Source organism: Schistocerca nitens, chromosome 10 (assembly GCF_023898315.1).
Source record: "Schistocerca nitens isolate TAMUIC-IGC-003100 chromosome 10, iqSchNite1.1, whole genome shotgun sequence".
Classification (NCBI taxonomy): Eukaryota; Metazoa; Arthropoda; class Insecta; order Orthoptera; family Acrididae; genus Schistocerca; species Schistocerca nitens.
Window position 1 is genome coordinate 232,787,304 of NC_064623.1, and position 144,179 is coordinate 232,931,482.

General features: G+C 44.0%; 1 protein-coding gene across 1 annotated transcript; it reads right to left on the reverse strand.

Moving 5' to 3' along the window:
* Nucleotides 1-18,411: 18,411 nt before the first annotated feature.
* Nucleotides 18,412-89,973, reverse strand: LOC126210320 (D-erythrulose reductase-like). The gene is made up of 5 exons (XM_049939518.1): nt 89,849-89,973; nt 61,726-61,990; nt 35,878-35,992; nt 35,581-35,791; nt 18,412-18,606 (listed from the first exon to the last, which is right to left on the reverse strand). The coding sequence occupies exons 1-5, from the start codon at nt 89,898-89,900 to the stop codon at nt 18,503-18,505; spliced, it is 747 nt and encodes a 248-aa protein (XP_049795475.1). The 5' UTR covers nt 89,901-89,973; the 3' UTR covers nt 18,412-18,502.
* Nucleotides 89,974-144,179: the final 54,206 nt, after the last annotated feature.

Genomic DNA, 144,179 nt, shown 5'->3' on the forward strand with positions numbered 1-144,179 from the left:
CACACGTCTTTTGCGTGGCATATTCTACCTCCCTTTCCTCTTTATTCATCATAACTTCCCCCACATCTACGTCCTTTACCTCATACACATCATTAACAGTGCCAATATTTCCCTTTTTACTCGCCTTTTCTGTCTCCCTTTCATTCTTTAATAAAGTCTTTTCGCACGAATCCGATACTGAGTTATCTTTATCATATGACATATTAACTTTATTTTCATTTCTACATTCATCTACTACTGAAACCGGCCATCGGAAGTGTCCGATCCCGCCTCTTCTGTCTCTCTCTACGGCAGCCATCTTGTTCTGACGTCTGCCATTTGTGTCTGCTGCCAAGTGCAATGTACGCTGCTCCGGCAACCGCTGGCCCAAGCACGAACGGTCACGTGACTTCGCACTGGGAACGCCACTATGTAGCACTCCGCGCCCGTCTGCTATAGGCGCGTCCTTAACCTTTCTGCCCCGTAGTTTACATCTTTCCTTCTCGAATCTATTATTTGATGTCTTTTCTTTGGGCCCAAAACCGGTTTCCGCGTGAATCTGGCCCGTAACACACGCGGTTTTTAGTTTTCCATTTCTTCTCTATTTTGGAAATTCCGCGTCATATATCCTCTACCGCGCGTAGTATAATTTCCCCTGCCTCTTGCACGACCTCTTTGAATCGTGTTTACACGATATCTATCGTTTTCAGGTCGTTCGTTTTGGTCATTGCTTTCGCGCGAATAATTGTTGTTATGATGGGGACGGGACTCGCGATTTCTTCGCCAGTGATCTTCATCCTCTACTCTTTCCAGAAACGCAGAAAAACTTCTGTGTGTACTCCCAACATATCGTTTAGAATCCTCAGGCAGTTTTTGCCAAAGAACCCAAACGATCTCAGCTTCAGTCCTTCTAGCCTTCGTATGTATCAGTTTTCTGTACCATGATTCGCAGAATTCTTTCATGGTTTGCCTACCTCTGACATCATACAGTCTGGTCATTAGAAATTCACGCCACAACTGGTCTTGTTTTTGTTCTGACCAGTACTCGTCTATAAATTTTTGTTTAAAGGTCTCAAAAGACATCTGGTTATTATCCAGATTCAACCCCCACCTTTTTGCTTCTCCCGTTAATGCACTGATTACAACATTAATTTTTTGCTGGTCAGATAAATATTCAGGAAAGTTCCTTTCGCAGTTCTTTACAAAATCAAGGGGGTGCCATCCATTATGTCTCTTTGCAGGGTCGAATTTTTCCTCGCCCTCTAATATTTTACTGAAAGGGATCCTTTCTGTAAATTGTGTAGGTCCTGTTTGTATCTTTCTTTCCAAGTCATACATTTTGCCTTGGATTTGTGAAATGTTATGGTCACACTTCTTTTCGCAATTAACAATCTGTTTAGTTAGTTCCCTACTTTTTTCTGTTACAGATTGTTTAATCTGTGCAAATTCTACGTTACATTCTGTTTGTATCTCGGATTTAATACCGAATACCTTTTCATCCACTTTAGTACAGACTAAGGGCTCTATTTGATCTTGGATTTTAATTACTTCAGTGTCAAATTTTTCGTTAATGTCATCAATTTGTCCTTGTACATTGGCAATATTACCATTGATGACAGTAATTTCGCTTTTAATACTTTTGATTTCATTACTCACTGTTCCTACCCTTGAGTTAACTTCTTCAATTTGTTTACTAAGATTTTTGCCTTGCTCTTGCATTTGTTTACTAATATCGCTACCCTGTGTTGCAATTAGTTGTCTTTGTTCTACATTTTGTTGCCCCAGTGCTGCGATTTGTGCATTAATATTGTCATTTTGCGCAGACAGTATTCTAAGCAAGTCAGTCAGATCAAGTGTCTTTTCACTTTTAGATTCTACTGCCTTTTCTTGTTCAGATCCTACACCCCTTTCTGTTTTTGGTGATTCAAACATATCCCGCGATTCATTAACATAACCACTGTCTTCCACAACATCACTCATATTGTCTTGCTTAGTACGCGCGACACACATAGCTTCGATCTGTTTATTGACGTCTGCGTGATAATGTACGTAATTTAACTCGCGCGTAATGCCATCTGTTGGTGTGCTGCCTGAACTGCTCTCGATCGCATTCTGTTCTCGCGTGTCTAGATTTATTTCTAGTTTCCTGTCCATTTTAGCTATTATTAAGTACTGATACCTTTTATTTTCAATTTAAACTGAACTTTCACTATCCGTTCTGTCAAATAATGTACAGGTTCGTGCCGCTGGACGTTTTATGTTCACTCTATGTTTGTAAAATGCAAACTACTTATACTTTTTTCCGTCTGTAGGTAGAAATTGAACAACGTCCTGTCACGCGGCGCCACGTATAACACTCCCTGTCTTCTACTGCTATACCATAACCTTAAAGTAGGAGGCAGTTTGCAAAACAGAATTATTTTGTTATAGCAATTATGGTACAAAGCAACAGAGCAGTGTTACCCTCTGAGAGGAATTTTGTTATGTAGACCGTGTTGTTCCTAACGGAGGTGGCTTATCGGAAATGAAAGTCAGAATTACGTAAATATTTGAACAGTAACAAACGAAATTTTGTTATCTGCACTGTTTAATGAATAACGAAACCGGTCGCCAGCCTAACTAGGCAAAAGAATGATTAACATTCTCGTTGAAGAAAATAGTTATTAGTAATTATAACGGATAAACACAACCTATACTTGGCCACACGCGAGTGCAATGAACTCTGACACACTCATATGTTTACGGTAAGATTGAAACTAACAGTTGGAGCAGCACAAACTATTTGCAAAATTATAACAGCTACCGAAAAACACTATTACTTTCAGGGCTCACACAAAGTGAATGGTGTTTATAACATTACTATTAATATGCACTTCTAATACACAAGAGAGACAAACACGTAGCAAGCAAGAGTGTATAACGTTTCACAACTGCAGCTTTCTCACTTTTACTACATCGAAACACAATGTTAACAAAATTGCAAGAAACTGACTCACCTTTTAGAATTTACTACAGATATCAAGGTGATCATTAGCTAAGCAAAACTTTAGAAGCCTCAGTCTTAAGAACTTTTAATTTTACAGTTGGCAACAGCACTTTAATAAGCAGTTTTAATAGGAAAATTATTTTCAGCAACAACATTTACTTTAACTCACTCTCTCGCCACATTAACTTTAACTTTCTTTTTACTAAGTTCAAGAGGCATTAATTGGCATAGCATTGTTCATAAAAGTTCTTTCAGTAGGGACACTCGGTGATTACTTTAGTTCAAACGGAAAGGAACCTGAGAGGTGTTATGATGAGGAGAAAAATCAAGGTTGGTATATAAATTCAGATATAAATTACGTTATATTTGAGCATAATAACACATCCATTAAGCTGATCCTTCACTGTACATCATTATAACGTTCCGATGCAATGATTGCGCAATGTGGTGGCAACTGCATGTTGGTAGGTGGATTCGCAGCCTTGCTGGACTCTGTTATTTCTTGGTGGTGACGACAGATACAAATTCCAGAATAGTTCCAGCTATTTATCCATCCATCCGAGGCCTTGGAAAGTAGCAGGAAAAACCTCTCTCAGAACTAGCACCATATGTACCTTTTTACATAGCAGTGCACGGACTCGTAGCTTGTCCCCGACTGGTGGCTCGTCCCCAACTGCTTGCTCGTCCCCGACTGACTATCAGTTCGACCTTTTCCACCTGGGCCAACCACAATTTGCGCGCGCTACACAGTTCCGTTCCCGAGGGGAACCACACTACCTCTTATACACAAAATTACTAAGATTCCTAAGTGAGGATCAGCAGTTTACATAACAGCAAACAAACGCATTGAATAACACAGAACATTTGCACATATTAACATGTCTACAAAAAATTATTCACACAAAATTACAATTATATACAGTAAGTTTTGTTCCCTCCAAATGGGACAAAGCATTTAAACGACAGATACACCACTTTGCATTGAACCAAAACATGACATCAAAGTTTGTACAAAGAAAGGAGTATACAATTTTGTGTTATCTATTCAATCAAACACATTTACAGAAGCTCAACGAAGTAACATTAAATAAACAAAAAGCAAATAAATCAGTAGAGCATTAGAACTATGGTGTTACAAGCGCTATGGATGATTCTGAAACTGAATATTTCAACTGCTAGACTCAGATGAGCGTCAATCAAGGCTAGTGAAGCCTTGGGACACTTAATCTCGGAGATCTTCAAACCAAAAATTAAAAAAAAAAAAAGAAAAGAGTGGAATCATGAGCAACATAAATGACTCCCATTTCAACGACAGGCACAGGCTGGTTGGAGAAAAGGGCATAATTATCGATCTTCAATTTCCTCACAGCCTGTTCCTGATGCTTCACACTAATCACAATAACTTTATTATCTGAGATGTATACGTTTTCCTCAAAACCTACTTCCTGACCCAAATAACACAGCTGCAACTCCTTGTACAGCAAGTGATTGGTCTGAGACATCATATACAGCTGTGTTATTTTAAGAAATGATATGTAAGTAAATGAGGTTGGTTTCAACCTTATCGTCCAAAATGTTTATTTTTAATACTGAATTTGCTTCTAAAGTAAAGTACGGGGTGTTCAGAAAGTCTCTCCGCAGCTCCGTACGATTGTTCGCCTGCCTGGGTTACTTCCCTTGAAGTGGACTCTCCCAACAATCCAGTGTTTCGTTTATCTCAGCCAGCGTCAGTGGTATCGCTGGTGTTTGTCGTTACGTGTTGACGTGAACGTTCAAGTTAAGCTCCTTTGTTCGTTTGTTTCGTTTTTGTCACTGTTTCAATGCTAACCGTTGAAGAACGTATGTTTTTAGTCGAACAAGTGTGCAAAGCTGGCGGTAAATACACGGTTTCAGTTCGTCAAACGTTTAATTCATTTTTCCCGGAGGCAACACTTCCACATCGCGATACTGTGCGCGATTTGACTAACAAATTCCGAAGTCCGGGTTCAGTGACAGATGCACCGAGAAGTGGTCGTCCTAGCGTTTTGTCTGAGGATAAACTACTCGATATTTCCCATAAAATGTACATCAGTCCGAACAAATCAGTAAGAAAACTCGCCCAGTAAATCGATGTTAGTGTCGGAACGGCCCACACAGCTGTGAGGAAAAAATTAGAACTTTTCCCATACAAAGTGACAGTCGTGGAAGAACTGAAAAATACTGATCATGGCAAGAGACTGCATTATTGTAAATGGTGCAAAAAATCCGTTCAACAAAATGGAATGTTTTGCACTAATGAGGCGTGGTTTCATTTGTCCGGGTACATGAACACGCAAAATTCTCGTATGTGGAGTACCGCAACTCCATTGTGTATGCGTGAGGAACCACTTCATTCTGTGAAAACAGAAGTTTGGATTGCAATTTCTAGACGTCGGATTGTGAGTCTCATACTTTTCACCGAAACAATAAACGCACAACGATACTGCAGTGATATTCTGTACCCATTCATAGGAGAACTTGTGGTAAGTGAAACAATGAATGGTTATTTTCAACAAGATGATGCAACCGCGCATACAGCTCGCGTTTCAATGTCACTGCTTGCTGATGTTTTTGATGATCGCGTAATTTCACAGGGACTCTGGCCTCCACGATCGCCTGACCTAACACCACCTCACTTTTTCTTCTGGGGTGCAGCGAAAGCAACTGTCTATAAAAACCGTCCAAAACCCACCGATGAAGTGAAAACTCTAATATCCACTTTCACTGCTTCTGTTACAGAAGAAATGTTACAGCTTGTGTTTGGTAACATGATTAGACGAATTGTGTATTCAACAACAGGGGGAGATTTTCAACATTTAATGTGAAAATCTGTAAGTAAAAATGAATATTCAGTAAATTAATAACTTGTATTTCACTGAGTTTCATTTCAGTATATTCACTGCGTCATACGGCGCGCGCGGCTAACAATCATAGGCACTGCGGAGAGACTTTTTGAACACCCCGTACTTTCAAAACAGAAACGGAAAAATAACTTCTGTACATACATTACAGTTACAACTGATATTGTAAGTAAAACTGTAAACAAATAACGACTAGCTACTGATTAGACAGGCAGTTAGCTCAACGTCATGAATACCTTTTCTTCTGGTGAGATGACCTGCGTAGAACTGTGTCCTCTTTATTGAGTTCATCACATTAGATCTCCACCAACTTTGACATTATCTCACAATTGAAATTTATCGCAATAATTTGTTAGATCATTGTATATTGTGTGAAATAACCTGTTTGTGTCATGATCACCAATAAATGGATGTACCTAGAACAGCTGCTTCTTCTTCTGCATTCTTTTTCTATTTTGACGTCACACACAAAGCGTAGCTACTAGCTCCTCTGCGTTGATTTCTATACTGCGTGGGAACTGAAGAAACCACGCTTGGGGCTCTGCTGCCAGATGTTGCATGGTTGCCACATGAGCTGCCCTGGAGTCCCAGTGCGGTATGGCCCCAGCTGACAGTGGGCCACGCCGCTCGCCTGTGCGAGTAGCCATAACAGCCGTTTTCCTTGAGGCATTCAGTGCGTAGCGCGCTCCCGAACAGAACGCTTTATCGTTGATGTGCAACATCGACTATGTGGACAGTGAGGTCTTAAATGTGGGTACCAAAATACATGATGTGTATTTTTGACAGAAGGTGCCCAACTATAATAGCAGGTGCAATGCATTGCTATCAATTGCCATAGAACTTAATAAGACAGAGTGGCAGAAAATGAAACTAGAAGACAGGAAGATGATAGACACATAAACAATGAATAAGTTTGATTTTTCTTCTTCTCTTATACGTACAAGCACGTTCGTCTTCATATTCAGGTTAGGAAATCCATTTAAGATTTATTCCTTGCAGCAGTTTCTCCAAGGCACTGACATTACTAGAACACAAACACTCTGCAAAATCATCTGTGACAAATTTTCCTTTGTGTTCCTTCTAGCTCCACATGCAGACATACGTATGCACATGTCAGGGTCTCCTCAGATCTTTAACCATCAACAATCTTCACATAATTGCGATTCACACAACATATTGCAACTATGCAACATTTATCAGCTAGTGTTATATCCGCCACTTACTTGCTGAAATACCTTCAACAAAACTGGTAGATACTGATAATTTAAAAAAAAAAACGATCAAGTGTCACGTTTTTGTCTGGAAAATATCTTGAGAGATTTTTCGGTTGGGGCAAATGTCTCATCAGCCATAAATGCAAACAGGGGTCCGGGAAAGACAGTTTGCAAGACTGATAGACCGATAGCGAAAAAATTCGTGTGTGTGTAAATTCTTTTCTCTCTACCAGATGCCTTGAAAAATTTGTATCCCCTTCATGAGCATAGCCTCTCACATTAATATATGTAAAAAAGTAACTAATATCACTCGTACTAGAATGATCGAAAAGAATAATCTCTAACTACTGTATTTGTTGCGGAAATGTCAGTTTTGACGACAGATAATAGTGTTTTCGATTGAATTAACTGACATTCGATAATACTCAAAGATATCGAAATATTCCTTTAGTTTTTATTTTATAGGCTGTATTCATCATTTCATCCGCTGTCTTTGACTTCGACATTGCGAGTAATAAACAAAGTACCAGAGCTGAATTGCTATCCAACAGATCACTGTCATTTGCTATTGTCCAGACGTTGCTTCATGGCCCTAACAAGAAAATCACCATACTATGGGTAAAGGGGCACCATACTATCAGAGGCAATGAACTCGTCTATGCTCTTGCTATGACTGCTGTCCACCATGGGGTAAAGAAGTGTGAACACATTCCTCACAAGGATATTCTGCCTGAAAAAAAAAAAAATGGAAAGAGCGTACTGCATTGTCTGCCGGGAGTCCCCCATTCGGGGAAGTTCGGCCGCCAAGGGTAAATACTTACTGCATTGGACGCCACATGGGCCAGCTTGCGTGTCGGGTATGGGGATGTAATGATGATGAGGACAACACAACACCCAGTCCATGAGCGAAGAAAATCTCCGGGAATCGAACCCGGGCCCCTCGGCGTGGCATTCCGCCGTGCTGACCACCCAGCTAACGGGGGCGGACTCAGCTTGACGTGTGGCAGCACATAACTACCTTGTGGAACAATAAGTAGCACCTGTCGTCTCAGCTAAGTGTACATTATTATGCAACAATACTACCGACCATAGCTGTGCGGCCGTCATATCGCCTTCCTTGTTGTTGTTGTTGTTGTGGTCTTCAGTCCTGAGACTGGTTTGATGCAGCTCTCCATGCTACTGTATCCTGTGCAAGCTTCTTCATCTCCCAGTACCTACTGCAACCTACATCCTTCTGAATCTGCTTAGTGTATTCATCTCTTAGTCTTCCTCCACGCTGCCCTCCAATACTAAATTTGTGATCCCTTCATGCCTCAGAACATGTCCTACCAACCGGTCCCGTCTTCTTGCCAAGTTGCGCCACAAACTCCTCCCCAGTTCTATTCGATACCTCCTCATCAGTTACGTGATCTATCCATCTAATCTTCAGCATTCTTCTGTAGCACCACATTTCGAAAGCTTCTGTTCTCTTCTTGTCCAAACTATTTATCGTCCATGTTTCACTTCCATACATGGCTACACTCCATACAAATACTTTCAGAAACGACTTCCTGACATTTAAATCTATACTCGATGTTAACAAATTTTTCTTCTTCAGAAATACTTTCAGAAACGACTTCCTGACATTTAAATCTATACTCGATGTTAACAAATTTTTCTTCTTCAGAAACGCTTTCCTTGCCATTGCCATCTGCTTTCTGTACAAATTGTAAATAGCCTTTTGCTCCCTGTATTTTACCCCTGCCACCTTCAGAATTTGAAAGAGAGTATGCCAATCAACATTGTCAAAAGCTTTCTCTAAGTCTACAAATGCTAGAAACGTAGGTTTGCCTTTCCTTAATCTTTCTTCTAAGATAAGTCGTTGGGTCAGTATTGCCTCACGTACTCCAACATTTCTACGGAATCCAAACTGTTCTTCCCCGAGGTCGGTTTCTATCAGTTTTTCCATTCGTCTGTAAAGAATTCCCGTTAGTATTTTGCAGCTGTGACTTATTAAACTGATAGTTCGGTAATTTTCACATCTGTCAACCCCTGCTTTCTTTGGGATTGGAATTATTATATTCTTCATGAAGTCTGAGGGTATTTCGCCTGTCTCATACATCTTGCTCACCAGATGGTAGAGTTTTGTCAGGACTGGCTTTCCCAAGGCTGCCTTCGTACATGCCACAGAAAGTTTCTGGTCATCATGTTCCACCTGCACTTCAGCCATGGACTGTTCTGGTACTCCCTTGGTACATACCACAGAAAGTTTGTGGTCACCATGTTCCCACCTGCACTTGAACCACAGACGATACTGGCTGCATCTGTATCGCCTACACCTGTGTGATTGTGGCGTGGAGGAGGACATCGATCGCATTGTCTTCAGCTGTCCACTGAGATAACAAGTGGTGACCAGTTTCCTGCAGTGTAGAGTGCTTCTGGGACAACAGCTCCCCAAGAGAATGACGACGCAACTCACAGCGCATGATGCGTGTCACTGTATTAACATATACGCAAGGGGTCTCTCCTAATGGTTGTCATGCACACTTTCTCTAGTGTTTCGGCTGGTATTTGCTATTTCGATTTTGCTGTGTGCAGCTGGAACAGCCCAGACAAATGCTGGTCGTCGCATCTGTCATGCAGCTCCCAGTATTGATAGAAAAAGCCTGTTTTTTTCCATTTACAAACAAAATGAATTTTAAAGCAGAATTTTACATGCTCATTCGACCGAGCGGTCCAAATTCAGTCTGGGGCGATATTTGTTGTATCGAGACGTATTAACAGGGACAGTAAGGCTCGAAGAATAACGAGTACTCTAGCACCGCCCTGGCCCGTGCTGAGCTGCTCAGCCCGTGCTGCGCTGCTGAGTCGCTGCTAGAGTACTCGTTATTCTTCGAGCCTTACTGTCCCTGTTAATACGTCTCGATACAACAAATATCACCCCAGACTGAATTAGGACTGCTCGGTCGAATGAGCATGTAAAATTCCGCTTTAACGCTTTCCTAGGTGCATTTTCTGTAGCAAATCAGCGAAGACAATTTTTTTGCTATCCTGATAGAATTGTGATCAACGGACTATATTTATCTTTTGGTAATTTTATTTTTGTGATTTAGGACCAAAAACTATGGTGGTACATATATCACCACTGCACCATTTTGAGGTAGTAAAACTGTGGTAGTAGATGGATTTCCGATACTAAAGTTTACTCACCTCAATGTGAAAACAATCCTTGAAATTTTATCGCACACTAAAGGTATGAGCTGATACAGGTCACAATAATGTATATTGCAGAAGCGAATCAATGTGTTCCGACAACAGTAGTGACCCAACGACAAACAGAAACTGATTATTGTGGTAGTTTTTATACACCTGGTGCAGTGCGCCATCACAAGTTATAGATAACTGTGGCAAGACGTACTCCCAAAAGCTTTGCATTAGGCCTACATTGGTGGTCAGTATGGTTCCCAAGGACCACAAGCGACAGATTAATTTTGTAGTAAGCCGCGCGGGATTAGCCGGGCGGTCTCAGGCGCTGCAGTCGTGGACTGTGCGGCTGGTCCCGGCGGAGGTTCGAGTCCTCCCTCGGGCATGGGTGTGTGTGTGTGTGTTTGTCCTTAGGATAATGTGGCATGCACGAAGGCAGTATGGCGGCCACGCAGCTATGGTCGTTAGTAGTGTTGCATAATAATGTACACTTAGCTGAGACGAAAGGTGCTACTTATTGTTCCATAAGGTAGTTACGTGCTGCTACACGTCAAGCTGAGTCCGCCCCCGTTAGCTGGGTGGTCAGCGCGGTGGAATGCCACGCCAGGGGGCCCGGGTTCGATTCCTGGAGATTTTCTTCGCTCAGGGACTGGGACTGATGACCTTAGCAGTTAATTCCCATAAGATTTCACATACAGTTTTGTGGTAAGCATACTTCCCAAGCCCCTTCCTGAAACTACTTTGGTGCTAACCATACTTCCTAATAACCATTTAGACACCGTTGTTTAGTGGGACATATATTTCCCACAGTCCTGAACGCAACAAACAGAAACTACAGCAGGTGCAGCGGAATGCCACTAGACGTCAGGAGCGTACAGAAGTGTTAACACATACACTCCTGGAAATCGAAATAAGAACACCGTCATCATCATTACATTCCCATACCCGACACGCAAGTTGGTCGATGTACCGTCGAATGCAGTAACTACTTGCCCTTGGCGGCCCAACTTCCCCGAATGGGGGACTCCCAGCAGAGAATGCAGTACGCTCTTTCCATTTTTTTTTTTTTTTTTTCAGGCAGAATGTCCTCGTGAGGAATGTGTTCACACTTCTTTACCCCATGGTGGACAGCAGTCATAGCAAGAGCATAGACGAGTTCATTGCCTCTGATAGTATGGTGCCCCTTTACCCATAGTATGGTGATTTTCTTGTTAGGGCCATGAAGCAAAGTCTGGAGAATAGCAATTGACAATGGTCCGTTGGATAGAATTCACCTCTACTACTTTGTTTATTACTCGCAGTGTGGAAGTCAAAGACAGCGGATGAAATGGTGAATACAGCCTATAAACTAGAAACTGAGGGAATATTTCGATATGTTTTTCAGTATTATCGAATGTCAGTTAATTCAATCGAAAACACTATTATCTGTCGTCAAAACTGACATTTCCGCAACAAATACTGTGTTTTTTTTTTAAGGATTATTCTTTTCGATCATTCTAGTACGCGTGATATTAGTTACTCTTCTACATATATTAATGTGAGAGGCTATGCTCGTGAAGGGGTACAAATTTTTCAAGGCTTCTGGTAGAGAGAAAACAATTTACACGCACACGAAATTTTTCTCTGTCGGTCTTTCAGTCATGCAAACTCTCCTTCCCGGATCCCTGTTTGTATTTATGGCTGATGAGACATTTGCGCCAACCAAACCATCTCTCAAGACATTTTCCAAACAAATACGTGACCCTTAATTTTTTTTTAATTATCAGTATCTAGCAGTTTTGTTGAAGGTATTTCAGCAAGTAAGTGGCGGATATAACACTAGCTGATAAATGTTACATAGTTGAAATATGTTGTGTGATTCGAAATTATGTGAAGATTGTTGATGGTTACTGATCTGAGTGGACTCTGACATGTGTAAACTTAGGGACTGATGACCTTAGCAGTTAATTCCCATAAGATTTCACATACAGTTTTGTGGTAAGCATACTTCCCAAGCCCCTTCCTGAAACTACTTTGGTGCTAACCATACTTCCTAATAACCATTTAAACACCGTTGTTTAGTGGGACATATATTTCCCACAGTCCTGAACGCAACAAACAGAAACTACAGCAGGTGCAGCGGAATGCCACTAGACGTCAGGAGCGTACAGAAGTGTTAACACATACACTCCTGGAAATTGAAATAAGAACACCGTGAATTCATTGTCCCAGGAAGGGGAAACTTTATTGACACATTCCTGGGGTCAGATACATCACATGATCACACTGACAGAACCACAGGCACATAGACACAGGCAACAGAGCATGCACAATGTCGGCACTAGTACAGTGTATATCCACCTTTCGCAGCAATGCACGCTGCTATTCTCCCATGGGGACGATCGTAGAGATGCTGGATGTAGTCCTGTGGAACGGCTTGCCATGCCATTTCCACCTGGCGCCTCAGTTGGACCAGCGTTCGTGCTGGACGTGCAGACCGCGTGAGACGACGCTTCATCCAGTCCCAAACATGCTCAATGGGGGACAGATCCGGAGATCTTGCTGGCCAGGGTAGTTGACTTACACCTTCTAGAGCACGTTGGGTGGGACGGGATACATGCGGACGTGCATTGTCCTGTTGGAACAGCAAGTTCCCTTGCCGGTCTAAGAATGGTAGAACGATGGGTTCGATGACGGTTTGGATGTACCGTGCACTATTCAGTGTCCCCTCGACGATCACCAGTGGTGTACGGCCAGTGTAGGAGATCGCTCCCCACACCATGATGCCGGGTGTTGGCCCTGTGTGCCTCGGTCGTATGCAGTCCTGATTGTGGCGCTCACCTGCACGGCGCCAAACACGCATACGACCATCATTGGCACCAAGGCAGAAGCGACTCTCATCGCTGAAGACGACACGTCTCCATTCGTCCCTCCATTCACGCCTGTCGCGACACCACTGGAGGCGGGCTGCACGATGTTGGGGCGTGAGCGGAAGACGGCCTAACGATGTGCGGGACCGTAGCCCAGCTTCATGGAGACGGTTGCGAATGGTCCTCGCCGATACCCCAGGAGCAACAGTGTCCCTAATTTGCTGGGAAGTGGCGGTGCGGTCCCCTACGGCACTGCGTAGGATCCTACGGTCTTGGCGTGCATCCGTGCGTCGCTGCGGTCCGGTCCCAGGTCGACGGGCACGTGCACCTTCCGCCGACCACTGGCGACAACATCGATGTACTGTGGAGACCTCACGCCCCACGTGTTGAGCAATTCGGCGGTACGTCCACCCGGCCTCCCGCATGCCCACTATACGCCCTCGCTCAAAGTCCGTCAACTGCACATACGGTTCACGTCCACGCTGTCGCAGCATGCTACCAGTGTTAAAGACTGCGATGGAGCTCCGTATGCCACGGCAAACTGGCTGACACTGACGGCGGCGGTGCACAAATGCTGCGTAGCTAGCGCCATTCGACGGCCAACACCGCGGTTCCTGGTGTGTCCGCTGTGCCGTGCGTGTGATCATTGCTTGTACAGCCCTCTCGCAGTGTCCGGAGCAAGTATGGTGGGTCTGACACACCGGTGTCAATGTGTTCTTTTTTCCATTTCCAGGAGTGTATTTCCTTAAAAGCTGTACAGAAATACATTTAGTGGTAAGTATATACGCCAAGCCCTGCGAAAGGGTTAAACTCATTTTGCTTGTAAAGGGAAACAAACCGACGTGTTCCATCGACGTGGGACGTCATGACCAGTATTTCTTTGAGCTGTTTCCAGCTACCCACTGCAAAAACTAAACTGCAAATATCTGCTGAAACCAGAGAAGATCCGCCTGACGAGTCTTAGGAGAGACACGCTGTATAACTTTTTAGTGGCTGAGAGTAGAGTAAGTAAGACCTAACATTCTAGACGTGCTAAGTACCATTTTTTTAAAAATTTATTTTTTTCATTCTAAAGGCGCTGCATCGATGCGAGTATATTATACTAATAGCGCTCTATCATATGCCGAAGGTAACGAATCGTAACAGTGATTAACAGGTGTCGCCGGTGCTAGCTCCACGGCCTCGTTCATTCTAAGCGTGCTTCGGAATTCAATACATCAGTTTAACGCGCGAACGTTTTGGCTGCCATATTGTTTGTCGTGTTGTGTTGGAGTAACACTCGTACATTTTCAATCGATTTGAAACAAGTATTGTTTGAGCCGACTCTTACACACTCGGGTAGGTTCTACTTATTCCAGCTTTCATATCACAACTTCTGTATTCTTGCTAAGATCGACGTGAGGGTGAAGTGTCTCGTGGAGCTAACAGCATAGCATCATGTCTATCCTATGTCCTGAACTGCGCTAAAATTACCGTCAGTGCAATTGGTAAGAAAAGGAAACTCGTGATTTGGAGTGACAACTGTTGTGGACAAATCAAAAACCGTGTACTTATATATGTGTGTACATGTTCACAGTGTCTTGCGAGCTACTGGGCTGCATATAACCCAAGTATCTGGTTTCAGACCACAGTTGTTCAAAAATGGCTCTGAGAATTATGGGACTTAACATCTGAGGTCATCAGTCCCCTAGAACTTAGAACTACTTAAAGCTAACTAAGGACATCACACACATCTATGCCCGAGGCAGGATTCGAACCTGCGACCGTAGCAGCAGTTGTGATAGGTATTTTGCCATAATAGAAAGGCATGATAAGATAGTCCAGTATTGAGTATCTGATGATTACAGGTAGCAACTACTTCAGCACTCCCTTATTTACGATTCAACACACTCAAGACGGACGAAAAGTACCGACTTCCAGACTGCTGCTGATAAAATCATCAACACAACAAAGCTAGAGAACAGTCTTGGTGCACAAATTAAAAGAACCTTACCTGAAATACTGCACATCAAAAAGACATTCCGTGACGTTGAACAGCGGAAAAGTGTAAACATCCTAATGAAATGCAAAGCTGTTAGCGATATCATTTATACACAACTGTCAGTAGTGGAAAATATTTCACGATTTCCTGCTGAAAAGAAAGAGGATATTCTTGCTATTGTACCCATTATGCCACATCACCATCGGCAATTTTTTACTGTTTTGTTTAATGGCGCTGCAAGCTGATGATTTTTGTTTCGTACTGTTTACATGTCTTAAGATATTTGTATTTAAATATGTTTTGACAATGCTATATTGTCTAAAACTGTGTACAGTTAACGTAGGTTGATGTTTACAAAGAAGAAAACAGCAACCAGTCGCTATTAATAATGCTATTTATTTAAGTAAATAGCGCCGTAACCGGTTTCGAACGGACAAGTTCATCATCAGACTGCTGTTCGCAAGAATCACAAGATGCACTTTACATAATCGTCAGTTTTCGATTTTTATTCTCCCACTGCAGCGAAATATTCTTGGTGTGTTTGTGCCATCGAAAATTCCGCGAAATTTTGTTGCAAAGTTGAAGGATTGTATTTTTGAGATACTGCAAAGTATGTGGAGCACTTATATGATTTGCATATCACCATATTGTGCAAAGCACCACGCAGACACACACAAACACACCAACACACCAAAAAGTATTTGCTGCATCTTTGTGTCAACTTCACATGAGGCAAATAATTTTTGGTGTGTGTGTGTGTGTGTGTGTGTGTGTGTGTGTGTGTGTCTCGTGCTTTGCACAATATGGAGATATGAAAATCATATAAGTGCTGCATATACTTTGCAATGTTTGAAAATTACAATCCTGCAACTTTGCAACAAAATTTCGCGGAATTTTCTATGGCACCAACACGTCAAGAATATTTCGCTGCAGTGGGAGAATAAAACTCTAAAACTGACGATTATGTAGAGTGCATCTTGTCAATCTTGCGAACAGCCGTCTGATGATGAACTTGTCAGTTCGAAACCAGTTACTGCTCTATTTACATAAATAAATAGCATTATTAATAGTGGCCGGTTGCTGTCTTCTTCTTTTTTAGAATCAACCTGCACTAATATTTTGTCAACTATTACTGTATGATATCTCTATTGGACTTTGCTCATTTAGTCTGAATAGGGCAATGATTAAGACACCTTCCGCTCTCAAGGTTTTAATATTCCTTTTCTAGACAGTTTACTGCAATTTTCTCTCGCCTTGCAGCACAGTTTATATTTCAGGCTGATAATAAATGTTTAATTGTATAAAAACGTGCATGCTAATTTTGCGTATCAGACAATATTGTGTTTTTGTTGTACCTTAAGAAATTAATCTTGGTCCTTAGCATGTTTAGAAGTTAGGTCTTCAATTACTGTATACAACACGTCAGTGTTCTACGTGATTCATGGGTGTATGTGACTATGATAGTACATGCACACTACTGGCCATTAAAATTCCTACACCAAGAAGAAATGCAGATGATAAACGGGTATTCATTGGACAAATATATTATATTAGAACTGATATGTGATTACATTTTCACGCAATTTGGGAGCATAGATCCAGAGAAATCAGTACCCAGAACAACCACCTCTGGCCGTAATAATGGCCTTGATACGCCTAAGCATTGAGTCAAACAGAGCTTGGATGGCGTGTACAGGTACAGCTGCCCATGCAGCTTCAACACGATACCACAGTTCATCAAGAGTAGTGACTGGCGTATTGTGACGAGCCAGTTGCTCGGCCACCATTGACCAGAAGTTTGCAATTGGTGAGAGATCTGGATAATGTGCTGGCCAAGGCAGCAGACGAACTTTTCTGTATCCAGAAAGGTCCGTACAGGACCTGCAACATGCGGTCGTGCATTATCCTCCTATAATGTAGGGTTTCGCAGGGATCGAATAAAGGGTAGAGACACGGGTCGTAACACATCTGAAATGTAACGTCCACTGTTCAAAGTGCCGTCAATGCGAACGAGAGGTGACCGAGACGTATTACCAATGGCACCCCATACTATCACGCCGGATGATACGCCAGTATGGCGATGACGAATAGACGCTTCCAATGTGCGTCCACCGCGATGTCGCCAAACACGGATGCGACCATCCTGATGCTGTAGACAGAACCTGGATTCATCTGAAAAATTGCATTGCCACTCGTGCACCCAGGTTCGTCGTCGAGTACACCATCGCAGGCGCTCCTGTCTGTGATGCAGCGTCAAGGTCAACCTCAGTCGTGGTCTCCGAGCTGATAGTCATTGCTGCTACAAACGTCGTCGAACTGTTCGTGCAGATGGTTGTTGTCTTGCAAACGTCCCCATCTGTTGACTCAGGGATCGAGACGTGGCTGCACGATCCGTAACAGCCACCGTGGATAAGATGCCTCTCATGTCGACTGCTAGTGATACGAGGCCGTTGGGATCCAGCACGGCGTTCCGTATTACCCTTCTGAACCCACCGATTCCATATTGTGCTAACAGTCATTGGATCTCGACCAACGCGAGCAGCAATGTCGCGATACGATAAACCGCAATCGCGATAGGGTACATTCCGACCTTTATCAAGTTGGAAACGTGATGGTACGTATTTCTCCTCCTTACACGAGGCATCACAACAACGTTCTACCAAACAACGCCGGTCAACTGCTGTTTGTGTATGAGAAATCGGTTAGAAACTTTCCTCTTCTAAGCACGTTGTAGGTGTCGCCACCGGCGCCAACCTTGTGTGAATGCTCTGAAAAGCTAAAAAAATGTTTCAAATGGCTCTGAGCACTATGGGACTTAACTGCTGTGGTCATCAGTCCCCTAGAACTTAGAACTACTTAAACCTAGCTAACCTAAGGACATGACACACATCTATGCCCGAGGCAGGATTCGAACCTGCGACCGTAGCGGTCGCTCGGTTCCAGACTGTAGCGCGTAGAACCGCTCGGCCACTCCGGCCGGCCTCTGAAAAACTATTCATTTGCATATCACAGCATCTTCTTCCTGTCGGTTAAATTTCGCGTCTGTAGCACGTCAACTTCGTGGTGTAGCAATTTTAATGGCCAGTAGTGTAGTTTAATTGGTTACATTTCATATATCAAAGGCTGCCTGCGATAAATAAGGAAAAAAGAAAAATATTGCTTCTCCGATGCGTGTGTCTGGCTATCTCACTGCCAACGCCTTACAATTTTTCCTGCTCTTTGTGACTGGGACACTTGCTAAAATTTCGGCCGCGTTTTTTGCAGCTCAGATTGCGCTGGAATAGACGACCACAGCCTCAGTCACGGGATGAAAGGATTCTCTCGGCTTCAGACACCAAAATTTGCACGAAGCACCATTTATTTGCGTCACGTTACAGACGTGAGAGACAGGACAGTTCACTCCTGGCCGCTGGCTGGTGTGGGGCGGAGCCTCAGGTGGCGGTGAAGCCGCCGTCGACCGGCAGAGACACGCCGTTGATCATGGCCGCCTTGTCGCTCAGCAGGAACAGCACCGCATTCGCCACGTCCGTGGTTTCTGCAACACCACACCACACAGTAACCGACCAGTCTAGATCTCCTCCCCGTACATCAACAGCTTCTATCACACCACTACCGAACTGAGAATCTGATGGGTTTGGCTTTAGGAAACGTAAAGGCACCAAAGCTCGACCCCCCCCCCCCCCCTCCTAGAACGATGGACCATAGACTTTGCCGTAGGTGGAGAGGCTTGTATACCTCAGCGATACAGAAAACTGTACCGTAGGTGCAACCACCACGGAGGGGTATCTGTTGAGAGGCCAGACAAACGTGTGGTACCTGAAATGGGGCAGTAGCCTTTTCAGTAGATGCAGGGGCAACAGTCTGGATGGTTCACTGATCGGGCCTTGTAACTGTTGTGTAAGATGCGGAACTATGAGCCTCATGGAAAAAGGGTGACCCAGCTGAGTCACGGAATTTGACTCTTAACCTGATCACGACGTGTAGCCATTGCACCCGTTGATCACATAGGCTGACGTGAGGATCAATGAAGTATACTTGACGGGATGTATCTGGAACATCTTAGGTGCTTAGAAGTTGTTGTTGTTGTTGTGGTCTTCAGTCCTGAGACTTGTTTGATACAGCTCTCCATGCTACTCTATCCTGTGCAAGCTTCTTCATCTCCCAGTACTTACTGCAACCTACATCCTTCTGAATATGCTTAGTGTATTCATCTCTTGGTCTCCCTCTACGATTTTTACCCTCTACGCTGCCATCCAATGCTAAATTTGTGATCCCTTCATGCCTCAGAACATGTCCTACCAACCGGTCCCGTCTTCTTGCCAAGTTGCGCCACAAACTCCTCCCCAGTTCTATTCGATACCTCCTCATCAGTTACGTGATCTATCCATCTAATCTTCAGCATTCTTCTGTAGCACCACATTTCGAAAGCTTCTGTTCTCTTCTTGTCCAAACTATTTATCGTCCATGTTTCACTTCCATACATGGCTACACTCCATACAAATACTTTCAGAAACGACTTCCTGACATTTAAATCTATACTCGATGTTAACAAATTTCTCTTCTTCAGAAACGCTTTCCTTGCCATTGCCAGTCTACATTTTATATCCTCTCTACTTCGACCATCATCAGTTATTTTGCTCCCCAGATAGCAAATAGAAGTTAGTAGACAGGAATACCATTAAATACTTAGCTTTAATTCAGCATCAGCGGTGAACGTCTATCTGTACAATAATTTACAAGTGCAGTTATAGACTGAACTGCGAATACTTCTTTACAATTCTGATTGCTTCACACATATAGATCAATTGTCAATGCATAAACTGAATGTGGCGCCTGGCTAGGCGCCTGAAGGCTGATAACTAGCGTCTCTGCGAATGAGATCTCTGAAGCCATGACAAGTGAACCATTGCTGTTAAAGTCCGCTGTAGAACTGGCCAGTGCGCTAGCTTGTCTCGTAAGACCAGCCGATTGGCGGCGCTCGGTCTGCTAGCGTCGACAGTGGCGACTCGCGGGTCAGATGTGTACTGACGGACCGCAGCCGATTTCAAGCCTACACCCTAGCCAGTGTGGTGCTTTGCGGTGACACCACAGTAACACCTTGTAACATCAACGAAAATGGCCTTGCTGTGCTGGTACTGCGAATGGCTGAAATCGAGGGGAAGCTACAGCTATAATTTTTCCCGACGTTATGAAGCTCTCCTGAACGGTTAAATGATGATGGCATCCTCTTGGGTAAAATACTCAGGAGGTAAAATAGTTCCCCATTCGGATCTCTGAGTGAGGACTACTCAGGAAGACATCGTTATCAGAAGAAATGAAACTGGCGTTCTATGAATTGGAGTGTGGAATGTCAGATCCCTTAATCGTGCTGGTAGGTTAGAAAATTTAAAAACTGAAATGGATAATGAAGTTAGATATCGTGGGCGCTAGTGAAGTTCTGTGGCAGGAGGAACAGGACTTCTGGTCAGGTGAATAAGGGGCTATAAAAACAACATCAGATAGGGGTAATGCAGGAGTAGCTTTAATAATGAATAAAAAATAGGAACGTGGGTAAGCTACTGTGAACAGCATAGTGAACGCATTATTGTGGCCAAGACAGACACGAAGCCCACACCCAGCACACTACCGCAAGTTTAAATGGCAACTAGCTCAGCAGATGTAGAAGAGAGTGAAGAAATGTATGATGAAATAAAAAAAAAATTATTCAGATAGCTAACGGAAACGAAAATTTAATAGCCATGGGTGACTGGAATTCGATTGTAGTAAAAGAAAGAGAAAAATGGTTCAAATGGCTCTTAGCACTGTGGGACTTGACTTCTAAGGTCATCAGTCCCCTAGAACTTAGAACTACTTAAAACTAACAAACCTAAGGACATCACACACATCCATGCCCGAGGCAGGATTCGAACCTGCGACCGTAGCGGTCGCGCAGTTCCAGACTGTAGCGCCTAGAATCGCTTGGCCACCCCAGCCGGCAAAGAAAGAGAAGAGATGAAAAATTATAGGTGAGTATGGACTGGAGGAAAGGAATGAAAGATGAAGCCGCCTGGTAGAATTTTACACAGAGCATAATTTAATCATAGCTAACACTTGTTTCAAGAATCATGAAAGAAGGTTGTATACGTGGAAGAGACATGGAGACACCAGACGTTTTCAGACTGATTATATGATAGCTAAGCAGAGATTTCGGAACTATATTTCAAATTCTAAGACATTTCCAGAGGCTGATTTGTACTCTGGCCAGAATTTACTAGTTATGAACTACAGGTTAAAACTGAAGAAGCTGCAAAAAGGTAGGAAATTAGATTAGAGAGTAATTGACAAGAACAGGAGAAAGAAATACATTATAAGAATAATGGGTAACTCGGACAGTTGAAATAGTGAAGGCAGCAGAGGATCAAATAGGTAAAGAGCGAGCGCTAATAGAAATCCTTAGGTAAGACAAAAGACACTGAATGGAATCGATGAAAGGGGAAATACAACAATGCTATTCACGAAGCAGGCAAAGCGGAATACAATCATCTCAAAAATGAGATTGAAACTTATAAAATGTTTTCGACAGATCTGACATGAGTAACGACTGTCGAACTGTAAACGTTATATTATCACTTGATAATGTGAATTACCACTTTCGACTGCGAGAGCGCAGCATTGAAAATAACATCGTTGGCTTGTTAGTGTTCCGCGATTTTTAACACACTTGTGTATTCCGTGACTTTACTAATGATTTTTTTCTGATAGTAGACTGGACTACGGAAGGAAGAATATAAGAAGCTGAATATATACTGTAATAGTTGAGCACTGAAAAATACGTTTTTATGAAATAATAATTGTTATCTTAAAAGGTAACATTTTTCTCATTTCTGAAGTGAATATTATGCTCATCTTTCCACTTATAGTAATTAGGATACAAAGTGCAAGCAAGCAGAAGACTTGCTAGTTAGTACTGTGCGATATCTGTTTAATAACACGGTGTTTTGGAATGAACATATTCTCTTTCGTGAAAAGCGAAAATTTGAGGAGCTTGCCCTACCGACACAGGTATCCGTCTGATTTGCTCTTCAATAACAGCGTCAAGAATTTTTCAGAGCTATATTACGACGCAGATCTTGCAAAGCTGTTTCTTACGATGGCTGCTAAGAGGAACTTTAACCTTGGGTGCGCTCGATTGCACCCCGGAGACGCCACGCATTACTGAAAAATTAATAATCTACTATTTTTCAGCCAAGAAGACAGTAATTAAGATCCTCACAGCACTAAATATTATATTTTTGATGAAAAGGTCAGTTTCAATATTTATATTCAAAAGTAACACCAAAGGAAATATTTATTTAAATAATTTAATACTGGGAAGGAAAGAGGACACGGAAAGAATGGGGAACAGTAGTTACAATTAATTTTGCAGCGGAAAGTTTCGAGGCTGCCTGTCTGTTCTTTTTGCTCTTATCAGGAATACTTAATAATTTTTCTAGTGGCCAAGGGAGGGTCATTAGAAGGTTGTTGTTGTTGTGGTCTTCAGTCCTGAGACTGGTTTGATGCAGCTCTCCATGCTACTCTATCCTGTGCAAACTTCTGCATCTCCCAGTACCTACTGCAACCTACATCATTCTGAATCTGCTTAGTGTATTGATCTCTTGGTCTCCCTCTACGATTTTTACCCTCCACGCTGCCCTCCAATGCTAAATTTGTGATCCCTTGATGCCTCAAAACATGTCCTACCAACCGATCCCTTCTTCTAGACAAGTTGTGCCACAAACTTCTCTTCTCCCCAATCCTATTCAATACCTCCTCATTAGTTACGTGATCTACCCACCTTATCTTCAGTATTCTTCTGTAGCACCACATTTCGAAAGCTTCTATTCTCTTCTTGTCCAAACTGGTTATCGTCCATGTTTCACTTCCATACACGGCTACACTCCATACAAATACTTTCAGAAACGACTTCCTGACACTTAAATCTATACTCGATGTTAACAAATTTCTCTTCTTCAGAAACGATTTCCTTGCCATTGCCAGTCTACATTTTATATCCTCTCTACTTCGGCCATCATCAGTTATTTTACTCCCTAAATAGCAAAACTCCTTTACTACTTTAAGTGTCTCATTTCCTAATCTAATCCCCTCAGCATCACCCGATTTAATTTGACTACATTCCATTATCCTCGTTTTGCTTTAGTTGATGTTCATCTTATATCCTCCTTTCAAGACACTGTCCATTCCGTTCAACTGCTCTTCCAAGTCCTTTGCTGTCTCTGATAGAATTACAATGTCATCGGCGAACCTCAAAGTTTTTACTTCTTCTCCATGAATTTTAATACCTACTCCAAATTTTTCTTTTGTTTCCTTTACTGCTTGCTTGATATACAGATTGAATAACATCGGGGAGAGGCTACAACCCTGTCTCACTCCTTTCCCAACCACTGCTTCCCTTTCATGCCCCTCGACTCTTATAACTGCCATCTGGTTTCTGTACAAATTGTAAATAGCCTTTCGCTCCTTGTATTTTACCCCTGCCACCTTCAGAATTTGAAAGAGAGTATTCCAGTTAACATTGTCAAAAGCTTTCTCTAAGTCTACAAATGCTAGAAACGTAGGTTTGCCTTTTCTTAATCTTTCTTCTAAGATAAGTCGTAAGGTTAGTATTGCCTCACGTGTTCCAACATTTCTACGGAATCCAAACTGATCTTCCCCGAGGTCGGCTTCTACCAGTTTTCCCATTCGTCTGTAAAGAATTCGCGTTAGTATTTTGCAGCTGTGACTAATTAAGCTGATAGTTCGGTAATTTTCACATCTGTCAACACCTGCTTTCTTTGGGGTTGGAATTATTATATTCTTCTTGAAGTCTGTGGGTATTTCGCCTGTCTCATACATCTTGCTCACCAGATGGTAGAGTTTTGTCACGACTGGCTCTCCCAAGGCCATCAGTAGTTCTAATGGAATGTTGTCTACTCCCGGGGCCTTGTTTCGTCTCAGGTCTTTCAGTGCTCTGTCAAACTCTTCACGCAGTATCTTATCTCCCATTTCATCTTCATCTACATCCTCTTCCATTTCCATAATATTGTCCTCAAGTACATCGCCCTTGTATAAACCCTCTATATGCTCCTTCCACCTTTCTGCCTTCCCTTCTTTGCTTAGAACTGGGTTGCCATCTGAGCTCTTTATATTCATACAAGTGGTTCTCTTTTCTCCAAAGGTCTCTTTAATTTTCCTGTAGGCAGTATCTATCTTAACCCTAGTGACACAAGCCTCTACATCCTTACATTTGTCCTCTAGCCATCCCTGCTTAGCCATTTTGCACTACCTGTCGATCTCATTTCTGAGACGTTTGTATTCCTTTTTGCCTGCTTCATTTACTGCATTTTTATATTTTCTCCTTTCATCAATTAAATTCAATATTTCTTCTGTTACCCAAGGATTTCTATTAGCCCTCGTCTTTTTACCTACTTGATCCTCTGCTGCCTTCACTACTTCATCCCTCAGAGCTACCCTTTCTTCTTCTACTGTATTTCTTTCCCCCATTCCTGTCAATTGTTCCCTTATGCTCTCCCTGAAACTCTCTACAACCTCTGGTTCTTTCAGTTTATCCAGGTCCCATCTCCTTAAATTCTCACCTTTCTGCAGTTTCTGCAGTTTCTTCAGTTTCAATCTGCAGTTCATAACCAATAGATTGTGGTCAGAATCCACATCTGCCCCTGGAAATGTCTTACAATTTAAAACCTGGTTCCTAAATCTCTGTCTTACCATTATATAATCTATCTGATACCTTTTAGTATCTCCAGGATTCTTCCAGGTATACAACCTTTTTTTATGATTCTTGATTAGAAGGTGGCATGGGTAAAATACACGGAACGAAAGGTTATTTACCATTTATACAGAAACCAGACGGCAGGGGGACGAAACGGAATTAGTAGTTGAGAAGGGAGAGACGGGGTCATAGCTTGTCCCCGATGTTATTCAATTTGTATATTGAACAAGCAGTAAAGGAAAGAAAAGAAAAATTTGGAGTAGGAATTAAAATCCAGGGAGAAGAAACAAAAACCCTGAGGTTTGCCGATGACACTGCAGTTCTGTCAGAGACAGCAGAGAATTTGGAAGACAAGTTGAAAACAATGGACAGTGTCTTGAAAGGAGGCTATAAGATGAACATCAACAAAGGCAAAACGAGGATAATGGAATGCTGCTGAGCGAATTAAATTAGGAAATGAGACACTTAAAGTAGTAAATGAGTTTTTTTTATTTGGGGAGCAAAATAAGTGATGATGGCTGAAGTAGAGAGGACATAAAATGTTTACTGGCTATGGCAAGAAAAGCGTTTCTGAAGAAGAGAAATTTGTTAACATCGAATATAGAGTTAAGTGTCAAGAAGCCTTTTTTGAAAGTATTTGTATGGAAGCGAAACGTGGATGATAAACACTTTAGACAAAAAGAGAATAGAAGCTCTTGAAATGCGGTGCTGCAGAAGAATGATCAAGATTAGGTAGGTAGATCACGTAGGTAACGAGGAGGTACTGGGGAGAAAAGAAATTTGTGGTATTACGTGAATAGAAGAAGGGATGTTTAATACGATTCACTCTGATACATCATGGGATCACCAGATTAGTACTGGAGTGTAACATGGGAGTAAAAATCGTAGAGGGAGACCAAAAGATTTATGCAGTAAGCAGATTCAGAAGGATGTACGTTGCAGTAGTTGCTCGGAGATGATGATCCTTGCAGAGGATTGGATAGCGTGGATAGCTACATCAATCCAGACTTTATACTGAAGATCGCAATAGTAACAACAACAAAGGCACCAAAGAGGCAGTTCTGATGTTGCAATTGATAATGGAAGCAAGACTGAAGGAAATGTCAAGACACCTACACAGGCTCTGCCAACATGGAAAAAGCGTTCGACAGTGTAAGTCGATGCAACACGCCCTAAACTCTTGTAAGAAAAGACAATCCACAGCTGCACGAAATAGTTCGAAATTGTTTGCCGACTGCAAATTCTTTGACATCTACTGTGTTAGGTACTCATATGAAAACTTGTGCCGGATGGGGATTCGAACTCGGATTTCCCCCTTATCGCGAATGGTCGTCTAAACCACTTCTGCTATCCCTACACTCTCCCATGACCGGCCCAAACTACCATAAGTCATATGTCTACATCTCTATGCCGCAGTCCACTAAATTTATGACCTAATGCTCGCCAACATTATTAATTGCATTCGCGGGCCAGGAAGAATTAGGCTACGGGGATTAGAGGCCATTGTTATCGTCGTGTGCCCGTGTAGGCTTGTAATACTTGAATGCATTATTTTCTTGTTGAATGGGTCCACATCTCCCATAAAATTTCTGAAAGATTTCATATTGGTTTTAGCTGTTAGAATTTTATTTCGCGATAGGAGTTTCACCATTAAGCTATTTTCAAGCATCTACAAAAATAATACAACGTGATGAGAACAATCTACAGTGGGATGAACAGTAGGTACAACCAGTTTTGTAGTTTTTTGAGATTCATATACCGAACTTACAAGATTTTAAAATATACACAGAGATAACAACGCCGTATGCACAACTGCACCACATCAGAGAACAACTAGTCACCAATATTAGTCAATAGTCCATTTTATGTGCTCCCATTTTGAGTGGATTGTATATATTACACAAGTGTGCACTTACAATACATTAGAGTATATGTCTAAAACAGTCGAGACGATTTTTATTTCTGGGGTCCATTGTTCACTGGGTACGTATTGAGGTTGTTCTTTGAAGGCGCTATAAATTCCAATTTCTTCTAGAGCGTCAATTAATCTGCCTTTATATACCGTGTGTAGTACATTTCCTCAATGGTGTTGGTATTATGATTATAGTTTATGTGATGTGCAGTTGTACATATTACGTTGTTATCTCTCCCTATACGTCAAAATCTTGTAAGTTCAGTATATTAATGTCAAAAAACTACAAGACTGGTTGTACCTCCTGTTAATCCCACTGTAAATTGTTCTCATTACGTTGTATTATGTATTGCAGATGCTTGAAAATGGCTTAATACCGAGACTGCAATCGCAAAATAAAATTCTGCCAGATGAAGGCAAGATGCAAACCATTCTTTAAAACGAACTTGCATGTCTGAAAGAACAGATCTTGGTGACGAGTCACGGGCGTGCGGTAACAACATTAGTCTGGATTCCACGTAGTCTAGCTACCCTTGAAGTGGGAATTGAATTAATAATGTTGACGAGCATTACGTGAGGAATATAGTGGACAATGTCTTAAGGGGACATTATATGTCGCCAATTTTAAATTATCGAATTTTGTGACCCATTATCTTGGAAACTCTTTAAGACACCAACTTACGATTTTCCATAATTATTGAATGCACCTTTCTAGATACACTGAACTAGAATTATTACTTAAGTTGTATTGTGGGGCATGTTATCTTTTTTTTTCAAACACTCAATTTTTTGACAAATTTTATAAATAAGTGAACGTAAAAACCAAACAACTCAGGATATTTTAATTATTCTAGTTCAATATCTGTTGAATCTCACACTTGACATGCTGTGAAAATTTCATGTCTCTACCATAAAGATTTTTTTAGAAAACGGTTCATTGGTTGCAAAAAATATAATTAATTTTAAGCTTAGTCATTTTATTTCCATATTAAAAACAACACAGAAATAGCCGATAATCACACTACTTTCAAGGAAAACTAGTATCAGAAACAAAGGACTGATTTGTTAATTCATAATGCCAACTTCTGAGACGTAGCAGTAGGCACAAAACAAAGTAATTCACAGCCTTCTAGAATGTGTAGTACCCAAGATATGACAGCTCAACTGTGACAGTATATGCGTAGTCGCGAAATTTGACAGTCACACGTCAACGTTCAAAATATTATTTGACAGTCTCACAATAGTCTGATTTTAATGTATTATATACCAAAATGTTCAACGTACATTATGGAGTAGAAATCAGAAAAGTCACATTTCAACGAATTTCATGTATACAATGTCCCCTTAATGATGTGATATGTTACATATAGAGGGTCGGACCGTTCCGGTGAGCGTGCACGGATAGCCGAAGTGGTCCTTGCGAACACTAGGAATAAGCGGGAAATCCGGCAGCCAGTCCTGGGGCGGCACAATTTTTCATAGGCCTAAGTCACTACCATGCACTACATCGATACGTAATGCAGCTGACACAATATGTATAACAACAATAAGAATGGATGGCCAAGAACCAACTACTCGGATTTAAGGGTGGTATGACGTCAAACGGGCCGACTTGGAGCAGGAGAAGCACCACAGGTTCAAATGGTTCAAATGGCTTTGAGCACTATGCGAATTAACTTCTGAGGTCATCAGTCGCCTAGAACTTAGAACTAATTAAACCTAACTAACCTAAGGACATTACACACATCCATGCCCGAGGCAGGATTCGAACCTGTGACCGTAGCGGTCGCTCGGCTCCAAACTGTAGCGCCTAGAACCGTACGGTCACTCCGGCCGGCAAGCACCACAGGACATTTCAATTTCCACTGTCTACACTTTTACAAATAACTTTATAAAGCTTTGTCACCATGACCAGGAAGGATTCAGAAGTCACACTCATGGTTCGAAAACATAACAAAATAAATTTTTTTACGTGTGAAATTTCATCATTTTTTCACTTACTAATGGCTGCATTTGTTGCTATAGGTACTCTTTTCTTCATAAGTTAGAGGGGATTCTTCGATGAAGAATACTCACAGGTGTATGAAACTAGAATGTTCCAAATCTTTAAAAATTGAGGTAATTAACTGCAAAATTTGTGTTTTTTCTAAACACGAAGTTTAAAATACAACAGCTCATTCGTTTTTTCACGAATTAAATAAATTCTAGAGTTTCATACACCTCTAAGTATGGTATGTATGCTGTGCAAAATTCATCGAAGAATCTCTCCAACTTACGAAGAAAAGTGTACCTATAGCAACAAATGCAGCCATTAGTAAGTGAAAAAATGATGAAATTCCACACTTAAAAAAAATTATTTTGTTATGTTTTTGAACTTCCACTGCAATGAGTGTGAATCCTGAATCCTTCCTGGTCATGCTGACAAAGTTCTATGAATTTATTTGTAAAAGTATAGACACTGGAAATTAAAATGTCCTGTGGTGCCTCTCCTGCTCCAAGTCGGCCCGTTTGATGTCCTACCCCCCCCCCCCCCCACCCCCACCCCTCTTAAAAGGCTGTAAGTTAGTGATGCAGCTTTTCTCCCCTACTATTCTATATGTACAGCGAAGAAACACTGACGGGAATAAAGGATTGGTTCAGTAGTGAGATTAAAACTCAGATACGATTCGTTGATGAAATTACTAACTGAAGCATCATATGGACAGACCCACGTAATTTTGTGTAAATGTAGTAACGGAAAGTACAGAAATGCGCATTAGTCTTTGGTTTTAGTGTGTATAACCTCACGTCGAAGTAACTTATGTACAATAATTTTGTGAAATGTAATTATAATTTCATAAATAACATGTCAAATATATCTAGGCTGTCAGCCTGTAGCTGATTGCGATCGATTATAATACGCTTCCTTGTTTTATAAAATAAGTGGAGAGCGTTCCTGCTCTGATCTCTCGCTCTTGTCTGTCAGCCTTTCTAGTGATAGGACGCACTATAGCTGCGTTCCTTGAGTACAAGTTACTAACCTTACTTTCGTGTAGACAGATATCATGCAAGCGTACCTTTAGCGCCATCTGTTATTAAATTAATGTAAATTAGTTAAGTCTCGCGAGTTTTCATTTAACATGAAATGTTTTATTGTTCCAGTCGACGACCAATAGGAGCTTAACGGATCGTGGCGAAGAGACGCAATGCCCGAATACAATTAGTATTCTGCCATTTATTCATTTCCAAGTTGCTACAGATAGCCTGAGGTTCACTGCCGATCATGACGAAGCGGTTAGCAAACTTGAATGCAAGCGTGGAACCTTAAACGATCTGGCGAATGTCTCCAAGCTGCGATTCTATTGCGCCCATAACTAACAGATACCGGCCGCGAAAAACTGATAGTGGTATTATTAGATGTAATCTTCTCCAAATCTTACAGCATTTTTCTAGAAGTGAATTTGGCCGCCAACGGAAATGCACACACCATCAACAATGACCGTCTGCTCCAGTTAATTTCAATAGTTTTCTTTCCAGCGATTAATTCCTGTTTCTATTTAAAATCAAATTTTAGTTCTCTTGCATGAGCAGGCGCGTCATAATCTAAGTTAAAGCAGAAAGAATTACGCTCTGGTTAGCACAGAATATGGACTCAGAGTAAATCGAACAAAGATGAAAGTGATGAGGAAAAACAGAAATGGAATTAGCAATCAGACTGCAGCGAAATTGCGATATTCAGAGAAGACGAAGTGAAGTGATTCCACTACCTTGGAAGCAAGATAACGTAAATGAAGCAAAGAGGACACAAAAGGCATACTGGCACAGATTTCTGACCAAAAGAGGTCTAGTAGCATAAAAGACAGATCAAAGTTTGATGAAGGAAGTTCTGAGGATTTGTGTCAGGTGCACCAGCAATGTAAGAGAATGAGTCGGGGAAGCTGAGAAGAAGAGAAACGATGGGTGCTGAAAATTGTGAAGGCTGATGAGGAATGAGGAGGTTCTCCGCAGGATCGACCAGATTACAATATGCGGATAGCACTGATTAAAAGTAGGGACAGGATGATGGGACTTGCATTAAGAAAGCCAGGTGTAACTTCTCGGTACTGGAGGGACCAATAGAGGATAATAACTGTGAGGGAAGACAGAGATTCGAATATATCCAGCAAATAATTGAGGACATAGTATGCACGGGCTGCTCTGAGATGAAGACTTTGGCACAGGAGACAAAGTAGTGATGGGCAGCATCAGAGCAATCAGAAAACTGACTGAAGAAAAAACAACGAAAAAAATTCCGTTATGAATGTTGGAACTTCTTTCTTGTAAAATAAGCACACGAAACCATAAAAAGTTCTTGTCTTAGTATACCGCAACTAGTTTCGACCTAACCAGTCATATCCCAGCAATCAAGAAGCGGATTTCTGTTATCGAGGACTTACTGAACGATTGACAGAACCTTCTAACCGTTCTGTAGAGAGACTGTTGACAAATAGTGCCACGTATCTGTGTTACTTTAAAGTGTAGTGTAGCATTCAACAAAAGTTACTTGGCCTGCCATATTGATGTGTAACTTACTTTTTGAGGTCCTCTCTTAGTTCTTGAATTTATACATCACCAATAGCAAGTACTACTGCTGATAACATTGTTTGACAGTTTCTTCTAAATTTTATCCTGAACAAAGGTACGAAATTATTCCGGTCGATAAAGTTTCTCAGGAACAAATTACAATCACAGAGTTTGTAAAGCGATACTAACAGTTAAAAGTGACAACGGAGTGCCTTAAAGAGTTTAATTACTACGTCGGCATATATCGACTGAAATTATGTCAGAAAAAAGAGAGATCTGTATTTGGCCCTCTATGGACGAGCTCAACAAATTTGCAACGCATAGCGCATAGCAAATTTGCATCTGCATAGCGCGAAGCATTTTCTCACAATCGCCGTTCGTAACAGATTCGTGACGCTTCAGACTAAAAGCATGGGAATTTGCTTTGCACTGTGAGAATTTCTTGGACTATTTGAACAGTTGAATCTTTGGAGCACCGTCTAGCGTGGCCGCGTGTGTTTCAGCTGTTGACATTTATTGTTACTGATGTTGAAAAACGTAAGTTATCAACTTTAAATAAATATTATGTGATGGAGGTAACTTTGAAGTGTACCAGGACAAAAAATTATTGTAGTAGACATTATTCCTAGAATTTGTCATCCTATTTTTAAAACGTTAGTCAACTTAGGAATTTGCAAGCAAATTGTGTCACGGATGTTTAACGCTGGATAACTGATGCCAGTAAGAACCGAAATTACTAATGTTGCGTAGGTCGACAACACAAAATTTTTAAACTACGGAAACTTGGCGCCACGCTCTCCGATTGTCCCAAAGATTGCCCTGTTGTCGGATGCTCTGGACAACGCATGGCCGCGAAAGCTTTGTCTGACGGAGATTGCGATATTCAGTCCCCACTCTGGGGGACAGCATCCCGACACATGCATTGTAGTTTGATGATAAGACGTACCGGGAACAAACCCGCCCACAGTTGTTACTTCGCGTACAGAAAGTCTTTTACAAATTGTGTCGGCCATGAAAAGAGCCTTTTTGTAGCTAGGACACTGTTTACTTAAAGCAGGTGCTTGAACTGGCGACCCTCTGACGCGACAAAATCTCGATAACGTCGAACGGTGTTTTGCCGAACTCTTTCGAAGATCCCAGGAATTGCACTGATGTGATTGGCAGCACGTTGAATGCTATCCATTAATTCCTCTTCGTTTCTAGGTGGTTCGCGTCCACGTGGGTAAACTAGAACCTTGAAGAATCCCCACAAGAAAGAATCCTGTGGCGTGAGGTCAGGTGATCGCGGGGGTCATGTCCTACGAACACCTCTGCCAATTGCCCGGCCGTCGAAAAGTACATTTAAATATCCGCGCACAGCCCGACTGTTAAGTGCAGGCGCCCCATCACGCTGCAACCACATGTGTAGCCTTATGTCCAGGGGAACATCTTGCAGCAGGCTGGGTAGAGTTTCTTAGAAAAAGTGAAGGTTCTTTGCCCCAGCAAGTCGAGGAGGTAGACGGACCGGCCCAATCAGATGGTCTCCCGCAATGCTTGCCCAAATGTCGAGCGAAAATCTCCTGATGTCCGTGGACGTACGTGACGTGAGGATATCCCCTTGCCCAGTAATGACCGTTTCGTGTGCTGTAAAGGCCATCCCAATGGAAGGTGTAATCTTCGGTAAACAACACAATGGCTGGGAAGTTGGGATCTCGTGTAATACGTCGTCAGAATCGACCGGCAAAATCGTGGCCTGTGTTCATAGTCCACCACAGCATTTACGTTTTGGACAGGTTGGAAAACTAAATGAACGCTGACTCCCTCGAAACCTCTCAGACTAAACGACATAAGACCCCATGTGGTGTCCAACTGCTCGAGTGCTTGTCGTAGCTGCTTCCTCGAAGCGCTCGACAACAGTCTCTTCAAATGCAGCATCCCGTCGTGTTCGAGGTCTTACAGCATCACCATTATATCTTGCTAACGAGCCTGTTTCGCCAAGTCGCCAGTGAATTGCTGTAAACGTTTGCGGGTGTGGATGGTGTCTTGCTGGGTACCGTTCCTCATACAACCGTCGAGCTTCATGCGCATTACCTATCGTCGGCTAGTCCATAAACAAAAACCGTATCTCGTTTCTCTTGAAACGAATACCGTGCCGCCATGTTTACGGTATGACTAAATCGCAGGTGACGTGTGTCTGCTCCGAAACGAAGCTTACGTGTGAATGCCTCTGACGTGAGGTGGAGATAAACAGCAAGAGCTATTCGACACGTGTGCGTATCACGTTCGGGCAGTGACGGGGCGAGGGACGTTTGTATGTGTGAACAGACAACCATAGCGCTGCCCGTCAGACGACGAACGGCAACAGGGCAATCCCACGGGCAATCGGAGCGCGTGGCTCCAAGTTTCCGTAGTTTAAAAATGGTGCCTTGTCGACCTACGCAACATTAGTACTTTTGATTCCTACTGGCATCAGCTATCCAGGGTTAAAATTTAGCGCCACAATTTTTCTCCACCCTGTATATTGTGAATGCTGCAGTATATTATGAAAAGAAGAGGAGTGTTGTCGCTCATGAGATTGGTGGAGAGAATGACGACTGTTGCATGGGTGACCCCTCTAGTGATAACGCTAAGTAAGGTGAAACGTTTGGATAAGAAGACCAAAGTAAGGTTTGAATTTGCTATCTATCAATTAGATTTCTCTACAGCGAGTTAATGGGAAGAGTGCATAATTGAATTATACGGAATACAGATCAACGAAGTACTACCATTGGCTTCTGATCCTTGCTATGATGATAGTATATGCATGGCTATTGCACAGGAGGGAATGTGACTATTTTGGTGTACCCAAGAACAAGGCGAGGCGAGGCCAGTTCAAAGTTCAGCGATGAAATAGCTCATGCCCTGTGCAAAATGAACAGGAATGTAAGTGGAGGAAATAGAGTAAGACCTTCTTCAAGTGTAGATACTGAATATGCAACGAAGAAGAAAACAGGGCGTGCATCAGAGGCTGTACCCCAGAAGGTAGTTCGTCAGACAGAGTTGGATATCGGTCGGTAGTGTCTGAGAAGTAGATGCAAGATGTTAAACTGCAAAGGAAGTCCATCAGTTATCTGCAAGTAGAGTAACGTTAATTTGAGTATCGAGAACAAAAGAAAAAAATCTATGAAATTCTTAGATATTTCCATCTGTTCAGAAAAGTACTTATATATATGTAATTATCCACAAGGCAAAATTTAATTCATCTGAATCTTTAAATGCCTGACATAAAAAATATGTAACGCTATAAGATATATTATATAAACATGACTTAAAACATTTTTATCAATATATGTTTATTGTGATTTTTAAGTAACACAAATATAGCAATAATGATAGAAGCTGGACTTGAACCTGGGTCTCCTGCCTAATAGGCAAATGTGTCTGCCATTTCATCTGTGAAGTAGTATAGGTAACGTAGCTACATGCCTCCCCTAACATAAACGTAAAGTCACGCCTTTTATCAGTTTTGTGTTAGGGAGGGCATTGGACTAGGGTTGTCTGTGTATCTGTGTTACCTATGTTGGTATGATGGTGCAAGCCGGCCGGAGTGGCCGAGCGGTTCTAGGCACTACAGTCTGGAACCGCGCGACCGCTACGGTCGCAGGTTCAAATCGGACCTCGGGCATGGATGTGTGTGATGTCCTTAGGTTAGTTAGGTTTAAGTAGTTCTACGTTCTAGGGGACTGATGACCTCAGAAGTTAAGTGCCATAGTGCTCAGAGCCATTTTTTTACTGTGGTGTAATAGCTACCTCATTTGCCTAGTAAGCAAGGAAAAAAAGTAAGCAGGAGACCTGGGTTCAAGTGATGACTGAGGTACAAATCTTAATTCATTTCTTCAGCTTCTATTACTGTTGCAGATAAAGTTGAGAATTGTATGTCTCAAGGAAAATTTAGGTTATCAGATTTGCAGTAAAACATTCAGAATTTTTTATCTTTGTCGTTTCATAATTCTGTTCATTGGTGGTTAAAATAAATAACTGCAAAGAGGTTAAAATGCTCGTAACGAAAGGTTCTGCTGAATTAATGCAGTTTCTAACTGGCCTTATTGAAAACCAGGAGCATGAGTAATTCAGTGGAATCATCCCATACTGGCCTCACATTGGAAGACTCGTGGCTGAAACCCCCAGCCAGTCATACTGACATAGCCTCGTTTCTCCTCCTTCCACTCCTCATCTTCCCCCTCCCCCTCCCAACCCCACCTCAGGATCCCCCGAAACAACTTGTTTCATTCGTGGGCAGAACAGCCTGACTACGTTGCCCAATCAGAGTGGAGTGGACAGTGGTCTGGTACCTGCCAGCTTCCCGAGCGGTATCTTGGAGATCATGGCGGCGAGCTTGTCAGGGTCGGTCCAGCCCTTCTTGGTCATCTCGGTCCAGACGACGGTGGGGTTGACGCAGTTGGTGCGGATGTTGTGCGGGCCCAGCTCGAGCGCCATGGCCCGCGACAGCTGGTCCAGCCCGCCCTTGGTGGCCGAGTAGACCGCGTGGTTGGGGATGGCCACCTGCACAGAAGCACAGGCCGGTGCTCAGCAGTGGCCAGGAGGAGACCCTGGGGATGGCGTCAAGGTGGCGCAGCTGGGGCACCCACCATGGCGGTCTGCGACGACACGTTGACGATGCTGCCACCCTTCCCGCTCTTGATCATCCCGTCCGAGACGACCTGGCTGATGTTGATCACCGCCTTCAGGTTAACTTCGAAGCTCCTGTAAGCGACAAAACATCTCGTTAGGGACCTGGAGCACACGTGTTACAGTTGCAAGACAGTGAACATACTACCACCCAACGGAATAAACAGGCACAGAACTTACAGAAAAGTGGAAGGTTCTAAACATGAGAATCTACATCTGTACACTGAAAGCTACCATACGGAACGTGGCGGAGGGTGCATACTGTTCCAGATACCTTTTACCTACCGCTACATCTACAACCACATCTCTTTCAGAATAAAATTCTGTCGGAAGTTGCAAATATATTTCTATTTCGTTTTACCAGTTTCGACATCTTCAGAAGCCTACAAAACTAGGGACTTCATAAATATTTAGAACTTGCAAAAAATGGTTCAAATGGCTCTGAGCACTATGGGACTCAGCTTCTAAGGTCATCAGTCCCCTAGAACTTAGAACTACTTAAACCTAACTAACCTAGAGCCCGAGGCAGGATGCGAACCTGCGACCGTAGCGTCGCGCGGTTCCAGATTGTAGCGCCTAGAACCGCTCGGCCATCACGGCCGGCTAGAACTTGCATAAAAATATATCTGAAAGATAAGAAATCTACACTACTGGCCATTAAAATTGTTACACCACGAAGATGACGTGCTACAGACGCGAAATTTAACCGACAGGAAGAAGATGCTGTGATATACAAATGATTAGCTTTTCAGAGCATTCACACAAGGTTGGCGCAGGTGGCGACACCTACAACGTGCTGTCATGAGGAAACTTTCCAACCGATTTCTCACACACAGCAGTTGACCGGCGTTGCCAGGTGAAACGTTGTTGTGATGCCTCGTGTAAGGTGGAGAAATGCGTACCATCACGTTTCCGACTTTGATAAAGGTCGGATTGTAGCCTATCGCAATTGCGGTCTATCGTATCGCGACATTGCTGCTCGCGTTGGTCGAGATCCAATGACTGTTAGCAGAATATGGAATCGGTGGGTTCAGGAGGGTAATACGGAACGCCGTGCTGGATCCCAACGGCCTCGTATCACTAGCAGGCGAGATGACAGGCATCTTATCCGCATGGCCGTAACGGATCGTGCAGCCGCGTCTCGATCCCTGAGTCAACAGATTCAGACGTTTGCAAGACAACAACCATCTGCACGAACAGTTCGACGACGTTTCCAGCAGCATTGACTATCAGCTCCGAGACCATGGCTGCGGTTACCCTTGACGCTGCATCACAGACACGAGCGCCTGCGATGGTGTACTCAACGACGAACCTGGGTGCGCAAATGGCAAAACGTCATTTTTACGGATGAATCCAGGTTCTGTTTACAGCATCATGATGGTCGCATCCGTGTTTGGCGACATCGCGGTGAACGCACATTGGAAGCGTGTATTCGTCATCGCCATACTGGCGTATCACCCGGCGGGATGGTATGGGTTGCCATTGGTTACATGTCTCGGTCACCCCTTGTTCGCATTGACGGCACTTTGAACAGTGGACGTTACATTTCAGACGTGTTACGACCCGTGGCTCTACCCTTCATTCGATCTCTGCGAAACCCTACATTTCAGCAGGATACCGCACGACCGCATGTTGCAGGTCCTGTACAGGCTTTCTGGATACAGAAAATGTTCGACTGCTGCTCTGGCCAGCAATTTCTCCAGATCTCTCACCAATTGAAAACGTCTGGTCAATGGTGGCAGAACAACTGGCTCGTCACAATACGCCAGTCACTACTCTTGATGAAGTGTGGTATCGTGTTGAAGCTGCATGGGCAGCTGTACCTGCACACGCCATCCTAGCTCTGTTTGACTCAATGCCCAGGCGTATCAAGGCCGTTATTACGGCCAGGGGTGGTTGTTGTGGGTACTGATTTCTCAAGATCTATGCACCCAAATTGCGTGAAAATATAACATGATGTGAGTTCTAGTATAATATACTTGTCCAATGAATACCCGTTTATCATCTGCATTTCTTCTTGGTGTAGCAATTTTAATGGCCTGTAGTGTATTACAGAAACTCACTCAGTATTGGTTTAGCAGGTGTTTCTTCCCAAAAGCGCAATGCCGTGATATGTTCAAAAATGTACATATTGTATGTGATTACTGCAATCACAGATAGACACTTTACAGTAAGTGAATCGCATCTACATACATGACAAGCTGTTGTGCTAGCTGCGACGAACATATATAAAAGCACATAAAAATTATAAATAAGATATATAAAGAAGTTATATATAATATATTTGAAAAAAAACATGGCACACAGATCTAATATATAAAAGGAATGTGATAATTTTCAAATTTTATGAGAGATACTATGCAATCAACACAGTGTCTGTTTTTAATGGAAGTTGATCATTCAACAAATCTTTGGAATTTAAGTGGGAATATTTCTATAAAACTTCCTGGCAGATTAAAACTGTGTGCCCGACCGAGACTTGAACTCGAGACCTTTTCAAAGGTCCCGAGTTCGAGTTTCGGTCGGGCACACAGTTTTAATCTTCCAGGAAGTTTCATATGAGCGCACACTCCTCTGCAGAGTGAAAATCTCATTCTGGAGTATTTCTATACTTCAGATTCTTCATTTTATGTTGGGTTGAATCACTTCGTTTATGAGGACAGTGATGAACAGAACACCGCCAGGGGCTCGACGCTAAGTGTGCATTGCAGAGAATATTGAAAGAGTTCGGCAAGCTATATTCCGTAGTCCTGATTGATCGCCAGGAGTCACCTGCTGAACTGAGCCTCAGCGATCGTTCAGTAAGGCGTCTTTTGCATGCTGATCTAGCATTTCATCCCTACAAAATGGCCAAGGTGCAGCAATTGAACCCTAGAGATTATGTACAGCTTTTAAATTTTGCTCAAGAAATGGAGGACATACTTGAGCAAAATGACAGCATTATTTTGTTTAAGAGTGATGAAGCTCATGTTCATTGGAACAGCATAGTAAATCATCAGAACTATCGTTACTGGGCCAGTGAAAATCCTAAACTAATGCATGAGAGACCATTACATAGTACCAAGGTGACTGTGGTGTGTTGTAACTAGTGCAGATGTTACTGGTCCTTACTTTCCAAGAGGATAATGAGAACACTGCAACTGTAACCTCAGAAAGTTATAGAGAGATGATCACTGAATTATTCCTACCTGAATTAAGAAGAAAACGTATTCCTATCCGGCGAGTTTGGTTTCAGCAGGACGGGGCCACAGCTCACGCAACAAGAATTTCAATGGAAGCTATTCGGACTATTATTCGTGGTCACGTCATTTATCAGCTTGGTGACAGTAGATGGCCTGGTCATTTCCCAGCAAATGCCGGGATGGTTCCTTTGAAGGGGCACGACGAACTTTCTTCCCCATCCTTCCCTAATCCAATGAGACCGATGACCTCGCTGTGTGGTCTCCTCACCCAAACAACCCAACCTAACCCAACCCAACCCCTCATTCCCCAGATGTGTCCATGTGCGACTGTGCTTCATTGGCTTACCTCAAGTCACATGTATACGAGCATGAACCACGTGCACATGAAGAACTGAAGGAAGCAGTTCGTGTGGCAGTCGTTTAAATTGACAGAGTAATGTTGGGCAGAGTGGAAGTCAACTTCTGAGAGCGCCTTGAGAAGTTCATCGCTGACAACGGCTGTCACCTGGGAGACCATGTTTTCAGGCATTAATTTTGTAAAACGGAAACATCATTTGAGTATTATTTTGCTAACAAATGTTTTTGAAGCACAAGTAACGATATATATATATATATATATATATATATATATATATATATATATATATATATATATATATATATATTAAACGTCCGTCCTTTATCCCTCAGCCGATATAAGCTGACCACAATATTATGGCAGTTGGGAGAAAGTGCGCTCTGGTCGACTAGTCGTGAGTCAGCGCATAGTCGGGGCTGACAGCGTGTACACAACTCACCTGAAAGCATTGACACTGCGATGAGTTTTCCTTAGTGGCCTCTGTAGTTGTAAACTGTAACATCGCCGCGTGTTTCAGACAGGTAATAATTTCGCGGTTAAGTGACAGAGTACGCTGAAAGTGGGTCTTAATCGCAAGGCGTTGTAAAGAACAGTCATTATCACAGAATGAATTTCTTTTATTTCCATCAGTGGTCACAAAAGTACCGGTTTCGGTTAGCAACGATCATCTCCAGATCTGCAGCAAAATATTGGAGAGGAAAGACAAACAATAAACACTTTACATCTTAAAAGAAAAAAATATATATGCGATAATGAATATTATTATTTTCATAGACGTGGGAATACGTACTTAAAATGTAAGGAGGCATACTTATTCTTCAATATGTCCTAATTGAAAGGAAGCAAAATGGCATCGTCACAAATTACACGCAAAGTCAGCCTATCTTCGTAGTGGATACACTGATCAGCCGAAACATCATGACGACTGCCCACAGCAACGCTGGATGCTAACTGGTGCTGTTGCGGGCACGTGACGCGGTAGCAAAAGTATGTAAGTGGAGCAGACACGTAAGGGTGAACACCCTAGCGAAGATATGGACTGAAAACGGGGAAATCAATTGAGAAAAGCGACATTAACAAAGAGCAGACTATTGTTACTCTGAGCCTGTGGAGGACTACCTAAAAAACGGCGAAGCTTGGCGAATGTTCATGTGCTACTGTCGTGAGCATCTACGGAAAGAGGTAGTAGGACAGTGAAACTACCACTAGGTACTAAATGGCTGCACGTCCATGACTTCACAAAACGTGGCGTTTGTAGCCTTGTTCGCTCAACAGAGTAGGATAGATTGTGGCATCACTGCCAAAGGCGTACAACGCTAGTGCAGTCACACGTGTTTCGGAGCACACCATTCATCGTACACTGTCGAACATGGAGCTCTGCAGCAAACCATCCCTATGTGTTGACATGCTGACCCAACGACATCGTCAATTACGACTGCAGTGGACAAGAGACCATCGGGATTCGACCGTCCAGCAATGGAAACGCGTCGGCTCTTCAGATGAACCACATTTCCGCTACGACAGCTCGATGGTCTTCTTCACAAACGCCGTCAACGAGGTGGACGACGGCTCGGAACATGCAGCACGCCGTGGACACAGGCTGGTGGGAGCAGTATTATGCTATGAGAGACATTCTCCTGCAGTTGCATGGCATCTGTGGTAGAAATCGAAGACACGCTGACAGCTGCAAACCACCTGCATCCCTTCATGCTCGATGCCTTCCAAGACGCCTATGTCATCTTTCAGTAGTACAAATGTCCATGTCTCGGAGCCCGAACGGTGGTACAGTGATTCGAGGAACATTATAGTGAAGTCATGTTGGCGTTTCGGACAAATTCGCCTGATGTAAATCCTGCTGAACCCATCTGGGTTGCTATCGGGTGCCATCACCGCGTACACAAATCAACGGTCCATGATTTACGCGAGTTACATGACCTATGCGTAGACATCTAATGCTACATAAATCCACAAATTTGCCAACAATCTTTCGGATTCCTGATACGCAGAATCAGTGTTATTTTTCGTTCCAGAGACATACGAACAAGCTATTAAGCAGATGGTGTTAATGGTTTGGCTCGTCAGTGTATTTAAAATATGGGGTAAACCAGGCTGGTGGGATCATACTGCTAATAGCGTTACCGCTCACATCAAGCTGTTGTACAGTACCCACAACGTATGTTTGAATCGTAAGCTCTTTAGATGTCGGTACTGAAGTCTACACATATTCCTCAATTATAAAATTGTTCAACATTCAATAAAATGAAAAAGTGTAATAGGTAAAGTCTGTTGTGAACTTACCCAGTGTATAAGTTATATCAGTGATGAAATGCAGTAAATTAAAAACACCAATAAAGGTAGGTTTTAAATTGTTAAGAAGAAATTGGTTCTGAGACGTTCTTGCGGTCATTTTACATAAAAGTAATGACAAATACAAGAAAAAGATTATGTAGTTAATAAAGTAAATAAAACTGATAAAATAATTAGTGAAAGACGCGAAATGGATGACAATAAAAGACTCAATCCAGACAGATCAACGCCATCTGTTGGTACAGCCATTAGAATGCAGCGTAGGCGAGAAGTCGGAGGAAATTAACCACCAGAGGGCCTCTCGTGCCATGAGATACGCCGATCCAAGGAAAGTATAATAAAATATTGAACACTCACTCAATAATGTTATTATGTTGCTAATGAACTACATTACATATACAGAGAAGGAACAATCAAACACGAGAATAATATGTACAATGTAAGAAAACTAATCCAATACGTGATGTACTCTATACTACCGAGCGAGGTGGCACAGTGGTTAGACACTGGACTCGTATTGGGGAGGACGACGGTTCAATCCCGCGTCCGGCCTCCTGATTTAGGTTTTCTGTGATTTCCCTAAATCACTTCAGGCAAATGTCGGGATGGTTCCTCTGAAAGGGCACAGCCGACTTCCTTCCCCATCCTTCACTAATCCGATGAGACCGATGACCTCGCTGTCTGATCTCATTCCCCAAACAACTCCCCCAACCCCCAACTCTATACTAGGCACATAAGGGCAAGATATACACAAGAGAGGTGTTCAATAATTCATCAGGTAATCACCATAGGTCGTACCGCTCGCTCCTTGATTTTTCCCTTGCCAGCTGCGTTCGTCTTGTCCGCCTCTCCCCCACCCTCACCTACCTTGGACTCACCATTGACCGTCACCTCATCTGGATCCCTCATCTACGCTCTATCCAATCCAAAGCTCACAACTGCCTCCATCTCCTTAAACTCCTCTCTGGCCGGACATGGGGTTTGAACCCCTCTACCATCCTCCACACCTAAAAATCCTTAATCTGTCCCGTCCTCTGTTATGCCAGTCCTGCTTGGATGTCCACCCTCCCACCCCACCCACCCCCAAAATTCTATAATTCCCCCCAGATTATTGAGCACCATGCATTCCACCTCGCCTTCTGTATATGCCTCCTGTCCCCCACGCAGATCCTCTATGATCTGATTCCTTTCCCCCATCTGCTCCTTTTGCTTGGACGTGTCAGTGTCCTCTACACCTCCTGCCGACTTGATCCCCCTCATCCCCTGGTTGCTCCTCCCCAACAGCCACCAAAGTTGCACCTTCACCATTGTCCCCCCCCCCCCCCCAGCCTCCGCCTCGACACCTTTCATCTCCTTACCCAAGGTGGCTCTCGCCAATTCCGCCTCCCAGATGATGCCCTCTCTCCCTCCATTTATCCCTCCGATCAACTATGATCCTCACCTCCTCCTCCGTCCCTCTGTCCTTTTCCTGGGATAGCTCTCCCCCCCTTCCATTCTTTCTCCCACTCCTTGGCTCCATTCTTTCCCCTCCACTATCTTCCCCACTCCTTTCTCGCGTCCTCTCTGCTCCCCCCTTTTTCTGTTCCCTCTCCCTCCATCGCCTCCCCCTCTCCCCCTCATCTGTCCGCGTCCTCCCCACCCCCACACCGATATGCCTTTGTACTCACTAGTGCAGTGTTTTCCGTGAGTGTTCAGTGTTGTGCGTCCCCTTTATAAAGTGCTGTGAACAGAAACCAGATTGTCGCCATGTTTTTTAATTGTTCCTGTCTATTTCCTAAGTGTTTTTAATCAGCATCGCTGACCTCTTTTATATTATGTTCTCTTCAGGACTTTTTCGCCATGTACCAGTCTTAAACAGTCACCGTTTTATCACCTTTTAATTGATATATCCCCTCATTATGTTTTTTTTAACTTTATCTGTTGGCTACAGAGCGGCGTCTTACGGTGCTGCAAGCCCGACCTCCCTCTAGGGGGTCGGGGGGAGGAGGGGAACCAAATCATAATAAGAAAATAATTCATATGTACGATTATGAAGTAAAGCAAAGTGGGCATTAGGTACAAAACCGCGTTGCCCATTGAGTCTTTTGCTGGCTCCTGTTTTTTTGGCTCTGTCAATTTCATGCTCTTCCAGTAATCTGAGAGCATCTCCTTTTTGCTCTCTGTGAAGAATGAGCCTAATTGTGTCAATACTGCCTCTACTATAGCCGGTTTCTGCTAAATTCAACCCAAAGGCAGTTTTGTTACTTGGCTGTCAATGCTCAACTTAAACCTTATATTAAAAGAGCGGATGGTCTGGCCAACGTAATACTAAACACAAACATTGATCTCCTGTGTACACCACAACCGTCAAATTTGACATATGCGCTTCTCAACCTATGATTTACGTGAAGTTTTAGAGTTTATTAACTTGAAAACCACATCTAAATTTAGATTTGATGAAACTTGTCTCTATTTGTTTGGCCACATTACTGTGAAATTGCAGCGGGATGGTTTTCATCTTTTCCTTATTAGTACTGTTTTATGGCTGAGCCAAGCTTTTGCCCACTACGATTTACACAATAACCATCGGCTATTGTAAACTGCTTTAAAATACTGAGTTATTTCCGTATTTCATTGTCGGTCAAGGGTGAACGAAAGAGGTCTAGAAGCCTGTTTTATATCGTGGACGAAGGAGTGAACTGACGTTGATGATAAATACAGGATGATTCACCAAGATATACAAATATTTTAATGTTTTATTCTACAAGTAAAACAAAAGAAAAAGTTCATATAAACATAGGACCGCAAATTTTTAGTTACGGAGTTTCGGATAGTAAAAGATTTTTCCAGAAATTTAGCAACTTTGCTAATATCAAGGCATCGCAAAACTGTGTGAGGTTAAAGAAAAGCACGATTTCCATTTTTTTATTGTTATTGGTTTGGTGAATCTAATAATACATTTCCCAGATGTGTATCTGGAGTAGTTTTCCAGAACATCCAGAGTAGCAAAGAAGTAATGTCGTAAATTTTTTAATTTATTAACTACTTGGCCCAACTTGTTTTTTTTTTTTTTTTTTTTTTTTTTTTTTTTTTTTTAATTCCAGACAATTACACAAAGTTTTCCACAGAACGAGGTACTGGCAGAAGTGAAGCTGTGAGGACGGGGCGTGAGTCGTGCTTGGGTAGCTCACGTGGTAGAGCACTTGCCCGCGAAAGGCAAAGGCCCGAGTTCGAGTCTCGGTCCGGCCCACAGTTTTAATCTGCCAGGAAGTTTCATATTAGCGCACACTCCGCTGCAGAGTAAAAATCTCATTCGTTTCCACAGAAGTTTTACAGAATTTAATTTAGGAAATATGATGATAATAACATTAACTGAAACTGTATGAATGTGTCAGATAATCTGCTCTTATTAATACCACAGCACACGTGAATTCATGTTAAACCGGAAAAAACAAAGCTCAATGTTAAGGAAGTTGTACAGTGTACATACAATTTTGCAATACATTCACAATAAATGTTCAAAAATGTCTCTACCGAGTTCAATGCATTTAGCTGCACGTGATTGAACAGATGTTGTTGCTCGTATCAATTTCACAGGGTTGTTCTTAATTTCGCCTATTGCATTCATAATGCCAGCAAGTAATGCCTCGCGTGTATTGACTTTGCCCTCATAAACTATGTCTTTCATCCGTTCCCATACACAAAAATCCATTGGTGTTAAATCGGGCGATCTGGATGGCCACAGATGTGTAGCAACACGACCAATTCATTTCTGGGGAAAATGTTCATTTAAATCTGTAGTAGCGGCGTTGGTGAAATGTGGAGGCGCGCCGTCATTTTGAAAATACGTTTGCAATCGCGTAGCAAGTGGAACATCTTCGAGCAAGCGGGGCATTTCTTCTTGAAGGAATTGTAAGTACGTCTCGCCAGTTAGACGTCCTAGGAAAGTGAATGGTTCAATAAAGTGTATGTTGATTATACCAATCCACACATTTACACTAAATCGCTGCTGGAAATTGCGTTGCACTGTTGCATGTGGGTTTGCTTCAGACCAACGTGCTCGTCACGTAAATTGTTTATACCATCTCGAGTAAACTGAACCTCATCAGTAAACAACATGTACTTGTGTAGCTGTCGATTAGTATTTAATCAGTTGCACAACTCAAAGTGAAGGGCAGGATCTCCCGGATGTAAATGATGCACTTTTGGTTATGGTAAGGACACAGATTATTGTACTTCAGTGTACACTTTACCTTAGATTGTGAAATGTCTAATCGTTGAGAGGTACGTCGTGTACTGGTATCAGGGCTACGATGAACAGCATCCATAATATCCTCATCATCGTCTTTACGTATCGAGCGCCCGTACTGATTATGAACACTATGTAGAAAACCTGTCTCCCGTAACATTCGAAATACTCGAATAACGGTTCTAGCATTCGGAATCCTCCGAGTTGGATGACGTACGTGATATTCGTTAACTGCAGCAGTTGCATTACTATCACATTTGCCATATCGGCGCATTCCTCGTCGTAAATTTGAAAGGCATCCCTATTTCGTAAATAGTCTACAAACTACAACAGTTAGTATTTGGTTTCACTTGAATGCACTGTTGTTATGGTATTTCACTGAACAATACAGAAAACTAACTCGTTTCAAGGTTAGGAAACGACTGAATTAACTCACTAACGGTTGCCAACAATGACATAAAAGTTTCTACATTCTTAATGGAAAGTAAACAAATTTACTTGTATAATAATCTTTGCTTCTCTGAACGTTCTGGAAAACTACTGCAGATACATGCCTGGGACATGTTTTATTATATTCACCAGACCAATAACAACATAAATGGAAATCGTGCTTTACTTTAACCTCATACAGTTTTGCGATGGCTTCATACTAGCGAAGTTACTAAATTTCAGGCAAAATCTTTTATTAGCCGTTACTCCGTAACTAAACATTTGCGGACATACGTTTATATGAACTTTTGTATTTACTTTTACTTGCAGAATAACATATTAAAATAATTGCGTATCTTCGTGAGACACCCTTTATATGTGCATGTGGGTTTTTTGAAAATGGAAAGTTTATGTCCATTGAAACTTCCTGGCAGATTAAAACTGTGTGCCCAACCGAGACTCGAACTCGGGACCTTTGCCTTTCGCGGGCAAGTGCTCTACCATCTGAGCTACCGAAGCACGACTCACACCCGGTACTCACAGCTTTACTTCTGCCAGTATCTCGTCTCCTACCTTCTAAACTTGACAGAAGCTCTCCTGCGAAACTTTTATGTCCATTGTTTATTTTTTTAATGGTAAGGCCTAGGTAATTAGTAGAGTTCTCGTTTTGTACTTCTGCAGTAAAAGATAGTTTTGGATGCCTACTGCCTATTGTTTGGGCAAATGCGTTTATGTATTTGGTGTCACATTCTATAAGTAATAAGGAATCGTCGACATAATGTTTATCGTATATAGTTTTTTTTCTTTTAGCTGTGGAAACTTGGCAAAAAACTGTCATTATAAATCATTCAAAAAGTATATCAAGGTGCCAGCGCATCTCAAAGCTATCTTATTCATAAACTCTAAAAATTAAATTATTCTGTACATTCTGCAGTAGTAATCTTATTATGGGTTATCAGATAACAACTGATAATTTCAATTACTTATTTTATTAGGATATTACTGGAGAGGATTTTTATCTTCAGAAATGCTATTGTTGCATTATTTGGTATTAGCATATCCTTGATTGCCTTTGCTATCTCAGAACTTTTTTTAATCCTGTAAATAGGTACTAAATCTGTAAACAGATTTATATTTCTTATTACTTCTACCGCAGTAAAAACACTTATTCATAATGTTTACTGGTGTCGGTCATGGTCACATTCTGACCAAAACCTGTACCATTATAAAGACATTTTTTATTGCAGTTGAGACGGTTTTAATCCATTTTTAGCCAGACAGCTGTTACTCCAAGAGAAATGTTCTCAAAAATTATTGTTGCTGTTAAGAAAGTTATCTAGTTTACACCATGATAATGACATGTTGTTGAGGGTCCGGCGAATCATGTGTAGATTATGGGATCCGAAACAAAAGGCATTTTGGTGAAAATGTTCACATTAGTACCGTGCCTACTGAAGTGTGTTGCTCTCGATTAGTCTCTAAGTCGATAACAAGGGCACTCATCGAAAGATCCATATACATGTGTTTGGCATATCTTCCCCTTCAATTCTGTCAGTTATTGCCACACTTTAATCTTACTTTCAAGAGATGTATGTATACAAAAGAACAAGCTGAACTAAACTAAACTCTGTCCGAAAGGGCCATGAAGGCCCAACGATACCGAGCGGTCGCTGTGTGATCCTCAGCCCACAGGCTTCGCTGGATGCGGATATGGGGGGGCGCGTGACCAGCACACCGCTCTTCCGAGACCGGAGCCGCCACTTCTTGATCAAGCAGCTCCTCTGTTTGCCTTACAAGGTCTGAGTGCACCCCGCTTGCCAAGAGCGCTCGGCAGACCAGAAGGTCACCCATCCAAGTGCTAGCCCAGCCCGACAGTGCTTAACTCCGCTCACCTTACGGGAACCGTTGTTACCGTTGCCTGCAATGGAATAACGATTTTGCTTATTTGAGTGACACCATGTTCGTTTTTAGCTGACACTGAATTTACTTCACTATTGCGACTTCGGCATTTGTGCCATTTTCAAGCATTTACACTATCTGATCAGAAGTGTCTGGACATCATGCGTATTTCAGAATTGACCACCAGATGTCATGAGAAGTGGACACGCCAGTATAAAAGGATGCGGTGTAAGACGTCGCGGTCTCCTGACCTTCATTGCTTACATATTCCGCCCTCACAATCATATTCCGCACATCAAGACGCTTCATTCGAACCCAAACTCGGTAAGATAAAGTCAACGATATGCAAATAACTAATAAATCGCAAATGCGCTCCAAGATTGAAATACTCGAGGCTGGTGTACACACACACACATTCAAGACACGACGGTCACAGGGGCTTTTAGTTCGGGAGAGAAACTGCACAAAGGGACGCCGGTCCCTTCAGATGACGACCCAGCGTATGTCGACCGGTGACCGCCCATGTAGCGACAGGGTGGGCCCGAGTGAAAAGGGGGAACTACCCCGTGTTCGGCTTAAAAGCAAATTCCGCTACATTCTGTGGGAGCGGCGAGCCTATGCATTCTTTACAAATAGCACGCAGTTTCAGAGATTTTCACAGGGAGACAGCAAACGCCAAAAGCTACAGGTTTCCGGATTGGTCGCCTTAAACGAAACGTCATTCTCCAGTTTTAGAAGGGCAATGCTGATTGGCAGACGATATTTCTGACGCCTTGAGCTGAAGGAATAATGGGAGAGACCGAAATATATCCCCCTTCATGTCTGGCGTGGAGAGGCGCCATTCCGTTGTCACTCTTGGAGTGAGGAACAAGTCTCTACTCTTTATTGAGTCCTTGCAATTAAGCGTTGTTCACTGTGTTGGCCGCCACACTTATTGTGCGGTGTGAACGGACACAGTTATAGTTAAACGCCTGCGAGCGAATTTTGAGTGGCATCGCGGTGGACTGGTTATCTGACCGGTGTACCACACAAATAGTTAGACTAGGGGCGAATAGGAGTCCTTGACTTCATCAAGGTGTAGGGAGAGTTTGATTGGCAAAGGTCAATCCAGATAGAACGAGAGTTATCTTATTTGTCAGCAGCGAGCGGCGCAGACAGCAGTCATCGCAGCTTACGGTATTGTGCGCTACAGCTCTTGCGGGCCCCATATTTCCTCCACAACAGTACACTTCACTGCATTTCACACGCGACAGCCTCGACCGTACCTAGCAACATTCTAAAGGATAATTATTCAAGTTGAGTAGGCGTGCCTCTCAGCCATTCTGCCAAGTCAACAACCATCTTAAACTTTGAGAGGTAACTTCACATTCCAAAAAGAACCAGGATATAACTTGTTCAGTTCATAACTAAAAGTGCCATTGTGATTTTTTCAGAATTTTTGCAAGATAAACAATAACTTTCGTTAGTTTCATGTTTTTCTTACACTAACTAGCACTACTCCAGTACCCAAGAATGCCACCAGTTACGTAAGAAATTTTGTGAATTTTTGTGTCATTTCCTTACAGCGGACGACTCCAGAAGATATTTATTGCTGAAAGTTTTTCACGCATTTCTCTTTAGAACGTTAGGAGCGTCTGTCTGACTTCTGTAGTAGTGTGGGGGTGGAAATTGCATCTTGCAGGAGCCACAGGGTAAAGGGTACATCTCAGATTAATCCGTTGCGCAGAATAACAGATCAACCCCACACATGAGAGCGGGTATTGATGCTTTGACTGGGTTCTCTTCTGATTTGCCTTCCATCTCCCACCCCGTCCATCTCCCGCCTCTTCGTGCTCCCCTGACACCCTGTTTTTTCTTTTCCTCTCACCCTGGCGGATTGTGCCGCTGCCAGCCCTCCCCTGCTCATATGGGGCAAGGGAATGGAATCACAATAAAGAAAAAGAATGCGTTGTCAGTAGAGAAGCAGTGAGAACACGGTAGATCGGTCAGGACAGCTCAGTGCACTGGTCGTTGGACGCCACCTGAGTAATCAATCCTTCAAGGATATTTCAATACTTGTAAAGCTGCCCAAGTCAGCTGTTGGTGGTGTGATCGTGAAGTGGAAACGGGATGAAACGGCCACAGCTAAACCGAGATGAGGGGAGACCTGATATACTGATGGGCAGAACCATCTGTCATCGTGGTTGGTGACTGTATAAAGTCGCGCGAAATCGGTGGAAAGAATCCCTCATGAGTTCCAAACTGCTACCAGCAGTCCAGGTAATACAGTGACAGGAAGTTAAAAAAGAATCAGGTCCAACGGTCGAGCAGCTCCGCATAAGTCTCACGTTTCTGCAGTCAGTGCTAAGCGATACTTGAGATGATGTAACGAACAGCGCCACTGGGCAGTGGATGATTGAAACGAATGATTTCGAGTCTCACGCTACACCTAAGAAAACGCTAAATGTGGAAAGATATGAACACATCTAACAGGCTTGTGTACTGCGTGTAGTAGATGAACTGTTTGGAGACGGTGATCGTTTGTGTCAGCATGACTCCCGTAAAGTAGCATCTGCGACGATATGGTTTGTGAACGATAACAATTTAGAAATGGACTGGCCCACCCAGAGCCCTGACTTGAACACCGTGGAATACCTTTTCGATAAATTAGAAGATCGACTCAGCTCCAGGCACCAGTTTGCAACATCACTCTCTTCTCTCTTAATTAAGAATGGGCTACCATTTCTCCACAGAGATTCAGACACTTCTTTGAAAGCGCTCACAGCGGAGATCAAGCCTTTATGAAGGCAAAGAGTGAAAACAACCAACAATAATATCCACTAAGAGATCTGCGGATACTTTTGATGAGATAGTGCACAAAGCATGATGCAATATATTGAGAACCATACAGTATCAGGTTAGCAGCAGGGGAAGGTGGAGTGAAGTGAGTTCTCCAAGAAAAATCGAATTTTCAACAACTCGTGTTTCTTGGCAAATGCTTGCTACTTATACTTTTTAAATCTGCATATAATTAGGTATCACACCAAGTATTTTTAATAGAAAATTAAAGGGTCGTGTGGCATTGCTGGCTAGGAGGCCCCATATGGGAAGTACGGCTGCCAGGTTGCAAGATTTATTGCAGGGACGCCAAATTGGGCGACTTGAGCGTCGGTGATGATGAAATGACGATGAGGGTAATACAACACGCAGTGCATGAGCAGAAAAAAAATCTCCAATCCGGCTGGGAGTCGAACCCAGGCCCACTGCATGGTAGGCAAAGACGTTAGCACTTAGCTAAGTAGGCGGACGTTTTAATAGAAAAAATGATATATAGAAACAATACACATTTTTCTGAAGGCTTACACAGTTTCCCCACCCTAAGGGAGTAATGGCCAATGCAAGTGAAACAGGATCCCATGTTTGTTGTTCTCATTTACGGACATATTTTCTACGAATGTTTATGCCCTAATACCTGAAAACAATGCGAAGCAGCTGCAGTAAACCGTTTTCAGTCGAATTTTTGTATCAGACCGAACGTAAGAACAGATTTTAGACAATACAAATTAATCATGTGAAATTCGTCACAAGGGGGCAGAATGGCGGATGACAGCCTTACACACGAGAGAAGTCGATTTGACCTGGAGTGTTAAGCGTGATGTAGGGAAGCAGCTAACTCTTACTGGGCCATATTTCCTGATCGGACGCCATGTCGGTATTGGTGGTTCACAAATGACTACCGAAACGGGGGAAAAAAACAACCAACTACATATGTAGCGAAAAAGTGTTGTTTGAACACGGCAGTGACCTAGCTCCTCAACCGCTAATTTGCATTTGTCTTCAACGTCCCTTGCTCGCAATGTGTTGTTAGTGCCGTGCGTGTTCGAGTAATACAGTGAAACGAACGACCCAAGGGTGTCTATACAAGTGCAGCCAGAAGAAGATACATCGGAGGTACAGGAGTTGAATAAACCATCAAGAGGTGAAATCACTAACGCCATCAACTACGCTAAAAATTTGCTTCGTCATTTAAATTTTCTAGCAAATATGCCTCCCAGCACGAGCTTTGTTAATTCATTTGCAATTGGCAATGAGATATGTATCGCAATACAAGACCTGTTGGCCCAGAGGCGGATCATCGATGGCGATGAATGAAGAGCACGAGGTGCACTAATATGAGGCGGTTAGTTTCACTTTTCTGTGGACGTTCTCTTTCTTGCGGACTATTCGACATAATACAAAGCTACTTACTTTGCAGTGTACGCTAGTAGAGGGAGATGCCGACTTCACATGATGGCGACGAATTCGCACATGAACCAGCAGATTATGTGCCTCCATCCTACAAAGAACGAGCAGTCGCTCTTGCAGTAGCTCATCCGAAATGGGGCCTAAAGAGTTTGCAGTCCCGCGGTGTCTCTCCATTACAACATCAATCAATGCTATATCGATGGAAAGAGGGTGTGAAACGAGGTGGAACTCGTCGTGATAAACGGAGTTATCGTGAGACGTATGAACGGTTCGTCGAAGCGAGGCAGAATTTGGAACAGGCAAATCATATCAAAATATATGTCAAATACATTGTAAGAAAGAGACTGGCTTGCGAAGATAATATAATTTCTTCTGCGAGCGGGTGACAACCAGAACTTAACAGCAATGACCGATGAACGCTGCTGTTCCACTGTTATCGGATACCTTTAATTTCGTGGCCAGCTCGTCTTGGGTCGAACGACTTAAACAAAAGCATAAAATCAGACAAAGGAAGGTTAACAAGTTCATCGGTTCCAAAGAATGTTCAACGATGGAAGAAATGTTAGTAGCTGCGGAAGAATTTCGCACACAAGCGAAAATACTTATTGATAATTTTAACCTCGACTACGTAGTCAACACGATCAACGTACAATAGATCCCTCTCGGAAAAAGGGTCGAGAACCATTCTCGTGCAGAGAAAAGATTGAAACAAGATAACTCATTCGTACACAGCACACTACTCTCTAACAGCGTCAGGAAAGGTGATCCAGTACGTTTTTTTATGTATGCAGGAACCGTCGGGAAAATTTGTTTAGAGTGGATGAATTAAACCTCGAACTTAAAAACGTAATTGTGTCCTCCACGAAATCAGGGAAGTTCACGAAACTGGTGTATGAAGACTTTTTAAATCTGTAATTCTCCCGTGCGTGGGACAGGTAAAATTTCTATATAAATTACAATGAAATGAACACCCTTAGCTGCTTACAGGCGTTGACATACGTCAACGGGGACAGATGAAAATGTGTGCCCCGACCGGGACCCGAACCCGGGATCTCCTGCTTACATGGCAGACGCTCTATCCATCTGAGACACCGAAGACACAGAGGATAGCGCGACTGCAGGGATTTATCTCTGGCATGCCTCCCGCGAAACCCACATTCTCAACGTATTGTCTCGCACTACATTCGTAGTGCCGTCGCCCATTAAGCAGGAGATCACGGGTTCGAGTCCCGGTCGGGGCACACATTTTCATCTGTCCCCGTTGACGTATGTCAACGCCTGTAAGCAGCTAAGGGTGTTCATTTCATTGTAATTTAATTCTAACGAGCTGCTTGGTCACCGATGGTATCTGTTCTTTCGGACATGTAAAGAACAGATACCATCTTAGTATATATATATATATAGTTAAGGCTCACCGGCCACTTGACCATCTTCTTCTTCTGTGCGAATGCACAAACAGTGGTGTCACCGCCAGACACCACACTTGCTAGGTGGAAGCCTTTAAATCGGCCGCGGTCCGTTAGTATACGTCGGACCCGCGTGTCGCCACTATCAGTGATTGCAGACCGAGCGCCGCCACACGGCAGGTCTAGGCTAGAGAGACTCCCTAGCACTCGCCCCAGTTGTACAGCCGACTTTGCTAGTGATGGTTCACTGCCTACATACGTTCTCATTTGCCGAGACGATAGTTTAGCATAGCCTTCAGCTACGTCATTTGCTACGACCTAGCAAGGCGTCATTATCAGTTACTATTGATATTGTGAATCATGTACCGTCAAGACCGACGTTCATCATTAATTGATTAGTTAAGTATTCCACCAGCTACGTCCGGTTTTCTGAAATTCTGATTTCCTTGTCCCAGACCTCACGCCAGCCTGCGGGAGCTAAAACGCGTGCCTTTCGGCCTCCTCTAGTAACACGGTGTTGGCTCTCCTGCCAACCACAACACAAACAGTGCCCGAACTCTTACGGGAATCGGCAACGCGCCGCGAGTAATGAGTATAATGGGCGGGGGCACTACGACTGCAGTGTGGGACAATACATTGAGAATGTGGGTTTCGCGGGAGGCGTGCCAGAGAAAATCCCTGCAGACGCGCTATCCTCAGACGCGCTATCCTCTGTGTCCTCGGTGGCTCAGATGGATAGAGCGTCTGCCATGTAAGGGGGAGATCCCGGGTTCGAGTCCCGGTCGGGGCACACATTTTCATCTGTCCCCGTTGACGTGTGTCAACGCCTGTAAGCAGCTAAGGGTGTTCATTTCATTGTAATTTAATTCTAGCGAGCTGCTTGGTCACCGATGGTATCTGTTCTTTCGGACATGTCGGAAAGAACAGATACCATCTTAGTAAATAAATTTCTATATATCGTTGATACGTGGGGAGGGCAAACCGATCTGGCCTATACGATTACATCTTCGTGGATGAGGGGAAAACGTGCACCTGCACAGTAAAAATTATCCCACCGAAGTGTACTCCACTTTTCTAGTCTTGTGGCGTATATTTTTACCGCCAGGTTAAAATTTTCACGAAGAAAATTCAGAATGCTCCCGATTTGTTGAAGCCCAACAGAGTAATAGCGTCCTGAGACGATTCAATAAACCTACACTCATTAATTTTGCATCAATTCAGGGCAGCCATTTTTTCGAATATAATCAAATACGCCTAGTACGCATTAAAGCTAAAGGATGAAAAATAAAACTTTTTGAACGTAAATGAACAATGTCTTCCGCTATCTCTCTTAATAACTCCGTGCGCAAGAAAGACAATAGCTTTTATGAAATGTGCTCGGTGCCGTATGACATTGTGATTCGGTTGCTTTTACGACAAACATCATCCGGATTTCTGTTGTGGCATAGCAAGTGACATAGGCGATAGCGAGTAAGAGTTCGTAATAATGACGTGAAAATTAAATTACTACGGCAAAATAGAATATTTCTTAATAATTTCACACAATGTACACAGTTGATATTTTGTAAAATAAAATGGAAAAATGTCGGACTATTCTGATTTAAAAAAAAAAAACACAAAGGATCTAAAAATGGTACCTTCAGCGCGGTAGCTGTAGACCTTAACCGATGCGCCACTCTCGCTGCCTTGGGACGTGCCTAATGTGCATATTACAGCGCGCAGTCAACTTCAAAATCAATTTTCTCTAAAACCAAGGACCGTCGCTAAACAAGCGCATAGCCTTGTACTCAGGGCATGTCCCTCTACAACATATCCGAGACCCATCAAAATATGTTATTTACACTTTTGATGGTCTCCTTGTTTTGATAGTGTAGATGACAGCACTGGAGGCTGCTCAGCCTTTGTCTCGGGTTGGATCTTTCGTAACGACCCACGTCCAATTTTTGTATCGATCTGTTGTTCGGTTTCAGGACACGAAATGCAGAGTACATTTGGCGTCACTGTCTCTGAATGGGCGCTTCATTATTGCATGCACAACGGCTCGGTTGGCTAACTTCAGTGCAAATTAACTCGGAAAGGATGCAGCGTACCCAATTCTTTTCTTAAAAATTATTTATCAGCACCGCCTATCCTCTAATACCCTTACAAGTTTTTCAGACTGGTTCTGACCACCCTGTATAAGCAGCACACACTGCTGTAACAGAGAGAAGAAGGGAGCCAGCTGAAAATTCGTCCTGTCAGTGCGCAAGAAAAGGTGAATATGTTCTCTGCAAGGACTGACAGAAAAGTGGAGAGCCAGCTGCCTGAAACCTCATTCCATTTCTTCACCAAAAACTTTGAAAAGTGAACATATTCATGCTCTTTTGCGCTGAAAGAGACGCTGACGCTGGAAGAAAGAGCAGACAATGCCAGTGGGAGAGAAGCAGACAGTGAAGGATGGAGAGAGAAAGTGGCATTGGAAGAGAAACAGAGATGGATGAAGACAACAGCAGTGGAAGTGAAAGACGGAGGAGGTAATGATAGTCAGTGAGAGGCAGTGGCAGTAAAGGAGAAAAATATATGGATGGAGGCAGCAGCAGTGGGAGCAAAAAAAGGTCAGCAGAAACAAAAAAGAGACCATACATTGGCTTGGGGGTCGTGGGCTCCCCCACACTGGTGAACACCAACACGAAAGGACTTTTCCTCTTTCGTCTACCCTCTATACTTGTTAAAGTTTCCTGGTCTAGGGCTCAAAACCCCGAGCAAAACATCGTGAAGGACGTGTGTGGAGAGGAGACAATGGTGACTGAAGCGGAAGACAGCAGAGTGTAAGCGAGGAAGAAAGAGCCAGTGGCAATGGGACAGAAAAGTAATGGGGCAAAGACAATGGCTGTGGTGCAGAGAGACAGTGAAACTAATAGAAAAGGAGACAATACTAAGAAGAGTGACAACAAGGGATGAAGGCAGTGACAGTGTGAGAGACAGACGAGAGAAAAAGGAAACAGTGGGAGAGAGACGGATGTGGGCAGTGGTAGCAGGAGGGAAATTTGGGTATGAAGGCTGTAACCTCCCCACAAAATTTCGTAATACAATATTTAAATGTTAATGGGAATAGAACCTAGTGTAACCTGCCAGCAAATAAAATAATTTATTGACAATGACAATTAAATGACAACTAGCAATCTGAGCCATGTGTAAGCTCCTCACAAAAATGAAAGTCAATTCAATAAAATGAAATCTCAGTGACAATGAAAACGCAAATAGACCGAAATGTCGATCTTAGGCCCTGTTCTTACCTCAGTAAAATTGCATCTGCTCTTATTTTTCACCATAGCTTGGAGGAAATGCATCGCAAAAATTCTTTGAACTTAAGTAATTTTTTTTTCTTTAAGGAAATGCATGGGAAACTTTCTTTCAATAAAATGATTATTTTCTTAAAAAATTGCTTTCAGAACAAAATTATTATTGGGGCGATTCTTGAACAAATTAATTACAGTTAAGATGCATTACATTATCAGATGAGCGCAATGCTGCTTCATTACCTTATTTAAAAAATATACCTCGTCCTGAATCTTGACCAGAGCCCCATGTCGACGCCCGCCGACTCCTCACACACAACTCCGACTGTCTCTCGCGCGCTACTACATGCTCTCGCGACTCGCTACGTACAACTGAACTCTCTCGCAACTCGACGGCAACTGCAACTGCCGACTCCCTACATGCAACTGAACTCTCGCGCGGTCAAGCGCAGACTAGCAACGATAAATAACTCTCTGGTCAGAGATTCTGTCATGCCTCGCCATCGCTGTACTAAATACATACGCGTTTCAAGGCTTCACTACAAAAACATGCGAATACGTTCACGTGGCAAAATATTTGGTGAGGAAGGCAGAATGAAGGTTCAGGAAGCTGATTCTCTACTTTTCCGTCAGATTCGTTTAAACAGGACAGTGTTTGCTATTTTTGTGCACCGTCACAAGGTTAACTAACAAATAATGGACACGTTAATTATCTCACTGATAAATATAACGAGAAAGCTAATGACTACAGCAAAATTCCAATGGAACCACAGGAGAGTCACTGGAATTCTGGTTTTATTTCGTGTCTAATATGCGTAGTAGCAATAAGTTAAATGCAACAACGGATCGTTTCTATTTAAGGGCGACGGCCATATTGGGTACTTTTTTTTTTTTTTTGGGTTTAAGGGCGCTCAACTACTGAGGTCATTAGCGCCCAGTCACCGTTAGAGCACATGGAATCTAGTAAAACTCAAGGGGAGAGGGGGACACCAGAATGACCTGACAAAGATGCAGATAAAATAAGTAAAAAGGTTAGATGTCTTTGGACAAGCCAGTCAAAGTTATAAAACGCAGAACACGAGCAGCTGCTCGAGCGTCATCAGCTAAAATATCCGGTAAAGTAGATGGCAGGGACAGGACAACACGAAATTGACTAAAACGGGGACACGACAATAAAACATGGCGCACTGTCAATGCCTGTCCACAAGGGCACTGCGGGGCTGGGTCACCGGAGAGCAGGTAGCGGTGGCTAAATCGGCAATGCCCAATCCGCAACCTGGTCAGAAGGACCTCCTCGCGCCGAGATGGTCGGGAGGATGTTGTCCAAGGAGTTGGGAGTGGTTTCACTGCCCAGAGCTTGTTTCCTTGGAGGGATGACCAAGCATCCCACCACAACGACACAAGCCTCTTACAGACATCCCCCCGAACGTCCGATGACGGGACACAATGGGAGGCTGGCCGAGGCAGGAGGACTGCAGCCTTGGCTGCAGCATCCGCAGCCTCATTCCCAGGCACTCCTACATGTCCGGGGACCCACAGAAAGCTGACAGAACCACCATTATCAGCGAAAGAATGAAGGGACTGCTGTATCCGTTGAATCAAGGGATGGACCGGATAGGGAGCTCCAAGGCTCTGAAGAGCACTGAGTGAGTCAGAGCAGAGTACATACGATGAATGGCGGTGGCGGCGGGCATACTGAACGGCCTGATGGAGAGCAAAAAGCTCGGCCGTAAAGCTGGAACATTGGTCGAGGAACCGGTATATAAAGGTGGCGGCCCCGACGACAAAGGCACAGCCGACACCATCGTCAGTTTTGGAGCCATCGGTGTAAATAAAGGTGTGTCCGGCAAGTCCAGCACGAAGTTCGACAAACCGCGAGCAATACACTGCAGCCGGAGTACCCTCCTTCGGGAGTGAGCTGAGGTCGAGATAAATATGAACCGGAGCCTGGAGCCAAGGTGGTGTCGGGCTCTCACCCTCTCTGAAGGTGGTAGGGAGGGCAAAATCCAATTGTCGAAGCAAGCGACGGAAGCGGACTCCGGGGGGCAGCAGGGCAGACACATACAACCCGTACTGACGATCGAGAGAATCGGCGAAGAAGGACTTGTAAGAGGGGTGGTCGGGCATAGACAACAGCCGGCAGGCATACCGACACAGCAGTACGTCGCGCCGGTAGGTCAATGGTAACTCGGCAGCTTCAGCATAAAGACTCTCGACAGGACTAGTGTAGAAGGCTCCGGTCGCAAGACGTATCCCCCGATGGTGGATGGAGTTGAGCCGGCGTAAGAGGGATGGCCGAGCGGACGAGTAGACGAAGCTCCCATAATCCAGCTTCGATCGGACTATGGACCGATACAAGCGAAGCAGGACAGTGCGATCCGCTCCCCAAGATGAACCGCTAAGAACTCTGAGGACATTAAGGGAACGTGTACAACGGGCCGCCAAATAAGTGACATGTGGAGACCAACACAGTTTATATATTGGGTACAGACAGCTTGCTTAGAGCAATCACTGAAGAAGGATGGGCGTAGCAGCGGCAGCTTAACTCACTGAAAGTTTTCAGCCAGCACTTTCACGGACTTGAGAAGTTTACTACAGAAAATCTTAAACTTAAAAAGTGTCGGTCGACTGGTAGCATGCTGAACTTTATACAGAATTCTTCATTTGTGTCACCATTTGTCCACATTTGCAGTATAATTATCGAAGGTATTGTAATTGATTCTTTGCAACCACAAGGAAATACGTGCTTTGGTGAACAAATGGGTTCCGTATCATTGATATAAAACGTCATCTATGGCCTGTAACGAGATTTAAAAACAGTTCGTTGCCTAAAAAATGTGCAACCAGAAGGCCATTCCTGGTAAGAGCAGAAACCAGGCTTGAAACTCTGGAAGTGAAATCAACATGGTTTTTAACGGACAGGATTCGATTTAGAAGGAAAGTCGATTTGTAAATACCTCTCATAACATACCACGGATATTTTTTTATTTCAATAATGCAAAATTTTTTGAGCGACAAAAACACAAATTTTCCTGTAGTTACAAAGATGGAATTAAAATACTTTCAATAACTAAACAGAATGGCGTTTGGACTTGTGAATTTTTCGAGATCTACCTTCAGGAACTTTAAAGGGCGTTTCGTTTGTATTTGTGACTTCTTCATTTAGCTTCATGAACTTTTAACTCTTAACATTATGGTGGTGTGCCAGACTTAGCAACATGTGTGAACATATCAACACATAGCTTCGTGAACTTAAACTCTGAACAGTATTGTTGTGTCGTGAACTTTAGTAGTCCAGCTACACTAAAGCACCAAATGAATTGGTATAGGCGTGCGTCTTCAAATACATAGATACGGCAGAATGCGGCGCTGCAGTCGGCAAAGCCTGCATAAGACAACAAGTGTCTGGCGCAGTTATTAGATCGGTTACTGCTGCTGTAGTGGCAGGTTATCAATATTTAAGTGAGTTTGAACGTGGTGTTATAGTCGGCGCACGAGCGATGGGACACAGCATCTCCGAGACAGTGATGATGTGGAGAATTTCCCGTACGACCATTTACACGAGTGTACCATGTACATCAGGAATCCGGTAAAACATCAAATTTCCGACATCGCTATGACGCGAAAAAGATTCTGCAAGAACGGGACCAACGATGACTGAAGAGAATCATTCAACGTGACAGAAGTCCAACACATCCACAATTTGCTGCAAATTTTAATGCTGGGCCGTCAACTAGTGTCGCGTGCGAACCATTCAAGGAAACATCATCAATATGGGCTTTCGGAACCGAAGGCCCACTTGTGTACCCTTGATGATTGCACGAGACAAAGCTTTACGCCTCGCCCGGGGCCTGTCAACGCCGACATTTGACTGTTGATGATTGGAAACATGTTGCCTGGTCGGACGAGTCTCGTTTCAAATTGTATCCAGTGGATGAACGTGTACCGGTATGGAGACAACGTCATGAATCCATGGACCCAGCATGTGGGCAGGGGACTGTTCAAGCTGGTGGAGGCTCTGTAATGGTGTGGGGCGTGTGCAGTTGAAGTGATATTTGACCCTAGATACGTCTAGATACGACTCTGACAGGTGAAATATCCATTGTGCATTCCGACGGACTTGGGCAATTCCTGCAGGACAATGCTACGCCACACACGTCCAGAATTGCTACAGAATAGCTCCAGGAATACACATCTGACTTTAAACGCTTCCACTGGCCACCAGACTCCCCAGACATAAACCTTGTTGAGGGTATCTGGGATGCCTAGCAATGTGCTGTTGAGAAGACATCTCTACCCCCTCGTATGCTTACGGATTTATAGACAGGCCTGCAGCACTCCCTCAGACATTAGTGGAGTTCACACCACATCGTGTTGCAGCACTGCGTGCTCGCGGAAGCCCTACACGATATTAGGCAGGTGTGCCAGTTTCTTCAGTGTAGTTGGTACACAGTCAGCATACACTGAACGGCTAAAGCTGAGAGGCGAGCGCCCTACTTGTCGACGTCGTCCTTGGTGGCGTTGGCGAAGTGGTTGAGGCAGGCGATGCCCGCGTTGTTGACGAGCCCGTCGAAGGGCGGCTGCCCGCCCACCAGCTCCCTGGTGCTCGCCCAGTCGGCCACGTCCACACACAGGGGGGTGATGGAGAAGCCCTCGGCCTTAGCCTCGGCCACCAGCGTGTCCAGGTGGTGCTGGGTGCGGGACAGCGCCACCACCTGCGCGCCGCACCGAGCCAGGGACAGCGCCACCTCCCGGCCGATTCCTGCAAGGCACAGGCATTGGCCCGTCACAGGTAAACGGTAACAACAGTGCCAGATCTGAAATCCAAAAAACAATTATTGTCCACAAACAAGTGTTACCACGGTCTGAAGCTGGCCAGAGTGGCCCAGCGGTTCTAGGCGCTACTGTCTGGAACCGCACGACCGCTACAGTCGCAGGTTCGAATCCTGCCTCAGGCACGGATGTGTGTGATGTCCTTAGCTTAGTTAGCTTTTTTTTTTTTTTTTTTGGTCATCAGTATACTGACTGGTTTGATGCGCCCCCCACGAATTCCTTTCCTGTGCTAACCTCTTCATCTCAGAGTAGCACTTGCAAGCTACGTCCTCAATTATTTGCTTGACGTATTCCAATCTCTGTCTTCCTCTACAGTTTTTGCCCTCTACAGCTCCCTCTAGTACCATAGAAGTCATTCGCTCATGTCTTAGCAGATGTCCTATCATCCTGTCCCTTTTCCTTATCAGTGTTTTCCACATATTCCTTTCCTCTCCGATTCTGCATAGAACCTCCTCATTTCTTACCTTATGAGTACACCTAATTTTCAACATTCGTCTACAGCACCACATCTCAAATGCTTCTATTCTCTTCTGTTCCGGTTTTCCCACAGTCCATGTTTCACTACCATACAATGCTGTACTCCAGACGTACATCCTCAGAAATTTCTTCCTCAAATTATGGCCGGTATTTGATATTAGTAGACTTCTCTTGGCCAGAAATGCCTTTTTTGCCATATCGAGTCTGCTTTTGATGTCCTCCTTGCTACGTCCGTCATTGGTTATTTTACTGCCTAGGTAGCAGAATTCCTCAACTTCATTGACTTCGTGACCATCAATCCTGATGTTAAGTTTCTCACTGTTCTCATTTCTACTACTTCTCATTACCTTCGTCTTTCTCCGATTTACTCTCAAACCATACTGTGTACTCATTAGACTGTTCATTCCGTTCAGCAGATCATTTAATTCTTCTTCACTTTCACTCAGGATAGCAATGTCATCAGCGAATCGTATCATTGATATCCTTTCACCTTGTATTTTAATTCCACTCCTGAACCTTTCTTTTATTTCCATCATTGCTTCCTCGATGTACAGATAGAAGAGTAGGGGTGAAAGGCTACAGCCTAGTCTTACACCCTTCTTAATACGAGCACTTCGTTCTTGATCGTCCACTCTTATTATTCCCTCTTGGTTGTTGTACATATTGTATATGACCCGTCTCTCCCTATAGCTTACCCCTATTTTTTTCAGAATCTCGAACAGCTTGCACCACTTTATATTGTCGAACGCTTTTTCCAGGTCGACAAATCCTATGAAAGTGTCTTGATTTTTCTTTAGCCTTGCTTCCATTATTAGCCGTAACGTCAGAATTGCCTCTCTCGTCCCTTTACTTTTCCTAAAGCCAAACTGATCGTCACCTAGCGCATTCTCAATTTTCTTCTCCATTCTTCTGTATATTATTCTTGTAAGCAGCTTCGTTGCATGAGCTGTTAAGCTGATTGTGCGATAATTCTCGCACTTGTCAGCTCTTGCCGTCTTCGGAATTGTGTGGATGATGCTTTTCAGAAAGTCAGATGGTATGTCGCCAGACTCATATATTCTACACACCAACGTGAATAGTCGTTTTGTTGCCACTTCCCCCAATGATTTTAGAAATTCTGATGGAATGTTATCTATCCCTTCTGCCTTATTTGACCGTAAGTCCTCCAAAGCTCTTTTAAATTCCGATTCTAATACTGGATTCCCTATCTCTTCTAAATCGACTCCTGTTTCTTCTTCTATCACATCAGACAAATCTTCACCCTCATAGAGGCTTTCAATGTATTCTTTCCACCTATCTGCTCTCTCCTCTGCATTTAACAGTGGAATTCCCGTTGCACTCTTAATGTTACCACCGTCGCTTTTAATGTCACCAAAGGTTGTTTTGACTTTCCTGTATGCTGAGCCTGTCCTTACGACAATCATATCTTTTTCGATGTCTTCACATTTTTCCTGCAACCAATTCGTCTTAGCTTCCCTGCACTTCCTATTTATTTCATTCCTCAGCGATTTGTATTTCTGTATTCCTGATTTTCCCGGAACATGTTTGTACTTCCTGCTTTCATCAATCAACTCAAGTATTTCTTCTGTTACCCATGGTTTCTTCGCAGCTACCTTCTTTGTACCTATGTTTTCCTTCCCAACTTCTGTGATGACCCTTTTTAGAGATGTCCATTCCTCTTCAACTGTACTGCCTACTGCGCTATTCCATATTGCTGTATCTATAGCGTTAGAGAACTTCAATCGTATCTCGTCATTCCTTAGTACTTCCGTATCCCACTTCTTTGCGTATTGATTCTTCCTGACTAACGTCTTCAACTTCAGTCTACTCTTCATCACTACTATACTGTGATCTGAGTCTATATCTGCTCCTGGGTACGCCTTACAATCCAGTATCTGATTTCGGAATCTCTGTCTGACCATGACGTAATCTAATTGAAATATTCCCGTATCTACCGGCCTTTTCCAAGTATACCTCCTCCTCTTGTGATTCTTGACCAGGGTATTCGCTATTACTAGCTGAAACTTGTTACCGAACTCAATTAGTCTTTCTGCTCTTTCGTTCCTTGTCCCAAGCCCATATTCTCCTGTAACCTTTTCTTCTACTCCTTCCCCTACAACTGCATTCCAGTCGCCCATGACTATTAGATTTTCGTCCCCCTTTACATACTGCATTACCCTTTGAATATCCTCATACACTTTCTCTATCTGTTCATCTTCAGCTTGTGACGTTGGCATGTATACCTGAACTATCGTTGTCGGTGTTGGTCTGCTGTCGATTCTGATTAGAACTACCCGGTCACTGAACTGTACACAGTAACACACCCTCTGCCCTACCTTCCTATTCATAACGAATCCTACACCTGTTATACTATTTTCTGCTGCTGTTGATATTACCCGATACTCATCTGACCAGAAATTGTCTTCCTTCCACTTCACTTCACTGCCCCTACTATATCTAGATTGAGCCTTTGCATTTCCCTTTTCAGATTTTCTAGTTTCCCTACCACGTTCAAGCTTCTGACATTCCACGCCCCGACTCGTAGAACATTAACCTTTTGTTGGTTATTCAATCTTTTTCTCATGGTAACCTCCCCCTTGGCAGTCCCCTCCCGGAGATCCGAATGGGGGACTATTCCGGAATCTTTTGCCAATGGAGAGATCATCATGACACTTCTTCAAATACAGGCCACATGTCCTGTGGATACACGTTACGTGTCTTTAATGCAGTGGTTTCCATTGCCTTCTACATCCTCATGTCGTTGATCATTGCTGATTCTTCCGCCTTTAGGGGCAATTTTCCACCCCTAGGACAAGAGAGTGCCCTGAACCTCTATCCGCTCCTCCGCCCTCTTTGACAAGGCCGTTGGCAGAATGAGGCTGATTATTTATCAAAATTTAGGCAGTGGCAGGGATCGAACCCGGCACCGAAGACGTTTTTTTGATTACGAATCAAAGACGCAACCCCTAGACCATGGGTGCAACCTAGTTAGCTTTAAGTACACTCCTGGAAATGGAAAAAAGAACACATTGACACCGGTGTGTCAGATCCACCATACTTGCTCCGGACACTGCGAGAGGGCTGTACAAGCAATGATCACACGCACGGCACAGCGGACACACCAGGAACCGCGGTGTTGGCCGTCGAATGGCGCTAGCTGCGCAGCATTTGTGCACCGCCGCCGTCAGTGTCAGCCAGTTTGCCGTGGCATACGGAGCTCCATCGCAGTCTTTAACACTGGTAGCATGCCGCGACAGCGTGGACGTGAACCGTATGTGCAGTTGACGGACTTTGAGCGAGGGCGTATAGTGGGCATGCGGGAGGCCGGGTGGACGTACCGCCGAATTGCTCAACACGTGGGGCGTGAGGTCTCCACAGTACATCGATGTTGTCGCCAGTGGTCGGCGGAAGGTGCACGTGCCCGTCGACCTGGGACCGGACCGCAGCGACGCACGGATGCACGCCAAGACCGTAGGATCCTACGCAGTGCCGTAGGGGACCGCACTGCCACTTCCCAGCAAATTAGGGACACTGTTGCTCCTGGGGTATCGGCGAGGACCATTCGCAACCGTCTCCATGAAGCTGGGTTACGGTCCCGCTCACAGTTAGGCCGTCTTCCGCTCACGCCCCAACATCGTGCAGCCCGCCTCCAGTGGTGTCGCGACAGGCGTGAATGGAGGGACGAATGGAGACGTGTCGTCTTCAGCGATGAGAATCGCTTCTGCTTCGGTGCCAATGATGGTCGTATGCGTGTTTGGCGCCGTGCAGGTGAGCGCCACAATCAGGACTGCATACGACCGAGGCACACATGGCCAACACCCGGCATCATGGTGTGGGGAGCGATCTCCTACACTGGCCGTACACCACTGGTGATCGTCGAGGGGACACTGAATAGTGCACGGTACATCCAAACCGTCATCGAACCCATCGTTCTACCATTCCTAGACCGGCAAGGGAACTTGCTGTTCCAACAGGACAATGCACGTCCGCATGTATCCCGTGCTACCCAACGTGCTCTAGAAGGTGTAAGTCAACTACCCTGGCCAGCAAGATCTCCGGATCTGTCCCCCATTGAGCATGTTTGGGACTGGATGAAGCGTCGTCTCACGCGGTCTGCACGTCCAGAACGAACGCTGGTCCAACTGAGGCGCCAGGTGGAAATGGCATGGCAAGCCGTTCCACAGGACTACATCCAGCATCTCTACGATCGTCTCCATGGGAGAATAGCAGCGTGCATTGCTGCGAAAGGTGGATATACACTGTACTAGTGCCGACATTGTGCATGCTCTGTTGCCTGTGTCTATGTGCCTGTGGTTCTGTCAGTGTGATCATGTGATGTATCTGACCCCAGGAATGTGTCAATAAAGTTTCCCCTTCCTGGGACAATGAATTCACGGTGTTCTTATTTCAATTTCCAGGAGTGTAGTTCTAAGTTCTAGGAGACTGATGACCTCAGCAGTTAAGTCCCATAGTGCTCAGAGCCATTTGAACCATGGTCTGAGAAAACATCTTAAATCTATTAGCTTTTGGTCTGCGTTTTGGAGAAGGAGATATTATCGTCACCTTTGACGTGGCGTTACCATTTGCTGCGGTGCAGGAGCAGCGCCAGGCGGGCGCGGACCGCGGGATGGGCCTCTGACAGCCGCCACGACCGCAGATGATGGACGAGCCGGGCGCGGACGTCCGTGGGAGCACCTGGGAGGGGCCAAAAGCTCAGGAGGAGCGCCAAGCGGGCGCGGACCGCGATGGGAACGCCTGACACAGGACGGGCCTCAGAGAGCTGCCACAGATGCCGACCAAGTCGGGCGCGGACGTCCGAGGGAGCACCGGGGAAGAGACACCTAACCAACAGCGCCAGGCGGGCGCGGACGGCAAAGAGAGCACCCAACGCACTCTGGGCATAAATACTGGACAAGATCCTCCCTGAGCTGGCGAGGTGAGCGCATCGCTGGTGTTGCGCGCTTCGCTTACTCGGCCGTTGAGAGCTCGTGAAGAGGTTTTCTGTGCTGTGGGCGCTGCGGAGAGCAAATTGTCGTGCGTTGTTTTGACAACGCGTGCAAATTGTCGTGTTCCGCGCCTCGCAGCATGGGAAAGAAGCGTGCGCAGAGGAAACCTGCCGCTACGAAGGGTCCTTCGGTTGTGCAACTCACCGAGTCTGCCGACCGTGCAAGGAACTCTCGAGAAGACGAGTCGCGGCCTGTCCCCCCTTTGTACGTCAAGTGCAAAGGCGGGTGGACAGCGCTGTTCGACACCATGACGAACTGCGCTCGGAACGAGGTGGTCTACGAGTCTGTCGATACAGACTCGCTGATCTGCGTTCGAGCCGCAAACGTGGCCGACCACAGGGCGATCGAGGTCGCAGTGGCCGACCACATCGTCGACGCGCCGCCGGCGCGTGAGAAGGCACCTTCCGTAGGAAGGATGAAGACGACTAAGGCACTCCTCAGGGGGTTGCCTTGGTGCTGTGATGAGGCAGCGGTCCGGGAAGGGCTGCTGCGAGCCGGGTTTGGTAGTGCAGCCGCAAGGTTGCACAACCGAACCAACAGGAAGAGGGCGCCGCTCTATGCCGTGACCGTGCAAACGGTCGACGGCGGGAGTGACATCTTCGACTTGCGGAAGTTGCTGGGCTTCCCGGTTACGACAGAGGCTCTCCCGACCGCCACGGATCCTCAGCCCCAGTGCTTCAGGTGCCAGGGCGAGGGCCACGTTGCGAAGTATTGCCGCAACGCGGCGCGGTGCGTCAAGTGCTCAGGTGAGCACGACAGCCGCGCCTGCGACCGCGGCAGCAACGCTCTGCCGACATGTGTCCGGTGTGGCGGCCCGCACGTCGCCAGTTGGCGCGGCTGTTCGGCTTTCTCAAGCCGCAGCCGTGCCGGGGGCGGCGAAGCGGCCGCGGCCGCACCGACGCAGCAGCAGAAGAGAAGACGACGCCGGAAACGGCGTAGGGCGCAGAACAGCCCGGCGCAGCTGAGGGACGGCGCAGCAGCAGATCCACCTGCCAGGGGCAGGGACGGCCGCTCGGAAACGAGCAGCCAGGACACAGCTCGCCTTCCTGCGAAGAGATGTGACCTCGAACTCGGCACCGCCGTGAAGGAGGCCACAGCAGCCCTCAAAGCCGTCATGGCGGCGGAGAGGGCTGCCTTCGCAGCCGCCGTGACTGCAGAGAAGGAAGAGGCCTTGAGGCAACTGCGAGCAGTTTTCGCCCAAGGCCTCAGCGCAGTCGTACCTGCGAACACTCCTGCGACCTCGCAGAAGGACGTTCGCGCGCCTATCCCAGCTCTTGTTCCAGCAGCAGCGCGGGTGAGAGGCGCGAAGAAGAAGAAGACAACCGCCGCCGCAGAGGAGCCGCTGGCGACGCCGACTGCTACGGGACCGGGCCCCGCAAGGGGTCGAGGAGCCAATAGGCCAGTCTTCATCGCAGAAGCGTCGCCGCCCTGCCGCGCCGAATTTTTATGTTACAGGGAGTAAGCCACTGCGGCCGGCCCAGGAGACTACAAGCGAGCCCAGCCGCAGCACCGGACTGCCCCAGCTAACAACCACGCAGTACATAGGTAACGTTGCACGATACCTCACGCTAACCCCCCTCACCTTGCATGCTCTGTCGCAGCTAGCAAGCCGCTACTGCCCTTACCACCCGTCCTACTGTCGCAGAGGTTTTTTTCCCTTGGCGCTGGCCTTGGCACTTTTTTTCCTCTGCTCTTAAAACCGCTACCCTTCGATCGTTTTCGACCACTACTATCTCCTGATGGACCATGTTAATGAGTAGTCTTACCCAGACGCATGGATAACATCACAGCCTGCATCCTGTGACGCCTGATTCAAAACTAACATGTTTACGGAGGTGACAGTAAAACTTTTGTGTTGGTCACCACGTTGGTGCGGGCGTGGAGGGGCCCCATCCTATGCTCCCATTCGAGCCGTGGCAGTCAAAGCGAGCAGGTCGTCATAGCAGAGCGCTGAGGGGGTCGCCAGCCACCGTTAACCCCCACCACCGGACAAAGGCAGCAGCGGCCAGCGAACGAGTCGAAGCATCCAGACAAAGGAGATAGGCCGGGAAGCAACGACAGCTGTTGCCGCTAAAACGGTAACATGCACGAAAGCAATTGTCGTGGAATTCAAAAAAAGCAAAAGTGTCGAATACTGTTCCGCTATGGCAGCGAAACAAATATAAGGCCATAAAGCCACAGCTCCATCCACCGCATAGTGCCACATGGCAGAGCAGCTCTGCCCCCCTTTGTAGGGAAAAATCCGTGGCAGGGCCGGCAGCACTGCTCCGTAACCCGCGCACGAGTAGATAGGGCTGATCACTCCCGTGGATACCTTCAGGCGTGAAAGCTAGGTGCCAACCAAGCGGGAACTCAGCGCCCCAAGTGCGGCCACACTTGCCTGAATATTTAGATTACTGAGCTGACAACGCGCCAGCGCACCAACAAAACCGATCCAAGATGACTGGACGACCGACTGGTGACCCCCCCCCCCCCCAACCCCACTACCATCAGCCCAGCATCCCCAGATGACATACAATCTGCACAGCGGGATCAGAGGAGCTGGACACCATCATCGAGAGGTACCTCTGCAAGCTCCTACTGCAGCGCGCCGCCACGAAGACCTAGAGTATCCACCTACGAAATACTCAACATGGCGCGAGAAACAACACAAAACTCCATTGCAACAACCTTCAAGCAATTCGCCAGCTCATACATGAAGGCGAACATTATAAACATCAATGTCAGGAGAGGCCTCTCAACAATTATAAAATACGCATCTGAGGAAGCTACACCAATCCTGCAGACTTCCTTCCGCAACTACCTATCCCCAGCGATTAAAGTGCAACTGCTCCCACCCAGAGAACCACTACAACGCAGACAACTCAGCAAGCCCTCCCTTGGCGCAGTGATCAAGGGTGTAGAGCAAGAGGTGGATGAGGAATATGTAAAGCAACAGCTGATCGAGCAGGGATTGAAGGTCAACAAAACCTGGCGAAACACTTACCGCGAAACTGGCGCGCCAACCATGAAATTCCGCGTACTGACTCACGATCCTGACATCATCGACAGAATGTTGAACGATGGTGTCAAGATCGACTACAAAGTATGAGCAGTAGAACCATCGAACGTTTTTCCCCCCACAGCCGGCGCAATACGGTCGCTGCCTGTCATTCGACCACAAGACGCACGCTGCATGGCCAAACCAAAATGCCCACAGTGTAGTGGGGAACACACGCTGTCAAGGTGCAACGCACCCCCACACAACACGAAATGCACAAACTGCGGACAAAGCCACTCTGCCTTGTCACTAAAATGCCAGAGCCGGCCCAAAGAAGCAGTAAACACCTACGCACAGGCCGTCATCAAAACTATTGACGAACCTGACCCACGCCCCCAAACTGCAGCAGAACTGAAAGAAGAGGCAGTCATGAAGGAAGACTTCATCTGCACACTCACCACCGTCCTGATGAACGTCTTCCAGGACAGAAATTAACACTGCCCTACGCCAAACTGTCAGACAACTGCTAAACAAAGACCTGGAAGTGACACAAAGCAACAACAGGGTCCACGTAACAATTACAGACACAACGTAAACAACTCCCCCCCCCCCCCCTTCAACGGTCAGAATCATGATGGTGGGACCGGTAGAGAACGACAGCCCTGAACGTCCAAGGGCTGCGAAGCAGGAAACACGCACTCATGCACAGCATGCACCAACGCAAGGTACACATCCTTGGCGTAGGCGAAACATGGCTACGCCCACAACAACATTGTAAACTAAACAGACACACCTGCTATTCCAAAAGCAGACACGACGGCAGGAGGGGCGTAGCAATATACTCAGATATAAACATCCCAGTTATAGAGGTGCGCCTCCCGCAACAATTACAGGATACAGAAGGTGTCGTGGTGCAAATTAGGACACATCAAAGTCGCATGTTTGTACAACCCACCCGGACACCCCATCCCGTACGATTTCTTGCAGTACATGGTGACGACCTACAACAAATTCATCCTGCTGACCGACCTGAACGCACGCCACACACAACTAGGTTGCACAGCAACAATCGACAATGGACGAGCACTCTTTGACATACTAACAACCGACCCGACATCCAGACTTGCACTCGACCAACCAACGTTCATCGGACACCGCGGCTCCTCCACCCCAGACCATATCCTCCATATCCCGATCCAAGCCAATAACCTCTCAAATCCCTTCCTAGGAGACCCCATAACCAGCGACCACCTCCCCATCATATTCGCCACAACAGACATAAACCCACCACCGCCTCACCCCACGCAACGCAACATCCGCTATGCGCAAAGCCGACTGGAGGAAATTCAAAACCATCATACAAGACGAACTAGCAATGCCAACTACCCCGACAGACAACGCCGACCTGGAATACCTAAACGAACGACTAGAAACCACCTTCACAACTGCAATAGACGAGGCAATCCCACAAAAGACCATAGAGAACTGGAGGCCCACCATTCCGGCGGAGGCGCTAGCGATCCTAAGGCGGGAAAGGCAACTGCAGCACGAAATTAGACGTACCAATAACCCAGACTTAAGACGGCAGTGGAACCGACTAAATGCACAAGCGAAACGTATAATCTCCCAGCACAAACAAAAAGAGTGGGACGACACCTGCCGCCAACTCAAGTACAAAGAAGGCAGAAAATTCTGGAACAAATTCAAGACGCTGACTGGAAAAAAGAAACCCCACAACCAGACACTAATAGTAGACAACGAACCAATCACCGACCCTAAAACACAAGCAGACACATCCCAGAACGCCCTCCAAATCATCCACTCCTTCCCAATAGACGCCAAATTCGACAATGACTTCTACCGACACGTAGAGAACCAACTCCCTGACCTGCTGACAACAGCAGAAACAGAAGACACCTCCGAACTGACCAAACCTATAACACACGCAGAAATCACCAACGCAATACGGACCGGACGAAACTCAGCCCCAGGACAAAACAACATCAAACGTATCCACCTGCAGAGCGCCCCCCTCCCTGCCTTAACCCCAATCCTCTCCCTGATGTTCAACTACTGCCTAACGACAAAAACAATTCCGACTGCGTGGAAGACAAGCAAGACCATAATGATCCCCAAACCCGACAAACCACGAACGGACCCCCTCTCCTACCGACCTATCTCACTACTAGACGTTATAGGCAAAACTTATGAACGTATACTGACCGACAGACTGCGAAAATATGTGGACAGCAAACAACTACTCTCCTACTCCAAGCCGGCTTACGCCCCAACCACTCCACCACAGACCCACTCCTCAAACTGACATGTGACATCACCCAGGGCTTCAACAGATCGCACTGTACGCTAGCCATTTTCCTGGACATCGAGCGCGCCTTCGACCGTCTATTGCACAATGGGCTCCTGTTCAAACTGCTCAGACTCGGCCTTCCACCGAAATTCGTACGCCTCATAAAAGTACAAATCACCGGACGACACAGCAGAGTACATGTGCAAGACGCCACCTCAGAACCATTCACCCCAGAGGCAGGAGTCCCGCAATATCATCCCCGCAACTGTACGCGCTATACATACACGACATACCGACCCCACCAGACCAACACGAAAAAATCGCCCTATATGCAGATGACACTGCATATTGGTGCACAGGACTCAGAACTGACGTAATGCATAGAAAAGCTGCAAAATACCTGACCAAACTAGAGACGTGGATGACCAAATGGAGAATTCGACCTAACCCGACCAAAACACAACTAGTCCTATTCCAACACCGCAACCTGACGAGAAAACGACAGCAGAAACCAGAAGACATAACACTCCGACTATGGAACGAGCCCCTACAACTGACTGACAACGCGAGATACCTCGGTGTCTACCTAGACAGCGACCTCAACTACCAAGCCCACCTGCAATATCTGCTCAACAAAACGAGGAAACGACAACAGTTAATCCGACAAGTGCAAGGACGACTGTATGGCTGCTCCACCAGCACAGCCATACACACATACAAGACATACATACGACCAATATACCAATACGCCGCTGCACCACTGGACGGAATACCGAAGACAGTAGCAAACAGACTGTACGCGACAGAACGCCGACTACTACGCAGCATAGGAAAACTACCATACCGCACCCCTAGCGACGAGGTATACGAGACGACAGAAATAACCCCACTGCAAACAAGACTGGCAAAACTTAGGGCAAGATACGGCTCACACATCCTACACAAACGACCCGATATGGAAGACATACTGACGACCAAGCCACACACAGCAAGACGCCCGTAAAAGAAATACATTTACCCGGCGCGTACAGTAGCACAAAATACATCAACCGAGTTCCCCGACTTAGCACCCACAATGATACAACTGACAGGAGGAGAAACCATCCCACCCCACCTAGACGAAAGACGATAATACAGCAACAAATGACCTAGTGCACCACGACAGCCCCCCGCATTCAACACACAACACACCCCATAACACAAAAGCACAATAGCATCAAGGAAATTATAGATAAGATAAGACCTATTGTAAAAACCAGCTCCAAGTACCACCAACGGGAAAGGAGAATATGTAAAACTAAATATAGCGCAAAAAAAAAAAAACCATTGTAGCAACCAGCTCCAAGTACTGCGAAACAGGAAAATAGAACTTGTAAACACTAGTATTAAGATTAGTCTAAGCTAGAGTATATCAACCACAACAACACTGTCCCACAACATTTTGCATTTCGTAGAATTATTACATAGGGAAAAATAAATGTAAACACTATAAGAATCCCCCATTAGGTTAATGTGTCACTTCCACTTATGTCGTATCACCCCCACATACCTTATAAAGTCAATAACTAATCGCATCCTAGATTCAATTAAGTAAACAATTAGTCTTGTTAAGTTAGTTACATTGTTAAACAAGTTCAGTTTTTGGATAATTAACTCAATCAATTTTCTTTCACATTCTATTCACCAAAAAGTAACGTAAAGTTAAAGATACCCAACATAAAATAATAGCATGTAATCAAATATATAAAGAAAATGGAAATAAATAAAATAAAAATTGTAACCTATGGCTGATAAAGGGCAAACAGGTAAGCCCTAGAACAGCCCGCCTTCTCCTGTCAGGACAGGGAATGAAAAGTGCTTAAAAAAAAAAAAACTCCAATACGGCAGTATCAGGTAGCACCTGAAGAAGGCAACGAGTTACGTGGCCGAAATATTGTGCCAGAGCGACACAAACATCCGGCAGTAGACCCGATTATTCCACATGTCAATGTTAACAATGTTTACAGGTCTGGACATGCGATCAAATGAAATTCTGGATACACACAATCCAGAAGTTACAGATTTTCAGTAAATTTTGTTTGAAGACAGCGTTGACGAGGGCGAACATACTGCACACAGGGCTCCTATTCTCGATCTGGGAGACGAAGAAAAGAAAATGTTCAAATGTGTGTGAAATCTTATGGGACTTAACTGCTAAGGTCATCAGTCCCTAAGCTTACACACTACTTAACCTAAATTATCCCAAGGACAAAAACACACATCCATGCCCGAGGGAGGACTCGAACCTCCGCCGGGACCAGCCACACTGACCATGACTGCAGCGCCTGAGACTGCTCGGCTAATCCCGCGCGGCGGAGACGAAGAGATAGATACTGATGCCTAAGAAAGCATAGAAGAAAGAGACGACTCAGACACTGAATAGAGTGACACAGACGCAAGTTCAGGTGAGGAAGATGGCCATGTGCATCGTTGTTATAGGAAGAGAGGAAAGAAAATAATCAAATCATTCGATTGGTAAAAGGCACCATACACAAACCGCAGGAAAAAAAAGGCTTCCTGGTGTCACTGGGAAAGCAAATAATATTGAAGGAATTTCAAAAACATGGGAATGCTTATTTGCCAGGAAATGCTGCAAATGATTGTAAAGAACACGAACCAATACATTAGAATTATTCGGAGCAAGTACGTTGGGACTTAGTCGAGATAAAAGCCTTCATTGGACTTCTATACATAGCTAAAATGCAGAAGGCGGGAAGGAAAGGTCTTCAAGATCTGTGTGAATCCAAGCGGCGAGATACTTCGGTTGACCATGAGTGAGTACAGGTTTCATTTTCTGTTACAAACTCTGTGCTTTTGATGGTAGACAATCACGTGGTAAATGCAGAATAGGGGACCACCTGGCGCCAATTAGAGATTTATTTCAAATGTTTGTGAATAACTGCCAATCTTGTTACGTTGCAGGGCAAAACGTCATCATTGACGAGAAACTCGAGGCCTTCAGAGGCCGTTGTTCTTTTATCCCATACATAGTGTCGAAGCCGGCAAAATATGGAATAAAAATAATTGCTAGAGTTGATTCCAAATTGTTTTACACCTGCAACATGGAGATCTATGCTGGCAGACAGCCAGATGGCCCTTTTCAGCTTTAACAAAAGCAGTGACGTGGTTGAACGTTTGCTGGCCCCTCTCGCTAATTCAGGACGTAATGTCTATGCTGACAACTGGTTCAGCGATGTAAATCTGCTCCGTGATTTGTCAGAGAAGCACCGGCTGTCATATGTTGGAATCCTGAAAACAAATAAATGGCAGTTTCCAAAAGAAATGAAAGACGTGAAAACCAGGGCTGCAAATTCTAGCATATTTGCTTACAGGGAAGAAGGTACGATTGTTTCTTACGTCCCACAAAATAAAAATAATAAAAAATGTATTATTGATTTCAAGTATGCTTTATGACGCTGAAATTCACGAAAACACAGGAGATTAAAGAAAACCTATTATGATAACTTATTATAACACACACAAAATTGCAGTTGATGTTTTTCTCAAATTGTGCTCTGTCTACAACGTTCAGAGGGGTACACGACGCTGGCCCATGGTCGTATTTTATATTCGATACTGAATGCTGCTGGTATAAATTCCCAGATAATTTAAATGGGAAATGGCAACGAAAGTCTCCTCCGACGGCTGTTCGTCAGCTCATATGGGAACTCTTGGAAGATCAATTGGTAAAACGAAGTCTGCTTTCCAATCTACCTCAGTCCCTGACTAAGCGCAATATTGAAATTCTGCTGCAAAATCGCCGACCTTTAGTTCTTGTTGGTGAGTGAGCCGACAGTGGCGACACCAATCAAGGAAGACGGAAATGTTGCAAACCCTGCCTCACAACTAATACAAGAAGGCTGTGGAAATATTCGCGAAAATGGTGCAGACAATACCTGTGTCTTCAACACTGTGATTTTGTTTGCCGTGAAGGATGTGAACTGGGTGCTCCTCCAGAAGATACATGAAAACGCCTCTAATTTCTTTTATTTTTAGTTGTAAGTAGGTTACTTTTCAGAACTTCTGTATGTCATACATACCATGTAAAACATTTTCTGAACATTATATTTTTCGAAGCGTAGTTCCTTACTTCTATGTTGTATGTTTATGAAAAATTCTCTAATAAAATTATTAAAAATAAGTTTCGTACCTGTGAGGCCGATACTGGATTTCAGAAAATCCCCCACTTACAATCTTGCAGGACACATGTTAAAATTACTAACTGAAAATTTCAAAGTACAAGAAGACAGAACCATTAAAACACTACACAGCTGAAACAACAAATAAAAGATATAAAAATCCCAGACACAGCAACCCTGTTCTCCTTTGTTATAGAAAGCACGTATTTCAACATACCAGTGCCAGAAACAATAGAAATCATAGATAACAACCTGAAAACTTATAGTCTACTCGCCGATGAACAGATTAAGGAAATACGCACATTAATAAAGCTCATAACAGAACAAAATTACTTCCAGTTCAGTAATGAATTTTATTTATAAGAAGATGGATTACCAATGGGGACCCCAGTTTCATGACCCTTAGCAAACATTTTTGTAAACCACATTGAAAAGATCATTTTCACAAAAGCAGTAACAAAAGAATACAACATATTATATTGGTTCAGGTATATGGATGACATCCTTTGCTTAATAGATGAATCACAAAAAAAATTGCTAAACTATATACTGTCATCAACAAGATACATAAAAATATAAGACACACAGTTGAAAGAGAACAGCAGAACAACAGAAGAATAAAAAATAAAACAGTAAGCATACGTTTGAAATTTAGCGTAAACACACTGCAACGGACATTATCATTCCCAAATCCTCGAGCCACCCACAGTCACAAAAGCAAGCAGCACTTCGACACATGCTCCATAGACACAACACAGTACCACTCACCAAAGAAAGCTACCAAAAAAGAGCTGGACATAATAATGCAGATAGCACAAAACGATAGTTATAATAATAATACAGTCACAAAGCTAAACAACAAAATTAAAAGTAAGATAAAAGCAGAAAGCACCAAACCACAGACAAAAACACAACAGAACCAAACACAAACATGCAGTCCCATAACAACTACACACGATAATCAGAAAAAGCTGAAAGAAAACACAAGATCGTACACAATGTCATACAAACACAAACTCACCCATAAAACCACCAACATTTTCAATAGACAGGAAATAAACATAGCATACACAACAGACAATTTTGTACAAAAATACACCCCAAAACTGACAAAAAACAGAGACATATACCAGAAAGCAGGTACATATCAACTACAGTGTAACACTTGTGAAGGCAGATACATAGGAAAATCAGGTAGAACATTTAATGTCAGATACAAAGAACACATGAGAGCTGGAAATATGGGACAAACCACTCCAAATCTGCAGAACACCTAAGAAAACATGATCACAAACCAACCACTAGAGAAGATAACATGAAAATAATTAGGATCAACAATAGAAAGCACCTCCTAACCCTGCAAGAAAAGTACCACATACAGAAAACCAAAGTAGAAAGAAGAACCCTGTTAAACGGCCAAGTATACATGCCAAGCAATTCATTATTTACACTAATAGATAAAATAATAGAATAACGCGCCCAAAGAGGATTAATATAATAATACTGTCCAATGTAATAATAATACCACTCAACATCTTTCCACTCACTCATCCAGGAACCCCTCCACAGAATGTTGAAACGGAAAGTCAAATCAGCTGTCACCAAAGTTCTCAACCACTCGCTAACAGCTAGTACAACAACATACAATTCAAACCACCAACCTAAAAACAAATTTCGCACTCGTCGGCTCTCTCTCTCTCTCTCTCTCTCTCTCTCTCTCTCTCTCTATCTATCTATCTCTCATACACGCACACGGTATAAACGTAATGAATAGAAGTTAGTCGTTAACATATAATTCGTACTTTGTTAGGTTGGCAACAAGTAGGTAATCGTGCAAAAGAGGAGGAAACACGTATTTGAGTTGCAATATTTACGTTGTGAAAAGCAGTGTCCGATGAAATAGTTATATCGAGTGGCAAAAGAACATAGTACACCACAAGAAAGAATGAGAAACGTGGTGAACAGTATCAGAAGGCAGTAATAAAAGAGGTAGTGGGACCTCCAGACCAGATGTGAGGAAACACAGATCAGCAACTCGTAAGTAATTACTTTTTTACAGAAGATTCGCGACGTGAAATATATCCTTATAGATCCCTCTTATAGATGCCTTAGAACAAGACAAGGCGAAACGCGTATGGGATAAATTAATTAAGCAGCAGCAGGAAAAGGCAGTTTTATTTACAAAACAAATATTTATATGCTTGCTGCGGCGGCTGGCCACGCAAACTTGTTACTATAGAAGGTAATTACCACAAAACCAATTCCAACAACTACTACAAAATCTTACGGAAACAAATACAACATTAACCCCCCCCTCCCCGCCCCCCTCCACGTCAGTACTAAAAGATGAAGAGCGGCACACAATAAAAAAGAAAATGCTAAAATAATGGCAAAGGCATTTAATAAACTTTTGAATCGTGAAGAACCCAAAGAATCTTTCAAATCAATGCAAATATCCAAGTTAAAATGGAACCTAACAAATTAGACGCTCCAACTTTCCAAGAAATAGAAAGAGTCCTCAAAGGTCAAAAAAATTATAAGGCATGTGGAGAAGACCAGGTTTTTATTGAAACGTGGAAATGTTCAAGTGACACAGCCAAGGCCTTCATACACAAGGCTCCAACAAAAATATTTGGTAACAGAACAATTCCTTAAACATTGGACGACAGCCAGCATAAAACCACTTCAGAAGAGGGGGGATAAGAGAAGTTCAGAAAACTACAGCGGAATCTCTCTCCTAGACCGCTCATACAAGATTTTATCCAAGATCCTACATGAAAGATTAAAGAGCAACTAGAACAGGAGTTAGGGGAATACCCGGGAGGTTTCAGACTATGAAGAAGCCGTGCAGAGTGTATCATAAGTTTAAAATTGATTATTGCATTCCACACGAAACTAAACAAACCTCTTGCAATGGCATTTGCAGGTTTTAAGAAGGCATATGACTGCCTCCATAGACCTTCAGTACTAAGAATGTTAGGTAATTTGACGGCCTGGGTGGCCGAGTGGCTCTAGGCGCTATAGTCTGGAACCGCGCGACCGCTACGCAGGTTCAATCGTGGCTCGGGCATGGATGTGTGTGATGTCCTTAGGTTAGTTAGGTTTAAGTAGTTCTAAGTTCTAGGGGACTGATGACCTTAGTAGTTAAATCCCATAGTGCTCAGATCCATTTGAACCATTTTTTGTTAGGGAATTTTGACTTCAAGCAAAACTAATTAAATTACTAGGACTGACCAACACCAAATCGAGGGTTAAGTTTAGAGGAGAAATTTCTGAACAGTTGCTTAAGGAAACAGGCTTAAGATGAAGGTGACTGTCTATCACCGTAAGAACATAAAAATTGGTAGTGCTGAAACTAATATAAGTTTGAACTGCTTGGGATTTGCTGACGATTTTGCTCTCCATCCAACAATGTTCAAGAAACCAGGAAAAAACTTAAATCATTACAAGAAATAGCACAGAAAATTGGCCTCAGAGTACCATTTAAAAAGAAAGAGATTATGCAAACTGGATCACCACTTGCGAACAAAATTACAACGCGAGGACGAGAAATCGAAATTTTTGAAAAATTTAAATATTTAGGTGAAATCGTAACTTACAATGTAAGTGAGAAACCGTCTTGGCAAAACAGAACAGAAAAACTAAATAAAGGAAATTACATTTCCAAAACCACCTATAACAAAAAAACTATCCACACATGCAAAATTAAATAAATATGCAGTAGTTACACAATCAGAAATAACTAAAGTAGCTGAAACCACCTTGAAAACAACAAAATTCTAAACACATAGAGAAGAATAATTAGGACATGCATAAATAAACAATATCGAGTAAATGGGCATTGGATAATAGCTTCAAATGAAACAGCGTACAAGAAAATAGAACCAGAAAATTATATCTCATTCTTTGGAATCTGATGAGAACGCCAGAAAACAGAATTGGTAAGGGAATAATAGAAAATTGGGGAATAGTAAGAGCAACATCAAATGGACTACAGAAATTAATGAACATGTAAGAGAACTCCAAATTACAGTAGACGACCTAAAAACAAAACAGAAAAAAAACACAATCCTGCATGACACACGAACCATGCTACAAACGAAGATCAGTAAAAGGGCGGCAGGAAGAATGATCTCAGACGAAGAAAGAAAGAAAGTATCTGAAAGAATGAAGATTTATTGGGCAGACAGGAGAGTAAAACACACTTCATACAATGACAAATTATAACAATCCCCGTACAGCTAACGCTCTATTGAATTTATTATTGAATTATTATTGAACTGCATTGTATTATTGAGTAGCAATAAACTGTATAACCATTTGTATAAATCACCAGAGGCCATAAAAAATGAATGGAAATGAGTATTTTATTATATTATGTTTATAAATATTTTCAGCACCAAGATTTTTATAAGATAAAAATATCTTCAATTATAAAAAAAATTTATAAGATAAAAAATCGATTTTTATGTTACAAAAATTCTTTGTACCGAAAATTTCATAATATATAATAGTATAATTAATTTAATTAATTTGTAAAAAATATTGTGCATTAAAAACATGCCAGGTGGGCTCTACTTACAGGCCTCAGAACGCCAGTAGTATATAAAATACCGTGTAAACGTGGACAACTTTATGTCGGACACATTGTGCGTAATACTGAGCAGTTCTGTGTAGAACGAGAGAGATGCTTTCGTCTATGGCACCCAAAGAAATCGGTGGTGGCAGAGTATTCTCTAGAAACGGACATTGTACTGCATTCGACACGATATCTGTTATTAGACGGACTAATAGTTTCTGGATAGCGTAATAAATGAAGCGATCGAGATAAAAATTTGCGACAATCAGTAAGGACGGAGGCCTGCAGGTAATCACGGCTCGGGACTTGCCGTCGGAAGATTGTTGTGTGCGCTGCGAGCGCGCAAACAAAACATTAACTTATACAGCGGTGGAGCGACTACCAGGGACGTCACAGAAAACAGCGTAGTAGCTATAATCTTATGCAAAGAAAGTCGTGGGACACCTCCTAATATCGTGTCGAATCTCCTTTTTCCCGGCTTAGAGCAGCAACTAGACGTGACGTGGACTCAAGAAGTCGTTTGAAGTCCCACGCGGAAAGGCCACACTGCCTCTATAGCCGTCCACAATTGAGAAAGTTTGCCGGTGCAGGAGTTTCTGCACGAACTGACTTCTCGATTATGTCCCACGAATGTTCGATTGGATTCATGTCGGACTATCCGGGTGGCCAAATCATTCTCTCGGATTGTTCAGAATGTTCTTCAAACCAGTCGCAAGCAGTTGTAGTCCGGTGACAGGGAACATTGTAATCCACAGAATATCCATCGTCGTTAGGAGACGTGAAGTCCATAAATGGCTGTAAATGAAGTAGCCGAACATAATCATTTCCCGTCAGCGATTGGTCCAGTTGGGGCAGACGGTGCAATCTATTCCATGTAACCTCTGCTCACACCAGTACAGAGCCACCACCCGCTCGCACAGTGCCTAGTTGACAACTTGGGTCCACGGCTCTGTGACGTTTCCCCCACACTCGAACCCTACCAACTGAAATTGGGACTTACCCGACCAGGCTACGGTTTTCCAGCCGTCGAGGGTCCAACCAATATGGTCACGAGCCCAGGAGAAACGCAGCACGCGATGTCGTGCTGTTAGCAATGGCATTCGCGTCATTCGTCTACTGCCGTACATAGTCCAACAACGCTAAATTTCTCCGCACTGTCCTAACGGAAATGTCTGCCGTACGTCCACATTGACTTCTGCAGTTATTTCGCGCAGTGCTGCTTCTCCGTTAGCACTGACAACTCTACGCCAACGCCGCTGCTCTTCATACGTAGTGAGAGGTAATAGCTGAAATGTGCTTGTCTCCGCACACTCTTGTCACTGTAGATCTCGGAATACTGAAATCCCACATGGAATGTCCCATGCGTCTAGCTCCAACTACCATTCCGCCTTCAAAGTCTGTACATCCCGTCGTGGGGCCGTAATCACGACGGAAACATTTGCGCATGAATGACCTGAGTACAAATGATGATCACCGAAAACTGTCTTGTGATTCTAAACAGCCGGCCGGGGTGGCCGTACGGTTCTAGGCGCTACAGTCTGGAACCGCAGGACCGCTACGGTCGCAGGTTCGAATCCTGCCTCGGGCATGGATGTGTGTGCTGTCCTTAGGTTAGTTAGGTTTAAGTAGTTGTAAGTTCTAGGGGACTGATGACCTTAGAAGTTAAGTCCCATAGTGCTCAGAGCCATTTGATTCTAAACATATAAACACACTCACATAAGCAGCCATAAAAAAGTTTCCCTTAGAAGGCCGTGCAGTCCAGAATCGGTATTTCAACCAGAAAAAATCACTGTGAGCAGTGGGGAAATCACCATCTTGCGGATGACAGGTAAAAGATGAAGACAGAGGAAATCGCGACTTAAATATAGTTTTAAGAGCAATTTTCAGGAATTCCTTCACCAAATAACAAGAAGTAAATAATCCAGAATTCGTATCAAGAACAACTGCCAGAAGCGCAGCTTAAAGCACTAAATAAGTGCAAGTGTTGTGGTCCAGATGGCATACTAAATAGTTTCCCTACAGAGTATGCAGATACAACAGCTCCACACTTAGCAATCATATAGAACCGCTTGCTCGGCGAAAATCCGTACCAAAAGACTGGAACGTCGCACAGGTCACTCCAATACTCAAAAAAGAAAATAGAAATAATTTGCTGAATTACAGTCCCAGATTACTGACGTTGATTTGCAGCAGCAATTTGGAATCGATACTGTGGTCTAACATTATGAATTACCCCGAAGGTAATTGTCTATTGACACATAGCCAACACGGATTCAGAAAATATCGTTCCTGTAAAACACAACTAGCTTTTTATACGTGCGAAGTAATGAGTGGCATCGACAGGGGATATTACACTGTTTGCATATTTCTATATTTCCAGTTCCAGTTCCGTTCCTCACAAGGGACTTTATTAGTTGCGTGCCTACAGAGTATTGTTAAAGTTATATGCCTGGCTTCGTGATTTGCTCTCAGAAAAGTCACACTACGACGGTAAGCCAATGAGCAAACAGAAGCGTTATCTCTCGTCCTCCGAGGGAGTGTCATAAACCCTCTGCTGTTCCTAATCTATATAAACCATTCAGGAGACAATATGAGTAGACTTCTTAGATTATTTGCAGACAATGCTGTCATTTACCGTCTATAAAAGTCATTAGAAGATGAAAACCATTTGCAAAGTGACTCAGACACGATTTCTGTACGCTCCAAAAAGCGGCAGTTGTCCCTGAATGCCGGCCGGAGTGGCCGAGCGGTTCTGGGCGCTACAGTCGAGAACCGCGCGACCGCTACGGTCGCAGGCTCGAATTCTGCCTCGGGCATGGATGTGTGTTATGTCCTTAGGTTAGTTAGGTTTAAGTAGTTCTAAGTTCTAGGGGACTGATGACCACCGATGTTAAGTCCCATAGTGTTCGTAGCCATTCGAACCATTTTGAACAAAAATAAATCCGTTAAATTTCCGTTACACAATAAATCACACACATTTAGAACTGTCAGTTCGACTACATACCTAGGAACTACAAATACGGACAACTTCAATTGGATCGATCACACAATGTTGCTGGGAGGGCAAACCAAAGACCGCCTTTTTTTTGCAGAAGATTTACAGGATGCTACAGCTCTACTAAAGCGACTGCCTACACTATGCATGTCCGTCCTCTGGTAGAGTATTGCTGTGCAATACGGCATTCTTAACAGATAGGATTGGACATCGAAAAATCCAAATAGCAGCAGCTCGTCTTACTAATCGAGTTGGGGTGGTAATTTTTAAACCAAAGGCTATTTTTTTGCGGCGACATCTTTTCATGAAATTTGCAACACCTACTGTCTCTTCTGAATGTGAAAATATTTTATTGCCTCCAGTCTTCGTAGGGAGAAATGATAATCGTAATAAAACAAGAGAAGTGAGAGCTCCTACAGAAAGATTTAAGAGTTCATTTTTCCCACGCACTGTCAGAGAGTGGAACGACAGAGAAACAGCCTGAAGGTTGTTTTACAAGGATGTTAATTTGTGAATCCGTGCTCACTATTTGTTAATACACCATTACCTTCGAGGTAACTCACAACATTCGAACACAGTATAGGATTTAAAATGCTACTGAAAATCCTCGCCAGTGATATGAGTCTGTACTTCAGTGAACTATTCCTATTTTCCACCCACCATTTTAACATCTCTAGGCCTTTTATTTGAAAGGGGACTGTCCGATATGCCATGTCGATTTTCAACAAGTTTTGGCCATAATTCTGAATGAAGTTGTGAATCTGATAAATGTACTCAACATCTATGGTATCGATGCAAGTCTGTGTTTTCAGATCCAAGATATTAGAGTAACCAGAATGAGATTTTCACTCTGCAGCGGAGTGTGCGCCTGATATGAAACTTCCTGGCAGATTAAAACTGTGTGCCCGACCGAGACTCGAACTCGGGACCATTGCCTTTCGCGGGCAGTGCGTGGGAAAAATGAACTCTTAAATCTTTCTGTAGGAGCTCTCATTTCTCTTGTTTTATTACGATAATCATTTCTCCCTACGAAGACTGGAGGCAATAAAATATTTTCACTTTCAGAAGACACAGTAGGTGTTGCAAATTTCATGAAAAGATGTCGCCGCAAAAAAATAGCCTTTGGTTTAACGATTACCACCCCAACTCGATTAGTAAGACGAGCTGCTGCTATTTGGATTTTTTTCGATGTCCTCCATCAATCCTATCTGTGTAGAGCACTTGCCCGCGAAAGGCAAAGGTCCCGAGTTCGAGTCTCGGTCGGGCACACAGTTTTAATCTGCCAGGAAGTTTCATATTAGAGTAAGTCAGAGAGTAGCAGTGTGTAACGTGTGTTAGACAGTCTGGCGATATACTCGGTTTGTAAAGGATGTCAGCTGACCTGACGTGTAATGGAGGCAGCATTACCTAAAAAGAATTTTCTAATAATATATTCTGACGAAAAACATTGTGGAACTCAGATGATATGAATGCAAGAATGTCAAAAGGGAGGTTTTCTAAGGTAATTAGTTTTTATATTCGTTAATTGTGTAGTTTCTTATTGTTAGAACATTGTGTATGCTTAAAGTTTACTGCAGAAATTTTGCAGTGACGTACATGGCTTAGTTTTATAATTGAAACAAGTGTCAAGGAAAGTAATTGTAGACAGGAAAATTATTAAGATATATTTTGCTAACTTGTCTAGTTGTGAGAACTTAATGAAAGGGTGTATAGTTGTTATGGTTTAACGAAGCATAGCTATACTTGGAGTCTTTATTCTACTTTATCAACCGTTAAGTTTAGTTCCTCATCTTTCACTTTTTAGCCTTAGGAATGTGTTTGTATATTCGCACTGGACATCGTATCCGCCCCGGTAGCTCAGTGTGTTCGGTCAGAGGGCTGCTCGGCCGCTGTAATAAAAAAAAAAAAAAAAAAAGAGAAAACTGAGTCCAGGCATCAACGATCAACTTGAACTGATGTCTTGTGACGTCCGCCCACACCAAACGCAACGAAATATATCGAAAAAAAAAAGAGTGGTCAGCGTGACGGACTGCCGTGCTACGGGCCCGAGTTCGATTCCTGGCTGGTTCGGGGATTTTCTCCGCTCATGGACTGGGTGTTGTGTTGTCCTCGTCATCATTTCATACCCATCCGGCGCGCAGATTACCCAACGTGGCGTCGAATGTAGTAAGACCAGCACCGAGGCGGCCGGACCTGCCCCATAAGGGGCCTCCCGGCCAATGACGCCAAACGCTCATTTCCATTTTACTGCGCATCGGGTTTGCTTTAAAAGCATTTTTTGTGAAAATTTGTAAGATACCATCTTGCATTGCATATCTCAAGTACGGCAAATGAAATTTGCGCACAGGTTGGCCAACAGATTTAATTATCATCAAAACCATGTGCACTGTAAAATACAGCGATTGTCGGAATGTACGTATTTGTGGAAATATAATAATTCAGAGGTTTCATATTAATAAAAGATTTCAGCAAAGTGCTATCTCCTTAGTTTCGAAGCTGTTTATCAGAAAGTCAGATGCGTTAATTTATATGTTCATTTGCTTTGTAATTACAGTAACTGGTACAGTGATTGATTGCAAGGCTAAAGATAAAGATAAATTGTATTCAGGGCCAACATTCTAATCGGAATAATTTTGTTTTGCAGTCAGACAGCATACGTAAATTCCATTGAAAACGGGTTACTTTCTCGCAGACAGATTGTTTAATATACCGACTAGTCTGCATTTCACATCGAGTAGCGTGAGCTCGACATATTTACATTCAAAAGTTTCATATTAACACTGTTCTATACATTTATCAGATCGTAACTTGATGCATACAGACACGAGTTTAAAAGTATTTCAGATTGCCTGTGAAGTGATGCTGGTCAGAGGTTTCTTCATAGGCCAGAGTGTGTGGTAATCAAAAGGGGAAAAGTCAGGAGAATAGGATTGTTCTGACAATACCTGGAACCCCATTTCAGCTTTGGCAGCCGAGGTCTTCCGAATCGTAATCGTAAGAGGGCGGGCGTTGTCGTGTTGCTAGAACACCTTTTAATGACGGTGCACACTCTCCACAAATTGCCACCAGCCGCCTGCGAATATCAGCGGTGTCTACACCCTCCTCCCACAGAAACCACGTCGTCCAGGGCTGTCCTTGATGATCACACTACATATTGCCCGCTCACGTAATGACAGCATGTGGGAAAATGTGCAGGCATTACACTTATAGCGACTGCCCTGCCACCTATGGTTTGACCAAAGTACTACATACTTGCAACTATAGCGATCAGTCATACGGCGCGCGCTGAATGATGTGAAAAAATACCGTGTAATTCAATATGGAACGCACCTCGTAAGTGAAGACATCAATGTCGTTGTCGTTGTGGTCTTCAGTCCAGAGACTGGTTTGATACAGCTCTCCACGCTACTCTATCCTGTGCAAGCTTCATCTCCCAGTACTTACTGCAACCTACATCCTTCTGAATCTGCTTACTGTATTCATGTCTTACTCTCCCTCTACGATTTTTACCCTCCACGCTACCCTCCAATGCTAAATTTGTGATCCCTTGATGCCTCAGGACATGTCCTACCAACCGACCCCTTCTTCTAGTCAAGTTGTGCCACAAACTGCTCTTCTCCCTAATTCTATTCAATACCTCCTCATTAGTTATGTGATCTACCCACCTTATCTTCAGCATTCTTCTGTAGCACCACATTTCGAAAGCTTCTATTCTCTTCTTGTCTAACCTATTTATCGTCCACGTTTCACTTCCATACATGGCTACACTCCATGCAAATACTTTGAGAAACGACTTCCTGACACTTAAATCTATACTCGATGTTAACAAATTTCTCTTCTTAAGAAACGCTTCCTTGCCATAGCCAGTCTACATTTTATATCTTCTCTATTTCGACTCTCATCAGTTATTTTGCTCCCCAAACAGCAAAACTCCTTTACTACTTTAAGTGTCTCATTTCCTAATCTAATTCCCTCAGCATCACCCGACTTAATTCGACTACATTCCATTATCCTCGTCTTGCTTTTGTTGATGTTCATCTTATACCCTCCTTTCAAGACACTGTCCATTCCGTTCAACTGCTCTTCCAAGTCCTTTGCTGTCTCTGACTGAATCACAATGTCATCGGCGAACCTCAAAGTTTTTATTTCTTCTCCATGGATTTTAATACCTACTACCGACATCACTGAGATGATTTAAACACACAACTCACTGAAGGTATGCACTCAAGTAAATGAATTTTTCCGAACAGGGTTAAATTTTGATTATATAACCTCAGGGGCACACCCAGGAAATAAACATAAAACTTCGCGTTAATATCTAAGCGACAATCAAATTAAAACCTGACAGATGGAAAAAAGAAAGTAAACTAATTATTATTTCACAAGTAATAAGCGTAAATGTTGACAACATATATCCCACTGTGAGACAAGACAGTCAGCGCCTTCACGGACAAATATTTGCGGTTGCCTACGGAACCGTGATTGCACCCAGGTGTGTACGTCTTCGTCCGAAGCAAATCGACGCCCACGAATGTCTTTCGTTAGTGCCTAAAAATACAGACTGTCTGGAAGATATGTAACGGCTGTCCAGAGATACTTCTGCAGCATAGTCGAAACATCAGGAACGCCAGCTACGAAAGGTGTCGATGAACTTCTTCTGTGATTGACAGTGCCTGCTGCTCATTAACTTTCTGGAACACTGCGCCTCAATTACCGCACAGCGGTACGTGGACTTTCTGCGGACATTGAAGTCCAAACGCCCAGAAATGTTGACGGACGGCATCATTCTGTCGCAGGATATTGCCGGCCCTCATGTTGCCAAGGTTGCCTCGACTATGCTGCAGACGTTCCGCTGGGAAACCGTTACACATGCTCCACGCAGTCCCGATTCCTCTTCAAGTGGTTTACACATTTCTGGAGACCTAAAGAACGACAGACGTCGATGCGCTTCGGACGAAGAGGTGCGTTCCTGAGCACCATCACGGTTCCGTAAGCAACCACAAACATTTTTCCATGAAAGGGTTAACACTGTTGTCTTACAGTGGGATAACTGTGTTATCAGTTATAGCGATTACTTTTCAAATAATACTTTATTTTTCTCCCGTCTGTCTCGTTTTCATTTGGCTGCTCCTTATACACGTAACTGTAATGCAACTGATGATGGTAGCATGCTACCGAAACGCTTCGTGCTAATAAATACTAGAAAAAAGCGGTAGAAATTATTAATAAAGTATTGCACTGTTGTTGTCGCTTTGGTGATGTACCTCGACCCGCTCCCGTCACCAGGATGCGTCGGTTCTTGAAGCTGATCTCCATGTCCGAAGCACAGGACACGTACACAGTGGGCCGCGCGATGTCGCTCCGGCGCTTAAATAACCGAAGCCGCAGCCTGTGCAGCCGTCATGCGAGAGGTCAACGTGAGGGTAAGGTCTGGTCTGGCGGCTGGGCAGGACGCAGAGGTCAGTCGCAGATGAGTCGCCTTTACGTAACCGCCACCTCTGAGGATTGGATCGACGGCTGTGTTTACTGACGGCTTATCTGTCCCAGCACCGAGTGAGGAGATTCCCACTGAGGCACGCAGTGCTGCGTAGATTGCGAGGGAAAGCTTGTTTATGTACCGTATTTACTTGCTTTTACTAAAGCCTAGTTTACACGACGACACTAGGTTGCAGGCAAGTGCACTACCGTCCACTGCGCATGCGCGCCGCGCGTTTGCGCAACTCGTTTGTGAAACAAAACACTTTAGGCGTGTTCCGACTTTGGCGACACTAGTTGCGAGAGTTTCGAAGTTATGTGTTTTCGTAGAGTGTAGACAAACGGAAATATGAAGTGGGGAACGGAGAATAATGTTCGCTTTCTAGATATCTATGCTTTGCGTAGGTGTTTGTGGGATTTCAGTATTGCCGATTACAAAAATAAGCAACATATTGTTGCCACTGAGACCGTCATGTGCGATCATAACATAGACAGTTTGACAGTATCTGAACTGCAGGGCAACATTTATTGAGTTAGGAGCACATATACAACCGAATTAAGAAAAATACAAGCTGCGCCAATGCTCTCGTCTACAAGACTAAAATCCCATCGTTCGAGTTCTCCAACTCTTTGTTAAGGAATATTGTTGACAGGAGGGGAAGGCTATACAAATTCAAGAAGCTGCATTCTGCATTCAGTATTTAGCCATTTAAACGTCGCTGCAGTGCTCACCATTCACAAATGTTAGAATTTTGAAATATTGCCACTGTAAAGATCTCTCTTTAAGAGAGTAGTTTGCAAACCATTCTCTTCTTAATGCGGCCTGTTTCGATTAATTATTGTTGCTAATGTTAATAATTATTACTGTTAATAATTATTGGCGTTAATGAAATAGCGTCATCAGCAACTAAAACCGCATCTTATAGCATGCCGAGTGTTCTCGATTGTTATGCACGCAATATGATATGTAATTTCAGTTCTGGCGACAGCGCTTCATGCATTACACTACCTTTATTACTTATCGTATTATTAACTCTATTTAGAAGAAACGTGAACAGTTCTGGCCACATTATAATTAAAACAACTTCTTGGATCTTCCGTTATAAATTATTTCAGCAAGGATGCTGAGCAGCCGAGCTAACGTCTTTTCTTCATCCAGTCACGAATCGAAACACGTTTCTTATTTTTTTCTTATGCAGCGATTCCATGCAACAAACTTTAACTCCATCACAATTCGTGCGACGTGAAGCTGCCAAAACTTTCATTTCAGAGACGACTCAGGGGCCCACAAAACGACGAAACTGAAGTGTATACTGACGTCGCCGTGTCTACTGTTATCTATGAAACCACTCGCGTGCAACTCATTCCACGCAACTAGTGGCGCAACCCAATGTCGTCGTGTAAACTAGGCTTTACACTGATGGCTGATAAAAATGCAACTCCATTAAGCCATAGCAACAAGCGTCAAAATGTCATGATCACCTTCTAACGACCACTGCAACGTCTTGTAATTGACAAAATTGCTATTGAAATGTGTGGTAACTACGTCTGTTGAGTAGCCTAGTAATTGTAGTTTGACTTACTTCGAGATAACGTTCAAAACTAAATAAGTGATGAATTTGATGGAAGGAGAGGGCTTCAGTTTTAACGTTTTGCTGATCAGTGAATTGCTTTGAAGTTATTAATCAGCCAGTTATTTTTGAGATATTATGCACGCCGGAACCGAAACTCAAATTGATCCGATTTGCGAAAAAGTGGCTGGAGTGCTGAAGATCTTAACTTCCCTAAAGTGCTTTACAAACTGGACTCACGAGAATCGTGGAGCCAAGTGACGGAAGTAAAATCTCTAGAAACAAAAGAAAAAATAGCGCAACAAAAATTCAAGTATATAACAGGGAATATCGCTCAAACGAGTCCGCCTGCGAATGTAATATGTTGTTTTACACTGCAGACTATAATCATAATGACTAGTACACCCGTAAACGACGCAAACCGGCATTTTTCATCAAAACACACCCACCAGAAGCTAATGTTGCGAGCAAGTAACATGGCGAACGTCGTCTTTAAGTTTGAAACATTGTGACAACTTCCCTTACTATACCTCAGTGTTAAATATAGCGAAATAGTTTATGTAATTGCAGGATTCGAAACTTGATTTTCGTAGTAACTCAATAGTAATCTCAGAACCTTACGATTACGCGGACTATACTTCCCACTGAGGTATAGCAAGAGAAGTTGTCACAATGTTTCAAACTTGAAGACGACGTCCGCCATGTTACTTTCGCCCAACATTAGCTTCTGGTGGAAGTGTTTTCTTGAAAAATGCCGGTTTGCGTCGTTTACGGGTGTACTAGTTATTCTGATTATACTCTACAGTGTAAAGCAACATATCACATTCGCAGGAGGACTAGTTCGAGCGATATTCCCTGTTATATACATGAATTTTTGTTGCGCTACTTTCTTTTGTTTCTAGTGATTTTACTTCCGCCATTTGGCTCCACGTTTCCCGTCAGTCCAACTTGTAAAGCTCTCTGGATGAACCGACAAAACACAGCAAAATATGTTCTCAGCATTTACGGGAAGAGCACATAGATCGAATATATTTCAACAGTCCGTATTCAGGAAAACGTTGGACCACGAAAGCAACCTTTCCATGTCACATACTACACAAAACATGTAACAAAAACAAAGTTACGTCAACGTTGCGTAATGCGTCGTATTACCGGATCAAATATGCACGTAAGACCACAAAAATGTCTGAAAGTGCTTTCCATGGATAACTGTAACATTTACTCTCAGAAACAACTACTTGACTGTTACGTGTGCACAAAAGAAACACTCGTAAACAATAGTCTGCTAATGTTTTCATGCACCTAAGTGGAAGCCCTGACTTCAAAACAACTTACAGCCTAAGTCTGTAGCACCATCTTCTCTTATTATTCCTCCAGAGACAGAATCTGTGTGGTCGACATTAAAATGGACAAACGAGTTTCAAAGACTACCAGATCTTATATTCACACTGAAGAGATTAACTTCCATTGAGCGAAACAGATAAAAGCGATATATCTGGATGCTATACGCCGTTGCTACAATCCGTTCATCATAAGAATAAACCTAATGTAAAAAATCGCAAACGTAATGATTGGTCAGAAGCCGTAGCACACGTACACTGGTGTTGTTACGCTCTTGGAAGTAGGTCCCACTTACGTATTAGATATAGTATTACTAAGTCAATTTAAATGAAGCTTTAAGATATTCAAATGTATTAACAGCCATCAAAGTTTTTATTAACCGCGCTGTAGCTAAGTAATTTTTATTTTAAAAACCGTGTACAGTCACAGCCTCTGCAGCGTTGTGCTCTGATTGTCGCTCAGTTAATGCGCAATAGGAAAATGGCTGACGGTGCTTTCTGTTCCGTAGTGAAACACGCGTGTGTAATACGGTTAAAAGAAACTGGATGATTGTAATGTTTTTCATAAATTTACAGAGGTAGTAGGCTTTGAAGTTTCCCAGCCACTCTATGTAATGCAGTTGATACTGTATCACTATCGCACATGTGGCGCAATCGGTTCCGTAATGGAGTGCTATCAAAACACAGATAATTATTCGTTGGGTCATATTTTTCCACTGTCATTTTTTTTTCTCGTTCAGTTTGAAATACCTACATCTCTAATTATAAAGCTCATCACTATTTTTATGAATAATGCACTTCTTCTCGTTTCTGATTACATACTGGACGCGAATTCCTGTTTTCATTTCAAATATAAATTCGTAATTATCGATGTTTTATGAAAGACTGTTCATAAAAGTTGCTTACATTAAGAAAACATAACAATTTAATTTTTTAAGGCAAAGATGAGAACCCAAATCCTCTATTTGGACTATGTCCATCGTTTTATACCACAGAGGTAGATATCATAGAAACATGAAAAACAATCATTTTCACAGCATCTAGCACGTCATACAAATGCTGCTTTTTTTCACATTTGCTGCTGTATGAATACAAAATGAGCCCAGCAGAACTGAACTGGAGCCAAGTTGCGGGATTTGTCCCGAGGAGTAACGAGGCTGTTAAGCTGGCAGACGTACTGGAACTAACGCACGCAGTTTTTTCACGTAATTGCCGAACCCTGGCGGGATATACACTCCTGGAAATTGAAATAAGAACACCGTGAATTCATTGTCCCAGGAAGGGGAAACTTTATTGACACATTCCTGGGGTCAGATACATCACATGATCACACTGACAGAACCACAGGCACATAGACACAGGCAACAGAGCATGCACAATGTCGGCACTAGTACAGTGTATATCCACCTTTCGCAGCAATGCACGCTGCTATTCTCCCATGGAGACGATCGTAGAGATGCTGGATGTAGTCCTGTGGAACGGCTTGCCATGCCATTTCCACCTGGCGCCTCAGTTGGACCAGCGTTCGTGCTGGACGTGCAGACCGCGTGAGACGACGCTTCATCCAGTCCCAAACATGCTCAATGGGGGACAGATCCGGAGATCTTGCTGGCCAGGGTAGTTGACTTACACCTTCTAGAGCACGTTGGGTGGGACGGGATACATGCGGACGTGCATTGTCCTGTTGGAACAGCAAGTTCCCTTGCCGGTCTAGGAATGGTAGAACGATGGGTTCGATGACGGTTTGGATGTACCGTGCACTATTCAGTGTCCCCTCGACGATCACCAGTGGTGTACGGCCAGTGTAGGAGATCGCTCCCCACACCATGATGCCGGGTGTTGGCCCTGTGTGCCTCGGTCGTATGCAGTCCTGATTGTGGCGCTCAGCTGCACGGCGCCAAACACGCATACGACCATCATTGGCACCGAGGCAGAAGCGACTCTCATCGCTGAAGATGACACGTCTCCATTCGTCCCTCAATTCACGCCTGTCGCGACACCACTGGAGGCGGGCTGCACGATGTTGGGGCGTGAGCGGAAGACGGCCTAACGATGTGCAGGATCGTAGCCCAGCTTCATGGAGACGGTTGCGAATGGTCCTCGCCGGTACCCCAGGAGCAACAGTGTCCCTAATTTGCTGGGAAGTGGCGGTGCGGTCCCCTACGGCACTGCGTAGGATCCTACGGTCTTGGCGTGCATCCGTGCGTCGCTGCGGTCCGGTCCCAGGTCGACGGGCACGTGCACCTTCCGCCGACCACTGGCGACAACATCGATGTACTGTGGAGACCTCACGCCCCACGTGTTGAGCAATTCGGCGGTACGTCCACCCGGCCTCCCGCATGCCCACTATACGCCCTCGCTCAAAGTCCGTCAACTGCACATACGGTTCACGTCCACGCTGTCGCGGCATGCTACCAGTGTTAAAGACTGCGATGGAGCTCCGTATGCCACGGCAAACTGGCTGACACTGACGGCGGCGGTGCACAAATGCTGCGCAGCTAGCGCCATTCGACGGCCAACACCGCGGTTCCTGGTGTGTCCGCTGTGCCGTGCGTGTGATCATTGCTTGTACAGCCCTCTCGCAGTGTCCGGAGCAAGTATGGTGGGTCTGACACACCGGTGTCAATGTGTTCTTTTTTCCATTTCCAGGAGAGTAGAACGGCACGTCATAAAAGAAGAAGAGAAAATGCGGCGCCTGGTTGGCTTCGTGGATTCTGTTGTTGACAAACTCGTTATCAACGTCGCAGAACCGAAATTATTTTCCTGTTTCGGATAAGGAAGGAACTAAGAGATTATCAGATAACTGACGAATACCTCCAGTGGCTTCAGTATTGAACAGTACGGTGAAATCCCTGCAGTATGCTTTTGCATCACACATAGCTCGCTCAGAAAAATTACCCTATGTTTACGTTATAAATTTTCATCACTCTTGTTTGTAATTCGAATACTATGTCAGGTGAGAACGAGTCCATTTTATGCATTCCGTCTGGTCACCTAAGAAGCGCGAGGTAACAGTAGAGTTTCTCCTAATATTATCTCATTCTCATTAAAAATCAAATGACATTCGAAGCTATATCGTTTCTTTGCTCGTCTCTTTTTATGTCTGAACTGAAGCTGCTCACATCATTGCAGGTTAATTGGACCGGTGGCTGACCTGTACTGTCCAAGTTGAATGCGCCGGAAAGCTGTAGTCCCGCATTATCGGTCATTCTATGTGCGTGTAACACAGCATAAAACGTATCCTTATGATCGCACTTGGCTGTACTGGTCACAGTGTCTGGTGCAGTTTTTAGGTCGGTTACTGCTGCTACAATGGCACGTTATCAAGCTTTAAGTGGGTTTGAGCGTGGAGTTACAGTCGGCGCACGAGCGATACGGCGCAGCATCTCCGAGCCAGCGATGAAGTGGGGATTTTCCCGTGCACGACATTTCATGAGTATGCCCGTAAAACATCAGATCTCCGACATTGCTGCGGCCGGAAAAAGGCCCTGGAAGAACGGGACCAACGACGACTAAAGAGAACGGTTCAATGTGACAGAACTGCAACCCTTCTGCAAATTGCTGCAGATTTCAGTGTTGGACCATCAACAAGTGTCAGCGTGCGAAAAATTCAACGAAACATCATCGATATGGGCTTTCGAAGGCCCACTCGTGTACCCTTGCTAACTGCACGACAAAAAGCTTTCCGGATCGCCTGTGCCCGTCAACGCCGACATTAGACTGTTGATGACAGGAAACACGCTGCCTGGTCGGACGAGTCTCATTTCCAATTGTATCGAGTAGATGAATGTATTCTAGAATGAACACAACCTTGAAATGCCTGGGCTAGCAGAACAGAGTGGATTAGGTCGTTGGAAGGGGCACTCAGCATACAAACTTTATTTATCAACACACAATGTTACAAGAAGGATGCAAAACACTCGAAATTTTAATCGACCTCCCTTGATTAACTTTTGATCGGCTGAAGGCCACACTCAAATTCCAAGACACAAGGCCTAAGCAAGAAATTGAAATACAAGGATCTTCTGGAGGTTTCACCCAAAAATATTTTCTAAATCTTCAATCTAAACAGGCTGAAGGCCTTAGCAATGTAATTTTAATGGAACTTGGCTGGAGGCCGCATATTAAGCAGTAAGAAGAAAAATGGTTGAAATGGCTCTGAGCACTATGGGACTCAACTGCTGAGGTCATTAGTCCCCTAGAACTTAGAACTAGTTAAACCTAACTAACCTAAGGACATCACACACATCCATGCCCGTGGCTAGCAGTAAGAAGAGTTACTATCAAAACACAGAAGGCCTTATCTTAAAACATTTCACGCAAAATTCGGCTGAAGGCCCCATGCAAAAGCATAACGATATTATGCCTTAAGGGCAAGACAAGAACATTAATTTAAGAGATATTGATACTCTGCCAAAGGCCACACATCAACCAAATAACTAAAACCGCAACAGGGAAATTACTACGTAACACACAAGGAACGGTGCTCAGAAGTTTCCAAGGGTCTGCCTGAGAATGTAACAGTAACGCCCGTTTAGGCGAGACAGGCAGCCTGTCCAACGACTTCTTAATCTGGAGGCAACCCAACCGACAGACCAATCAACAAAATCAGTTCCGCTCCACGCAACCAGCATAACGACTACAAGATTTCAATACAACGACACTTAGAATACCGGCGCTCACGACGAACAACACCCCCTCAGCTGTAGAACTACACGGCAGGCTGGACAGCAACAACACCAAGAGGAAAATACACTGCCGAAAATTACGTCAACGACCAGGGCAAGTAACCGGAACGTCAACGGGCACATGGCAGAAGTACCGCTGGTCAACTTCAGTAACAGGGAATAATTTAAGTAAAACTCCATAGGAAGATGGCTGGAATCTTAGCTGACTTGAATTAAAAAAAAAAAAAAGTTCAAATGTGTGTGAAATCTTATGGGACTTAACTGCTAAGGTCATCAGTCCCTAAGATTACACACTCCTTAACCTAAATTATCCTAAAGACCAACACAAACACACCCATGCCCGAGGGAGGACTCAAACCTCCGCCGGGACCAGCCGCACAGTCCGTGGCTGCAGCGCCCAGACCGCTCGGCTAATCCCGCGCGGCGACTGGAATACACACAGTGTTGCTCGCGGGATTGTCCCAAAAGCGACAACCAGGATCAAACGAAGAAATGTAAACAGTTGAGGCTCGGTAGTAGCTTAAGTGAGGACTCGACTTTCAGGTCCAAGATCGGTGGGCGGCGAACTCCGTAGCACTTGCAAGCAGCAGCTCACACTCCAACCGCGCGTGCACACCGCCTGCGGCCCCGACCGGAGTACGGGTGACAGACTTCCTTGCTGCTCCACGCCAATAGACCAACTGCGCAGGCCCGGAAACGGTGAAAGGACCAAATATACGTCGGTCAATGAGACGACCAACCGAACGATCAACCGACGGTCGTCCCGCTCCAATCTCCCTCTGTCGGACAGTTCGTGTGAGTCGCCAGCGGTCGGCGAGCGCTGGCTGTCGGCGCCTCGCCGGCGCTCCGTCCCCGACTTCACTGCTGCTGCGTCCCGACTGCACTGCTGGTCCGTCTCCAACTGACTGCCAGACACACGAGGACCCGGAAATACTATCAGACAATCCAGAGATGCTACGACAATGCACTTATCGATACACGCTGCTGCTGCCGCTCGAGGGCAAGTAAGGGATGAAGTTAGTGACGCCAGTAAATGGATTAAGAATACGAGGCGGCAGTACCGTAACAAAAGACGACAAACAATAAATGGTATGAGTGCGAGCCGTGCACAGCTCGAACCTCATGAGTCCACGGACTGTTCAAGCTGGTGGAGGCTGTCTAATGGTGTGAGGCGTGTGCAGTTGGAGTGATGTAGACCACTAATACGTGTAGATACGACTCTGACAGGTGGTACGTACGTAAGCGTACTGTCTGATCACCTGCACCCGTTCACGTCCACTGTGCCTTCTAACGGGCAATTCCAGCAGGACAATGCGACACCCCAAACGTCCAGAATTGCTACAACGTGGCTCCAGGAACTCTCTCCTGAGTTTAAACACTTCCACTGGCCACCGAACACCTCAGACATGAACATTATTGAGCATACCTAGGAAACCTAGCAACGTGAGATCTCCATGTCCTTGTACCCTTACGTATTTATGGACAGCCCTGCAGGACTCATAGTGTCAATTCGCTCCAGAATTACTTCAGACATTAGTCGAGGACATGCCACGTCGTATTGAAGAACTTCTGCGTGCTCGCGGGGGCCCTATACGATATAAGGCAGGCGTACTAGTTTCCTTGGCTTTTCAGTGTATTTTCGCAATATTGCATCAGGAACTTGATGGCACCTATTGTGAATAGACTCGTCAACAAAATGCAAACGACCTTCACGTTCTTTGCTGACATGCTATTTTTCGATGAGTCTACATGGTAGCATTATCCGGCATGAGGTGCATTACTGGAGTGTAGACAATTCCAACTGGTTACGATAAGTTGACCATCAACGTCTTTGGTCGGTTAACGTATTGTGTGGCATGCTGGGGAACAAACTTATTGGTCCGTATTTTATCAACGTTGGATAGAAGTAAATATCGAAAGTTTTTGGAACTGCCGGTTCTACTGCAGGGTGTTCTTCTGGGCGTTCGACAACGTATGTAATTTCAGCGTGTCGGTTGCCCAGCGCTTTACACAATTGAAGCACGGGTGGTACTACACCACGGATCAGCAGTGGTGGCTCTATTAATTACCACGCTAGGTCGCCAGATTTGATGTCGCAGGAATTCTTCCTGTAGAGATACTTAAAAGGTAAAATGTATCAGCAAGTGCCAACAGTCCATGAGGACATCATCGACCGCATCAGAAACCTGTGCTAAAATTCCCGCAGATATGCTTCTGTCCTGTGTAGGGTCATTTACAATTACTACATTTGAAGAGTTACTCTAATTGGAAGAGCATAGTTCGCCACAGCAACAACTTCGCGTCGAGTAGTTGCCTGTTCGAAATGTCGGAGGAATACAACGTTGCGAGTGGGGTTTCCACTCAGAAGTTATGAAACGCTGACTTTCCCTACCCTCGCAGTATGAAGTGGGGTCCCAACTGCGACTGGACATTCAAGGGCCATTGAGTAGCATGTCGTAAATTAAGACTGTGTAACCATTTCTATTCCTCCGATTACAGCGCCAATCTGGCGAAACGAAGAAAATGCTTAAGACAAAACGTATATAGATTTTCCTGTAAATTCGATTCTGCAATAAACGAAGTTCCCTATTGAAGATTTCAAAGCTGCCCCCGCCACCCATGCACGGAATGAAGGGGGGCGGCGGCGGTCGATTCTAATAGCACTGGATTTCACCCTCCAAAACAAACAAATTGAAATTGTAACTTTTTCTTTTTTTTACCCGATGTGTAATATTCGAGATATTTCAATGTCTTCAGTATAAATGAACACCCTGTATAGCGTAACTTGACAGGAAGAAGGGATTGGTTCATTGAACACATCCTATCAAGAGATGGTCAGTCTGGTAATGGAGGACAGTGCGAACGTTAAAAATTGGAGACCTAGGCTCAACTAGAGTAAGCAGGTTGAACTAGAAGTACGTTTCAGGAGCTATGCAGAATTGAAGAGGCTTGCAGATGTTGGACTAGCATGGACCACTGCATCAAATCAGTCTTCAGACTGAAAAGAACAACAATAGCAACAACACCAATAACAACAACAACGAGTATAGTAAGTAAAAATTGTAACATAACATCAAAAATTAAAAAAGAAGAAACACATGACTGTCACTTGCTACTTTCCTTAAAGCAGATGATATGCTACGATATTTAGGGAGGTTTTAAATTTTTGTTGAAAGGTATGAGTGCATGATGTAAGATTTCTGGCTCTGGGAATCGTACTATTCTCTACCAAACCTCACTTGGCAATTACACACGTCAAAAAAAGTTTTACATCACCCCGGTTCGCAGAACTCCTGAAGAGAGACGTTGACTGTGAATATTGTGTTGTGGACTGACATGACAGCCAGTCCACAGTGACGGGTAACCGAAAGGCACGCGCTTAAACTCACGCAGGCTAGAGAGGTCTGAAACAGGATACGTAATGAATGCTATAAAGAAAAGTACGTAGCTGCTGGAATACTTAACTTTAATCCATCATTGTTGTACATCGCTCTTGACGATACAAGTGAGACTCTGTAGATACATGCTAATTGCGCCTTGCTAGGTCGTAGCCATGGACTTAGCTGAAGGCTATTCTAACTATCTGCTCGGCCAAGGAGCGAGGCTTCGTCATTGTAGTCGCTAGCAAAGCCGTCCGTACAACTGGGGCGAGTGCTAGTCCGTCTCTCGAGATCTGCCGTGTGGTGGCGCTCGGTCTGCGATCACTGACAGTGGCGACACGCGGGTCCGACATGTACTAATGGACCGCGGCCGATTTAAAGCTACCACCTAGCAAGTGTGGTGTCCGGCGGTGACACCACATATTGTATCACAGACACAGTTCCTTTGACTGTTCAGAGATGTCACTAAACTCAACGAAAGATGTAAATAACCATGCATGAATAGCGCCTATTAGACTTCCACCAGGAAGCAGATACACGGCTCATATTGTCCTTGTTCAACCAGGCTTAGACGATCAATACCGCGGTTCGATCGCTTCTGCTCTCAACAAGGGAAGTGTCCAGGTGTCTCGGAGTGAACCAAAGCGATGTTGTTCGGACATGGAGGAGATGTATAGAGACAGGAACTGCCGATGACATGCCTCGCGCAGGCCGCTGTAGGGCTACTACTGCAGTGGGTAACCGCTACTTACGGATTATGGCTCAGAGGAAGCATGGCAGCAACGCCGCCATGTTGAATAATGCTTTTTGTGCAGCCACAGGACGTCGCATTACGACTCAAATAGTGCGCAATAGCTGCAAGATGCACAACTTCACTCCTGACATCCATGTGGAGGTCGATCTTAGCGACCACGACACCATACAGCGCGGTACAGATGAGCCCAACAACATGCCGAATGGACCGCTTAGGATTGGTATCACGTTCTCTTCATCTATGAGAGTCGCATACGATTTCAACCAGAATATCGACGGAGAATGGAGGCAACCTGGTCAGGTTGAATACCCTAGAAACACTGACCGACGAGTGCAGCACTGTGGAGGTTACCTGTTGTTTTGGGGTGGCCGACGTACGCCTCTGGTGGTCATGGAAGCCGCCGTAACGGCTGTAGGATACGTGAATGCCATCCTCAGACAGATAGTGCAATCATATCGTCAGCATATTGGCGAGGCATTCGTCTTCATGGGCGACAATTCGCGGCCCCATCTTGGACATCTTGTGAATGACTTCCTTCAGGATAACGGACATAGCTCGACTAGAGTGGCCAGCATATTCCCCAGACATGATTCCTATCGAACATGCCTGGGATAGACTGAAAAGGGCTCTTTATGGACGAGGTGACGCACCAAGAGATCTACACCGAATCACCGTTGAGGAGTGGGACAATTTGGTCCATCAGTGTCTTGATGAACTTGTGGATAGTATGCCACGGCGAATACAGGCATGCATCAGTGCAAGAGAACGTGCTACTGGGTGTTAGAGGTACCGGTGTGTACAACAATCTGGACCACCATCTCTGAAGGTATCGCTGTATGGTGGTACAACATGCAATGTGTGGTTTTCATGAACAATAGAAAGGGCGGGAATGATGTTTATGTTGATCTCTATTCCAATTTTTTTTACAGGTTCCGGAAATCTCGGAACCGAGGCGATGCAAAATTTTTTTGATGTGTGTATAAAGGAAATGTTAGCTGATGTGTGACGAGGGTCTCCCGTTGGGTAGACCGCTCGCCTGGTGCAAGTCTTTCGATTTGACGCCACTTCGCCGACTTGGGCGTCAATGGGGATGAAATGATGACGATGATGATAATGCAACACCCAGTCCCTGAACAGAGAAAGTCTCCGACCCAGCCGGGAATCGAACCCGGGCCCTTAGGATTGACGTTCTGTCGCGCTGACCACTCAGCTACCGGGAGCGGACTTAGCTGAAGTAAAGTATGATTATAAATCAAGTTTCCTTACTTGAGAGGGGCCCCCATTCGTAGGACGTGGAAACCTTGTAGAAACGTTTGTAAGGACATTCGGAAAATAATAACGGATAAACCATTGCAAGGAACATATTAATTTACACGAGAGGGTAACATTCGTTAATTGCGTACCGTGTTTAGGTTTCAGATTACAAACGACCATGTGCATCCACGACAGACTAGAACCGCACTAGAGTTTGCTCCACTGCTGCCCGAAACATCTCAGGTGGATCATGGAATGTTTAGTCGTCGTGACACAGCTCGTACACTACTTGCAGGTCGCACATCGCTTTCACCATTCTCATAGCAACAGTAACTTCTTCAATAATTTGTGGCCAACTATCAGTCAGCCTGTCCCAGGAGCAATTCCCAAATCGCCGGTTAAATCGAACTTCGCAATCATGTTCTTCAACCCCTGTGTGGAAAGAGGACCTCTCCGTATTCCTATGATGCGTCTATACTCACGAAGAGCAGCAGTACAATTGCTGTATAATGCACACTGATGCTTGTGTTTCAACACTAAGTCAACGTACCAGCACCGGCGCCTAACAAGTCATAACACTAACAATCATAGACCATATACGATGTTTGGAACTTAAATATTGGCAACTATGTATTCGCAACCGATACAAAAGAGTTGCATGTTTGTACCCGTTACTGTCCTTCAGAGAAGTCATCAGCGTTGTGTAGAACCCGTTGCCAGCGATGTGGAAGGCGTAGTATACCGTTAGCAGAGCCTGTTCTGTTGATGGTGGGAATGGAGCGGTCTACTGCCTGCCGAATCTCTGGAACAGTTCTGAAGCGAATACCGCTAAGTGGTTCCTTCATTTTCGGAATCAAATGAAAGTCACGAGGAGTTAAGCCCGGGCAGTATGGAGGAAGGTACGGTACTTCCCAGTCCCATCGACCGAACAGAGGAGGAGGAGGAGATTAGTGTTTAACGTCCCGTCGACAACGAGGTCATTAGAGACGGAGCGCAAGCTCGGGTGAGGGAAGAATGGGGAAGGAAATCGGCCGTACCCTTTCAAAGGAACCATCCCGGCATTTGCCTGAAGCGATTGAGGGAAATCACGGAAAACCTAAATCAGGATGGCCGGAGACGGGATTGAACCGTCGTCCTCCCGAATGCGAGTCCAGTGTGCTAACCACTGCGCCACCTCGCTCGGTGACCGAACAGAGCAGCCACAGCTTGCGCTGTATGCGCCCGCGCATTGTCGTGCAATACGATGGGTGGGTTGCGCAGAAAGTGCCGCCGCTTCTTTCGCAAAGCTGGCCGCAGGTGATGCTCGAAAAACGAACAGTAATACTGTGCATTGACGGTATGTCGTGGAGGAACGTAATGCGTTGGGATAACACCATCACAGTCGTATACGAGAATCACCATAACCTTAGACCGCGCCATTCGCACCATCAACAGAACAAGTTCTGCTAGCGGTATACTACGCCTTCCACATCGCTGGCAACGGGTTCTACACAACGCTGATGACTACTTTGAAGGACAGTTACAGGTGCAAACATGTAACTGCTTTGTATCGGTTGTGAATAAATAGTTGCCACTATTTAAGTTCCAACCCTCGTGTAACATAGACCGCCCATGTCCCTGTCTCTGCCATGTTAACGGTTGAAACCAACATCTAAGTCACGTGACTCGGAGCAGAAAGCTGAGTTATTACGCGTTGTGTGAAGTGGAAGTGACAGTTACAGTTTCTCTCATGTATTGCTGAAATCAAGCATTGATTTTGGTATTCAACCTTCTGTAGTACATCTCTTAGACATGTAATAGCGCAGTTAATCCAATTTATTCGAAATTCCTGATAAAACAACGGTTATCATTTTTACATGTGGTCAAGTTGAAACGTATTGACAGTTCTCTTAACAAGCGACAGAAAGACCCTTCTATAGTGAATACACGTTTCTTTTCTTTCTTTTTTCACTATGAATTCTTGTAGTTCACCGCTTCCGCAGGAGTGGGAGACAAAATAACAATTTCAAACAAAAGAATATGTGTGACATGCTATTGTAAGAAAGGAAATCCGTATATATGCATAATGTCAGTGTTGTGTTGGCAAAAGAGCCAACACCGTGTTACTAGTGGAGGCCGAAATGCACGCGTTTTAGCTCACGCAGGCTGGCGTGAGGAGGGGAGAACTATAGTGACGTGAGGTCTGGAACATGACAAGGAATTAGAATTCAGAAAGTGGACGTAATTAGTTTGATACTTAACTTTAATCCATTGATGATGAACGTCGCTCTTGACGGTAGATGATTCACAATATTATCTGTTCAGAAGACATAATAACTAAATATGGCGCCTTGCTGGGTCGTAGCAAATGACGTAGCTGAAGGCTATGTTAAACTGTCGTCTCTGCAAATGACAGCGTATGCAGACAGTGAACCATCGCTAGCAAAGTCGGCTCTCCAACTGGGGCGAGCGCTAGGGAGTCTCTCTAGACTAGACCTGCCGTGTGGCGGCGCTCGGTCTGCAATCACTGATAGTGGCGACACGCGGGTCCGACGTATACTAACGGACCGCGGCCGATTTAAAGGCTACCACCTAGCAAGTGTGGTGTCTGGCGGTGACACAACAGTCAGGCATTTACATAAAATAAGCAGATACTTTTCTGACTTAATACAGTAGAGATACCAAAACGATATCAAGATAGGAAGCGTAATATACTACAAAATGTTGATTATACTGGTGTAATGAGCTAGATATTAACGACATGTCGTCTCGAAAGCTTAGTCAATCACCAAGTTTTACCTTGAAGGACCTACATCCATCCTAACTTTCAACTTGTGAAAATACAAGTATTTTAAATTAATTACACAACTCAGATTTTCATCACTATATCTAATCTGTAGGATACAAAAACAAAACACTTATCTGAGCATATGAGAAGTTCTTTACTTCTGCAACTAGTAAAAAGCACAACAGCACAACATTTGATCAGTAACAAAAAGTCATAAATTGTGCACTATAAATGCATAATGATATATTCGGCTTCGTGCTTAGAGTCATTTGACACACATGGTGGTTTGAGTAAAATGACGTCATGCGCAGTCTATGTTGTCTATGGTCTATGCTAACAATACTAACAAGGCATTTCCTGCAGAATTTACGCTGAAAATCATTCCTAAAAAGTTGGATGTGTATACGGTAGATAGTTTTCCATCTACACTGGCCGAAGTAGCAAAAGTTTAATAACAATCGGCGTCTATAACAAAAGAAGTGGAGTGAGATCCAGACATATTTTCATTTATATATTATTCTGACTTGATTGACTGTCATTGCAGCGATCCCCAACAGCAAGCTGTCGCACACTATATTCAGATTCTGTTCGTAATAATTTTTCTTTAATTACTTTAGTACTAGAATGAAATTTTCACTCTACAGCGGAGTGTGCACTGATATGAAACTTCCTGGCAGATTAAAATTGTGTGCCGGACCGAGACACGAACTCAGGGCCTTTGCCTTTCGCGGGCAAGTGCTTACTTTAGTACTAAGTAATGGAGACGAAGCACTTTGTGAGTATTCGGTTCGCGCCAGCAATGTGCACCAAAGGAGGAGTTTTGGTTTGTCTGAGTAGTCGCGTTTTGAGAGTCGTGTCTGCCGAATTACGCCACGGATTGAGCGCCTGGACGATACGGTTGTAGGTGGTAGGCCGCGCGTGTACCTGTCCAGTTGGGCGTCGTCTACGTAACTGTCGTAATGAATCGTGTCCCTGCGAGCAATGCAAAGTGGAGTGACTACATAAGAAGTTTATTCTGTTAGGTGAGTTATCCAAAGCATTTTGAGTACTTTATGGAGGTGATATTGTACAGCTTTAATGTTGTTGTTGTTATTTTTGTTTTTAGGGGAGGAGAGCAGACAGCGAGGTCATCGGTCTCATCGGATTAGGGAAGGAAGAGGAAAGAAGTCGGCCGTGCCCTTTCAAAGGAACCTTCCCGGCATTTGCCGGGAGCGATTTGGGGAAATCACGGAAAACCTAAATCAGGATGGCCGGACGCGGGATTGAACCGTCGTCCTCCCGAATGCGAGTCCACTGTGCTAGCCACTGCGCCACGTCGCTCGGTCAGCTTTAATGAATGTTAAGAACTGTATTATGCAATACACAGCTTTGTCGGTATATTTAATTAGAGACGATCTATTTCGGTCTAGGGTCAGACCATCATCGGGTCGACTGTACCGACGAAGAACAAAAACACATACAACGAAGTATAAAGTATGGAAGTGTTACGTGTAACGACATTAAATACTTCATATCTTGCGTCACTATAGCAAGGTAGTTACAAAACATCTGAGCAGTGCAACTGCGTAAATTGAATTACAGTTATCACATGTATATTGTTCCGTTAGTAACAATAGCTGTATATACATAACATATTTGTCCATTAACCTCGTTTGCATGTGGTATACTCATGCACTGAACTGAGTAAGTCAAAGATTATTGAATCAGACATTAAAGGCATTGCAAAAATATGCCAACTATTGATTAAATGAGAATGAGATTTTCACTCTGCAGCGGAGTGTGCGCTGCTATGAAATTTCCTGGCAGATTAAAACTGTGTGCCGGAACGAGATGCATACATGTTACAACATTAATAGTTCATTTGCATGTTACGTTTATTGTACAGCGTGTTTCAGAAGTGATAGGCAATAATTCACAGATGGAAAGTACAGACCAAAAGTAATGAAAAATCCCCAATAAACATGGCTCCTCAAATCACATGTTATCGAGATACATTTTCTGTTGCGGTTCATCAGTGTCTAAGAACACACGGCATCTCTCAACGTTAAAGTAACTGTTCCAAATGTTATCCATGCGTCTGAATACAACATTGAAACCGTCTCTGAAATGAGCTGCGAATCCTCTCAGGCAGTCCTCGGGTATTCTGTAAATGCTGGAAGGTAACTTCAATGCACAAGCGTAATTCCTCAACAGTGTTGACCTCGGTAGCGTAAACCAAGCTTTTGACAGGACCCCACACATAGAAATCTATGGAATATAAATACGTAGACCTTGCAGGCCATGGCACAGACCCTCCTCCACCTATCCAATGCTGACCATACGTACGAGTTAAAAGCAGGCGCACTCGTAACTGAAAATCTGCTGGAGCACCGACATGCATGAACCATATGCTCAGGCGTTGGTTCAGTGGTACATCATCATGTACATCTGGAAGTACAGTCCGCAGAAACCGCATGTACTGCTACCCGGTTAGACTCTGTAGTACGAAGTTGTTGTTGTATGGTCATCAGTCCAGTGACTGGTTTTATGCAGCTCTCCATGCTACCCTATTCTGTGCAAGCTTCTTCATCTCCCAGTACCTACTGCAACCTACATCCTTCTGAATCTGCTTAGTGTATTCATCTCTAGGTCTCCCTCTGCGGGTTTTACCCTCCACGCTGCCCTCCAGTACTAAATTGGTGATCCCTTGATGTCTCAGAACGTGTCCTACCAACCGGTCCGGTCTTCTTGTCAAGTTGTGCCACAAACTCCTCCCCAGTTCTATTCGATACCTCCTCATTAGTTATGTTATCTACCCATCTAATCTTCAGCATTCTTCTGTAGCACCACATTTCGAAAGCTTCTATTCCCTTCTTGTCCAAACTATTTATCGTCCATGTTTCACTTCCATATACCGCTACACTCCATACAAATACTTTCAGAAACGACTTCCTGACACTTAAATCTATACTCGATGTTAACAAATTTCTCTTCTTCAGAAACGCTTTCCTTGCCATTGCCAGTCTACATTTTATATCCTCCCTACTTCGACCATCATCAGTTATTTTGCTCCCCTAATAGCGAAACTCCTTTATTACTGTAAGTGTCTCACTTCCTAATCTAATTCCCTCAGCATCACCCGACTTAATTCGACTACATTCCATTATCCTCGTTTTGCTTTTGTTCATGTTCATCTTATATCCTCCTTTCAAGACACTGTCCATTCCGTTCAACTGCTCTTCCAAGTTCTTTGCTGTCTCTGACAGAATTACAATGTCATCGGCGGACCTCAAAGTGTTTATTTCTTCTCCATGGATTTTAATACCTACTCCGAATTTCTCTTTTGTTTCCTTTACTGTTTGCTCAATATACAGATTGAATAACATTGGGGATAGGCTACAACCCTGTCTCACTCCGTTCCCAACCACTGCTTCCCTTTAATGTCCTCGACTCATCTGGTTTCTGTACAAATTGTAAATAGCCTTTCGTTCCCTGTATTTTACCCCTGCCACCTTCAGAATTTGAAAGAGAGTATTACAGTCAACATTGCCAAAAGCCTTCTCTAAGTCTACAAATGCTAGAAACCTAGGTTTGCCTTTTAATAATCTAGCTTCTAAGATAAATCGTAGGGTCAGTATTGCCTCACGTGCTCCAATATTTCTACGGAATCCAAACCGATCTTCCCCGAGGTCGGCTTCTAGTAGGAATTATGGCCCAGTCATGCGGTCTCTGAGTACTCATGCCAAGACATTGAACGAATAACGCTGCTGATTTCGCGATACAAGTGCTGCATTAGGATTGACATCGGACCGAATTTGACAGGTATGGTAGTTAAAAATACCGTCATAGGTAAATCCAGTATCTTCCATTTAGAGAATACTGCTTACAAACAGGAGATTCAGGATACACTTTTGTTGCACCCACAGGCAGAAATTCTCTCTAGGAGGTGTAGTGTCCCTTTTGCAATATTCACCATTATCGAGGTGAAACATAAATATAAATGACTCTATGTGACTCAAAATGAACTGCAAACATCGATTTATCTGGGAAAGGTAATAACACTAACTGTAAAAATATACAATATAGATCGATAGATGCAGAAAAGAAATTATTTTTATTGTATGAGATTATAATGTGTAAGTAATTAAAAGAATTATTATTATCTTTGTAAGAGTATAAAACACAATACAATGCTCATTCTTCTGTCTAGTCAGTTTTGTTCTGTTCGTTCTGGTGTTAGCTGGAATAAGGTAAGCAAGCCATTGTGCTGCGCTAGCATTTGTTTCTGTCTTAACGTAATTGCAAATATTTAATGGTGTAAACTGTGTACTAGTAAGAATATATTAGTATAAATTGATCTCCGTGTGTTATTTCAAAAACCTACGCCACATTTATCTTATGAAAAGAATATTTAATGAAAATTATTTAGCATGTTTCCAGCTGCTGCGGAGCGAATAACAGTGATCTCTGACTGTTAACAATTAGCCGCCATTACGCGGTACATTTAAAAATATTTTTTTCACATCACAATGTCTCATAGCCGGAACGGAAGAAATTATGTAAAAGTATTCATTGAGATTAATTGAAGGAATCCAGTGAAATAATTTTATTAAAACTTGTCTATTTTCTGTGATAGTAATAATTTCAGATCAGTGAACTGGAGCTGAGTAATACTACGCTATTGCATTTACAGTAATTTGTAGGGAGCCTTGCGCTCGATAAAACTAGATATAATACGTAATTGGCGACCTACCAAATTCATTATTTTGCTTATTATATCTCTTTTGTATTCTTTTTTGAAAGCTAAACGTAAAAACTAACGTCACTAAAAATCAGTAACAGATCACGATAAATCAAACGACAACCAAATTTACTAGGAGAGTGTTTCCTCTAAAATAAATAGTTACATTATTTTTTAAGAGATATAATAGAGGGCTTGCACTCGGTGGATATGATATGGATGGAGTATTTTCCGATATAAAATCCAGCACACACTGCTATGGCACAGGACATGCTCTTGAGTAGCAACCCTCCTTGTTGAAATACTCTGACTTTCGTGTACAATGCGTGTAATACCATTTCTTCAACATCGTGTGTTATGGATATGGGTTGACCTTCTCGAAAATCGTGCGCGAATCTCCCAGATTAGTTAAGACGCTGATGTAACGGGCTAAATGTACGCCTGTGGGGCTGCCTGCGGAGAGAAAAAGCTTCTTCATACAATCGTACAGCCTCAAGGGCACTGCCATTGGCTTTGTCATACATGAAGTGCACGTCAGCATATTCTTCATTGGTGTAACCTCTGTTCATGCTGACTTCACGTTCGTAACTGATTGTGAAGCCGTTACGGCACAGTGCATGGATGGGAAAGGGAAGCAGGTGCGCATGCGTGAACAAACATAGTCGATGCGAAACCTAAAGATAACAACGTAAATACCGCTGTATCCAGGGACGTTTAGAGTTGGTTCCCAACCTGACGCAATGCGATGCCTCAGCAGCGGTTGATTTGCCGACCCTTGTTTATTGGAGCTGTTTAGCTACTTTCGGCCTGTACTTTCCATGTGTGAATTATTAACCATCACTTCTGAAACACCCTGTATAACATTAATGGAAACACAGAGATACTACAGTCCAATTAGCTCTACAAGTAATATAGGTACTAATCATAAAGATAAAATCGTCATGACGTGCAATGTCAAGTAAAATCTAAATTTGTTTACTTACTTATTTTATCCCATGGGAACATGCCACCATGATACGTAGTTTAATAATCGTTATTACCGATTATCAAAATTAGATCTGACAGTTCTAGTACCGTGTCTGTTTAACATAGTCCTTACTTCTACTTAATATATTACTGAAAAGATTCTCTATGTGCTATTCTCTATGTTCTACTATACCAGTTGCATACAGAGCATTTACAAATCGTAATCTTTTTACGCTAAATCTCCAAAGTGCTAGTGTCATGACGATGTTATCTTTATGGCTATTACCTATATTACTTTTAGAGTTGGTTAGACTGAAGTGTGTGTTTCCACTAATGTCACACAGTAACCATAAAATGCAAATGGTTTGTAGCTGAATTATTAATGTTGTAACATAAATGCATTTAGCGTTTTTTATAATGTAATGTAATGTTAAGGACTTAGGGACGGACAATCGATCTAATCAGTGCTTTAAATGCTTCACTGAATAATGTTCGACCAGTCTGTTCAGTGCATGGGTATACCACACGCTAACGTCTATGAGGTTAAATTTACATACAGAGTACGTTACATATATGCAGCTACTATTAGCGATGGAACACTGTGCATCTGATAACTGTTATTTGTAACTATTATTCCAATTACGTAAATACATAGCTGAGATGGTTTTGCAAGAACTTTCTTACAGTGATGCGATGTATTTATTATCTTGTCATCTAACAGCTGGATACTTCAGTGTTACACAGTTCGTTACGCGTGTTTTTGTTCTTCTTTAGTACATTGGAGCCGATGATGATCTTATTCTAAAATATACAGATACAAATGTGTATTGCATAATGCACTTCTTAACATATTTTGTGTGCATTTCAGTTGTTACGTACTGGATCTGTGTTTCGTGTGACGTTTTACTTTTGCTGATACGTTATTCGAGCACTAAAAGCCGTTGGTGTCCCACTTTGGAATTTGTCTTTTCATTTGGTAGTAGTAGTATGGTATTCTTCCTTACGGCAGCTCTTATCGTGGATTAAGTCTCTTCCACTTTTGTCTGACCATAGCCAGTCTTTTCATTTCTGAATATTTGTCTCCTCCGATATTGTCCAGCGTTTGCTATCTTCTTTTTCCTCTTCCCCTTTTTCCCTCCACCATTCATTCTATTCCTTCCTTCAATAAACAGTCCCTCCTCAATGTCCAATCCAGTTTCGTTTTCTCTTTCTGATGACTTTGAGCACGTTTCTTTCTTCTCCAACTCTTCTTAATACTTCTTCATTCCTTACTCGGATTTCCCATTTGACTTTTTCCATTCTTCTCCATATCCACATCTCTAGTGCCTCCAATCGTCTTTCATCTTCCTTCCTCAATGTCCAGGTCTCTGCACCATATAGTGCAACGCTCCAGATGTAATATGTGGCAAATCTTTTCCTCAGATCTTTGTTTAGTGGTCGACAAAGTAATTTCTATTTCCTCTTGAATCCTTCTTTTCCCACTGCAATTCTTTTCCTAATTTCTGTTGAGCAATACATACCATCCATTATTACACTTCCCAAGTAATTGAAGTTATTCACTTGTTCTATTTCTTCACCCCATATTTTCATACGGCATTTTCTCCCTTTTCCTCCAATTACCATGCTTTTCGTTTTCTGCTTGTCAATCTTCACTCCATATTCTTCTATTTTGTGTTTAGACCATCTAACATTTGTTCCATCTCTCTCGCAGTAGCAACTCACTGAACAGTTTCTTGCTGCCTCACATCAAGGAACACGATCCTGCGAAATACGTATGCTGCTTCTGCGGGACATCTACGTCTACTAGACACACCAGGCGGGTGGGTAATAAGGAACTGTGTGTTATGCCTCGATACGGCAGAGTACAGCTGGGCCCTTCGCACGTTCTGCATTCACGTTACAAATGTAGCCATGCGCGTCTCATGTGTTGTAATACAGAGCAAGGAATACACAGGACGCTTGTCACATTGATCACTGACTCGCGTTTCCATTCGATTGCAAAGTTAATTAGTCTCAAAACAATGCTCCCTCTCCTATTGTTTCGCTGTGATGGTTCTCCAGAGAGCATTTATACAAGCAGTTACAGAGTAATATCTGACAGACATAGAGTGACTCTGTGACACAAACACATCACTCCATCCTGAAATACTTCTCGTGACGCGACCCAGTGAGAAGTGTCCGATATCCGTTTCTGCCGGGTCGCACATCAGGATCGCAGGTAAATTCAGTGCAGGCGGGAAGCACGCTAACGTTTACCGTGGTATATCTACTGCCACAGTCTCTGAGAGCTATTTTCGAACTGACCGACTACTTCGCAACATTTTTTAGCTACGAAATAAGAAACGAAGAGCAAAGTTGGCGGGTCAGAGATATAGCGGGTCACTCATTAGAGAGGGCTCGCCCAGTCGGATAACTAGCTGTGACGTAGTCTCCCTCCAGCTAAAGTGCACTGTACAAGGACGAGCAGCTGGCACTGTATTGCAAGGTCGTAAATGCTCTGCTTGACCAGTGCAGTGTGTATCAGTTTGTTATTATAAGTAGGTTCCGTGTCTGATATGAGATTCGAACTAGGCGAAACGTATTTCCTCATCGATCATCCATGCTTTCAGACTGTGAAGAGGAGAAACTTTCAAATAGATTATTAAAATAAGATGCGTACTGTAAGTATCAATTGGCTTCCTCGTTAAAACAGCCATTTTAGCGTTCACGGTGGGGAAAGCTCATGTGTATATCAGTTTATCCACGTTCATTGTCCACTGCGGCAGGGCGGAATTTTACGATTTGGAGGACGTCTTCACGTTGCAGAGCTCAATGCACCAGAAAGCAGGCACTGCTCCTAAGGAGATTCGACCCATTTCTGAAGCGCTTCCGCAAGGCTTCTCATTCGACGTATGCACATACTACATACTACGCCATTGCTATACTACTGACCGAACAGCACTTCGCAGAATAGGCTTCACTAGAAAAACACTCATTGCTTCTAGATGATTCCCATCCACTGACAAGGATACTCATTCGACGGACGCACATACGTCTACACTAGCTAGGAACCATACTACATCATCATCATCATCATCATTTAAGACTGATTATGCCTTTTAGCGTTCAGTCTGGAGCATAACCCCCTTATAAAATTCCTCCATGATCCCATATTCAGTGCTAACATTGGTGCCTCTTCTGATGTTAACCCTATTACTTCATACATACTACAGAGTGGTTCAAATGGTTGAAATGGTTCTGAGCACTATGGGACTCAACGTCTGAGGTCATTAGTCACCTAGAACTAAGAACTAATTAAACCTAACTAACCTAAGGACATCACACACATCCTTGCCCGAGGCAGGATTCGAACCTGCGACTGTAGCGGTCTCGCGGTTCCAGACTGCAACGCCTAGAACCGCACGGCCACACTGGCCGGCCCGGCACTACAGACTGAATTGCGTAATGCGTTTTGGGTCTTGAAGGGTAAAAAAACTGTTAAAAAGGTCACACACATGTCCTCTTCGCAATACAGTTACATATATCCCCCGATACGAGAGAGAGAAACTTCTCTTGATCGTATTAAATTCAATAAACCGTTTGCATCTTTTTGATGTGGCATTCAGAAGATTTACTGCTAGGTAGGGACTGTCAAATACCATCTATTCTAGGAATGGAAAAATATTTCAGTACTGCGAACACGGAAGGGCGTTCTCATGAGGACACTTTTCTACGGTCGCAGATTCGAATCCTGGCTCGGGCATGGATGTGTGTGATGTCCTTAGATTAGTTAGGTTTTAGTAGTTCTAAGTCTAGGGGACTGATGACCTCAGAATTTAAGTCCCATAGTGCTTAGAGCCATTTGGACCATTTTTGACACTTTGCTCATCATGGTATTTCGTAGACGTTCATTTTACGACAGGTGGTTTCGTGAAGGGACTGATGGTTAGCGTACGACAGGAACAACAAAACGCTACTGACAAACATTTAGAACCTTCAGAATGAGATTTTCACTCTGTAGTGAAGTGTTCGCTCATATGAAACTTCCTGGCAGATTAAAACTGTGTGCCGGACCGAGACTCGACCTCGAGACCTTTGTTTTTCGCGGGTAAGTGTGTAAGTAGGCTGTTTATGTTTTCTTATTGGCAACGTTACGTAGCGCTCTGTGTGAGAATCACTGTCTGTGCTGTGTGCAGTCTGTGGCTAGTTTGCATTGTTGTCTGCCATTGTACTGTTGGGCAGCGGCAGCTGGACGTTAACAGCGCGTAGCGTCGCGCAGTTGGAGGTGAGCCGCCAGCAGTGGTGGATGTGGGGAGAGAGATGGCGGAGTTTTGAAATTTGTCATGAACTGCTATATATATTATGACTATTAAGGTAAATACATTGTTCGTTCTCTATTAAAATCTTTCATTTGCTAACTATGCCTATTAGTAGTTAGTGCCTTCCGTAGTTTGAATCTTTTATTTAGCTGGCAGTAGTGGCGCTCGCTGTACTGCAGTAGTTCGAGTAACGAAGATTTTTGTGAGGTAAGTGATTTGTGAAACGTATAGGTTAATGTTAGTCAGGGCCATTCTTTTGTAGGGATTTTTGAAAGTCAGATTGCGTTGCGCTAAAAATATTGTGTGTCAGTTTAAGCACAGTCTTATGTATAAATTTTTCAAAGGGGACGTTTCAAGTGCTCTACCGACCTTTTCTTTTTCGATATAGTTCGTTTCGTTTGGTGTGGGTGGACGTCACAAGACATCCGTTCAAGTTGATCGTTGATTCCTTGACTCAGTTTCTTTTTTATCGTAGAGAGCATGCAGCCGTCTGACCGAACACGCTGAGCTACCGTGCCAGCGTCATCTAAGCTACCCAAGAACGACTCACACCCCGTCCTCAGAGCTTCAGTTCTGCCAGTACCTCGTCTCCTACCTTCCAAACTTCACAGAAGTTATTCCGCCCTGGAAGGCAAAGGTGCCAAGTTCGAGTCACGGTCCGGCACACAGTTTTAATCTCCCAGGCAGTTTCATTTAGGACTTTATTGGTGGAAGAGGCAAATTCAAAGGCAATAATGTTGCTGAAGTCGCCACAATTCATGATAGTCTCCTGGAGATTACAAATGGTTCTTCATATGGTGTGAGATCACAATGGACCGCAATGCATGCTCTACAACGTGCTTCCGTGCTGGCCATAAGGTTGCAAAGCAGTTGTTGTGGTAGGGCGTTTCACCAGCGCACTTGACAACGACAGTTGACAGACGGAATTTGTGACTGTCTCGCAATACGTCTCCACAAGGCATCGTACACGTCATCGAAGGAATTTAATTTAAGGGAGCGGACAGTTCATTTCATTCGCCGAGTATCCTTTCGTTCCAACAGCCCATCCACCTACGCTGTTCGGTGAAGCCACGCATTGCGACGCACAAACATCAGGGCCGAGTGTGTCGCTGAGAAGTCGCACGTGGGGAAGGAGTATAATGTCACAATAACGCTGACGGTTTAGTGCACCGCGTTTAAAGACCTGGAGGAGAGTACGCCCATGCAAAATTATGCCTTCGCATAACACGATCATGTTCGACAATGCTGGAGATATATTGGTATGGTGAGATGATAGACCACGTAATGTGTCAAGGAACACTGTCGAACATGACCGTTTAGGTGGGCCGTGTGTCACGGGGTGGGGAGCTATAAGGTTCCATGGGCGCACGGACTCGCAAATCTGTACACCCACCAGCCAACGTTATTACGACACTGTACTCTTTCTCCATGAGCTGCTTTTCAGGGGTGCATTCACCACTGACGTCATGACTAGAAGCGACCCCTTCGAACAGCGCAGGTAGAGAAGCTCTTGCAGCGAGAGGATACTCGGTGAATCTACATTGAAACGCCAAAGAAACTAGTATACGCATGCGTATTCAAATACAGAGGAGCCGGTTGCTGTGGCCGAGCGGTTCTAGGCGCTTCGAAAATGGATCTGAGCACTATGGGACTCTAGGCGTTTCAGTCCGTAACCGCGCTGCTGCTACGGTCGCAGGTTCGAATCCTGCCTCGGGCATGGATGTTTGTGATGTCCTTAGGTTAGTTAGGTTTAAGTAGTTCTAAGTCTAGGGGACTGATGACCTCAGATGTTAAGTACCATAGTGCTTGGAGCCATTTGAACGATTTGAAATACAGAGAGATGTAAACAGACAGACGGCAACGGCTGTATAATAACAAGTGTCCGGCGCAGTTGTTAGATCGGTTACTGCTGCTAAAATGGTAGCTTATCAAAATTTAAATCAGTTTCAGCATGGTGTTATAGTCGCCGCACGACCGATGGGACACAGCATCTCCAAGGTAGCGATGGTGTGGGGATTTTCCCGTACTCCTATTTCACGAGCGTAAGTGAATATCAGGAATCCCGTAAAACATCAAATCTCCGACATCACTGCGGCCGAAAAAGATCCTGCAAGAACGGGGCCAAACAGAATCCTTCAACGTTACAGAAGTGCAATTCTTCCACAAATTGTTGCAGATTTCAATGCTGGGACATCAACAAGTGTCAGCGTGCGAACTATTCAACGAAACATCATCCATATGGAGTTTCGGAGCGGAAGTCCCCTTCGTGCCAGGTTGGACGAGTCTCTTTTAAAATTGTATCTAGCGGATGGACGTGTACGGTTATGGAGTCAGCCTCATGAATCCATGGGCCCTGGATGTCAGCAGGGCACTGTCCAAGCTGGTGAAGGCTCCCTAATGGTGTGGGATGTGTGCAGTTGGGGTGATATGGGACCCCTGATAAGTCTAGGTACGGCTCTGACAGGTGACACGTACGTAATCATCCCTTCTGATCACCTGCGTCATTCCGACGAACTTGGGCAATTCCAGTAGGTCAATGCGACACCCCACACGTCCAGAATTGCTGCAACGTGGGTCCAGGAACACTCTTCGCAGTTTAAATACTACCGCTGGCTACCAGACTCCCAAGACATCGAGACATGAACGTTATTGAGCATATCTGGGATGCCTTGCAACGTGCTGTTCAGAACAGATCTCCACCCCCTCGTTCTGTTACGGATTTATGGACAGCCCTGCAGGATTCATGGTGTCAATGCCCTCCAGCACTACTTCAGACTTCACTCGAGTCCATCCCAAGTTATGTTGCGGCACTTCTTCTTGTTGACAGGGGCCCTACACGATATTAGCTTGGGGTACGAGTTTCTTTGGCTCTTCTGTATACATATATAGTTTACGTAGATATTCTGCAAGCTACCGTACGGTGCGTAACGGAGGCTACCCTATACTACTGCTAGGGATTTCCTTTACTATTCGACTCTCAAACAGAGCGAGGGAAAAACTACTATCTGTATGCCTCCGTATGGGCCCTAATTTCTCGTATCTTAATTTAGTGGTCCTTCAGCGCATTGTTTGTTGGCGGCAGTAGAATCGTTCGGAACTCAGCTTCAAATGCCGATTCTCTTACTGAACAGTGTTTCTCGAAAAGAACGTCAGCTTTCCTGCGGTGATCCCTATTTTGAGTTCCGGAAGCAGCTGGGTAACACTTACGTGTTGTTCGAACCAACCGGTAACAAATCCAGCAGTCCGCCCGTAAATTGCTTCAATATCTTCCTTCATCCCGATGTAGTATAGATGGATCCCTAACACTCGAGCAGTACTCAAGAACAGGTCGCACCAGCGTCCTGTATGCGGTCTCTTTTACAGATGACAATTGTCCCAAAAAACGGTGTCGAACATTTGCCTTCTTACAAGCTCGTTCGTTCTCATATCGCTTTGCAACGCTATGCCCAGATATTTAAACGACTTTGACTATGTCAAGCAGGACACTAGTAATGCTACAGCCGGACATGTTTGTTCTTCCTACTCATCCGCATTAAGTTACATTTTTCCGCACTTAGAGCCAGCTGCCATTCATCACACCAACTAGAAATTCTGTCACTTAACTTCGACACCTTACCGCACAGCACACAGCCATCAGCAAACACCCGTAGATTACTGCCCACCCTGTCTGACAAATCACATATGTACAGTACTGACCATTAAAATTTCTACACGAAGATTAAATGCAGATGATAAACGGCTATTCATTGGACAAATATATTATACTAGAACTGACACGTGATTACATTTTCACGCAATTTGGGTCCACAGATCCTGAGAAACAAAGACATCCGGCCGTAATAACGGCCTTGATACGCCTGGGCATTGAGTCAAACAGAGCTTGGATGGCGTGTACATGTACAGCTGCCCATGCAGCTTCAACACGATACCACAGTTCATCAAGAATAGTGACTGGCGTATTGTGACGAGCCAGTTACTCGGCCACCATTGACCAGACGTTTTCAATTGGTGAGAGATCTGGAGAATGTGCTGGCCAGGGCAGCAGTCGAACATTTTCTGTATCCAGAAAGGCCCGTACAGGATCTGCAACATGTGGTCGTCCATTATCCTGCTGAAATGTAGGGTTTCGCAGGGATCGAATGAAGGGTAGAGCTAAGGGTCGTAACACATCTGAAACGCACCGTCCACTGTTCAAAGTGCCGTCAATGCGAACAAGAGGTGACCGAGACGTGTAACCAATGGCACCTCATACCATCACGCCGGGTGATACGCCAGTATGGCGAGGACGAATACACGCTTCCAATGTGCGTTCACCGCGATGTTGCCAAACACGGATGCGACCATCACGATGCTGTAAAAGAACCTTGATTCATCCGAAAAAATGACGTTTTGCCATTCGTGCACCCAGGTTCGTCATTGAGTACACCATCGCAGGCGCTCCTGTCTGTGATGCAGCGTCAAGGGTAACCGCAGCCATGGTCTCCGAGCTGATAGTCTATACTGCTGCAAACATCGTCGAACTGTTCGTGCAGATTATTGTTGTCTTGCAAACTTCCCCATCTCTTGACTGAGGGATCGAGACGTGGCTGCACGATCCGTTACAGCAATGCGGATAAGATGCCTGCCATCTCGACTGCTAGTGATACGAGGCCGTTGAGATCCAGCACGGCGTTCCGTATCACCTTCCTGAACCCACCGATTCCATATTCTACTAACAGTCATTGGATCTGGAGCAAGGGGAGCAGCAATGTCGCGATACGATAAACCGCAATCGCGATAGGCTACAATCCGACCTTTATGTCATGGAATTCTGATGGTACGCATTTCTGCTCCTTACACGAAGCTTCACAACAACGATTCACCAGGCAGCGCCGGTCGACTGCTGTTTGTGTATGAGTAATCGGTTGGAAACTTTCCTCGTGTCAGCACGTTGTAGGTGGCGCCACCGTCGCCAACCTCGTGTGAATGCTCTGAAAAGCTAATCATTTGCGTATCACAGCATCTTCTTCCTGTCGGTTAAATTTCGCGTCTATAGCACGTCATCTTCGTGAAGTAGCAATTTTAAGGGCCAGTACTGTATATAGAGAACAACAGTGATCCTATCACACTTCCGGTGGCCCTCGTGACGCTACCCTTGACTCTGATGAAGATTCGCTTCCGCGGCTCTGTCACTTAAGAAGTCTTCGAGTCACTTACATATCTGTGAACTTATTCCATATGCTCGCATCCTCGTTAATAGCCTGCAATGGGGCATCGCAACAAATGGCTTACTGAAATCTAGAAATATGGCATCTGCCCGTTGACCTTCATGCATAGTTCGCAGTATATCATGTGAGTGAAGGATAAGCTGCACGCCCGGATAGCCGCCCGGTCTAACGCGCTGCTTCCCAAGCGAGAAGGCGTGCCGATCCCTGGCACGAATCCGCCCGGCGGATTCGTTTCGAGTTCTGGTGTGCAGGTCAGCCTGTGGATGGTTTTTAGGCGGTTTTCCATCTGCCTCGGCGAATGCGGACTGGTTTCCCTTATTCCGCCTCAGTTACACTATGTCGGCGATTGCTGCGCAAACACTGTCTCCACATACGTGTACACCATAATTACTCTACCACGCAAACATCTGGGGTACACTCGTCTAGTATCAGATGTTCCCAGAGGGGGGGGGGGCGTCTTCTAGGGGCCAAACCGCACAATAACCCTGGGTTCGGTGTGGGGCGGCGGTGGGGTGGGTGGACTGCTGTGGCCAGTTGTGGGGTTCTGAACCACTGAGGGCTACGACGGGGCGAAGCATCTCTATCGTAGTAAGGTCCTCGGTTACACACATACACACACACACACACACACACACACAGAATACACGAAGGACAAGCTGTTCCGCATGAGCGGTTTTCTAAAACTGTTCTGATTCGTGGACATATACTTCTCAATCTCAAGAAGGTTTATTATATTAGAACTGAGAATACGTTCAAGGATTTTTCAGCAAACCGAAGTTAGGGATATAGGTTTTGCGAGTCCATTCTTTAGCTCTTCTTATACGAGGGTTGTCCAGAAAGTAGACTTGGATCGGTCGCGAAATGAAAACCACTGAGGAAATCCGGTAGAGGTTTGCACAGTGTCACAGTGTCTCTAGTATGCCCGTCGATCGTGTCGAGTCGCTCTTTTCAGTTCTGAGTGAACAGTGAGCACGTAAAGATGCGTAGGGAACAGCGTCTCCCGCCAAGTTAGAGATTTCGCCTGTGCCATGCAGCCCACGTAACACAACGATGAGTTCCTTCTTCATGCCAATTCTCGGCCGCACACTGCAATTTCAATAATGACGCTCCTGCAGCGTTTCCGATGAAAAGTTTTTGAACACCCGCAATGCAGTCCGTAATTGGCTCTCCCTGAATCTCATCTCAGCTCACAAGAACCGCTGACTATGAAGACAAAATTTTTCCACAGACAACGAGCTGCAGACCAGTGGAGATAACTGGCCGAAAGCATAGGCGACTGCTTTCTACGACGAAGATATTGGGCACTTAATACAACACTACGACAAAACTCGAAGTTGGAGCGGCGACTATGTAGAGAAGTAGATGGAAGTTGTACCTAACTGTTGCTAATAAAACTTTTCTGGTTTTCACTGTGGTTTCCATTTCGCGACTGATCGGAACTTACTTTCTGGACAAGCCTCGTATACTGTGCTTTTCTCCAGTTGCGACTAAAGTGCTGGACGAGAGATTGACGATAAATATAAGCTAGGTAAGGGTGAATACTGTACTCATCGTAAGACCGAACTGGGATTCCATCTGGACCTGGGGGTTTATTTCCTTTCAAATCTTTCAGTTGTTCCTCTACCCCTTCGAGGCTTATTGCTATGTCGTCCATACGGAAGTCTGGCCTGTCCGTTCCCCGACTTAAATCCAATCGATCACGTGTGGAATGTGTTGAGGAGACGTCCGGTGTCACATTAGCACATGCCAGTGACCGTCCAGCAGCTGTCAACCGCGCTAAGAATGGAAGCCCTGCCGCAACAATCCCTACCAGCACTGTGACCAGCTTGGGATCACGTGGTAGAGAATGCACTGCAGTAAGTGGTGATCACACACCGTATTAACAACCACGCCCTGCCTTTGTAATGTCCAGAGGGCCATAACGAAGCGCGGCGACTTCAGCTTAATTTTTGTCTATGAATAAAAGTGTGACTCCTACTCATCTCACTACGTGTTTCTTTCAGCTTCCTTCTGTATTATATTGAAGCAGTTCTTCCTATGTAATGTCCAAGTTTTTTCGAGCTATGCTAAATGCCAGCTACCCATCATGCGAAAGGCTTTCGTCCTTCGATGTCGGCCGCTGTAGAACCACCCAGACGGCCGCGTGGACTTGATCCGGAGCTACCTGTTGATATACAGGGTGTATCCGTAAGAGCGTGCGATGCTACTCTGGTCAATATGAGGTAGGCAACCTGGGGTCGGAGAAGCCAGCTTAAGGAGATAATAGGAATAAAACCACATTACTGTGTTCCTTTTTTATTTACATTAGTTACAGTTCTCTGCAAATACTATCATTGACACAATGAACGTACCATTTGTACTGTATCTTACAAATTGTGCTGAAACTGACAGCCATCAACCTCACTGCAAGCATGACATCGGCGAACAAGATTCTGACGCCCCTTGACAAATATGCCTGGTGTGTTTCGAACCACATCACAGGCAGCTCCCATTCTGGCAACTAATTCCACCTCCGTATCCACTGGGTTCAAATGGCTCTGAGCACTGTGGCACTTAACTACTGAGGTCGTCAGTCCCCTAGAACTTAAAACTACTTAAACCTAACTAACCTAAGGACATCACACACATCCATGCCCGAGGCAGGATTCGAACCTGCGACCGTAGCGGTCTCGCGGTTCCAGACTGTAGCGCCTAGAACCGCACGGCCACTCCGGCCGGCATATCCACTGGTATCTCACACACAAGTGACTTTAGACATCCCCATAGAACATGATCAAAAGGTAAATTTCCTTTACTTTACGTCTAGGGTCACAAATATTTTGTCATAAGACGACAGGTTTCGGTGTATCATGACCATATTCAGACCTGTTTTATAAAAACATGTCCTAATCAAGGGGACTGAGGCCAGGTGACCTCGCAGGTCATGGAATAGTACCTCCCCTTCCAATCCAGCGACCAGGAGATACAGCTCTGAGATGGTTGAGGACATCCAAACTGAAGTGAAGCGGTACACCGTTATATTGTAGTCACATCCTCTCACAAACAGCCAAGGGTATGTTATCCTACAACTCAGGTAAAGCTCTTTGCACGAATCTCAGCCATGACTTCCTAGAAATCAGGCTCGTCCTCCTTGTTTCCTTGCAGGAAATAAAGAGTGTACGTGGAAATAAACAGCACAGTATGTGTAAACTTGTACGCATGTTAGTTGTAAATAAGCTGGAAAACAGTAATGCTAGACAAAACGGTAGACAACTTCCATATCTCCTTAAGCTGGCTTCTCCGACAGGAGGTTCCCTACCTCAACCTGTTCAGTGGAGCATTCTCTATGTCCTGTTACGTTTTTGCACGCTCTTACGGAAAACACCCTGCATATTCAGAAGCTGCCTCCTGTTACCGGAGGAATGACCCTGTCCACCAATCTGGAATCCTACTGGTAGCACGCCCAGCGCTTGGACCTGGAATTGACTCTTAGCTTGCCACGGGACTCTGATCTTACAGCCACCATGTTCGTCTGGTGTGAGCGCTATGTGACGCATCTGTTATGCTGTCTGGTTCAAATTCTGGCTCGACAGCCGTAGGCCCGTAATTTACGGGTGTTGCGTGCTATGTGCGTAGACATCTGCTGCTGCAAACGTCCGGAAACCTACCAGGGACTTGTCAAATCCATGATTCTCAGAACCGCCGGCCGCGGTGGTCTAGCGGTTCTAGGCGCTCAGTCAGGAACCGCGCGACTGCTACGGTTGCAGGTTCGAATCCTGCCTCGGGCATGGATGTGTGTGATGTCTTTAGGTTAGTTAGGTTTAAGTAGTTCTAGGGGACTGATGACCTCAGATGTTAAGTCCCATAGTGCTCAGAGCCATTTGAACCATTTTTGATTCTCAGAACCGCTACTGCACTGAATTCCAAAAGGTAAACCAACACGTTATTAAACGAATGTTCGTAATGTTTTGGCTTGTGAGAGTTCCTGAAGATACTCGTGGGCTCTCTTAATGGTCAAATTGAGGCCATTACGAAGGTAGCTTCGTGTCTGTTGCGTTGACTAATTTTTGGCACAAATGGGAAAAACCGACCGGTTGAAACCGATACCGATGTTTCGGTTATGAGACACCGGTATTTTTCGGAATTTATTTGGTCTCGAATTTAACAGGAATTTTTAGTTTTTGTTGATAACCGGGTATAAAACCGATATATCAATGTGCTTTGACGGACGAAATAGTGAAAGCAGCCGAGGATCGAGTAGGTAAAAAGACGAGGGCTAGTGGAAATCCTTGGGTAACAGAAGAAATATTGAATTTAACTGATGAAAGGAGAAAATATAAAAATGCAGCAAATGAAGCAGGCAAAAAGGAATACAAACGTCTCAAAAATGAGATCGATAGGAAGTGCAAAATGGCTAAGCAGGCATGGCTAGAGGACAAATGTAAGGATGTAGAGGCACATCTCACTAGGGGTAAGATAGATACTGCCTACAGGAAAATTAAAGAGACCTTCGGAGAAAAGAGAACCACTTGTATGAATATCAAGAGCTCAGACGGAAACCCATTTCTAAGCAAAGAAGGGACAGTACAAAATTGGAAGGAGTATATAGAGGGTCTATACAAGGGTGATGTACTTGAGGACAATATTATGGAAATGGAAGAGGATGTAGATGAAGATGAAATGGGAGATATGATACTGCGTAAAGAGTTTGACACTGCACTGAAAGACTTGAGTCGAAACAAGGCTCCGGGAGTAGACAGCATTCCATTAGAACTACTGACAGCCTTTGGAGAGCCAGCCCTGACATAATTCTACTATCTTGTGAGCGAGATGTGTGAGACGGGTGAAAACAGATTAAGGAAAGGGAAACCTACGTTTCTAGCATTTGTAGACTTGGAGGAAGCTTTTGACAATGTTGACTGGAATACTGTCTTTCAACTTTTGAAGGTGGCAGGAGTAAAATACAGGGAGCGCAAGGCTATTTTCAATTTATACGCAAACCAGATAGCAGTTATAAGAGTGGAGGGGCATGAAAGGGAAGTAGTGGTTGGGAAGGCTGTGAGACAGGGTTGCAGTGGTGTGAGACAGGGCTGGGAGTGAGACAGGGCTGTAGCCTCTCCCCGATGTTATTCAATCTGTATATTGAGCAAGCAGTAAAGGAAACAAAAGAAAAATACGTAGTAGGAATTAAAACCCACGCAGAAGATATAAAAACTTTGAGTTCGCCGATGACATTGTAATTCTGTCACAGACACCAAACGACCTGGAAGAGCAGTTGGACGGAATGGACAGTGAAGGGAGGATATAAGATGAACATCAACAAATCAAAACGAGGGTAATGGAATGTAGTCGAATTGGATGACGCTGAGGGAATTCGATTAGGTAATGCGACACTTAAAGTAGTAAATGAGTTTTGCTATTTGGGGAGCAAAATAACTGATGGTGGTCGAAGTAGAGAAAATATAAAATGTATACTGGTAATGGCAAGGAAAGCATTTCTGAAGAAGAAAAATGTGTTGGCATCGAGTATAGATTTAAGTGTCAGGAAGTCGTATCTCAACGAGTTTGTATGGAGTGTAACCATGTATGGAAGTGAAACATGGACGACAAATAGTTTGTACAAGAAGAGAATAGAAGCTTTCGATATGTGGTGCTACAGAAGACAGCTGAAGATTAGATGGGTAGATTACATAACTAATGAGGAGGTATTGAATAGAACTGGGGAGAAGAGGAGTTTGTGGAACAACTTGACAAGAAGGGACCGGTTGGTAGGTCATGTTCTGAGACATCAAGGGATCACAAATTTGGCATTGGAGGGCAGCGTGGAGGGTAAAAATCGTAGAGGGAGACCAAGAGATGAATACGCTAAGCAGATTCAGAAGGATGTAGGATGCAGTAGGTACTGGGGGATGAAGAAGCTTGCACAGGATAGAGTAGCATGGAGAGCTGGATCAAACGAGTTTCTGAAGACAACAACAACAATAACACAATTTTCCACAGGAGTGGTGCTAAAATTTGTGCTTGTTAAATAAAACAATTTTAAAAAATCAGTTTTGTAGTTAGTTCTGTAGCTTTCGAAAGACCAGTATTTATGAACAGATTGGACCATAAATATTGGAGAATAAATCAATTCATTATTGCATTTTTAACTATTGCCGTGTAATTGTTCCTAGTAAATACTATACTTTTTTGCTTTGTAAATCGTTCATTTAAATTTTTTGAAAGATTATTTTTCGGCTGTGCCAATACAAAATCAATTATTTTGAAACGACTATTAAAAGGTAATGATATATATTTCACTAAAAACGAGTTTGCGTTCCAGGTAATTAGAGAATGAGAATGCTGCAAATTTTACGCAAAAGCCTATTGCTTGTCTATCATTACTATGAAACAATAAAAGAGAAAAGAAGTAATTTTTTAAAAACAGTTCATTCATCATTCATACTGAAAACGGAAGTAGCTGATCTTCTGTCTGTATCCTCTCTCCAACACCATTCTTCACTCTTTGGAATGACTATTCGTAATGCCCAAATAGTGGTAGGATCCTCAATTATAGCGTCATTTTTAACAGAGATTCAAAGTATGAGAATTAGGCGAATACCGGTGAATTTTCTGTAGTATTCAACCCCTCATTACGTTTCTAGAAAAGCAGCAAGCGGCGGAAAAAGTAAGTTTGTTTTGTTTGTCTATTTTATTTGATGTTTTGATTCTATGTATGTTGAAACGTATGATGTCAAAGCATGAAGGAGTCTCTTAACTTTTCAATCGTTCTTGTATGTCTACGTTTAATGTCAGAAATAATAGCAATACAAAACCGAAAATCTTTTATTTTGGGCGGTTCTAACAGGTTAAAATGGAGGTGAAGAAACCCGGTTGTAACCGGCATCCATCAGCTACGGCCTAGTGAACTTAACAGCGGCAGGTGGAATTTTATTATCTCGTCGTGCCAGCAGTCGCATCTCTAAAGCCCGACGTTTTCGCAATCGTCGCCTGTTGACGAGTTCTGACGCATTTCGCGCCAGCTGTTATATCAGGTTAGGTGCAGTTAGCGCCCACGTGGACTCTGGAGCGCGGAGCAGCGCCGGCCGGAGGCACCGCCTCGCCTTCAGTTGTCTGCCTGCCGCTCCGCGAGCTGTCGAGGACCTCGGCAGCGTCTGCAGGGAGACCGTGGCGCGCCAAACAGAGCTCTGCAGGTGAGCGGTGGCTTCGCACAGTAGGCCACAAAAGGTCAGAAAACTCGCCAAAAATTGTTTGGCAGGGTTTTCCGATCATATGCTTACAACATCAGTGGCGTATCTAACTGAGCAGCCAGAACTTAATAACCACCAACCCACACTACTGGCCATTAAAATTCCTACACCACGAAGATGACGTGCTACAGACGTGAAATTTAACCGACAGGAATAAGATGCTGTGATATGCAAATGATTAGCTTTTCGGAGCATTCACACAAGGTTGGCGCCGGTGGCGACACCTACAACGTGCTGACATGAGGAAAGTTTCCAACCGCTTTCTCATACACAAACAGCAGTTGACCGGCGTTGCCTGGTGAAACGTAGTTGTGATGCCTCGTTTAAGGAGGAGAAATGCGTACCATCAAGTTTCCGACTTTGATAAAGGTCGGATTGTAGCCTATCGCGATTGCGGTTTATCGTATCGCCACATTGCTGCTCGCGTTGGTCGAGATCCAATGACTGTTAGCAGAATATGGAATAGGTGGGTTCAGGAGGGTAATACGGAACGCCGTACTGGATCCCAACGGCCTCGTATCACTAGGAGTCGAGATGACAGACATCTTATCTGCATGGCTGTAACGGATCGTGCAACCACGTCTCGATCCCCGAGTCAACAGATGGGGACGTTTGCAAGACAACAACCATCTGCACGAACAGTTCGACGACATTTGGAGCAGCATGGACTATCAGCTCGGAGACCATGGCTGAGATTGCCCTTGACGCTGCATCACAGACAGGAGCGCCTGCGATGGTGTACTCAACGACGAACCTGGGTGCACGAATGGCAAACGTCATGTTTTCGGATGAATCCAGGTTCTGTTTATAGCATCATGATGCTCGCATCCGTGTTTGGCGACATCGCGGTGAACAGACATTGGTAGGGTGTATTCGACATCGCCATACTGGCGTATCACCCGGCGAGATGGTGTGGGGTGCCATTGGTTATACGTCTCGGTCACCTCTTGTTCGCATTTACGGCACTTTGAACAGTGGATCATACATTTCAGATGTGTTACGACCCGTGGCTCTACCCCTCATTCGATCTCTACATTTCATCAGGATAATACATGTCCGCATGTTGCAGGTCCTGTACGGGCCTTTGTGGATACATAAAATGTTCGACTGCTGCCCTGGCTAGCACATTCTCCAGATCTCTCACAAACTGAAAACGTCTGGTCAATGGTGGCCTAGCAACTGGCTCGTCACAATACGCCAGTCACTACTGTTGATGAACTGTGGTATCGTGTTGAAGCTGCATGGGCAGCTGTACCTGTACACGCCATCCAAGCTCTGTTTGACTCAATGCCCAGGCGCATCAAGGCCATTATTACAGCCAGAGGTGGTTGTTCTGGGTACTGATTTCTCAAGAGCTATGCACCCAAAGTGCCTGAAAATGTAATCACATGTCAGTTCTAGTACAATATATTTGTCCAATGAGTACCCGTTTATGATCTGCCTTTCTTCTTGGTGTAGCAATTTTAATGGCCAGTAGTGTATTATCGATATAAGCCCACCTAGATAATAGGAGCGTCACATGGTGAGAATGCCTACTACTCAGACACACGAACGATGCACGTAGTACCTGTGGCCGTGCTGGCCGTGTGTAGAATGGCGAAGGCGCGCGTTGTGTCTGGTCGGGCGGGGTAGCCGCGTGGTATCAGGAGCCTTGCCACGGTTCGCGCAACTCCCCCCCCCCCCACCTCCCCACCCCCGTCGGATGTTCTTCCCTCGGGCATGGGTCTGCGTGTTGTCTTTGGCTTAAGTTTGTTTAATTACATTACTTAGGGTGTAAGCCTACGGACCTATGACCTCAGCAGTTTGGTCCCACCACTGCCGGTCTGTCTGAGTTTGACCGAGTGCCGATTGTGATGGCCCGGAGGCTCGGCACGATCATTTCAGAAACTGCGCGACTTGTCGGGCGTTCGAGGAATGGTGTGGCGAGTGTCCTCAACACTTGGCGGAACCAAGGTGAAACCACGCCCAGACATCGTTGAGTTGGACGGACACCCCTCATTGCCGGCCGGGTTGACCGAGTGGTTCTAGGCGCTACAGTCTGGAACCGCGCGACCGCTACGGTCGCAGGTTCGAATCCTGCCTCGGGCATGGATGTGTGTGATGTCCTTAGGTTAGTTAGATATAAGTAGTTCTAAGTTCTAGGGGACTGATGACCACAGATGTTAAGTCCCATAGTGCTCAGAGCCATTTGAACCATTTGAACACCCCTCATTAAAAAATGTCGGACGTTGTAGGCTAGGCAGACAGGTGAAACAGGACAGGCGACGAACTGCGACGAAACTAACATCAGACGATAATACTGGCCAGAGTACAAGTAGCCGGCCGTGATGGCCGAGCGGTTCTAGGCGCTTCAGTCCGGAACCGCGCCGCTGCTATTAGTCGCAGGTTCCAATCCTGCCTCGGGCATGGATGTGTGTGATGACCTTGGGTTAGTTAGGTTTAACTAGTTCTAAGTCTAGAGGACTGATCACCTTAGATGTTACGTTCCATAGTGCTTAGAGCCATATGAACCATTTGAGAGTACAAGTTTGTCTGAACAAACAGTGCAGCGAACACTCCTAACGACGGACTTCCGCAGTCGACTCCCCCTCCATGTGCCAACGTTAACACCACAACATCGACAACTACGACTTAAATGGGCACGTGACCATCGGTACTGGACGTTGCTGCAGTGGCAGAACGTTGCATGGTCTGATGAATCCCGATACTTTCTTCATCGTACAGGCGGCAGGGCGCGAATTTGTCGTCTTCGAGGGGGACAACTCCTTAACACTTCTACATCTACATCTACAAGAATACTCTGCAAATCACATTTAAGGCCTGGCAGAATGTTGATCGAACCACCTTCACAATTCTCTATTATTCCGATAACGTATAGCGCGCGGAAAGGACTAACACCTATATCATTCTGAACATCAACAGAAGCAAAACGAGGATAATGGAATGTAGTCGAATTAAGTCGGGTGATGCTGAGGGAACTAGATTAGGAAATGAGACACTTAAAGTAGTAAAGGAGTTTTGTTATTTGGGGAGCAAAATAACTAATGATGGTCGAAGTACAGAGGATATAAAATGTAGACTGGCAATGGCAAGGAAAGCGTTTCTGAAGAAGAGAAATTTGTTATCATCGAGTATAGATTTAAGTGTCAGGAAGTCGTTTCTCAAAGTATTTGTATGGAGTGTAGCCATGTATGGAAGTGGAACATGGAAGGTAAATAGTTTAGACAAGAAGAGAATAGAAGGTTTCGAAATGTGGTGCTACAGAAGAATGCTGAAGATTAGATAGGTAGATCACATAACTAATGAGGAGGTATTGAGTAGAATTGGAGAGAAGAGAAATTTGTGGCACAACTTTACTAGAAGAAGGGATCGGTTGGTAGGGCATAGTCTGAGGCATCAATGGATCACCAGTTAAGTATTGGAGGGCAGTGTGGTGGGTAAAAATCGTGGAGGGAGGCCAAGAGATGAATACACTAAGCAGATTCAGGATGATGAAGGCTGCAGTAGGTACTGGGAGATGAAGAAGCTTGCACAGGATAGAGTAGTATGGAGAGCTCCATCAAACCGGTCTCTGGACTGAAGACCACAACAACAAACAACAAGCTCTTATTTCCCTTATTCTATCGTGGTGATCGTTCTCCCTATGTAGGTCGGTGTCAACAAAATAATTTCGCATTCGGAGCAGAAAGTAGGTAATTGGAATTTCGTGAGAAGTTTCCGTCGCAACGAAAAACGCCTTTCTGTTAACGATGTTCAGCCCAAATCCTGTGTCATTTCTGTCACAGTCTCTCCCATATTTCGCGATAATACAAAATGTGCTGCACTTCTTTCAACTTTTTCGATGTCATTCAGTCAGTCCTATCTGGTAAGGATCCCACACTGCGCAGCAGTATTCTAGAAGAGGACGGACAAGCGTAGTGTAGGCAGTTCTTTAGTAGGTCTGTTACATTTTCTAAGAGTCCTGCCAATAAAACGCAGTCTTTGGTTAGCCCACAACTTTTTCTTTGTGTTCCTTCCAATTTAAGCTGTTCGTAATTGTAATACATAGGTACTTAGTTGAATTTACGGCTTTTAGATTAGGCTGATTTATCGTGTAACCGAAGTTTAACGAATTCCCTTCAGCACTCATGTGGATGACGTCACACTTTTCGTTATCTAGGATCAACTGCCAATTTTGGCCTCGATTTCAACAATATGTGGTTCATGCAAGACGGAGCTCGACCCCATAGAAGCAGGAGAGTGTTAAATGTCCTGGAGGAGCTCTTTGGGGAGCACTGTGCGATATCCAGCGGCCATGGGCCTCGATTGAACGTCGTATCCTCCGGATCTGAACACATGCGACTCCTATTTGTGTGGCTATATTAAAGGCAGTGTGGGCAGCAATAACCCCAAAATCACTGCTGAGCTGAAAACAGCCATTCAGGAGACCATCGACAGCATCGACGTTCCGACACTTCAGCGGGTCCTGCAGAATTTCGCTACTCGTCTGCGGCACGTCATCGCCAATGATGGCGGGCATATCGCACATATCATAACCTAAATCCGAATATCTGTAGTGACGTTTACATGTTGAATAACGTGTGTGCACGCCGTACTTCGTAAATAATTTATATTTTTTTATTCATATAGTTCAATAATTTTCCATCCTCTACAAACACCGAAATCCCAGCTGGATGTTGCCTTTACAACGGTTTCCAGAGGCAACAAAAGTTTTATTTTCAGTATTTGATATGATTATTGACGGAATATAAGAAAATTAAACTACCTTTATAATCTACTCAACAAAAAGGTGTAGTCTTATGTAAAGGTGGACTGCGATATTTTACTTGTCGAACTTTGCAGCACGAATTTCTCGCCAAGTGCAATGCAAATTTTCGTCAACAATACGTCTCGTCCGGCACCACAGTCACAGTGCAAGCAGGGTTCGGTATTAGGTCCTATACGTTTTTCATTGTGTGTCAATAATGTGTCATCACTTTTGTCCTAATGTAAATAACACACCTACGTTGAACACCTCCAATTGTATCCAATTGCAAAACCAGTAGACCTGGAGACTTTTATCGAGACTCTGAATACCGACCTGTGTGCGCTCTCAAGATGGGCACAGGATAAAGGGTTAAAACTCAACCCATCCAAAATGCAAGCGGTATTTGTTGGTCAATCTAGGTTCATTACCCTGAAACATCAGGAATCCCTACCATCTGTAAGCCTAAATGGGGCAAATATCAACTTCTGTCCTTTAGCAACGAGTCTAGGATTAATAATAGATGAAAATCTAAATTGGACTGAGCACGTAACTGCATTGAGCTACAACATATCTGCATCTCTCCATGCCCTACAAAAATATGAAAACTCTCCCCTCTTGCCCTGAAAAAGAAACTTATACTTCTAATTATTTATTACAGTCATGTTATCCTGCAAGGTCTTTCTCAGGTTATGAATGCCTGTGTTCGCTATATATGTGATGTTCAACTCTTCGATCGTATTTCACCGTCATGTACACAGCTGTCCTGGCGGTGTGCAGACAAGCGCAGAGATTTCCGCACCCTCTGTTCTCTCTATTGTCTTATCGATGTACATTGTCTCACATATCTCTCCTTGACTTTAACGCTCTTATCTGAACAACATGGCAGAATCCCCCATTCAGATACTTCCTGTCGCATTACGTCGTTCAACCACAATCTCGAAGTCCTTCTCAGTAACAGGAACCCGACTCTGGAATAACCTTCCGCAGTAGAGAACTGAATAACATCTCCAGCTTCAGCAGACAGTTAATGAGATGTACACCGATGACCCAAAACTTTAGGACCACATGTTTAATGCCGTGTTGTTCCACTTTTCAAATACAGTACGACAGAGACTCTACTCGGCATTGATTCTACAAGTTCTTGGCAGGATTCCTGAAGTATGTGGCACCAGATGTTTGAGCACAGATCAAGCAATTCCAGTAAATTATGGGATGGTGGTTTATGGGCACGCAGCTGGTACCCAACGTGTGTTCCAGTGGGTACAGATCAGCCACAATTGCTGGCCGAGACATCAGTTTGAATTCGGTATAATGCCCCTCAAACCAATGCAGCACGATTCTGACCTTGAAACACGGACAGTTATCCTGCTGGAACATGTCCTCGCTGTAGGGGGAGACATCAAGTAAGAAGCGATGCGGGCGGTCCGCAGTGATGTCCACTGCTGTCACAATGCCTTAGATTACCACCACAGATCCCGTGGAAGCCCAACTCAGTGCACCCCATGGCATAATTCTGCCCTCACGACCTGGGGTAACAATAAATGCGGTTCATTCCACATGCGACACGTTTCTATTGATCCAAGGTGAAAACTCGGTGATGCTGTGCCCACTGCAGTCATAACTGAAGATGTCGTTCGGTCAACACAGAAACATGTAGGGGTCGTGTGATGTGGAACTCGTTCCCACGTTCAACAGTGCCCTCTGAACGGTCTGCTCCGCGTCACTTGTGTCTGCACCAGCACTGAACTCTGCCATCAGATCTGCCACAAATCGCTGCCTACCCTGGGTAACACAGGGGGGATCCCCTGACCTCTATGTTTTGTGATGAGGTGTGGTCGTCCCATACCATATGGTCCACCTGTTATTTCAGCCACTTTTCCACAGGAGCTCACGACAGTAGTACACCAACAGGCGACCTGCTTCACTGTTTCAGAGATTCTAGCGTCCAGCCGCAGAGCCGCAACAATGTGCCATTTGTCAAAACCTCTTATATCTGTGGATTTCTGTGGCCCCTACCTTCGCTATAATGACTGTCCGTTCGTCTCTCTTCCCCGTACCTTGTCTCCTTACTGCGTCACGTGCCCGCAGCACCACCAGGAGGCTTTCAGGATCGCGGTGGCCAATGATGTTAATGTTTTGGCTATCAGTGTATACTAAAGCAACATTATTGATTACCATTGTTACTGTATGCACTCGTTACCCCTGTACATCCTTCTTTCCAGCCAGCCGGAGTGGCTGAGCAGTTCTAGGCGCTACAGTCTGGAACCGCGTGACCGCTACAGTCGCAGGTTCAAATCCTGCCTCGGGCATGGATGTGTGTGATGTCATTAGGTTAGTTAGGTTTAAGTAGTTCTAAGTTCTAGGGGACTGATGACCTCAGAAGTTAAGTCCCATAGTGCTCAGAGCCATTTGAACCATTTGAACCTTCTTTCCAACGCTATTTTCCTCACTTCCCAGTATTCTTAGCTGGTGCAGTGTTCCTAAACTTCTCTTCCACAGAACTCATCAGAAAATACGTATTTTCTACACCTAGAAATTCTTTTTACATTTGCCACTATTATTATTATTATTGTCATTACTTTTTTTGTTACTGTTATATTAGTAGTACAAGTACTACCAGTACTGACTTTAGTAGTTCTAAGTCAGTATTATTTACACTCATTGTCTCAATAGACACGAAAATGATTTTAACCTTAGGACGCCCAAGCCTTCTTCTCTAGCTTGGATGCCTAAGGGGGGAGGGGTTCGGCGAGCCCACAGGTATCAAATAAGTTTGCTGACGAAAAATTACAACTTTCAAAATGGTTTACGTATTTTAACTAAGGCATCGCTTTATAAATGTTGTTAATTGTTATAAATATTGAATTCAGTAAATAAAAAATTGACATATTCTAATACAAAATACAGATATGTTCATATACAGTAGACTACTCTGAGGCCTCAACTTCAAGGCAAGAGACACACTTCACAATTTTTTCTGAATGTGTGCTACACACATGCTTATGACACTCTCCACAATACTGTTTTGGTTTACTTAGATTGTTGTACTTCTGCTTCTTTGTTTTAGCTTCCCTTACACAAATATGGCACCGAACTTTGCCTGCAGGAGGCTGACGTGCTTCTGTTGTCACTTCTTTGATTTTCTTTTGTAGAATAGTCTCCTTTGGTTGAACAGTTTGGTTAGATAACCCTCTTGCATTGGCACTTCTTTCTTCTACCTGCAATTTTACTAGTTCCATCCCAGCTTGCAGAAGATAACGTTTCCGTTTGTTGTGTTTCTTTTCATTCCATCTCGGATGTTGCTGGATGAATATGGTAGTTGCATTGATAGCACAAATGTCGATGAGAGAGTAAAATACAGATAGAGACCATTTCTTTCATTTCTTTGTTCCCCTCTTGCAGGTGTACATACGCGCCATTTGATCTATGGTATCAATTCCACCTTTAGTGGAATTATAATATGCATATATCTCGGTTTTATTCTTCTCCCCTCAAACAGTGCCTTTATCTTGGTGCATTGTTGACAACAGTAAGTTTTTACTTGGTTTCGTTTTTGCTATGTAGGACACCAAAGTTACTGAAGGCCTACCTGTTGATGGGTCTGTGAACAAGAACATTGATGAATATAGCTCTCGATTTGACGTGTTCTTCATTATGTCTGGAATATGCTTCCTGTTTGACTGCAGCGTTCCTACTGTAGTAACTTTGTAGTCTTGGTATAACTCTTCCGCCAGATCCACCGACGTGTAGTGTCGGTCTGTAGTAATATTTCGACTAATATTTTTCACACGTGCTACCTGCAATATTCAAGACGTATCTGTCAACTGCATCGGACATCATGCGTATAAGGATGCCATACTTGCCCGGTTTATCCTTCATAAATACTTTGAAGGAGCAGCGCCCTCTAAACAAGCTGAGCATCTCATCAATGGTGAGGTGCACCCTTGGTTTATATAGTAGTGGAAACCTATCATTCACTTTGTTGCAAACCTCACGGATTGCTGTGAACGTGTCTGCTTCACTTCTTAGCTGGCAGGTACTTTTGTCATCAAACCTTGAAACGTTCTCTTGCCATAATACCCTTGTAAACTGGCTGACCCATTAGGTCTGACCAAAGATCATGTAAACTGACAGGTCCTTATTTGCCTCCATAAGTATCAGGATCCTATAAAGGCATACAGTTCTTTCTCAGTAGTCAAAGTAACATTTCACCTAACTGCCTCTTCATTTGAATGTTTTACTATAACATCCATGACGTCAGGCGTAAGAAGTAACTTCAAGGCTTCTCCAGGTGAATGACAAACACCAAGTGGAGTTACTCCTGCCTACTCTCTTACTATATTAGCAACAGACCTCCGAGGAATTCTAGGCTGTGTGGTTACGTACCTTCTTCCAGACTTGGCCACAATAACATCCTGTTGGTCACTGCCTGAAGCTGCGCTATCTTCATTTCTCTAACATCCACATCACTTTCCCGATGTGAATCATACTCCATAACACCATCCTCATATTCACTTTCACTCCCCGAGTCAGAATCTTCATCTAAAATTTCATTCAGAACCCTTTCTAAAGACGAGTCACGTATTCTTTTAGTCATTTCTAAGTCTAGGTGTGAACAGTAGGGAACTGCACTAACTCACTGCAAGTTTACAAGATAAATAACGGCTGACTGACATCAACAATCACTTCCTCTGAAAGTAAACTGATTGTTGTCAATATCAAGAATACCCACCAACAAGAAACTAACTTGCATTGTTGTAGAGATGAGAAATACGAAATCATACTAAGGGAAATTTTCTATAGCATGGCAGCTTAAGGGAGGGGGTGGGGTCTGTTGGACCCATAATAAGTTTATTTACTTTTTTTTCAAAGCAGGAATTTTGTATAAAATATATTGACACTTACGTTTCATAAAATAGCCAACAAACAATAACTCAAAGGGAATATGTAGTATGAAAGTAACTTGGGCAAAAGCAGGGGACATAAAAAAACTGTGGGTTCAACGAACCGCCCCCCACCCCCCCTTAGACGTCCTAGGGTTAATACTATTTGTCATATTAAAATTGTCATTTCTTACGTAACTATGATGTAAAAGTGTACGGTATGTGTCATACCCTGGTCCGAAACAAGAGATTGCCTGAGGGCCCTAATCAGATCAGGTTATATAAATAATACAGTAAGACAAGTAGGAACATTAGAAACTGTGTGTGTCTTGTTGCGGAGTTTAGGGTATGCAATTTTTAATAGTTACTGGATTATGTCAGAGACAGCAAAGGACCTGGAAGAGCAGTTGAACGGAATGGACAGTGTCTTGAAAGGAGGCTATAAGATGAACATCAACAAAAGCAAAACGAGGATAATGGGAGGTGGTCGAATTAAACCGGGTGATGCTGAGGGAATTAGATTAGGAAGTGAGAGACTTAAAGTAGTAAAGGAGTTTTGCTATTTGGCGAGCAAAATAACTGATGATGGTTGAAGTTGAGAGGATATAAAATGTAGACTGGCAATGGCAAGGAAAGCGTCTCTGAAGAAGAGAAATTTGTTAACATCAAGTATAGAGTTAAGTGTCAGGAGTAGTTTCTAAAAAGTATTTGTATGGAGAGTAGCCATGTGTGGAAGTGAAACGTGGACGATAAATAGTTTGGCCAAAAGAGAAAAGAAGATTTCGAAATGTGGTGCTACAGAAGAATGCGGAAGATTAGATGGGTAGATCACATAACTAACCAGGAGGTATTGAATAGAATTAGGGAGAAGAGAAATTTGTGGCACAACTTGACTAGAAGAAGCGACCGGTTGGTAGGACATGTTCTGAAGCATTAAGGGATCACCAATTTAGTATTGGAGGGCAGCGTGGAGGGTAAAAATAGTAGAGGGAGGCCAAGAGATCAATACACTAAGCAGATTCAGAAGGATGTCGGTTTCAGTAGTTACTTGGAGATGAAGAATATAAATGCGATAGTACCTGAATCTCAGTGGCAGTAGCCGGACGACCTCAGAAAATGTCTCCCGCAGATGGAGACGAAACGTTGGGTGGAAATTTTATACATCGACCACGGCCTCTCAGCCCGGAAGTTTCAACTGAAGAGCTGTTGATTTGTCTCTTGTCTACCCCACCGTACTGCTGTTTGGTGCGGTGCGGTACAGTGAAAATGTTCAGTAGTACTGCATTTACTCCCTCGCCCGTTTTAAGATTTGCGAGCCGCATCCATATCGACTTATAATCCCAGTACGCAATAGGTAAGTTGGTTCTGCCCTGTCAACGTTTTGTATATCGTGGAAAATCTTTCCCGTGCCGCATCTGATCATCAAGGAGAGCACGGTGCACAACAGCGCATGAACACGACGAAATCAAAAGATATGTAGTGTATATATATTTTTTAACGGATGTAACCACTCAGCTTAAGAGCTGCTTTGCGTGTTTTTTATTTATTTTGATAGGAAGAGATTTACATACCTTACTATCAAAAACAGTCTTGATCACAATTTATTTAATACGGTGACGTAATAAATAAATTGTGATCAAGATTGTTTTTGATAGTAAATATTTGTAACATATTGATCACTGTTCACTGCAATAATGTATTCAAAAGTAGCTTACACACCTGGTTAATTATAACATCTATGCTTAATTATTTGTCGTAATTCGTTGAGTGTACTATGCATATCATGTAGGGAGGTTTATGGTATAAAGTGTTTAAAAGGTAGGAAAATATTTTGTGATACGGGGCGCATCGTAGAGGCTACGGAGTTTGAGTGTGCGTTGATAGTAATCAGATATTATTGTATTTAAGTTCTTGCTTTAATTAAAATTTTGCGATCAATAATTTATTGCCTTTTAGAGATCACATGCGATATCTAGGAAAATTTTAGTATTGCCATGTGGCATTAGAATCTTTTATTTAACCTTGCATTATGCAGTTTGTATTTTTGTCCTTTGCTTGAATAAGGATTTTGAGTTTTAGGCGTTGCAAATTGATTCTGAGAGCTGTTCTTTGGTCTGTTAAAATAATACTTCAGGAACTTTAATTAAGAACCTATATTGAGGATATTGCTGTTCATGATAAGGAATGTTCACTTACTATTTTAAAATTAAGTTAGTAAAGTTGTAAAATTTTAAAGGTGAAAAAAGCTATTGTTAGAGAAACGGTGCCTGCTTGTACTCCCCATCACTTACACGTGCTCAAGGTATTGGTCTTCGGGCGTTGCCGGTGTTTTCACCGATATCCATCCCAGCTAACGCCTGCGTAGCCGTGTCACTTTGTACGGTACATGTTATTTGTGGCACGGTACAGTCTGTTCTACAGGATGGTTTAACAATGGACTGCAAAGGTCTGAAACTGGTCGATATTTGAATAAAAAGAAACGTATATGTGTCTTTGACGGTTTTGTAATTCTGTTGAAAAACTTCATTGTTTTAATCTGTAAAAACTGACGAGGAAAAGGAAAAAGCAAGTAAGAAACACAGTTCAATAAATAACCGTACTACTGCCTTCTGCCTACGAGGAGAAGCCATTCCCTCGCCCCACGACTAAACCGTACGCTTTTGTAACAGTGTCATTTCGTCCAAGTACCATCGTGAAGAAACCACTGCTACCGAACAGACTTCTGTCGCTAACACGGTTTATGTGACAAAAATGCAGTTGTCGCAGTCAGAGCTGGATCATGTTCGACAATGGAATTGTTGAAGGTTTCTTGCAGATTAAGGGGAGGTTTACGTCTTTTGGTTCAAAAAATCGATCTTTTTCTAAGCTGCATTTTTTGATCCATAAAAGTGTTTAGAATCCACCCATAAAACGGTTTTCCCGAAGACAGAACGGAAATGTTTGTTATTCGCGGTTGAAGAAAAAAATGCACCTGCCTGAAATCGGAAGTTTTTTCTTTCGGAGGACGAGTTATTGTACCGGTGCTTGGGAGGAAATACAAAACACAAAATTCAAATGAAAGTTTGATCGCGTGTGTTTGGAAGTTAGCCCCCAAGTATTTGCATTCTGGTGCGAAGACTGTGGAGGTTGCGACTTTCCTGGCAGTGAGCAGCTTCAACGAAGGGTACTCAGCAATTCTGAAGGCCATGACAACGATAGACGTCACACTGGGACTCTATTCGACGCAGTTCGCCAAGCATTCGGACGATCACCGGATTCAAAGGGCCGAAAACCGCTTGTCACCGGCCGTACGAGCGGCTCTGGAGCAGCGCAGGATGGCCCAGATCGAGCAGAACGGCCTCTATGACGAAGAGGACGGACTAGTTTATGGACGATGTCGAAAAATCGATGAAAAACCCCTATTTTTTTTCAAATGGCCGCCATTTTGTTTCCTAAGGTCCAAATTAGCGAGGTAGAACTCCTAAAAAGTCTTACATACTTCGCTAGCGTCAACTCAATTTTGATTTCACACGAGCCGACTGACCTTTGACATACCGTGCGTGGAGGTCTACGTCGAAATTTTGTTTCGCTCCGACGGCACTTCCGCCTTTGCTCTTCGACATTTCCGCTCAAAAAAATTCCAGTTTGTAGAGGAAACAGCCGGCCGGGGTGGCCGAGCGGTTCTAGGCGCTACAGTCTGGAACTGCGCAACTGCTACGGTCGCAGGTTCGAATCCTGCCTCGGGCATGGATGTTTGTGATGTCCTTAGGTTAGTTAGGTTTAAGTAGTTCTGAGTTCTAGGGGACCGATGACCTCAGAAGTTAAGTCTCATAGTGCTCAGAGCCATTTGAATTTGAATTTTGTAGAGGAAACATCAATAAACATTTTGACCAAATGTGACATTGAGATCTGCAACATATATCTAGAAAATAATTATCAAAGAACATGCTTTTTTCGGGCCATTAAAACTCGAACTCGGATATTCGCCTTTCGTGGGCAAGTGCCCTACCGACTGAACTACCCAATCACGTCTGGCGACCCCTCCTCAGAGCTTTTTTACTTCCGTCTATACCTCGTCTCCTACCTTCCAAACTTAACAATAGTCTTGCAAGTTTCGCAGAACTTCTGTGAAGTTTCGAAGGTAGGAGACGAGGTACAGACGGAAGTGAAAAAGCTCTGAGGACGGGACGTGAGTCGTGATTGGGTAGTTCAGTCTGCAGAAGGCTTGCCCGCGAAAGGTAAAGGTCCCGAGTTCGAGTCTCGGTCCGGCACACAGTTTTAATCTTCCAGGAAGTTTCAAGTAACGCACAGTCCGCAGCGGCGTGAAAATCTTATTCTGGATGGAGTTGTTGCTGCGCACGTCGCCCAGCGGGCCTGAGGGGTTGTAAGAATTTTTATTGCTATTTCTAAATTTTTTCCACTTCAGTTTGAATCTGTGTACCGAGTAAGAACGTCGCTTTTGCAGAAGTTGTTTATTCCCGTGAATCGCTCTGACCAACAATACACTGCGCGTCGCTTCCAACGGCCAATAGGGAGCAAGGTACATACACCACGTGTATATACCGGTCGCTGCTGCAGCGTCGGACCGAAGCTATACTCTCCGATCATCGTAAGAATTATTCTCGTGTAAGCAAACACTTGCGAGGCGATTGGCCGGTGCCCATAGCAGACGTTCACTGGTGCTATTACGCCATCGGACGCAAAACTTACTTATGTACTAGATATTTTATGTTATAATAGCACTGACGAAGACGTTCCATAATAACAACAGACAGCCAAAAACTTGTTCAAATGGCTCTGAGCACTATGGGACTCAACTGCTGTGGTCATTAGTCCCCTAGAACTTAGAACTACTTATATCTAACTAACCTAAGGACATCACACACATCCATGCCCGAGGCAGGATTCGAACCTGCGACCGTAGCAGTCGCACGGTTCCGGACTGCGCGCCTACAACCGCTCGGCCACCACGGCCGGCCCAACAGACAGCAACAGTTTCGTTGATCAGTATCCTACATGCTTACACCATGTATTTCTTATTTCAAATCACAGTGTACAGTCGCTTCCTCCGAACGATTCTGTGGACAATGTTATTGATAGTTCTAATGATACGTGTCGCCTTGCTTTGTAAATATGCACTCAATTTCTCCTTTAAACATCAAATGCCGAAACGCTTAAGTTTTCACTTTCTTCCTAATAAATTTGAGAAACGTGATACAGTATCATAGTAAAAATACCACGAAGTCCTCATACTTGTGGTAGTGTTGTAGATATAGTGACTAGCCTGCGTACCGACGGTTCCACTATGAGTTACTTTTTTATTTCCTTGATGATAGGTCCTGCAGTGAAACTTACGTCTTGAAAGGACATTATAAGTAGGATTCCAGTATCACAGCTTAAAACAATTGTTGATTATTTCGACAGCTGTTTCGGAAGATTTCCATTTTCAAGTACCTTCGTATACAAAATTTGAGAATTACAATGTCCTATAGTTCTATTGGATTTAATTTTTGGACTATTTCTATTGGACGTCATATTTTTTTTTATAAGTGAAGAATTTCGTGAGTTATTGAGGTATAACTGAAATTGCAGTCATAATTTTCATTATAACGAATTCCACAAATAACGATGTTGTAATTAATTTTTATATTTGTAAATTATATAAATAAGAGGGAGACTTACGTCTACGTTGAGCTGACGTATATGCTGTATAACACCTGGTGTGACTGTATCTGCTGACTTTTCTCGTTATATTTCACGTGAAATTCTAAGATACCAATTTCACGTCAATTTTGTACTGTTTCATAGAGTGTGGTGTAGTATTTTTATATAATATTGTAAATATTTCTTGTAATCTTTTTGACAGTTCACGCCTTAGACGTTTTATATTTACATAGTAACATGCTATGTCAGAGGTGATTAAATCTTTGCGTATCCTGTCTTTGGTTCTCAACTTATGTCAACGTTGTTCTGAGGTACAAATAATATCTGGTGTGACTGTTCTTACCACATTTCACGCGACAACGAAATTTCTTGAATTTCACCTGTCAGAGTCGTATCCAGACAAATCAGGGGTGTCATAAAGCTCCACACCATTACAGAGCCTCCACCAGCTTGAACAGTCCTCTGCTGTCATACAGAGTCCATGGATTCATGATGTTTTCTCCGTGCCCGTACACAACCATCTGATGAGTGGTTATCTTCCAGTACAGGAGCGTTCAGTAACATATGTCATTGTGAAGAAACATCCAGGGGGTAGCAGCGTGCGAAGAAGCTCTCCCGTTGTGAGTACTGAAGAAAATGGCGGTAGGTCTCCGCCCCCCCCCCCCCTAACTGA

Coding starts and splice junctions, on each gene's coding strand:
- LOC126210320 (XM_049939518.1), bottom strand. CDS start 89,900: ATGGAGATCAGCTTCAAGAACCGACGCATCCTGGTGACGGGAGCGGGT. Junction 35,993..61,725: donor ACCAAGGACGACGTCGACAA/GTAGGGCGCTCG, acceptor TGTCGCTTACAG/GAGCTTCGAAGTTAACCTGA. Junction 18,607..35,580: donor ACCGCTCGGGAAGCTGGCAG/GTACCAGACCAC, acceptor GTGGTGTTGCAG/AAACCACGGACGTGGCGAAT.